General features: G+C 40.0%; 1 protein-coding gene across 1 annotated transcript; it reads left to right on the top strand.

Moving 5' to 3' along the window:
* The first annotated feature begins 36,342 nt into the window (after positions 1 to 36,342).
* On the top strand, positions 36,343 to 136,536 carry LOC137502360 (zinc finger protein 90-like). The gene is made up of 7 exons (XM_068229371.1): positions 36,343 to 36,449; positions 39,801 to 39,896; positions 70,720 to 70,802; positions 84,157 to 84,566; positions 97,073 to 97,184; positions 111,549 to 111,687; positions 136,435 to 136,536. Exons 1-7 carry the CDS (start codon positions 36,387 to 36,389, stop codon positions 136,534 to 136,536), a joined length of 1,005 nt encoding a protein of 334 aa, XP_068085472.1. The 5' UTR covers positions 36,343 to 36,386.
* Positions 136,537 to 144,179: the final 7,643 nt, after the last annotated feature.

The raw sequence follows: 144,179 nt of genomic DNA, 5'->3' as shown, positions 1-144,179 counted from the left end.
CACATCCCTATACTTTGTACTAGTATTCGGCGGACATAGGCTTGGTTAATTGGGCACTGGTTACTGGGTACTTTTTACGACTTATTTAGGTTACATAAGAGATATATTTTCTTCAGGTTAACAAGGTATAAACGATAAACAAAAATGTTGAGTTCTTTAATATTAGTTTTGTTGTTAATATTGTATATTTCAGTTCATTATAACAATGAGTATTACAGTATATGCCCTATTCTGCCTCAGATACCGTTATTATTGATTATATTTTCCCTATAAATGCTGCTGCAAACCTCACCTAATGCTGTATACGGGACTGATAACAATACAAGGTAGTGGAAAAGGGGATATACTTGTATTTTAGTATTAGTGATCTTGAAGTGTATATCCATTAGTGGTGGGCGAATTTGCTTTTAGGCCTACTTGTCAACGAACTCAAATTTTCCTGCATCCTGAATTTCCACCAATATGACTCGTGATGCGGTTCCCAAATATTGTCATATGCCTGTAAGGTTTTTTAATAAATGTAAAAATTACTGGTATTTTTAAATTAGGAATGCCTATTATCAAATAATTAGATATTGATTCCAGGAAATTGGATGCATTTACAGTTGATTTTCATGAGAAGAATTTGGGTAGAATAAAGTGGTTCAGCAGTGAATCAGATACACCTCATTATAGATAATCTCTCATACTAAACAACCATTGGTACAGTATACCGCTGTTCCAGTAGTAAACATGTCAAATCAGATGAAATTTTGAAAGCAATGTGTTCTAAGTTTTTACATACTTATTAATCTGCTAATCTAATATATCCTGAACATTATAAAATACAAAGTCATGGATTAAGGAAAAAACTTCATCCAGCTCTTTACCAGGTGGTAATGTCTCAAGAATGGATGTGACATTATCACGCATTAGAGCTATGATTTTGCGTTGAATAAAATCAGCAGTTGATCGCATATCGCCGGAAATATGAGCATTACATTGACAATCTCTTTGATAAAATTGAAACCCTCGTACCCCAGGTAGCATTCGTGTTAATCGCTACTGGCACGAAGAAGAATTTGTCCAACAAATCGCTGTATTTTCTCCTTTTAGCATATTTCCTATTCGCGGGTGCACCTCCAGCTCTCAGTGATGAAAGGGGAAGATTGGCCTGGGCGAATTTGTCGGCACAGGTAAAATACCACATGGCACAAGTGTGATTCCGTCTGGACTTTTGCCGTCTGAACGGCAGCAGCTAGTAGGGTTACGTATAGGAGGAACGTCTGTTGAAATCAGAACCTGCAAGGTGACATCGTTTATAGTGAAGTGGCGTATGTGTCTGCCTTTACTTTTCGAACAGGAAGGGCCATGGAGGCCACGTCGATCAACATAGGCACAAAAGCTGAGCACCGGTGAGGTTTGCAGACGGCTGCACCCAAACGTAAAGCCACAGCGATACGGAAATTCTCATTGGAAAAATGAACACCAAGAGAAGGCGATGGTAATGACTGGAGCAATGCAGCAGATTCAGGAGAAGAAGCAGCGAGGAGACAGGCTTTGTCTTGAAGACTACTAGTTGGCTGATTCAGAAGCGAGTGGGGATGACTGATAAGAGCAGCATCCCAAACACCTTGAATACTTATTTTGCCAATATCAGTGGGAATTACGCCGACCAAGCTTGACCACCAAGATGCGCTCTCTTGTAGGGCAGCACCACGGTCCAAGCATCCACCAAGTAGAAGATGAGTCTCGACAAGAAGAACAGAAACGTGGAAAGACGCTAAAATGGCGGAATCGCCATATCCGCAGCATGACGAATGCGGAGGCCTTCAGAACGGATAGGAAGAAAAGACGGCAACATGGTATTTCCACTCAGGGAGCACTTGAGGAAGGTTTCGCGGCCGGTTTTTAACACAAAATCTAATTCCTCCATTATTGGGGTCTCACGCCAAGAAGGAGAACAACGCAGGAAGTACATCAAACACGGGATGTAGAACGAAGCGCGGAGCAAGAAGAAGGCTTAATGTGACGAAGCCATGGAAAGACGTGATATAAACGACTTAAGTTTCGTCGTCCTTTCAGCCAATAATCTGCACAGAGCTTCAGAGTATAGCGTTGCAGTAACAGGAAAAGTGTTGCATGTTGTTAAAAGACGAATTCCAGGGCAGAAGCATTAAAATTCTCGTTCAGTATGTCTGCATTTTCCCAATGAAAGCCAAGAAAACCAACTTCGCTCATAGAAAAATTAAGAGTAGACCAATGTTTGAAGCATGTGTGCGAATGTTATCTAGAAATAAAAGGACGAAGGCAGGTTCATCAGCAATGGTACCTTCATCCAAATATTAAATGTTTAACTCGGTATTAATGGAGTTGACAATCGACTGAAGAGTAACTGCGAAAGAGCAGGATCGATGGGTCACCTTGTTGAACTGCACATTGAGAAAGTATCATTTCTTCATCAAGGAAAAGTCACTTGTCTGTTTGCTGCACTGATATACATACGGATAAATGGAAGGAAGCAACTCAGCATCACGATGGTACTCGTTGAATGCATTACGAAAGTCTAAGTTAACGAAAGCTTTCGGACACTGATGAGGAGACGAGTAATAGATATATGCGTCACGGACTGCAGATTCAGTTCCATTGGCAACTCACGCTCCAAATTGGTGGGAGATAAGAAGTCCATAGCAGGTATACGGATTGTCGACCACAAACGGTACCGACAGCAGCAGTGAGTGAGGAACCAAAAGTAGTGAAAGAACCTCGATAGGGACTTTGCCAGAAATCAGGTCAAGTAGACCTCGAGAAGATCTTATGAGTTGCTTCTTACAATTATGCTATTAACATTGGATAAGGTATTTCAGGGCCAACGGACGAAGGCAATCCATTCCACCAGCCGATACAGAAGTAAAATTGGAGATGGAATAAAAATATTCTGTGGTCGTCACTACAGGAACAAAAGTTGATGTATTCGGAGGATCCGGAAGAACGACTGGACTTAAGTTGTTTGGTAGATTCTCACGAAGGTCTTCCAATACAAACGCAGTGACAGTAGAGTCAGAAAGAAGCAACAGAACTGCTCCCCGAGCGTCACCGTCGGAAAGTTCGTTCACCAAGCTCTTGACATTGACTGAACTGAGAGAGGAGTGAGACTTCCGATCATGTAAAGAAGAACAGGGTATGGCATCACGGTGGACCTCATTCCAACATCGAATTCTCAGTTCAACTCACCTCATCTGATTTCTGAGGAAAACGGAGAGAAGCAAAAGGAAAAATGAGATCATTCCAGGTACTAGTATCGTTGGTATCCACCACACGGCGAACAACTTCGGCTACGGTTGAGCGAGCACGTCTAGATACAGAGCGCAAAACAGGGACACCAGATTTTTAACTGAATAAGAAGCAGACCAATTTTTGATAGTGGCAATTTTTTCAGTTCCGGACTGTTAATCTGTATACATCTCGAGAAGCCGTGTCGATGATACTTCATGATGTGGCGTGGCTCATAATTTCCTCTAAGTACTCCAATATCTAACTTACTAATATAGTTCGTAAGATACCTGGGACCTACGAAGAATTTACGGCAATGCGGACAAGGCACTTCCTTTATACAACTTGACACATTACTAACGCTACTTGTGTTCCTTGACAAGCCCTAATTCATTGTCCTACTTGTTGAAAGCGTAATAAAATGTTCCTTCTGATATTCTCATGGTCTAGAAATGCGGCACGTTATGTGAATGAATCCTGACACAGCGCTATTCGTGTGCTAAAGCAGAAATAAAATGCCGCGTCATGGATTGTGCAAGAGATGATTGCGACTATAACGGTCAATGGTTAGGGTTCTTGCCAACTAGCTGATGCCGTTTGGTTTTGTATTACTCTTCTCTTAGGAGCGCGGCTTTGTAGATGATTATCTTCCAAGTGCATGGTCAATGTAAAGGAAAAGTTAAACAATACCGTATGTCTGCACTTCAGGACTTGAAACAATTGAAAGAAATTAACAGAAATCTCGTCACTAATGTCACAGGTAAGTTAAATATCACCAATACACGTGAAAAACTAACTTATACACCAGGAATTGTCAAATGCCACTAAGTGAGCAACCATTAGTTAAGTATTTCGTGTATCAGTGTGATGATATCGTTTATGACATGCCATGTACACCGCTGTGTTTATTATATCCCATTCAATGAGCTGAGTGACTGATATATGATAATTATCTCCTTGGAAGCTACTGGTAACAGCTAAATGTTTTCTCAGCGTTGTCGGTTTTCAGCTTCCCTCGTGACAGTTGAAAGTAACTGCCATTTTAGTGTGCGATCGCTCAAATGAAGTGTTATGTAACGGTTAGACCATGATCAGAAATATTAAAGAAATGTGAGGTGTACACTGACTGAGCAAATGTCATGGGATAGCGGAGCACTGATGCGCACCACACGCCCCCTGTGTCAGCAGCAGTTGTATAGGAGACCTTGTGAGCAGTGGCTGTGCATATGACAGGTGTTACATGGAACGTCGTCGTGAGCTGACTCCGTTCGAACGGGGTATGTTGGTCGGTGCCCGACGGATGGGAAGTGCGATTTCGGAAGTGGTGCGGGAATTCAACCGTGTCCAGGGTGTATCGCGAATAGTTTAATGCGGGTGTCACTCTTCACAGCAGAAGAACAACCGGCCGTCCAGCCACCCTCGAAGACCGTGACCGGCGACATCTGAGACGGATTGTCAATAGTGACAGACGGGCAACCGTGCAACAAATCACGGCTCAATTCAACATAGGACGTGCTAGACACGTCTCCCAGTGGACAATCCGTAAGAACACGGGTTCTATGGGGTATGGGAGCCGGCGCCGCACACGGGTGCCACTGTTAACCCAACGTCATCGGGCACAACGACGCGAATTTGTCGCCAGTCAGTAGGGATGGACACTGAAAAAATGGCGTAACGTGATATGGTCGGACGAATCACGATTTCAACTGCAACATGCCGATTGGAGGCACCGTGTATGGCTTCAGATCACATGAAGCGATAGATCCCGCCTACCTCGAAGGTGTGGTCCAGGGCGCTGGTGTATCTGTTCTGGTCTGGGGAGAATTTTCCTGGTATGGAATGGGCCCCCTAGTTGTTCTGAAAGAGACTGAATGGTCTGCTCGGAGACCATCTCCACCCATTCTTGGCCTTCCAGCCCCCAGACGGTTCTGCGGTGTTTCAAGATGATAACGCGCCGCCACATCGATCCCACTTCACCCGGGAATGGTTCCATGAACATGCAGCGAAGATCCAACGACTGCCATGGCCACCCAGGAGCCCCGATATGAACCCTATCCAGCATGTCTGGGATGTCCTGGAACGCAGGCTCCGTGCCATGGATCCTGCACCCACGAACAGACCAGCACTGGCGGCCGCTTTGCAAACGATTTGGTGTCAGCTGCATCCAGAGGACTACCAGGGACTTGTCGACTCACCTTCACGGCGTTTTACTGCAGTTCGCGTTGCCAGAGGAGGTTCCACATGACATTTGCTACGTCAGTGTATACCATTTGTTTAACTGAAATCTGCTTCCTGGGTATTCCTATGCAAAGTAAATTTTACACATTTTTACAACCATACACACATCTTAATTATATATTAGGCGTGAAGCCTCCACGGTGTGAAGAATTATTTAGTTTATTTTCCGGGTTGAACCGTGTTGTTGTTGTCTGTGGACCAGTTACAGTTTGCCGACGTTTCGAATACATTGCAGTCATCTTTGTCCAGGCGATTGAAATACCCCTACTCAATCCGAAGTTATCAGTCTCTCAGTCGCCTTGACAAAGAATACTGCAATGAGTTCGAAACGTCGGCAAACTGTAAGTGATGTACAGACAACAACAAGCCGGTTCAACCCCGAAAATAAACTAAATTAATTATATATTGTTAAGCCTTTTAGTATTCCGTCGGCAGGCCTTGTCACCGTGGTGACGTGTTTTAGGCCCCTCCCACTATATTTTGGGACCGGCAATATCGCTGTAGAAATTGGTGTCTATGAAAATTTATTTCCGTCTTTTATTCAACTACTACTTTCTTTGCGACTTCGTGTTGCTAAATTTTATTTTTATCCTCTCCGCCCTAGGAGGTGTGTTTTATCTTTAATGTCTTATGTATTCAATTAACTCGCCACGAGTAATATTGTTGGGTCCAGAGTTGGGCCACCTTTGGAGCGAGTCTAACTTGGTTCTCGCTTTCTTTCAAATCAATTAGTTAGCTTGGGCAGGCTTGGAAAGGCTTCTGCTTGGTGTGGGCTAGCCTGCCGAGTTGAGCGGACGATCAGCCATGATGCGAGTGAGATGTGTATGGTGGGCACGTGTCTGGCTTCAGTCTACATTATGAACCCGGGATAAAATCCGTTTGTGCGAGGGTTTTATTTCCTCAGAACCATTTACTTACTGGTTAGTTGGAAGGTGTCCTCCTTTAATTTTATTCTTACTGAATTCATTTCACCTGGGTGGGTATTACGTTAGAGACGCCAAGGCGTTGCTACTAATCTGAAGACATCATGTAAGTTCACCATTATTCCAATTTTATTCTTCCTTCTGGGACTGGTCAAATACGACTTCTGGATATTTGTTTTCTCCTCTGAACTGTTTGCATCTTTAGGATTTCAAGGAAGAAATTGTAGCCTTCGTTCTCTCTGTAACTAAAATGTAAAACGGTTTATTATGATTAATGTAGTTAATACCTTCTAAGGAGTTTTGATTGTAAATCGTATGCTGGAAATGTTACTACCTACACCTTGGTAATAATATATTATTATTATTATTATTATTATTATTATTATTATTATTATTATTATTATTATTATTATTATTATTATTATTAATAATAATAATAATAATAATATTTATTAATTGCGTAATTGGGAATACGGTACTTGAAAATTATTTAAACATTAATGGTATTGAGCAACATAATGGGTTTAATTTATTGAAGGTATAGAGATCACGTGAGATTTCGCCTGGAATTTGGAATCTCAGTTTGGGTTTTGGATTCGGAGCTATTCTTTTCCTACTTGTTTAATTTCATTTGTTTGTTTTATGCATTTAACTTCTTGTTGTACTCCTTTCCTTCTCAGGGTCTACCCCATTCTTATTTCTGCTTTCGTGATTGGTCATTTCTGGCCTTTATGTGCATGTTATCGTTTCTGTGGTAACTGCAGTATTGGTGACTTTTTTCTTTGTTGATTCGAGTGGGTGGTGACCTAGATGATTTGACCTGTATTGATCTTGCTTCATCGTGGAGATTTGATAGTGATCCCTTCTTTAATGTTACTTGTTTGATTTTCCTTCCATTCCTTGGTCACATTTTTCTGTCTTGGGACAGGTTATACGTATTAAGTTATTCTTACTTTTCTGAGACGTGAGTTTGGGATCTGACCTCTGTGATCGCTGTTTACATAGTTCTGGTGTAAGCAAAAAGGGAAAAAGAAAACTGCTGAAATCTTCGAATTAAATAACGCCGAGGTGATCTGTAAAGTAGAAAATACGTTTATTTTATTTTACCGAAGATTTACTAGTTTTAAGAATCGAAAATGGTCCTGTTAAATCTTATTTTTCTAAAGGCGGTCCTCATTAAGTCTTTTATTAATTACTTGATTCTAATTAGTTAATTGCATTTTAACTTTGAGGGCAACCTTCCAATTAATGTACTTCAGTTCACTTCTTTCACTTATGTAGTCGTTACTAAGTTTTTTTTTATTTATAAATTGATTTTAATTAGTTATTTGATTTTTAATCTAGAGAACATATTTTCCATAAGTGTACTTTAATTCACTTGTTTCACTAATTAAATAATTACTTTATTACCAAGAAAAAATGTATATCTTTCCTTTCGAGATATTTCATCTATTTTCTACCGTGCCAAATATTTTTAATTTATCTTCGGATCTTTGTGCTCCCATCTCATCCACTTGCGGTGAGAATCGTGTTATTTTATTAATTTTTTATTTGACTTTGTTTATTTTTGGTATTTCTTCTCTACGTTTAACTTGTGCCAGCGAGCGACGGTACGGCTGGTGCAGCGTCTGTGTATACACTAAGCACTCCCAGAATCCTCTATTTGTAAACAGCCAACGAGCTGGAGCAACACAGAGGCGCTGTATGCCTGACGTCATCGCTAACGGAGGTATTTTCATCAAGGGCAGCCATGTTTTGAGTTGTACGTATGACGATAGATAGTGTTCCCTCTCTCCGACTTATCATAAATGATTAATTCTTGTTAGCCTACCTGTTTACCTTTTGTGCCTGAGAGTTTACTTTTGTTTCCATATGCTGTTGGTAAGTGATTCACTGAAGTTTGATATTCAAGTTCTTTCTTTGTTTTCCTCCATAATGGTCCTGAAGGCTGTGTGTCACTCTCTATGTCTTGTGCTTGTACATTGGTTTGATGTAGGCCTAGTTCTGTCAAACGTGCACCAAGCATAGTAAAAGCAGTATTTTACAGCTGTTTGTGAAGTTTATGAAGTGTTTATTGTGGGTGTCAGTCGCATTAATAATTAAAATTACGCTACAGTTCATAATGGACGATTTTTAAGTTACCTTTCACCTAGTAAACCCAGTACCGAGCGAGTTGACCTTGCTGTCAAGGTCGCGCATCTGTGAGCTTGGAGGTGGTGGTGGTGGTGGTGGTGGTGGTGGTGGTGGTGGTTGTTTACGAGGAAGTAAACCTCTCAACACTAATCAAAGGGAAATAACGGAAGGTGTCCGACGCCTCGAAAACTGAAGTTATCTGCCTTAAATGGGAGATAAAGGCAAAATTACACTGCTGCAGTTTTTAATTTTGTGGCTATTATTAAACCTAGGAAACTGAAACGTAGCAGCTGAGAGCAGTATACGATAAGGAATCCTACCAAATGTATTCAGTGCCATCACTTATTATTTAAAATAATTATAATAAATTAAATTGAAAGCTTTGAAAGAATGTTTTGTACCGGTACCTTTTTCTCTTACACCGCTGGCGATAGACATCTGAAATTCAGTGCAGTCTTAGTCAATGTATGTACAAAGAAACCGGTGGAAGGGGTATGAAGTAAAGTAGTTTAAAAATCAACTTATTTAAAATTTCCGTAAAGTTTGGGCCATTTTAACGATATTTTCATGGCTGAACCATAGGTACCCCTTAATTTATCAAAATACCCTTCAACCAAAACCTTTACTGAACTTACATGTGCATCTGCACAAAATTTATTTTATAATCTCTGATAGTTTCTGAGAAAAATGTGTAGGAATGTGAAAAAATCACGTTCCAAGAAAATGCATTTAAAGATGGACACATACCTCACTTCGATTTTTTCACTAAAATTCACTTCTTGCGTATTCTGGGTCTCTTTTTTTTCAAGTAGGTGTTTCTTTTTCTTTGATGCAATCATGTTTCCATTGATGCATCTGCAGCAGCAACACGTTTGTCACCAATGTCTTTTAAAATCCTCAAAGTGAATTCAAATGGAGAGAAACCGAGATTACGAATTGTGTCAACTCTTCCAGAATTACCATTATTAAAAACTACTACTGCATCAAAATCTGCAATCTTTACAACATTTGCTGATACAAATGTGGATTTGGGGCACCTTTTCTAAACGAAACTGTTCAGACTCCCATTTGTATTTTGCGTCTTTCCATGTAAACATTTCTTCAGCAAGTCTGGGTGTCTAAAGACTCTAAAAGTAGACTTTATTTCATTCATCATGTCTGAATGAAGTTTATTTTTATGCTCAAATGGTTCTTCATTGATATGTGCTTTTTTATTCTTGCACCAGGATTCCAGACACAAAACATGTATTGGGTGCTCATCTCTTGACAGCAAGTGGACGTAAACAGCCCACACAGCTTTTTCCATTGCTTTCACATCCTGTATGTTGTTCCTGATTACCATACCTTAATAGCACTGAATATCATTTATTATCTTGGCAGTGAGTCCATTTTTACCACCAAGTGGCTTCCCATCTTCCAGAGATTTCCTTTTTGAAACAGCTACTACCTTCCCCAGCCTACTTTCCAACTGTTTCTGGATGAGCCCAATGCATTCAATTTTTCAACTATACAGTCAGCTCCATACGATTGGTTTTCACACACTGCCTTGTAAGCAATGGAGTCTCCATCTCCGAGATACTTTACGTACCCGAACACCGTACTTTTGTACAGAACGACTAAATATTGCTTTCATTCCAGCAGCCTCCATACCGCCACTTGAACCACTATAGATTTTACCACAGTCTCTTCACGTTTCTTACTCCACTCGATTTCCTCTTGCTTGTCATTTATGTTTTTTCCTAACAGCACACAAAAGACAGTGCGTACTAACTACTTCTATGTCCAACACTTTTGTTTACATAAACTACCGTCGGTACACCATGAAAGGACTGGTACCCTCACTTCATCAATGTGCCATCACAAGATGCACACAGATCAGTACGTACACTATTCTCACTGTCACTCACAGCCTGTTTAGCTACAGCAGTCATACTCTTATCACAAACAACACCGAGACTCTTCCAAATGACAGTATTTAGAGCAGTGATTCTTGCAGGAGGTGGTGGCATATTCATAATGGCACAAAATAAGTTTACACCCTCTCCCCCTACTCCAATACGTCTCATTCCGTACACAAATGGAACGTTTACTTGATATTGCCAGTTATCAGACCTTGAAGTTTTCACAGACTTACTACTTTTGCAGTTATCGCATACTATTTGGAGATTACAAGCAAGACCTATTCGCTTTATATCATCAATAAGATGTATACTCTGACTTCCACGCTGTGTACAACATGCAGTATTTATAGCAGCAGAGAGAATTTCAATGTCAACTAACCTAAAATCACCATTTAGGTCTATGTCACAGTACACACGCTCTTCAAATAGTCCAAGTTTCAGTTTCTGACGGGAGGCATTTGGTGGTGTGGTTTTCACTGGGGGAATGATGTTTCCAGCGTTTTCTCCTGCAAAGTCACCCTTTATTGGTGAAGTAGGATTGCTAACCGCATTTGGAAAACGCGTCTAGGGTACGATGCGCATTGGTATCACCCAGATATCACAATAAAATTTGTCACAAATGGAACATAATAATTGCTCTTACACATATCAAGAGAAAAATCTCTGGCAAATTAAGAAATATTTCATTTTTGGAGTATATTATGTATACGTACTTTACCACTTTACAAGTACATTTGGTGTTACGCTCACAGTAACATACGTATGTCTTTTGTTTGTCTTACACTTTCAACAATTTCGTGTGTGATGTCTGTGTTCACTGAAGTTCTTTTGCTTTCGTTTCATTGCTTCAGTTGTCAATGACATCATTTCCTGAACTGTATCGCGATATGCAATATTTAATAGGCGACAAAATGATATGGCCAATGTACATAAGAAGAATTCTGTGGACTAGTGATTTATTGGTCCAGGGATCGAGTTACTTTCGTTCGAACAAAAATAAAAATATTTATTGGTCCAGGGATCATGCTATTTTTCTGTTGACCTCCATTTTGCTGTTTGAATTGGCCGCTCTAGTCATATGGACAAGGATAATGAGAATCCACAGACATAGCACTCCCATTCCACGGACCCGAAGAAAGTAACAAAAGACGGCACCAGCAGCGGAGTACGACATAAACCAGTCCTGTCTACAAGCCTTAAGTATGTTTTCATATTTCTCAAATAACGACGGTATTTCTTCATTTGCCAGAGATTTTTCACTTGATATGTGTAAAAGCAATTGTTATGTTCCATTTGTGACAAATTTTATAGCGATATTTGGGTGATACCTATGCGCATCATACCCCTGATTAACAAATACACAGATAGCAAAATACTTTATGTATTTTACTTGATGTTTACATGGAAACAGTTTCAACAATAACAAATCACGTAAGGACAAATACAGCCTTCTAGATCATTGCCCTAGTCTTGCCTACAAGAACAGTACAAAAAGTAACAATTCTTGAAAGTACATGCAAGAAATAGGAATAAAATTTACAAGCAGGCAGCTACTCTTTGTCAGGTGGGCGTAGCAGAAACGCACGTACGTGAATTTTCATTGTTTTATAGCAGCTAGGTACATTCTTTCGCCACGGAACATTGGGAATATGTTTATGAGACTCTGTGCTATGATAAAGTACTTTCTTTGAAAAGTGTATTTCCGTATCATATTTTGCCTACATCTCCCCTAAGAGGCAAATGCGACGAAAGGCACGAAAATTAAAGACTCCCTTAGTATTCGCAAACCTAATACTGTCGTGGACGGAGAGGAACAAGAGTTGACCACCGAAGGTCGGATAGCATAGATGAAAGTGAGGAGCCGCGCACAAGTAAGTGAAAGTAATACCTGGACTCAGCTAAGGGCGCTGTGGTGGCCAAACCACGCTACCAAGTGAAGATCACGTGGGGCACCTTTTAGTCTGCTCTTACGACCGGTAGGGGATACCGTGGTTCTTCTACCACTCCAACACACAAGGGGTGCTATGAGCTTGCATTCGGGAGATAGTGTTTTCGAATCGAACCGCCGGCAGTCCTAAAGTTGGTTTCCATGTTTTCCCATTTTCTAACCAGGCTATACCCTAATTAAAGCCACGACCACCCGTTTCCAATCCTAGCCCTTTTCCGTCTCTCCGCCGCCGAAAATCTTCCATGTGTTAGTGCGGCGTTAACCAAGTAGCAAGTAGTCCGATACCGTGCGGAGTGACCAACCATTATAGTGCTACTCATGTGTTAGTGCGATGTTAAACAAGTAGCAATAGTCCGATACCGTGAGGAGTGTCAGTAGTATAATTGGATGGTTCTGCGGCCTCCTCTCCCTCGGGAAATTTGAATTTTGGCGGGAAATTTGAATTTTGGCGCGAGATTTGAATTTGTAAACAAAGCCACGTGCTTTTTGACAGCTGTCATCGACAACAACGCATCGCTAACCTCACTGCTGCCATCTTGACGGGCCTAAACCACAGTGGTACTGACTTAACCTAACTAGCGCGAGGTAAACAAAGCCACGTGTTTTTTGACAGCCACGTGCTTTTTGACAGACAACAACGCATCGCTAACCTCAGTGCTGCCATCTTGACGGACCTAAACCTCAGTAGTACCAACTTAACCTCACAAGCGCGAGATAAACAAAGCCACGTGCTTTTTGACAGCCACGTGCTTTTTTGACAGCTGTCATCCGCCATCTTTAAACTATAGTGCACCGTGCTGCCCTCTTTATCGCAGTAGCCGCAAATTCGTCACCTGTCATCGGCAGTGCTGCTATCTTAGCGGGCCTAAACCTTAGTGCTACCAACTTAACCTCACTAGCGCGAGATAAACAAAGCCACGTGCTTTTTTGACAGCTGTCATCCGCCATCTTTAAACTACAGAGCACTGTGCTGCCCTCTTTATCCCAGTAGCTGCAAATTCGTCACCTGTCATCCGCAGTGCTGCCATCTTAACGGGCCTAAACCTTAGTGCTACCAACTTAACCTCACTAGCGTCAGATAAACAAAGCTACGTGAATTTTTTGACAGCTGTCATCCGCCATCCTTAATCAAGAGAGCGCCGTGCTGCACTCTATGTGGTGGCGGCAAAGTCGAAGTGCTTTACAAACTCACATGCTTTTGTCATCCGCCATCTTTAATCCAGAAAGGACCGTGCTGCCCTCTTTGTGGCGGTGGCAAATTCCACGTGCTCTTGTTTGGGAAACAAACTCACGTGCTTTTTTCTGACAGCTGTCATCCGCCATCTTTAATCAAGAGAGCACAGTGCTGCCCTCTTTAGCTACTTACCTTTGAAATGTGGTGGCGGATAATTTGAAAAATGCTTTTTGACAGCAACCATCTTTGAGCACCGTGCTGCCCTCTTTAGCTAGATACCTGTGGTGGCAGGCAATTCTACATGACAACAGCCATCTTTGAGCACCGTGCTGCTGTTACGACCGCTCTACTACGTCTTACCTTCTGCCTTCTGTCGCATTCATCTGCTTGCTCGCCCAGCTGTTCACTAACAGGCCTGCTCTCTGACACTGCTGCTGCTTCCTCGTTGTGACGTCACACCTACGTATTTTTCATCGAGTAACTTCTCGAATATGTTCACCACCTATATAAGCAAGCTATTCCTTACTCTCGGCGGTCAGACATTCAGTTGGAAAACAACTCGAGTGGAGAGAGCGGAACTGTTCGTCAACGGCTGGTCCGTTGCGACGTTTTACCTACTTTTTGTGAATTGCTGCATTGATTTACCAACAGACTGGGTGAGCAAAAAGTTACAACCTTTTATATCTTTCGCGGTCAATATCAAGATTTGAATTTTGAATGTTAAATTATTTAGTGGTTTCATGGTTTCTATTCTAACTAAATCCTTCAGACTGGAACCTTTATCAATCTCATACGCCAGAATAAACTGTGCTTGGACAAGTGAGAGTAGTGTTGCCACACCTTGAACTTTTTACTGACCCGAGTGGTCGTTTGCATTGCCAACGTGATAGCGTCTATGCAGCCTGGAAGGATTCCCCCGCCCCCTCTTCATTCCCTTTTTTTTTCTCTCTTCTTCCCTCCTTACTCCGCTTCCTTTTTCTTTCCTTTTCTTCCTTTCGGATATTGAGTTCTAAAAATTATTGTCCTTCGATGCGCTATAACTCTCCTGCCCTCCTTTGGGTGCAAAATGAAGATTGTAAGGGTGGCCTTAAATCATTGTTTATATAAAGATTTAGTGGCTTTGTTTCTTAATTAAAGTGTTTGTGTACTTATATAGGTGTTGATTCTAGTTTTTCCTGTCGAACCTTGGTCTTGGGCTTTTCTTGAAAGTCATAATAATAGTTCCCAAGAAATCTTAATAATTATTATTCTTGATTGTGTCTTGGTTGTCAAACGGGCTGAGCACTTGTCAAAAGTTTGTAATTCCCCTTCTTTGCTTGTTGTACCCTGCTTATTCTAGTCATTTGAAGTTTAAAATATAACTTGTTTTAAAACCATTCTCCTTTTCTTACATTTGGTCAGTTGTACGTTCTCTGTCATTCTTTACCTTTTTCTTTTTCCCTTCTTTTTAAAACAAAAAAAATTGTACTTACCACGGACACCCCTCTCGGGTAGCCCGCCGTGGCGTCCACTGGCTCTGCTGATCGGTGAATGATAAAATCTGATATACTAGGTTTCACCCAACGAGGAATTGGGCGCAAGTCTTTCCGTGGTCCGACAAGTCACCACCAGTGAAATAACTTTGGTTTACCTTGAGCGTTGTGGTGTCCCAATGATTATCTTTTGACGATCTTTGTTGTTGTTGTGGGTCGACCATCTCATTTTCTATGCTAAGGTTTTCGTTCCTTTTGCCACTGGTATGAATAAAATATTTATTGGCACCCCACATTGACTTAACACGCCACACTGCCCTCTTTGTGGTGGCGGCAAATTCCACGTGCTCTTGTTTGGAAACAAACCCATGTGCTTTTCTGACAGCTGTCATCCGCCATCTTTAGTCCAGAGAGGACCGTGCTGCTCTCTTTATCGTAGTAGCTGCAAATTTGTCAGCTGTCATCCGTCATCTTTAATCTACAGAGCACAATGCTGCCCTCTTTATCGTAGTAGTAGGCAATTTCTACGTCACAGCTGTCATCCGCCATCTTTAATGAACAGAGCACCGTGCTGCCCTCATGCGGGGCAATTTCGTTAGCTGTCATCCGCCATCTTTTAATGAACAGAGCACCGTGCTGCCCTCATGCGGGGCAATTTCGTCAGCTGTCATCCGCCATCTTTAATCAAGAGAGCGCAGTGCCGCACTCTTTAGTTGAAATGTGGTGGCAGACAATTTGAAAAGCTGCCAAGAGAGCATCGTGTTAGCATCTTTATTCTTCGACATGTGGTGGTGGCAAATTCCACATCCGCCATCTGAGAGCACCGTGCTGCGCTCTTGATCGTAGTAGCGGACAATTTAAAAAGAACATGTCAAGGAATACCTTTGTTCTAAAAGAAAGGAAGACTACAGTTCTGAACGGCTTGCGTAAGATAGCGATTGTGTTAACCCCCTTTTCCCTGCTCTGTTAAGGCATAGCTTTATCGATCCACGATCGAATTATGTTTACGAATAGTTTCGCTGTAGTGATCACTCAAACAAGACACGACATTGACTTTACCAAGCATTTCAAAGTCCATGGTACTATTGATATCATCCCTGTGGTGATCCATTTATCTCCTTTCCTAGAACGGGAGAATATCAGGCAAGGAATGCAGAAAAAGGTTTCTGAGATATCACTTCCACATACCCGCGCGTTCTTGTTATATACGTCAGGAGAATTAATTTGTCTTTGGAAAGCCCGCATGAGGGCAGCACGGTGCTCTGTTCATTAAAGATGGCGGATGACCTTGGTCTCCGGTCTTTTCAATGAGAAGTCTGTTGTCGGCCTACCACACTCCTTCAGTTCGACTTTCTTCTCGATAGAAAGAGAGGAAAACGTTAGTTCTTTAATATGTTCGATGGTAATCATACTGTACGAAATGCAAACATAACACTACGCCTACATATAAATCACAACCTTTCTCCTAATTTCACCTTGTCACAGTCACCTCACGAGATCATTCATCAACACACAGCTAAACATCGCGCTCTCCAGTGAGTATGGCCAACATGAGTCAAGTGCGAGGAGACAGTAGTTACAGTCTTTACTCGTTTCGTTAGTTAATAATCCTAAAAACTACAAGACTATATTAAATATATACCGGCACATTTAACTCAGGTAAGTGCCTCAGTAAAATAGTTCCTAATTTTAGGAGAGAAATCGCACAAACTGACCCCTGTTAAATAGAAATCAAATCAGCAATGTTTCGGTTAGGTTGGCTGCAACCATGGGCCGCGGCAGAAATGCGCCGGAATCTCCGTTAGAACAGCACATATCTACTGTGCCTCTGATTGGCTCCCTCAAGGCCAGTCGAGCGAGACTCGGAGTATTTGGTCCGTTCTGAGAGAGCACCCTCCTGCGCCGGGCCAGCAGCGCATCGGGGCGCAGTACAGTACAACTCGCGCCCTTGATAATAATCGTAAAATATTTCCCTTGTTAACATTTCAGATTAAAATTCCCTAATTTAATGGAACCCAGTGGGGGGCGCGCGCCTTAGCGCCTCCCAAACGAGCCGCCCCTGCCTACCTACCAAGGGAGATGTTCAATAAATTTCCAATTTCTTTGCAATCATTTAGGAAAAGGCTAGGAAAACAACAGATTGATTGATTGATTGATTGATTTTATCTCCGTTAGTATACGAAGAATTGGATCGTGAAGTTCAGTGAGTTGATCCCTCCTTCCATGGCTGCCACATACGTTAAGACTTATGGACCTGCTTTCGTATCCTTTTTTTTTTTTTTTCCTCGCCCGGAGATGATCCTTCTCTCTTATAGACCTCGTGCGCATGGATGTTGCTGCGCTCTGGCGGCAAGTTGCTCGAATAGTTCATGTGACTAGCTCTCGTCAGGGAAGTGAAACAGGCTGGGTTTGTTGAGATACGAAATCAAGTTCGAGATGGAAGAAAGTTCTACAAAGAGTAGAACAAATTGTTCTGTGGTTGGATGTAGCCATTCCTATAGACTTGAAAGTTCTTCGTATTCCCAAAGAATAAGCAACACATTTGGTAACTCGTTTAGACAAAATTGTTCATCTCATAGGTGTCTTAGTGAACTTATGTCCTCCGATCATTAAAGCAGATGACTAGTATCTTTTAGGTATGGCGTAAACTTAAACATACCGAGCTCGATAGCTGCAGTCGCTTAATTGCGGCCAGTATACAATAATCGGGAGATCGTGGGTTCGAGCCCCACTGTCGGCAGCCCTGAAGATGGTTTTCCGTGGTTTCCCATTTTCACACCAGGCAAATGCCGGGGCTGCACCTTAATTAAGGCCACGGTCGCTTCCTTCCACTTCCTAGGCCTTTCCTATCCCATCGTCGCCGTAAGACATATCTGTGTCGGTGCGACGTAAAGCAAATAGCAAAAAACAACTTTAACATGATTATATAATTACTAAATTGTACATGATTAGGCTACATCAATTTAGTTCACTGTTTTTAATTTTTTTTACTTCTAACTCGAGTAGAAATTATATCATGTTTAATATATCTGAATAGTGGTAAATTCTATGTATGGGTATGGTAACGATGTAACATTTTGTATACCGGTAACGCTTGAAAATTAGCGGAAGGTAATGTTTGAAATAAAACCTCCCTGCCGTGAGAATAATATTTGAAAGGAATTCTTCATTTCTGGAGACACCCACTTTCACACTTTTCTTTGGAGAATATACAAAAAAGTCACAGGAGTTGTGGTTCAAAATATATAATGGTGCGTGTACCTGGGTGTAATATACGTGAGTTTCCTTTAACTTGATATCAGCATCAATGTCAATACACAAATATGGAACATTACACATGTTCTCATCAATCACGGGCTTTACCCATTGAACTATAGGTAATACTGGAATGCTGACTGTAGTAGTAGCTCTCGCAGAAAAGTGCTTCCTGTTCCTTGGCTAGTCACGTCCCCTCGTGTACGGCAAAGTTGACTAGATATAGAGCCTGGAAGTTAGCTGATGTGTGGTGTGTGATGGACTCTTTTGGTAATATGTGACCGTACGTCAAATTTATGATACAATCAAGATGCCTATTTCTTGTGTAGCATACGGTTGCGCTAACAGGTAGCAGAAGAAACCAGTTGTGAACTCAGAAAAGCCTCATTTCCACAGGTAAGCAGTCTAAGCACTATCTCACTGCAAAGCTATAAATATGGTATTTTGAAACGATAATTACAATTTTTCCCGGTTTGACTCTTGTCATTAAGTATTCTATGTTTATGGAGATATCTTACATGATATTATGGCATATTAAATGTCGTACGTTACGTTTTATAGGTTATAGTCAGAATGATATTGTTACAGAATTTATAACTTCAATTGCAGATTTCCGTGGAAACGTCCGGATATATTAAAAACGTGGGTTATAGCTGTGAGAAGGAAATACTGGACCCGAACAAAATGGAAGATGTTCGATACATTTTCAACTTCTTTGAAACCATTTCAAAAAAGACTAAGGAAACAACTGATAGGGAATCTGCCACCTGGGTTGGTGCCCTAAATGCAGATCAATGGTGATTGATTATTTTGTAACGTGTATATATTTTGTTTATTAAGTGTATATTCCAATGTGAAGTTGTGTATGTATATATACACGCATACGTATGCTGCCTTTGTCCTGATAATAAATATTTTTCAAAACCTGATTACAATGTATTTTCAGTTGACCATCATTCGCAGATATTTCCCGTCTAAACTCACTAAGCTATAATTTTTATGCATATGTTTCGTTTGCAGGCGTCTATTCCATTGCCTTTGTAGTGTAGGTATCGGTCTCGAAAGCCAAGAATAAGGCCCGAGAGGATTCGTCGTGCTGACCCCACGACACCTCCTAATCTGCAGGCCTTAGGGCTGAGCAGCGGTCGCTTCGTAGGCCCTGGCCCTTCGAGGCTCTTGCGCCAGGGTTTTGGTCCTTTTTAGTGTAGGTATACGCATTTACTGTCTTGTGATCTCTAAAAGAAAAAATGTTTGAGAATAATCAGGCCTAGAGTATATTTTCATTTTATCCAATATTCCTAGGCATTTTCAGTTTCAAATTGTTAGTAATCCTCTGAAATATATATTTTACCGTAAATCAGGTGAAATCTGCAAGAGATATTCCGCCTAAATGTTTAAAATTCGCTAAGATACCTGTGTCTCGTCACATGTTCGTATACGTCAGTCACGCCTCCATGCCGTACAGCTAGTCGCCCCGGAAGCCGCACTTCGCTCCCATACAGTCAGCGTTCCAGTATTACCTACAGTTCAATGGCTTTACCCAGCACTATCCCATACGGGCTACTAGGGTTGCTCTTCTTTTATTAACAAACCCAGCTGTGACACGCAACATTGGGACGATAAACAGAACCCCTGAAGTGCCCTCTGCTCATTATCTCTACCATATTGCACTGCAAGACTGTTTATGTCCTTAGAAATAAGGACCTGAGTTGCCAGTTTTTTTAAACCTCCACTCTGCAGAGTCATGATCTTGTGTACACTCTGGCTGGCAGATATGTGTAATTTTCTTTGATCGAACCACGCAGGATTTTTAGACTGAGCCCTAGTCTCAATCGCAATAGCATACGTCTACGATTTTGTGACTTTTACGTTGTCATAATAAAAATTCAGGACGTCACTTGGCAACGTGCACTCATAATAATTGTTTGGCACTATTGATATCTTGCCACTTGGCAAGTAACTTATTATTTTTTTTGCTAGGGGCTTTACGTCGCACCGACACAGATAGGTCTTATAGCGACGATGGGATAGGAAAGGCTTAGGAGTTGGAAGGAAGCGGCTGTGGCCTTAATTAAGGTACAGCCCCAGCATTTGCCTGGTGTGAAAATGGGAAATCACGGAAAACCATTTTCAGAGCTGCCGATAGTGGGATTCGAACCTACTATCTCCCGGATGCAAACTCACAGCCGCGCGCCTCTACGCGCACGGCCAACTCGCCCGGTAAAGTAATTTATTCCATAGCATCTAAACAGGTTATTGACGTTTTGAAGGTCTAATTCCTGAAGACACTGAAGTAAAAGTCTTGTTTCGCTCTGTTCTACAGCATCATCAACAATGAAATTGGAGATAATTAAGGATTCACGTTCACACGCGGCCTTCAAAATTCTTGTAAAAGCACAGTCTATAATTTTAATTTTCTCATATAGTTCAGTTTCGCTGAATGTTTCAAATCCCTCCCTTTCCAATACGCTACAAACTGGCCGCTTACTTAATCTGTCCTGGAACATTTCTCCTAATTGTTCACGTTTAGAATATTCCACGGCAACATTCTTAGGTTTTTTCCATTATTGCAGAAAGAAAATCTTCGAAGAATCTCTTTCTGTATTAATATAAATCCAAAGCGCAGCAATGTGCTTACAGAATTTGGAAAGGCCTGCTTTTTATTCACACTCGGCTGTTCCTGTTCAGTCCTGTTGCAGTCGATCTGTTAAATATTAAAACAAGACTAACATTAATTAATGAAAAAATAATTTATAACGGCGATGGACACGGAAAATATGTACTGTATCATAAAGTTAAGTTTGAAATTAATAGTCTATTTATACATGTGATTTATGGTGCACAAATAATAAGGCGGTTGATTAATGCTTGTTTCTCTCAAACAGAAGCTGGATATATCTTCTCCCAATTGTTCTTTCACCTGGAATATGTGATTACTGAAATATGACTTATCCCAATGAATATTCTGAAAGCCCACACAAATCTCAGCTTTAAATAGCTTCCTTCACTGTCACACTTGATTCTCCCGCACAAGCCACTACACATACTAGTCACATGAATGCTCTGTGCGAGTTGCCGCTAGGAGCGCCAGCAGGTAAAATATCGCCATGCGTACGATGTCTATACATCCTTTGAGCCAGACATAGCGGGACATTGCACCCAGTGCCGCCAGTGCTCTTTTCAGCAAGTGTCGTATACTCTGTAGTTGTCGCTAGTAATACACCCTTTCCTAAATTCAGCCTGTTCTACTGACTGTTACAAATCAAATTTGTTCTTCAAGTGTTCGTTTAAGTGTTTAAACAACTTTCAAACAATACGGTTTTGTGTCGAAGTGGCTGTATGTTGTTATACAAGTAGCGTGTTAGCCAGTTGTACAGCGTATTCCGTTAAGTGAGTTACGGATTTTCTTCTATGAGGAATTGTTATTTCTATCATTTTACAATGTGTCCACAATATGTACCATATTGCCGGTAATTTTCCAGTTCAATTAACTACTTTTGCGAAATGTATAGATCTCAGTTGAGAACGGTAAGAAATTCATACTAATCCTTCTCAGTTTCAGGCTTCTACAGATTGTTAATATTTAATGTTTTTAATTTTCTTAAATTTTATTTTTTAATGAAGCATAAAAAATATATACGCATATAACTAGCTTGCTTTTTGAAAACTCCCAACCTTTGCGTTGCAAGTGCCGGCAAGTCGTGTGTATATAATAACAATATATCGTATACCAGTACCGTTTCTAAATTTAGTGGAATGAGGATTTTTTTCGGAAGAGCTACGCAGATGAAAAAATGCGGATGATAATTTCAGAAAGAAATTACAATATGTAGCATACAATTTTAATTATTGTTTTGCTGTGTTATTTGCCTCAGTGTGCAATTGATAGTGACGCTGTGAATGTTGAGTTGTTCTTTACACTGTATGCTGCAAAAATTAAGAGGGGAATTCCTCAAGGCAGTATTATTGGACCTTTATATTTTCTTATATATATCAATGATATGCGTAAAGAAGTGGAATCAGAGATAAGGCTTTTCGCAGATGATGTTATTCTGTACAGAGTAATAAATAAGTTACAAGATAGTGAGCAACTGCAAACCTCTATAATGCTGTGAGATGGACAATAGGCAATGGTATGATGATAAACGGGGATAAAAGTCGGGTTGTGAGTTTCACAGATAGGAAAATTCCTCTCAGTTTTAATTACTGCGTTGATGGGGTAAAAGTTTCCTTTCGGGATCATTGTAAATACGTAGGTATTAATATAAGGAAAGATCTTCATTGGGGTAATCACATAAATTTACGGGTTGCATTAAGGATGTAAAGGAGAGAGCATATTTGTCTCTGGAGAGACCCCAACTAGAGTATGGTTCCAATGTATGGGACCCTTACCAGGATTACTTGATTCAGGAACTGGAAAAAATCCAAAGGAAAGCAGCTGGACTTGTTCTGGGTGATTTCCGACAACAGAGTAGCGTTACAAAAATGTTGCAAAGTTTGGGCTGGGAAGAATTGGGAGAAAGGAGATGAGCTGCTCGAATAAGTGGTATGTTCCGAGCTGTCAGTGGAGAGATGGCGTGGGAGGACATCAGTAGACGAATAAGTTTGGATGGTGTCTTTAAATGTAGGAAAGATCACAATAAATATGAAGATTAAGTTGGAGTTCAAGAGGATAAATAGGGGCAAATATTTGTTTATAGGAAGGGGAGTTAGGGATTGGAATAACTTACCAAGGGAGATGTCCAACAAATTTCCAATTTCTTTGTAATCATTTAAGAAAACGCTAGGAAAACAACGGATAGGGAATCTGCCACCTGGGCAACTGCCCTAAATGCAGATCAGCAGTGATTGATTGATTGACATATGATAGTAGGTTTTGAAGTCTTGAGAGTTTTCCATTTGGGATATCTGCATCTTGTTATATCAGTGTTGTTGTGGAGATTCTTCTGTATCACATCATTACCCCACAGCAGCTATATCCGGTATTTATTCTTGATGATTTAGGTAACTCTCTGATTTATTGGTGTGTAAAAGATCTTCAGGGGTGAGTGGCGGTGAGTTATCATGGTTTACAGAAAAACAATATATATACAAATCTCCACCTGTTTTTCTGTAAAGTAATATCCATCAATACGGAAATGAAACTTATAAATAACAGAGTTATCATGGTGTCGAATCCCAGGATCGGCAGCCCTGAAAAACATTTCTGTGGTTTCCGTATTTTATGATTAATTAACCTTAATTAATGCCGCTGCACACCTAATCTTCCATTTCCCTTGTACTTGTTAGGCCTAGTGCAAAATTAAACTGTTAGCAGGAATGGAAGAACAATCTTCAGGAATAAATTCTGGCTGTGGAAACTGTAAAAGGTAGTTACTTGAAAGTAAAACCAATAATATATTAATAGAATAACCTATGATGGCCGGGACAAGTAAACATGGCACACTTAAGTATTGTCCCGTACATTGAAATATACAGAATATAATTGAGCATAGTTTCCTGAATAGATATGTGTTTATACAGAAATCTGTTCCCTGGCAATGCATAAGAGTCGACTCAATTAGCCACAGGAACGAAGCTTGTATTACCTGTAGGAGAAATTGTAGTATTCATTGTTAGTGCACTATGTTTACTTTTACAGTAAAGTATCACAAGGTGACTAACGAACACTGCTATTGGCTGAAATGAATTCACTGAGACACTACTCGAGGTATTCAATATAGACAATATTCTTACCACCTGGGGAACAATAAAAACTGCTAAACATTTAAACCAATTGTTTGACACAGAACTCCTTTCAAGGGGCGCTCTGTTGAACACCACTCGGTTGTGTCATTAGACATGACATGCACAGAAAAATAAAGAAAAGGCACTGAAGTAAAGGTTGGCGGCATTGTTCGATGAAATAAGCTGATAGCAGTATTGTGTAAATTTTTGTCTTCAGTTCAACAGATTCTTCTTCGTTTTCCATTTCCAGTCTTCTGGGTTGAGAAGTGAATCAAGAACCCCCTCCATACCTGCCATGTATTCCGGTTTTTTCGTCAAATGTACAGATTTTGAGTGTGTATTACGGTTTTACGGATGAACAACGTTATTGTACGGATTTTGAATATCCGCGCTTGGTTTCGTTTTCTGCGGTCAAATCGGATTTGTTTGATTTTCGACAGTAGCTGGTAATACAAGATGCAGTGTTTGAAATGCGACCGGTATATGTATCGAAAATCACATTATCGATTATCACCGTGCTTTTTTCAAACACAGCAGAGACAATACGCGACACTCCGCGAGATATCGAGGGACAGCCATTAAGGCTCTATCTAGCGGAGTGACCTGAGGTTTACTGATTCTGTCATAAGAGCACGTGTATTTGTTTGTGAAGTTTTTGACGTTATTTATGCGTTTGCATTAAGTTGGCATAAGTAAATTATAGCGTGTGTCATTCCTTTATTTCTCCTCTCAATATGAGTGGGAAGATACATGCTGTGTTTGGCTGCAATAACTATGTAGTGCAGAATGATTCGCGGTCTTTCTTCCGTTTCCCTCATGACAAGAAAATGTAAGTAAAAAATGTGATTGTATGAATATATATTCTTCCAGTTACAAATATATTTTTATAGTACTTCCTAAAATTTTTGACCTGCGCGACCCACATTTTAACAGGCTTATAATATAATAAGCGTATTTTTTTGTATAGTGCGGCAGTTAACCTTCAATACCCATGTGTTGTTGTAAGTGTGATCTGTGGGTTTGATTTGATTCAAGAAAATACATACGCATATGTGTGTGGCTGGTTGTATTCCAAGTTACACCATTTGGAATACAGTAATGCGTTGTCAAGCACTGAAGAAAATATGGGTGATTTAAGAAATGTACATATTTTGTTCACACAAAATGATGATGCAAATGTGCCTTACCCTAATGTAATGGCATTATGGCAAGTATTGCTTATAGGGAAAGTTTGAATGTTTTTGAAGCTAAATTTATAGAGTTTCTTTCTGTTAATACGCTTCAGGTTAAAAGGAAAATTGTGCAGCTCTTAAATGTAAATTCATTGAATCATATGTGTGAGGAATCTGCCGATGTTTTTCTTGACAAGTGTTTTAATGTGATGATACAATGTTTTTAAATGAGAAAAAAGACATATCTAGCTGTAAACGTTCAGGCAGGAATGCTAAAGCTAAAAGAAGTAATGCATAAGTGAAGGATGAAGCCCTTTTGACAGCAGTCCATTTCACATCTTGATTATATGTCTAATTTCAGTTTTTAAATAATAGCCTGTTAAATAATTCTTCATTCATTTATCCAGAATTGCTTTAGCAACTTTGAAGTTAATATCTTAATAACACTTTCTTTCTAGACGTAATTTATTTGTCCATTTCTGTATATACATTTCAATTGATATTTGAATTTAGCGCGAAATTTCGGGTCATGCCACTAGGAGCGCCACTTGCAACTTGTCTCCCATTTTAACAAGGCTAAATCCGGAAGTGTCGCGTATTGCCTCTACTGTATTTGCTTTTGTCACCTGTTCGACCTCAACTGCTGCTTCGTTCAATGAGATGTTCTCAAACAAGTAGCAGGCTAATATTTTGAAGAAAAGAAATCCGTGAAAAGTAGCAGGCTGCGAATTTATATATAAAAAAAAAATTAGTAACTGCGTCGTGCTTCGTAGCAGCTGAAGGGCTTTGTTCGTGTGCGTGTGTAACATCGACAATAGTTCTGAAACTCGTGGAATTGTGTGACGAATTTCTAAGCGAGATATTAATGTTCGAAATGAGTTCAACTAAGAAACGATATTAATACACTTTTCGGGAGGCATATTCTGCTTAATTTCCTTCTTTTATACGATCAAGGAAATTGTTCCCAGTGTAAAGAGATAAGCACTCACCAAGATGTAATTATGTGCTAGTATTTAATTTCAGGGGTGATTATAACATACAATAAAACCTCGATGCATCTTTTTTCAGGGCGCAGGGGGAAAATGACGACGGATGCGGGAAAACTATAAATACGGACAACATAAAAATAGGGGGAAAGCAAACTAATAAAATATGGGTACTGTATTGGGATATTTTTCGTTATGTAAATATATTATTATTATTATTATTATTATTATTATTATTATTATTATTAAAACAACAACAATAAAGGCACGTGGCCTCCGGAGCCGGGTACAGGTCTTTCGAGTTGTCGCGTGATGGGCGATCTACGCGCATATGAAAATGTGGCCCTACATAAGATGAATTCTAATGTTTCATTCGGCAAAGAGACAACCCCCGAACCGTTGGAATTAACCGAGGAAAATTAAAATCCTCGACCCAATCCAGACCCCTTCAACCAAAGGCCAACACGTGCTAACCATTTAGCTCATACCGGTATGAAAATATTGCAGCCATTATATAAGCCTACGAGATGAAAATAAAAAGGGTGACTTTTGCGCCGTTTCGTTTCCCATTTCCTTAAACATTTCGTAATAATGGAAAACCTTTAAGTTCAGTTCTCTTATTGCAAATTAAAGATATGCGTGGATAACCTACATTTAGGAAAAGATTCCGTAGACCCTTTCCGAACCATAGGTTGGATACCCAACACGGCGCGGCTCCCGCAGCTCAGTTCAGACGATTGCACAGAGGTTAGAAATTCAACGCGACGCATCACGAATGATGTCAGAGCGGCTTGTGCGAAGCTGCCTACTTAGGAACTACTTACAAGATAAAAGATTATTGGTTTGGCTTGGTTAGGTTCGGTTTTCAAGACTGTTGGGCAGAGGGCAACAAAGCGCTCATCAGGCCTCTAGAATTCCACATACTCCACAAGATACGATGCGATTAATCACCCTGTGACTAATTAAAACGTATCTGGCGCACTGCGCGGGTTTCTCTTTTTTTAGACGACGTTTGCAGCCCTAGCCAGCCTATACCAACAGAGAAAATCGTGACAAATTTGAGTTTTACGTTGTCTACGTTTTAATTCTTGTAAACAAGAATACTTCTAGGGGGCGATTCGTGGGCAGAGGAGAAGCGTTGGCACCAGGAGTCTCGTAGTGAGGTTGCTAGTGAATGACCTGCGCACCGCACTCCGGCCTACAATACCCTTGATCAAGACTACCAATTCCGAATCGCACGTACATTATCGCGTAACAGGTTGCTGCTACTATATGCTAAGAGTGTTGAACTGTCTGTCAGGTCATCAGCCCAGAGGCTGCTTGGATACTCAAATAGCACCACCAAATGTTATGCAGTTATAAGGAAACCGCAAAAACCAATGGCAGCACCAAAATGAGGCGTACTAGGCAAGACGAGGAGTGAGGTAGTTTGCCATTGCTTCCCTCGCTGGGTCAGAAACTAGTCGTGCTCTGAATATCATTTCTCGACACCACCCATACCCCAGCAGCTTCCATATTGTCACAGCCATGGATGCGACTGGGACATCGGTGAAAGCTACAATTTACTCTGGCCTGGGCCAGTAGATGGCAGTCCCCCTAAATTCAAAAAAGCGTTTGCGTATATTTTTCTTACGTACGATCGTTCAATGCAGAAAAATTTTGACCGAGGACAAATATTTTTTTCGACGATCAATGAGATAAAACGATAGTTCGAGAAACGATAGATGCGGGGAAATTTAACATTGGTTTATATGGAACATTTTGGGACCGAATAAATTCAACGATGAATACAGAAAAACGAGAGTTCCGAGAACGATGAATCGAGGTTCGATTGTGTTGTGTATTGTTTATAATCTCTCCCCCTCCTTGCCGTCCTTTATCAATATGTCACAGCATTGTTACTTATGCGCGTGTTAAGGAATTGTCGCTCAAGTATTTTCCGGATTTCTCTTTTTGAAAGTTGGCAAGTATGCTGTGCCCGTTTACATCTCGTAGACAGCTTTCAAAATGGCGCCGAAGGAAGGTATGGCCCATCCGATCTATGAGATACAAGGAATACATATGTAGTGCGATATTATAGAAGGCCTTGCATGTCTGGAACGGACAAATATTGAAGGCACTACGGGACAGTAGAGAGTCAAGTGAATTGTTTTACAAAAAAATAGAAGCGAAGGGATTGTTAAAAAAAACTTCACTTAAAAATCTGCATCGCAAGAGTGAAGACGTAACCGGTAAACGAGCTATATACTGAAAGAAGATAGAAGAATTTAGAGGAGATTCGTGAAGAAAAGGGATCGTAGTTGTAAAACAAATAGTATAATTCACCGGCCGACGAACCAGAGTTAATTGAAATATAAATTAAAAAATAACCAAAATACGGTGATATGCGCCTAGAAGGATCCCAAGAGCAATCGCGTCGCATTCTGTAAGGTGGGACCAATTGAAACCCAAGAGAAATACTTTCATACGGCAAGAAGACCACCTTGGTCTAATTCAAGAAAGATGAAGAATAAATTTTCGAGATTTTCCCAGAAAGAGCCGATATATATATATGTACATACGGAGAACTTAATCCCGACGAGATCAAAGTTATATCTCAGAGAGCAAGAAAAAGGAATAACAACTGGGGAATTATTATTGTCAGATGGATTATATTATGACAATTTTCTGCTCCGAAATGTATATTTTTGTTGCCAGCAGAAGTAATATGATGTGTGCCTGCTAAACATGCATGATGGCCCAAACCGGGGAGCGGTACATCCCAACCAGATGACAACCCATAATGAGGAAGGCAACGGCCAACCAGATGACCAACCCATGATGAGGAAGGCAACGGCTAACCAGATGACCAACCCAAGATGAGGAAGGCAACGGCTAACCAGATGACAAGCCCATGATGAGGAAGGCAACGGCCAACCAGATGACCAACCCATGATGAGGAAGGCAACGGCCAACCAGATGACCAACCCATGATGAGGAAGGCAACGGCCAACCAGATGACCAACCCACATCCTGACCGCAGAGCTAACGACATCCGAGTGGAGGAGGAACAACTGGACCAGATGTAACGACAAGCGAGCTAAGTCTTTACATTTTTAATTACGTAGTTTTTGATTTGCGTATACATTTACTTGTGGCATGTGCTGATAAGTTGGTGATAAAAACCATTTAATTAAGAGTGCAAGTGAATAATGGAAGTGAAGTGTGAGATATTTAAGTCTATAGTAATACGATCAAGCAGTGTAGAATAAGATTCTAGTACATTACATATATGCCACCGCATTTTTGGTCAGAATAACTAGTGAGTTACGAGAATTTGAAGGAAGTGTCTTTTACAACAGCTGATAGCAGTGATTTAACACATTGTGGAATTTCGATAAATCTCGTATTGGTTATACCAAATGTTTACGTCATGTTTGGTCCGCGCGTCTGAGATGAATGTGTAGAATTCTGTACTCTTTGCTCCGCGACATAAGAGTATTGAACTCAGTTTGGGGTTATGATATATTACGTTATTGAGATGTGTTTACAAGAAAGGCAATTGTGACATATTTGGCATGGTAATATAAGAGTGATCGCGACTTGTTGTAGTGGAGGTTATGATAATTAAGTTGTTAGTTGAATGTTGAAATCATGTTACAGTATTGGTAACTCGGCGAGATAAGTCAATGTATAATGAAATACGGATGTTTAATTATGTGTTACGGAGAAGGCAAGGATTGCCTGTATCTAAGGAAATGCCATGTCACATTTATAAGAGGTAAGGATTTGAGTGAAATGATACATATACGTGAAACTGAGCACACCGCGGGAATGACCTAAACTAAGGTATGAGTATTATACATTGAAGTAGAATTGAGATTTTGATGGGATTATATGACAATAGTAGATGCTGTATTTCAAGTACAAGAATATTATGATATATTTATAACGGTGTTCATGGCCAAATGCAAATATGATATTCATAATTGCGGTAATATATTTCCGAGCATAAACGCGTAGTATTTATATTCTAACTGCACAAATGAATTGAGTAACTTGCGAAGATGAGAAATATTATGGAATATGTAGAAGGGAGAGCACATAGCGCCTGAAATAGATGTGTATGTGAATCAAAAATTATGTGGAAAGCTAGATAGATAACTTATTTATTCTGACACAGAGTTTATTTGAATTTACATTCTTTATGAGAATAATGGATAGGGAAATGGTAGGCTAGGAGCTAGATTTAACAGGCATTAGGGAAATATGCCTTAGCCCGTAAGTCGTTACCTAAGCACATCTAAGAAGAAAGCAAATTAAATGAGTTCAGATTTATGTTCAAATTTATGATCAGATTTATATTTATATTCATATTCAAACTCCGATCTATTTGTTTATTTTACGTTTCATTCTGCTAAACCATACATTTTATTCAAATCTAATTAGCCTGATTTTGATGATAATGAGCAATCGAAACATCATAACGATATTTGCGTCAACTTAATGACTTGTTTTCAATGAAGACTGTGGATGTCCAGTGATCAATTGTAAATGGTAATATCCATTTTTTACTTCATTTCGGAATTGTTGTAAATAGCTTAACATTGCATTTTTTCTTTTCTACGAGCCACCGGTGACTCTGAATCATTATTTGTACATAGTAGCAAAGCAAATACTACCCTAAATCGTATTACTTTTTCTTAGGGCAATCTTTTATTCAAATAAATATTATGTTTTCTAGAATTTTTGTGTGATGAATTCTTTCCCTTTTACGTAGTTGATAAGCTAGTTGGTAAGCTAAGAACGTAATTGACTGCGTTGATGCCTGATTGGAATTTATCATGGACTTACATCGTTGGTACTTTAGTCAGGTGAATTAATTATTTGGTATTACATCCTCGGTGGACCGGCATTCTCTTCGAACTCACGTTAAGCGTGACCTAGTGTAAAATCTTCGGATTTTGCTTGAGAAATGGATACCTGAGAAGAAATTGAGCCGCTGGGAAATCATCTGCTTTCCCTTTTCGAACATGGGGCCACAATGCTCTTCAGCATTTCTCTATCCACCACTCCCTTCCTCGAATATTTTTTCTACTTTTACTCCACTCTTCTCTGTACTTTCTTTCCTTATATCCATTCACCCCTTTCTGGGCATTCCCTGATATTTTTCTCTTATGACTTTCTCTGTAAATACATTGGAAGTCTGTCCTCTTCCATTCTCATCATGTGTCCATACCATTTCCCCTTACTGGTCTCTATCTTGCCTTCCAGCTCAGGGGATCCAATTCACTCCCGGATTTCTATGTTTCTGATTTTAGCCCTTCATGCCCTCCCTATTACTTCTCTGTGAAATTTCATCTTGGCCTCTTGCACTCTGCTTTCATCATGTTTTGTTGTTGTCCATGTCCCTGAAGGATATGTCAAAATTGGTGTGTAATACATTGGATGCACAATTTTCTTGCATTCTTTTGGGGCGTCCCAGTTACAGACTATACTTCTCACGCATTGGCAAAACCCACTGGCTTGTTCAATTCTCTTTCTAATTTCTAAATTTATTTTCCCATCTTCTGCAGTTATTCTCGCTAAATACTGAAGCTTTCCACAACTCCTAATGGTCTTCAATTTCCTTCAATATTCCCCCTTCCTTCTCTATTACCTCTTGTCACCACTACTACTGTACACTTTTCCACGCTTGTTTTCATTCCATATTCCTCTATCTCGTGATTCCATACAGTATCTTGTTCTTGTACTTCCATTTCATCTTCTCCCCATATTACTGTGTCATCTGCAAAAAGCAAGGCCTATGCCTCCTTGCTTCCCCTTTCTTGTTGTATACTTTTGTAGATTTCATCCATGGTTGTAATGAAGAGGAGAGGGGATACTAATACACATACTTGTGTAAGTCCTGTTTCTACTTTGAACCAGTTTGTTTGTCCTATCATAGTCTTCATACTACTTACTTTCCATTTATGGCTTTTATAACTGGTTCTTCCTCCCCTGTGAACCATGTGACCCTGCCGCGGTGGGGAGGCTTGCGTGTCCCAATGATGCAGGTAGACGAGCCGCAGGTGCCACCATATCGGATGGGCATCTGTTGAGAGACCAGACTAAGGAATGGTTCATCGAAAGGGGGCTAGCAGCCTTTCGGAAGTTGAAAGGGCGGCAGTTTAGATGATTGACTGATATGGCCGTATAATAATACTCAACATGGCTTAGCTGTGTTGATACTGCTACACGGCTGAAAGCAACGGGAAACTACAGCCGTAACTAACTCCTGAGGATATGCAGCTCTCTCTGTATGAATGATGTACTGATGATGGCTTCCTCTCGGGTAAAATATTCCGGAGGTAAACTAGTCCCCCATTCGGATCTCCGGGTGGGGACTACACGAGAGGGGGCGATCATCAGGAAGGTGGATACTGACATTCTGCGAGTCGGAGCGTGGAATGTTAGAAGTTTGAATCGTTGTGGTAGATTAGAGAATCTGAACAGGGTGATGGATATACTAAAGTTAGATGTAGTTGGTATAAGTGAAGTACGTTGGCAGGAAGAGCACGACTTTTAGTCAGGCGACTACCGAATTATCAACACAAAATCAAACAGGGGAAATGCAGGAGCTGGTTTAAAAATGAATAAGAAAATATGGCAGCGGGTAAGCTACTACGACCAGCATAGTGAAAGAATTATTGTCGTCAAGATAGACACCAAACCAATGCCCACCACAATAGTGCAGGTTTATATGCCTACTAGCTCAGCGGATGATGGGGAAGTCGAAAGAATATATGAAGAGATAGAAGATTTAATACAATATGTAAAAGGTAACGATAATCTAATTGTGATGGGAGACTGGAATGCAGTGGTAGGCCAAGGAAGAGAAGGTAATACAGTAGAAAAATTCGGATTGGGACAAAGGAACGGAAGAGGAAGTCGGCTGGTTGAATTCTGCACTTATCATAATTTAGTCCTTGCCAATACTTGGTTCAAACACCACAAACGACCGCTGTATACGTGGACGAGACCTGGAGACACTGGAAGGTATCAAATAGACTTCATTATGATTAGGCAGAGATTCAGAAACCAGGTGTTGGATTGCAAAACATTCCCAGGAGCAGACGTGAACTCTGACCACAACTTGTTGGTCATGAAATGCCATCTGAAGTTGAAGAAATTGAAGAAAGGAAAGCATGCAAAAAGATGGGATTTAGACAAGTTGAAAGAAAAGAGTGTGAGGGATTGTTTCAAGGAACATGTTGCACAAGGACTAAATGAAGTGTCTGAAGGAAACACAATAAAGGAAGCTTGGATAGTCATGAAAAATGAAGTCAGTAGGGCTGCTGAAGAAATGTTAGGAAGGAAGAAAAGATCAACTAAGAATCAGTAGATAACTCAGGAGATACTAGACCTGATTGATGAACGAATAAAATACAAGAATGCTGGAAATGAAGAGGGCAGGAAAGAATACAGGCGATTAAAGAATGGAGTGGATAGAAAGTGCAAGGTAGCTAAGGAAAAATGGCTGAAGGAAAAGTGCAAGGATGTCGAAGGTTGTATGGTTCTAGGGACGGTAGATGCTGCATACAGGAAAATCAAGGAAACCTTTGGAGAAAGGAAATCTAGGTGTGTGAATATTAAGAGCTCAGGTGGAAAGCCACTTCTAGGGAAAGAAGACAAAGCAGAAAGATGGCAGGAACATATCCAAGAGTTATATCAAGGTAAACAAGTAGATGATTTGTTTCTGGAACAAGAAGAGGTTGTTGATGCTGATGAAATGGGAGATCCAATTTTGAGGTTAGAGTTTGACAGAGCTGTTAGCGATCTAAGTATGAACAAGGCACCTGGAATTGATGGCATTCCCTCTGAATTACTGACTGCCTTAGGAGAAACCAGCATGACAAGTTTATTCCATTTAGTGTGTAAGATGGATGAGACAGGAGAAGTCCCATCCGATTTTCGTCAGAATGTTGTTATACCTATTCCCAAGAAAGCCGGTGCTGACAGGTGTGAAAACTACCGCAGCATCAGTTTAGTATCTCATGCCTGCAAAATTTTAACTCGTATTATTTACTGAAGAATAGAAAAACAAGTTGAAGCTGAGTTGGGAGGAGATCAATTTGGCTTCAGAAGAAATGTAGGAACACGTGAAGCAATCCTGACTTTACGTCTGATCTCAGGGGATCAAATCAAGGAGGACAAGCCTACGTACATGTCATTTGTATATCTAGAAAAGGCCTTCGATAATGTTGATTGGACCAAGCTATTTAAGATTCTGAAGGTGATTGGGATCAGATACCGGGAACGAAGAATTATCTGCAATCTGTATAAAAATCAGTCAGTAATAAGAATCGAGGGCTTTGAAAAAGAAGCAGCAATCCAGAAAGGAGTGAAGCAAGGCTGCTGTTTGTCCCCCTCTTTTTCATTGTTTACATAGAACAGGCAGTAAAGGAAATCAAAGAGGAATTTTAAAAAGGAATCTCAATCCAAGGAGAGGAAATCAAAACCTTGAGATTTGCCGATGATATTGTTATTTTATCTGAGACTGCAGAAGATCTTGAGAAGCTGCTGAATGGTATGGACAAAGTCTGGGGTAAGGAGTACAAGATGAAAATAAATAAGTCCAAAAGAAAAGTAACGGAGTGCAGTCGAACGAAGGCAGGTGATGCAGGTAATAATAAATTAGGAAGGGAAGTCCCTAAAAGGAAGTAAATGACTATTCTTACTTGGGTAGTAAAATAACTAACGATGGCAGAAGTAATGAGGAAATAAAATGCAGATTAGCACAAGCAAGAAAGAGCCTTCTTAAGAAAAGTAAATTGCTCACTTCAAACATTGATATAGGAATTAGAAAGATGTTATTGAAGACTTTCGTGTGGAGCGTGGCATTGTATGGAAGTGAAACATGGACGATAACTAGCTCAGAAAGAAAGAGAATAAAAGCTTTTGAAATGTGGTGTTACATAAGAATGCTGAAGATGAAATGGATAGATCGGATCACGAATGAAGAGATACCGAATCGAATTGGCGAGAGGAGATCGATTTGGCTAAATTTGACGAGAAGAAGAGATAGAATGATAGGACATATCTTAAGACACTCAGGACTTGTTCAGTTGGTTTTTGAAGGAAGTGTAGGTGGTATGAACGGTAGAAGTAGACCAAGGTATGAATATGACAGGCAGATTAGAGCAGATGTAGGACGCAATAGTTACGTAGAAATGAAAAGGTTAGCACATGATAGGGTGGCATGGAGCACTGCATCAAACCAGTCTATGGACTGATGACTCAAACACACAACTGGTTCTTCTCCTCTCCCTGACTTGTTTTTTATCAATGCATCCAAGACTACTTGCTGTGGTAAACTGACATATGCCTTCTGAAAATTGATGTATCTCATCACTGAATCCTGCCTAAACTCCCATCTGTTCTCCATCATATCCTTTAGGTTCAACAGATTAAAAAAATGAAAAATTATATTTACACTAACTATGGAGTACGACATAATATGGAAGTAAAACATAGATAATAACTAGTGCCGAGAAAAACAGAGTTGAAGCCTTTGAAATGCTGTTTTATCAGAAGTTGTTGAAGATCAGATGGATAGAACATATCTCAAATAAAGAGATAGTGAATCAGCTTGATGAGAGGAGGTGTTTTGAGCGAATTTGATCCTGAGAAGGAAGATTTCGATAGAACAGATCTCAAAGCACTGTGAACTTGTGCAGTTAGTTTTGAAGCTAATTGGGAAGGATAAAAATGGTAGGAAGATTCCAAGATATGGACCAGGGTGTTCAGAGTGATATGCAAACAAAATAGTCGTTGAATTTTCAAGAAGTTTTGTGCTTTTGGTTCACAAGCGATGCACATTTTAACAAGAATGGTCTTCTTGTTGCGGTTTCAGTTTTGTATAAAACTGTATGTTATATAATAGTACGATATATGGTGTCATGTAAAACTGGAGGTCTTTAGCTATGATCGTAGTATCAGGCATAGAAAACTTGAGGTCCTATAGATATGATCACAATATCAACCGTCATGTAAAATTTCAAGTGTTTTCAGTATGATCATAATATTGATGGTCATATAAAATTAGAAGCTTGTTGTTTTGTATGTTGACAAATAGCAATGACAGCAAGAAGATAATATACTTTTCTGGCTTATGTTTCAGTGTAAGGTCATTGGAAGTAATCAACAATCCCAGTACCTTCTGACTACTTCAGTTGCAGTGTGAAATGAACATGGAGGTAAAGATCAAAGAGGAACCAGCCTGGCTTGAAGGAACAACTGCATCACTTGTAAGTCTCATTCCAGATACCTTTACAGAGGTCATTAATTAGCCCTTAGTAGCTGAATAAGTTTGGCAGGGGCAAAATTTACTATGTGCTTCCTCAATAATAACACCAGCAGTCACCATTTGCTGCATGAGCATCTATGCGTAGTATGACTGTTTTTTTTTTTTTTTTTTGCTTGCCTGGGAATACACCACAGCATGCTACAATAAGCTGCCAACCCTTAGGAACTACAAACCAAACTATTGATGCACATATATGGGTCAAACGTGACAGAAACCACATACATAGGGCATGGAAAGGTGTTCTGGTGGTATAAGCCAACAGATAAGGGCCGCTGAGTGGACAGTTGGCCTCTAGCATTTACTAGGGAGATGGCAGTGCATTCTATGTTTGATAGAGGAATGAAGTTGAATGAATGTTTCAGGCTTGAAGTTGAAGGAGCCTTGGTTAGGTCCACCTAGTGACAAATTTGTGATTAGCAGTGTCTCAAGTTTGAGGCTTCAGGGCATTTCAAGTGTTAAATACTATATGACTGACTGTTCTTAATTGATTACCTCTGTTGGTGTTTGAAATGGATTTCTGGAGGGTGTGATGTCATTTCCTTATTCTGCATTGTTTGTAATGGAATCTCTGTGGAATTGACATCATTTCCTATCATATCAGCCTACTGCAGTGCTAGTAGTTGCTGACGTAATTGAAAATTGTAGGTGCTAGATTGAATTAGGTTATGGTCAGTAGGCCACTTGCTCTCATGGAGAACATATTTTTTCCTCCAAAAGAAATTCCAGGTCAGACCTTTATCATTTAAACTTCTTTACAGTGACATGAATGTTGGGTGGGCACGTAGTAAAATTCTGCCTTGGAAGTTTACTTCGAGTAGAGTCAAAAGCAAACACCCTAATGAATGTGGAGATGCAGTGGAAAATTTTGGAGAAGATGCAAGATATTTTCATCATTTTTCCTTGCTCTGTCTGTTGCTGCTCTAATCACAGTCCATTGACATCTTCTGTGTGTGTGGCTTTCAGTTCAATGGCTCTTCACCTGATAGCTCAGGGGGTAAACTGATGACATGCTAATTTTATGTCTGCGAGTGTGATTTGGGTTCGGTCTAGCGGTATTTGTAGAAGCTGAATTACTCCAGCATATGTCTGTAGTTTTACTGGCATGAAAATGTATTCGTGCACATCACTCTGGCACTTCAGGGTCTTTGAAAACCTTGACAGTTTAAAGTGGGATGTTCAATGAATAACTGTGACCTGACAGTGATAAAATATATTGCAAGCACTGTGAAGTGCTAATTTATAGATGAGATATAGCCCAGTAGTTACTTAAAGCTAAAATTCTGCAATTAATGAATGCTATTCTCAGAATAAATATGTGATTTTTGAGTTCTGAGTTACAGGCACTACAGAAGAGAATGTTGTCTGAACATATCCAAGATGTGAGTGTACTGTTGTTCAAGATCTCTACCTTTGGTATTTCTTGTTATGTCAGATTTGAACCTGGCATATGAGTGCACTCCTGATCAAGAACTCTAGGTTTAATATTTCTTATAATGCTACTGCTTCAAACTTGTACAGATATGAGAATTATGTTAAAGAAATATTTGCCAATAACAGAAACTGTTAGTGAGTATGTTAATGTTGGGGTTGAATTAGTCTGTACGTTTTAATGTCAGTATCTAAATTAATTTGGTTTAGGGGTTGCACCTCTTCAATTTTTTTTCTTTTGATTATACTAGAGGATGGTTGGCCCATTGAACTTTTTTGAAACTAATATCTTCCAACACTACTCCACCAACATTGGAACCACAAGTTAAAAATTATTAATGCTATCGTAATTACTGTAGAAGAAGTTAAATAACAAATCTTTCATCAGTGTTTTTGAGACTGGATACTCCAGTCTGTTAAACAAAATGTCAATACTGGTGTGATTACTCTGGGTTACCCTCACATCCCCAGTGTGTTGGAACAATGTGTGTTAAGGAAAGAGCAGATTTGCCTATGGCGTCCAAGATATAATATAGCTCAAAATCTGAATGTACGTTCTCTCAAAATAATTATTTTGTTCAGACATTGAATCCATTAAGAAAAAGAGAATACTGTTTAGCTCATTTTGTTTCACGAATACAGGTCAGGCTCTATGTTACAGTATATAGAGAACCTTGTCTAAGGGCTTTACAATACATGATTCTGAGAATATTTTCTTTAATATGCCCTTTCTTAGTCGGCTCTGACAGTTTGACAACTTAAGGCACATTAAACAAGCTTTTCTCTCCTCTTTGTCATTATTTCCCTCTCCTTTTTTTATGTATCCTTTTCATCCATTCCTTAGTTCAGTTACTGTTCTCTTCTATATTGAATGGGTTAATTTGGTTCTATATTGAATGGGTCAAGTCAGTATATTCTAGAACTTTATACCTTAATTTACTTTTATTAATAGGTTAACTTATATTAGAACATAAGCTTTTGATCACAGTCCCTCCCCTTTAGTGCTGACAAGGTTTTATGAATCCAAGTGAGAAATTTAAAGGTCTCGTAGTACCAAGATCTTCTGAAACTGAAGATATACACTCCAACACTGCTGACTCTCCACTGACAGTGTCCTAATCCCCACAGTTCTTCACAGAACGCTACATAACATGATTGTAGTAGTAAAATATTTCATTTGTGGTTGCTTTGAGTTTGGGCTACATCACATCTTTTGCTGCTATATGACTGTGATAAGCCTTCTTCTTTCATGTCTATTTTTTTATTTTACACTTGGAAGCATTTAAATATGCTGTTTGAAACAGAGCTGTCCTAATGCTTTATGTAGCCCCTGTGAGCTCGGCAAAACCAGAGTAGAGAATGTGATTCCAATATTTTAAGGTATTTTAATTTGTCTGTTAACAAACTCTAATTGAGAACAAAAAAATGATTTAGAACAGTTGTGACACTTGTAATTGATTCAAACAACTGTTAAGATTTGATTGGTATGATTGTACATATGAAAACTGTTCATATAATTTAGTGTTTATGCCTGTGGCTGCTTCCTTCCAAATTCTGTGTCAGAAGGCAACAATTCCATCCCTGGTAGTATATCTTCTGGTATGGCTAAAAAATATTTCTCATTTTATATTTTGTTCTCAGTCTCATTCATTATCTCACATAAGGAGTGAGGAAGAATAGTAACATTCTCAGTGCAGCCTTTGGTTATAATAATCCTCTGCTTGCAGTAATCTTCCTTAAATATTAGTGAAATTTGGAAAGTAACTGTAATACTGGCATTTAATGTATTAACATGCTCATTTGTTTGTGACTATTTTTGTAGCTATGTGTTATGATCGTACCTAATATATCTTATTTTCCTCAGGAAAATACTGAATATGTATCAGAAGTGATAACTCTGAAAGCCGAAATAAAATCAGAGTTAACAGAGCCAAGGTCAACACAGGAAAAGTCTCTTGAGGTAATGTACATAATTTGATAAGCCCTCGTCAGGTAATAAAAATGGTTAGAAAATGGCTCAACAGATGTCAGTGTTTGACCCTTTATGTCAGTGCACACTATTGATGGTACTACATAAAACATATTTTTTTAAATGAGATTCTTACTTACCTAATGTTCATTTTTCCGTCAAGTTGTTTCTCGATCTTGCGATATGAATTGTGCAGCAGTTAGGATTGCTCCAAACACCTCATTTGGGAGCTCTTATCATTCCTACTAATACTTTTGACTGTAAATATTTTCTAATGCAATGTAGCTCTAAGATACATATTACAGGGTATTTTACTAGTTGCTTCCTAATGAAACACCTTTGTAATCTTATTGATTATAAAGTCAAAGATAAATTTAAAACTTTGTAATATTGATTATATTTCTTTTCAGAAAATTAAATGTTAACAAACAAAATTCTTCACTTGTGAAATAACGAAATTTTAGGTAATATAGCAATTTTTAAACCAAAAATAGAAAACCTAAGGATAGGTAATTTACAAGTTTTTTGAGCTTCAAGTTTCAAATTTACAAGATTACAATATCGCAAATGTTGCGTTTAGTTAGGTAAGGAGAGATATCTCCCAAGACACAATTTTCAAGAGCACATGCTCCAAAAGTTACAATTGGTGGCCTTCCAAATGTACCACTCAATATTATCCCATATTTGTTTTACTTGCAAGTAAATTATCAGAAATATTATTATTATTATTATTATTATTATTATTATTATTATTATTATTATTCTTGCGTTTCGGCCTTCTAAGGACCATGTTACAATTTCAATTCTTCCTCCTTAGTTGTTCTTTCCTTTTCTTCCAGTATTCTTTCATTGTTTCACTGTGCTTCTTTTTCCTGTCTTCAGTCCACTTTGTGCCTGTTTTCTTTTCCTTCCACGCTTGGAATCCTTCCATTTGTAAGACTTTCTTCCTAAAAATCTTTCTTTCCAATAATTCTTCTTCTCGTATGTTGTTCCTTTCCAGGTCTTTCTTGACTTCTTGAATCCAGACGGTAGTTGATTTCTTTTCCCAAAGGTACTTGAAGATTTGTTTAGTTTGTCTCTTGTCATCCATCCTGTAAATGTGTCCAAGAAATAGCAATCCCCTTTTTCTTATTGTTTCTGATATGTTTTCTATGTCCTGGTAAATTTCTTTGTTGCTTCGTAATTTCCAAAGCTCTGCAATTCCTAGAGGACCTAATATTTTCCTTCTTCTAATATTTCTAATTTATCAAACTTGTAGTTCATTGAAAGAAGGTGTGGGCTGAAATGGTTTCTGGTTTCACTATTGTGTTGTAGTGCTTTATTTTAAGTTTTCTTGATAAGCACTTTTTGTTGTAAGTATTCTTGGTTATACCATACTCTCTTTCCATCTTTTGTATCCTCTGCTCTATAGCAGATTTTTCTAAACCATTTTCTTGAATTGTCTCACCCAAATATTTGAATTTCTTTACCCTTTCTATTTGACCAATATCCGTTACTAAAAACTTAGGGGCAATTTTTATATTCGTCAAAAATTTTGTTTTCTCGGCAGAGATTCTCAAGCCTGTCATGTTGGCTGTCTTTTCAAGGAGATTGACTTGCATTGCTGCATCTGTAAGGCTTTCTGAAAGTATGGCAAAGTCATCTGCAAATGCTAGGCAATTTACTGCAACACCTTTGTTCTTCCTCCCCAGCATGAGTAGCAATATTTTGGATTCTTTCAGTTTTTCATTCCAAATTCTTACAATTTTCTCCATGGCACAGTTGAAAAGGAGTGGAGATAGACCATCGCTCTGCCTGACACCTGTATTTATTTTGAAAGGTTGAGATATTTCACCCATAAATTTTACTTTCAAGATAGTGTCTGTAAGTGTTTCACGAATTAGGTTTGCCAATTTAGTTTTAACTCCAAATTCATGGATTACTTTATCTAGGGTTTATTATTATTATTATTATTATTATTATTGGAATACACATATGCCTTTCCAGCACGCAATTCAATAATATCACTAGTCATTTGTTAAGTTGGAATACCCGGTGAGAGTCTTCATGTTTGTCGTAAATTCACGAGGCAAGTTTCTATTTCTTTCTTTTTCCTTTCTTTCCTTCTTTCTTTCTTTCTTTCCTTCTTTATTTCTTTCTCCAATAGGTTCATTACTAAACTGCTGACACCAGTGTGAAGTCTTATGGCTAAATTATGACCTAACAAATAATTAGAAGAGTACTAAGTCAGTCAGTGATATCCATATGAATGCAAAGAGCACTAACTCCAAGATATACCACTCAGCCTCTTATTTTCGAGCCATCTGGTCTGTCGAATCTGTCACAATATTACCCAGAAAGCTGTTACAGAACTTCAGAAAACCTCCTAAAATTACTCCTAAGGAGACTGTGCCCCCAAACTCTTACAGCCTACACAAAGCAACTTTACATAATACCTTAAGATTTCTGGCCTCTCTAGGCCCAACCTACAATTTACAATGTAGTTAACACAGGGGTATATAGTACCCATACTAATGGGCCTTCGTGAAAAGAACAGGTTAAATTACTGGCCCAAACTCAAAAATGTCTGCAGGCGTACACTTGCACTCCTTGAAAACCAAGTTTTCGAACCCTACATGGGCTTGCGGCCCGATGAAGGAGAGGCTAATCCCACACTACTGAGGTGACTAGAAGGACAAGTTACTTAATGATTTACAAGAAGAAAACAGTTACAAAATCGTAGTCACCTCGAGATAAATTGAAGGGGAATTCGGGAGGGTAACGCACTCTCTATCCCCGAATTACCGTTTAAGCCTTTATGAAATTTGACATTAGCAAGAATAAAGTTTACGTTTTAAAAAACAGATGGTTACATAGTTAAGAATTAGAATCTTCCCCTTGGGTCAGTTTGCGGAGATAGCTACAGAGATAGAAAACTTGTGGCCATTACCTTAGCTGATGTTCTGCCTGCCAAAGAATGAAGCCCCTGCCTCCTGCCTTAACACACACACTCAGTAATACAACAATCTATAAAACAAGGTAACTTGAAAAAGCTGCATCTTTTATACCTGAGAGGAGGGTTCTATATCCGGACACACCCTCTCATTTTTATTGGCAGATAAAATAGGTACAAGGAACGTTTGACTGGCTGAAAAAGAAATACAAAAAATTTATGCTTGATTAAAGACCAATGCAGGCAGGATGAGAAGGAATTGTTGCAAACCTTGAAGTATTAGAATAAATAAAAGTCAATTCAGTTGAGAAAACCTATAAAAACAAAACATCTCCCAGTCACTAATTATTCCACCTTGCACCAGAGTGCATGACCTCAGTCTTTTAGTAGAGACATCTATGGAGAAAAAAGAGAACTTCTTGATATACACCAAAACAAAACAAAGAAATCCAGTCGGTTTAGGAAAGTTTAAAATAACATATTACTCTGTTATATAGTAGTGACATCTTCTGATCAATGTCCGAACTTCATGCACTAGCTGTTTCAAGAATTTTGGACAGTCACAGAGAAATTAAATAAAACTTCTGATTCCAACCACACAAATCTAATTCAAGGATTAAAATTAAAAATTAATGACAATAACATCATAGTAACTAAAGTGGACAAAGGAGGGACCACCATTATATTAGACCGCAATGAATATATTACAAAAACCAAATTTTTTTTGCAGATGCGACATTTTCAGTAGTCAACAAGGAACCCACAACCAGAATTCAACAAAATTTAAAAACACTAATAAAGAATTCAACTTTCTTATTCAGTGAGCAAGAGCAGCAAAAACTCATCCACATGAACCCTATTACCGCCACAGCCAGAGGCTTACCTAAACTACACACGAAAGACAGACCCATGCGTCCCATCATCAATTGCAGAAATAGCCCGAAATATAAGGTTTCAAAATACATTCGCTATTTTCTCAAACTACATTATAGATTTAATAACAAATCCCCATTAAAAAAATTGGTTGACTGTAGTGATATCTTAAAGAAATTTACCTTACTACACAACCACATTATGTGCTCCTTTGACATAACAAACATGTATTCTAGTGTGCCGACAGAAGCAACAGTAAACATCAAGGACAACCTTTCCAGCAGGTAATCATAGTACGTTTGATATAGATGAGTTCACTAAAATTCTGAACTTCGTATCAAAGAACAACTATTTTACTTTCAACAGCAAATTTTATCACCATTATGGCCTAGCAATGCGTGATCCATTGTGAGGCATCTTGGCTGACATATACATGGATTTAACACCATAAAATAACATCAAAAATAAAGGGACTCAGCATGTGGCTTAGGTACGTAGACAATACTTTTGCAATAATCGATAATTGCTTAACAATAGTAATGAAATTTTAGATTTTTTGAACAACCTCGACCAAAATATAGAGTTCGCAAAGGAGGACGAAGTCAATGGATACATTAACATTTTAGTGATCACAGTAACAATCTATAATCTTCACATCCGTATTGACAAACTACACAATTATAAATAGGAAAGGAATTCCACCTTATCAATACTTGTTTATTATACTCATTATACAACAGTTCAATTCCCGATAGAGTCAGGAATTTAAACCATAATTGGTTAAATTTACTGGCACTGGTGCTGGGTGTATGTGTCATCTTCATCATTTCATCCTCATCACAACGCGCAGGTCGCCTGCGGGAGTCAATTCAAAGAGACCTGCACCTAACGAGCTGAAGTTGTCCTCGGACGCTCCCGGCACTAAAAGCATACACCATTGCATTTCGTTATACTACAGTACCAGTCTCGACCCCCAATTTTGGGTCATCCTCTGCTGAACAATACAATCGCGTACAGTACATCGAGCAATGATTGATATTACTTTGTCTGGGGAATGCCATGTGATAACAAATGTTTGCATACGTCCAAGTGGGGCATGTCAAATCGGGAGCTGACATGTGCGTCACTATGTGTGACACTGCAAGTATATGTCTATAATAACATATTTTTAACTTAAAATTGGTTTGTACACCACTTCCTGAACTTAAAGCTAATTTATAAGTATGTATGGCTAGAAACAATATATATATATATATATATAAACACTTCATGCACATAAACGTTTGTATCTTGCATATACCCAGTTCATCAGTTAGAGTCTTTTGTCATGGTTGTGCATTTGATTGAAGCTTTGAACTCAAATAATATGATTTGCTTGTAAACTCGTCCTATTATTTATATAAAAGATTTTTATCTTCAAATATGTGCATAGAATAACACATTTCTAAAATTTAATATTGAGTTCCAGGCATGTAGTTACAACTAGGATAAAATGTATGTATACAGCTCTCTTGAGTGTTGAATCTTGTTGTTTTATGTTAAAAGGGAATCATATAGTACTGTGACGTTGATAAAATTTGAGTGGCATTAGTCGCAAGGTTATAGCTCCTTTTCCATCTGTAGCTGTGCGTTGGTGTTAGGATATCTGTGGAAGAAATGACTGAGTTGTGAGTGATGTTTTATATTGAAGGAATGTCTAAGGATTGTGTGTGCTAATTCAAATATGTATTTACTATTGTTGGCGTGGTTGAGTTTGCATTTTGTTTAAGAGCTTGTTGTGTACTGCTTTGTGGTCGTCTTGGGCTCACACCACCTACTATGAGGGGAGAGGGTATAGCGGTAGGGAGAGTTGCTAAATTTAAATCAAAATTAAAGTTCTTAAAAATCTAAAACTAACATCCACAATAGCTCCCACCATTCCATTAAAGGTAACTCCCTCTGTGTCCGCCCCTACCAACCTCCTACAGCCAACAGCGCATAAACTCAAGGCTCCGCCCATCTCCTCTCCTCTGCCACACCCCTTCCCTCAATTCCACACAGATACAATACTGCTTCAGCATTTATATTGAATGGGATGGATCATATTAGGCATCGATTCCTCGCTACGCAGGAGCGAATGGACATTAAGCAAGGCTGGAGTCTTCTCACAACTCCGACTGGTGTACTAAACATCGGGATACATGTTTCTGCAATTAGTGCAATGGCAGCAGTTATTGACTCCTTCGAAATAAAAGCTCAAGAAAATGATTGCTTAATGTTAATACTATGTACAGAAATAAAATAGGAATGTGATACTTCTCCTTCTCATCATACAGCAGTGTGCATAACAAATTACAGAGTTTGGGTTGTGTACTTTCGCATCTTGTTAAATTTCAGGAAAGCTCTTCCCATGTAAATTTATAATAAAATTATCATTATTCTATAGGGAGCTTGAAATATGTTTTAATACTATGTGCACGGTAAGCATAGGTTAGGAGACGCTGTTTGAAATAAGAAAATGGAAATATTTGCCACAATCCTCTGCGTTGATGCTATTACAGTTCTTCAAAATGAAACGGAATATGCGTGTTCAGATTATTGGAATTAGAAAATATGTGTTATTGAGTAAGCTGACTTTTGGAAAAGATACGCAAAAATGTTTAAACAAACCAATTGCCGTTTCATGTCACTTTTAATGTGTTTTTATGCAAGTTTGTTATCTTTCCCGAAGTTTATGGAAAATCATGTATAACATTATAAAAAACCCTTAAAGTGAAACGATTTGCATTCACTGACAAAAATTTGTCAAAATGAATAACAAACTGTAACTACAGTACAGTGTGTAGGGTAGTTATCTCCTTGTTTTTTGCTGTCATTGGTGTAAGTAAGTACGATGCTACAATTTATGTTAATACAGGCAAAGATCTCTGGAAATTTGTGCTTCCTACTGAGACATCGATTCCAGACAAACCCTCATTTAAGGTGAAAATATAAGATGCCCGAAAAAACGTTTAATAGTGGTTGTACTGTATATGTTGAATGTACCTTACATGTGATTGTCAGGATTGTTTTCTCCATTCCGTCCCATTTCGAGATATGTACACTTCCTGTTGTACAGAGTCAACCTCATCTTGTAGTTCATTATCAGATACTTGGAGCTTCTCATTTTCTTCTCCCTCGAGACAAACTTGATCCTCATCACAAGTTTATTCAGGACACACGAAATCAGGATCAGCCAGTGTGTCATCAGCTTTCTCTATATCTTCACTCTCACTAATTTCATACAATATATTTTGTATAGATTTCTCACATAACCACTGATGACCAGCCATATTTGAACACGAAAACAATGAACAGATTATTACGTTCCCTTGTCGTGGAGGTAGTCGAACATCGTTTCTTAGTGACCGGTAGGTAGGGCGGCATTGAAATTAATGGATGGGTCCATTCGACACATTTATCATGTATGTAATTTATTGAACAGGTAGAGTAGTCAGCAAGCAACAAAATACTTTAAAATGTTGTCAGTGACTACTAAATGAGATGAATTAATACACAAAGTTTTTGGGCATATACAGTCCATATTTTATAAGTTACTTGCAAATGGAAATTAAATCTAAGTCGAGTGGGAGGGTAAACGGGGTAGAGAAGAGCCTTAATGAACATGTCCTGATGAAGATAATATTTTGTGAATTTATTATAATGCTACAGGTAGAGCACAGCTCATTCGTGGATTCGAGTATGTGCTTTACACACTCTGATGCAATCGGCTTAGAGCAGTGGTAGTGGTTATGAATTCAGTTGTATAGTATGGTGACACTGGATTCGATCATGGCAATGTGTTTTTATGGTTTTATTTCTCTAAACTTTCAGGGACAAGGTGATATATTGAAACTTTTCGATTACAATTAAGCCTTAAGTTTTAGTGATCATATTTTCAAAAGTGAGAATGGATGAATCAGTAAAAGAGTCCTCATGTATTATATCTCCATCAAAACTTGCTAATTTTATTTTTGGAAGCCAGAATTTAGCCATATTGATCATTTCTGTTGATTTAAATAATACTTTGCTTCAGTTCCATTGATATTAATTATTGGATTTTTGGAGGTTACCATTTTTGCCTACAGTAAGTCTTAAAGATCCCCAAAGCATTTTTAATATAGTAAAAGTCATTGAGACACCCCTTCTTTTAGAGGATGGTTATTAGTTGTACTTCCCTTAAAAATCATTCATCTCTACTATCACACTCCTTATTTTTAAGCATTAAAACTGAAATTCCTTAGAAACGTAGTTTTTATATGAATATTCTCATTTTCTTCATGTATTCCTATGTCATCCACAGAGTACTGTAGTGCACTGCTAGGTGTTGTGTGACATCTGGCTTTGTTCCAAAGCCATTCAGCAGCTGATACAGTTCCAAGATTCTTTGCAATATACATAACTTATGGCAGTTGGTATCATTGCTACTTGAGGTATATTGCAGGAATTGCCCATTTCAAGCAGTGGCTGCTTGCTAGGACAGTAGTGTGAATCTTGTGCAAGTTGTTCTTTCAGGCTTATCTGTTATGTTATCAGTACATAGGAGGACGTCCCTATCCATGTGGTCATCTGACAAGGAACTGCTTGGGTTGGACCAGACCAAATGCAATAGAAACTGTTAGGATTATCACTGAAGAGAGTAATCCTGCAAGTACTTAAAAGTAGTGACTTTTAACTGTAACCTGCAGTATCAAAGATCTACCATTACAAATGGTCCACCTCTGGATTCCCTGTGTTCATCAATTGGGTGCAGGGTAGTTTCGAGGAAATATATAAACTTGCAAGCTATTAAGAATATTTCAGGCATTTTTAGATTTGGCAGTACTTGGAACATGTCTGGCAAATCAAGTAAAGTGCAACAGGAAACCATATTTATTTTAGAACATAACTGCTCAGAAATCATAAGAATGAACAAAATTAAGTCTTCTTGATATTGTTCAATATTAAAGTCTTTCTGAATCGAAAATACACAAATGTTTACAATATAAGTATACAGTACTTTGAAGATATTCTTCACTGTCCTTGGAAGGTATGGAACATGGTTTATGTAACACTGAAGGATGAAGATATTAGTAGATACTATTCACAGGTTTGTTGGCCACTGCCACCACACGTCCCTGGGAGAGGCCTCCCCACACAGAAGAGTGCATGCTTAACATAACAGGGACAGATTCGAATTTATACCTAACTCATATGCCGTGAATTCAACCGTAGGCTTAACCTTACAATGGCGTTAGCTTTATAGACTCAAGTTTGATGCCCAAGAGTGCTAGCTAAACCCAACTGCCAATGTGATTAGGGACATTACAAGGGCATTACAGACTCGAGTTTTAGTTTTGATCCCAGACTTAACCTATCCAGACAAGATGAGACAAGGTGCAGTGGCTTTTGGATCTGTTGTTGGAATAAAATAGCGGCTACACACATTGTTTGTTAGGACTACGGAAATGGCACAAGGCTTTATGTATATGCTTTATTCATAGGGCCATAATATTGAAAGGTAGTCGTAGGTCATGAAACTGAGAAACTGCAAAAGGGACAAAGGGTTAAATACCTATAAGACAGAAGGGCTAAATAGCTGAAGGGCAGAAGGGCTAAATGGAATGAACTTGGAGTCTTGAAGCCGAGAAGTTGCAGAGTCAAAGATGCAGGCATGTGAGCTGAAGCATAACACGCTCTTGGTTTTTAGTGTTTGGAACTCTGAATTTTTTGTAACATTTCGAGCTTATAGTTTTGAACTCTGCGTGACTTATAGTAGCTTGCAATATTGTTGACATCAATCAGGGAATAAAACTTTGTGTTGAGACTCGAAAAAACTTCGCGCTGCACATGACTTGGAATGGAACCCAGGGCTCTTCTTTTTCTCACTGCTGAGTATCATGGTAAGGAAATGACTGCGCATGAAAAGTATCCATTCAATTCGAAACACATGATGTTTGAGCTGCGAGAAATTAAATAATACCACCCCGACTGGGAATCGAATTCGGCACTCTTTCTCTTGGACTGCTGACTATTATGGTTAAAAATGTTTGTGCATTAAATTCAAAGACACCCAACCGCCGAGGTACAAGAAATTAAATACATCGCCGGCCCAACTAGGAATCGAACCGTGAGTCTGTTACGCGGGAAGCAAACATGTATGCTAAGTAAATGACTGTACATTAAAGACCTTGTGCTCAATCGAATCATTTCTAGTTCATCTTCATTTGGAGGTGGGGACAATAATAGTATTCACATGACGCCCTATTAACTACACTCCAACGTTTGAAATGTTCCTGAATAATAATAATTGTAATTTTGAAGATCCAGGCTGCTTTAATCCGAATACTCAACATACAGTACATGCACACTAACAAAGAAAAGAGCAGCACTTTGACCGTCTGAGCTACTCAGCCCGACAGTTCGACTATTAAGTGCTGAAAACACACAATAATAATAAGTAAACTCGTGTCCTTATCCTGAGGTGGTGCAGCTCCTTTCAGGCACACCCCCAATGGAGGTGAGCTGCATGCACCATTTTAACCACATACCAGCCCGCCTGCCATTCTGTAATTTGTGGCAGTACCAGGAATCGAACCCGGGTGTACGAGAACGGCAGCTATTAACAGTAACCATTACGCTGCGGAGGCCGACAAATTAATAATGATAATAATAGTGATAATAATTTGGAGGATCCAACCCACCTTCGTACTGAATACTGTACATGCTTACCCAATAAGGAAAAGTACTCTGGTGCCAGAATTTAGTCCCTCTTGAGTTAGCGTCTTATCAGAATTACTCAGTAAAGAGTAAAATCACCGACTCTGCCGGGAATTACAAAACCTAGAATAGTTAAATCAGTCTGGAATACACCTACATGCACATTATTTCCGTAATTGTTAAAAAAGAAAGTATTAGTCCTGAAGCATGGACGTGTTCCACACTCAGTTGCCAGAGAGCAAAGGGCTTTCTCTTTGTAGTTTCTAACTGCTAGGGTCGCAATAATAATGCTGACAAGCTGTAAAAGTTCAGATGATTTTGCGCACATCTAGCTTGCGGGGTCCAAAGAATGCAATAACACGAAATTTACTGTTTACTTGCCAGCACTATTATTGTGAGCCTAGTTGTTAGAAACTACAATAGAGTAACCCCTTTGGTCTCTGACAACTGAGTGTGGAACACGTCTATGGTTCAGGACCAGCACTTTGCTTGGTAACGATTGAATATTACAGCAATAATGTGCATCTAGATGTAATCCAGGCTGATTTAAATATTCTAGATTTTGTAGTTCCCAGTTAGGTTGATGTTTTATTGTTTAACTCTGATAAGACGTGAACTCCTTGGGGACTTAATGCCGGCACCAGATTTCTTTTTCTTATTAGGTATGCATGTTGACTATTCAGTACGAAAGTGGGTTGGATCCTCTGTGTTATTATAGTTATCATCATTATTAGTGTGTGGGTTAAGGCACTTAATAGTTGAATTGTCGGGCTGAGTAGCTCAGACGGGTAAGGCTCAGCCCGATGGTATTTGAAGGTTTTCTAATACGTCAGCCTTGTGTCGTTAGATTTACTGGCACATAAAAGAAAACTTGCAGGACTAAATTCTGACTCGTCGGCATCTTCAAAACCTGTTTGAAGCATGGGTTGATATTTCTGCACTTAGGAACTTAGCAAATTAATTGCCGAGCTGAGTAGCTCTGGCGGTTAAAATGCTGGCCTTATCTTTCTTATTATGCATGAATGTTGAGTATTCAGCACGAACGCAGCTTGGATCTTCAAAATTATTACTGCGAACTTTTAAAACGTTCGAGTGTAGTCAGTAAGACGTAAAGCGAACATTATTATTGTCCCCACCTCGAAAGGATGCCAAACTTGATGTGTTTCAGTTAAGCACACAAGATTTCAATGTGCAGTCATTTAGTTAGCATGCTTGTTTCTTGCCCATGTAAAGAAGCCACCATTTCGATTCCTAGTCTGGTCGGTGATTTTAAAATTTCTTTTAGCTTGATGGTTGTGTGTTTTGAATTTAACGCACAATCCTTTAGTTATTATGATAGTCAGCAGTCCAAGGGAAAGTTTGCCGAGTTTGATTCCCAGGCGACCTGTGGATTGTTAATTACTCGCAGCTTTAATGTTAGGTGCCAAGTGATGTAAACATTACAGCAGGCAATTACTCGTCTCCAGGGTTCAAATCTGTAGCTTAGAGCTCAATGCGTTAACAATAAACTTTGTATTCCCTCTCTTAGCAAATAAGTTACTTCCAGCCTAGTCAACTTGTTTGTACCGCCAATATTCTTTTGCTGAGATGTGCATACTAGGCTAATTGCAAAAATTATGAACTTTGCATTTCATGTCATAGCAAATACTTCCAAGTCTAATCAGCATGTTCCTGTAGTCATTTTTTTTTCTGAGATGCACATATGTCACGACCTTAGTTTATACTAAATTTGTTGCATTCTCTCTCCACATTCAGTTAACATAGTTTGTGCTAATCGTTTACACTTAGTCTTCAGTGAAAGGAAAGCTTGTCATTGATCCCGGGTCGGGTTGAGGATTTTGATTTTTTTTATCTTATGAACTTAATACCTTTAGTTCTGAGTCCAAGTGAGCTCCAGTTTTGAGACCCCAAATCAGAGATTGTTTTCTTTGCTCAGCATTAGAAGTTTGAATTTTCGCTGTTAGATATTTGAATAGCATTTTAGATTTGGGTCCAAACGAGCTCCAGGTTCAAATCCCAGTTCTGTCGGTGATTGAATCTTGTAACACACAAACTTCTAATGTACAGTCATTTAGTTAGCATGCCTGTTTGCTTCCCGGGTCGGGGAAGCGAAATTTTCATTTCTTGAACCTCAATGTTTGGGTGTTTTCGAGTTTATCGCGCAATCATTTAGGTACTATGGCAGTCAGCAGTCCAATGGAAAGGGTGCCGAGTTCTATTCCCAGTAAGTGTGGGGATCTTTTAATTTCTCGCAGCTCAAACGTTAGGTCTTTGAATTAAATGCATACTAAGCAGTCCAAAGGAATGTGCCCTGGTTTCCATTCCCAGTCACGTGTTGTGCGAATATTTTTTCATTTCTGAACATATAAATTTTAATCTGTTGAGTGATATCAACAGTATTATAAGCTGCTTTAATTCTCTAGAATTCAAATATCTGAGCTCGAATCGTTACAATAAAAATTAGGGTTCCAAGCACTAAATACCAACAGCACATTACGCATCAGCTCACACGCTAGCATCTTTGACTCTGCAGCCGCTCAGCTTAAGGACCTTGAAGTAGCTTTATAAAGGTATGTCCCTGTCAATAATGCACGTGCATTAAACCTTTCACCATCTCCGTAGTCCCATACCAGCATCTTGTTTCACGTTCAGCTCTGAGCCCTAGACCATAGCTCATTCCCTTTTGCCCTTTAGTTTTAGCCCTTTAGCCATTTAACACTTTTGCAAATTTTTCATTTTGCCATGTTGATCTGTTATCTTTTTTGCGCTTTTGGCCTTGTGCAGTCACTCAGTTCCATGACCTAATGTCACCTTACAGCGTTATGCCCCTATGAATAAAGCACATCTATTAAGCTTTACACCATCTTCCTTGTCCTATTAAAATAATGTGTATGGCCGCCATCCAGTTCCAAGCTCAGCTCCTGAAGCCCATGGACCATATCTCATCTCGTCTAGCTAGGTTAAGCCTGGGATCGAATCTCAAACTCGAGTCTATATCGCCCTTGTAAGGTTAAACCGGGCAACAAATCCGTGCCTGATAGATTCAGCCAGTACTATTGGACATCAAACTCGTCTGTAAAGCTAATGGCCTTGTAAGGTTAAGCCTAGGATTGAATCCAGGGCCTGCGATGTTAGGCCCCGTGTCGAATCCGTGCCCGTTAGGTTAAGCTTGCACTCTTTGCGAAGTCCTACTTTCAAATTGCCCCCCTCCAATGTAAGATCATGTGAGGTTAATCATTTATTTAGGTATAATTATTGCATTATATATCTTCATCATTTATTTAAAACTTTAACTTCATGAACATTCGAGATCTTACGTCACTCTCACTATAAGAATCATGATCGAATAACTAGAAGAACGATCACTTTAGGACATTAAGAATTTTTTAAATCTATCTTCACACATTATAGAAGACAGACTAATAATGGTTTAAAATTTGCTGTAATTAGATACGTTCTTTAATTAGAAAAGATCGGGGTGGTTGTGTGAACACTGAGAGTGATTATTATGTTAAACTGCTGTTGTGCCACATATGCTCAGTGTTAGGAAAAATATTAGAAAAACTATTAATTGATCGAGTTATGTTCCACCTCCACAGTAACAATCTTTTAAAGGACAACCAGTTTGGGTTCACAGCACAGAAGTCAACAGAGGATGCAATACGACTGGTAGTCGAATGGATAGAAGAGGTATTTGCAGAAAAGAAGACCGCTCTGCTGATCTCGCTAGATATTTCAGGAGCGTTTGACAATGCCTGGTGGCCAAAAATATTATATCAATTGAAGAAAAATCCTGTCCTAGAAACTTGTATATAATAATCAGAAACTACTTTAATAATCGAATGGCAAAGCTCACAGTGGGCAGTACTACATTTACCAAAACTGTCACAAAAGGCTGTCCTCAAGGTTCTGCATGTAGTCCAGGATTTTGATTTACTGACTTTGGAATTACCTACTGACTGTCACATAATTCTCTTACTGAACAGTGATGATGTTCCTAATTTGACTTTTCGAGCTAATACAGCGCTGAATATAATTTACAACTGGGGATTTGAAAATAAATTGAGTTCAACCCTCGAAAAACGAGCGGCATGTTCATTACGAGGAAGAGGAAAGCTGAAACACCTGTAGTACACATGAATGGACAAGTTATAAAATTGGTGGACCAAATGTCATACGTAGGTAACTAACACTTAGAGCTCATTTCAATGCTCTGTCTACCAAAGCTAGCAAGTTGCTCTCTGGCTTCACTATTGCTACCGGACTGACATGGGGTCTTAATCCAGAACTATTAATGACTATGTATCATGGAGCAGTGGAACCATTATTATTGTATGGCTCATCTGCTTATCGTAATGTATTGAAAAGGAAGTGGGTTCAAGCCAAACTAGCCCAAATTCAAAGAGGTTTTGTACTCAGAATTATTCGTGCGTAGCGCACACTATCCACGGAAGCAGCCCTTGTTGTGGCGGGAATCCCACCTCTGTATTTAACAGCCATTGCCAAAGCTGAGCTTACATTAACAAAAAAAGATGTTTTGTATCCTGTTAGGATATTAACGGTCACTCCTGAACTGCAAGCTAATGCATTGACAGCAGGTCACCCAAGTCAATTTGCCAATAAACTTGTGCAAGAAGTGTGCAACACACAACATCATTACAATATTTATACGAATGGAACCCGGATTAGCAAAGAAAAAGTTGGCTGGCGTGTAGGATGTGCTTTTGTAGTGTTACAGAATAACAGTGAGGTGCATGCTGAAAAATTTAGACTATCTCCTTCATGTTCAGTCTTTCAAGCCGAATTGTGCGCTATACAACAGGCAGTTATGTATGTGGATTAAAAACACAGTTGTGATGCGCAAATATTGAGTGACTCTCAGGCAGCTTTGAGAGCAATCCAAGAAAAATATAACTTTCATCCGGTAGCTGTTAATATAAGATCACACATATTAGGCTACAGTAACCATATATGCATGAAATGGGCCCGAGGTCATGACGGAGTAGAAGGAAATGAGAGAGCTGATGAACTTGCCAAAGCAGCTACTTCTTCTTCTGTCGCCTTGTTGATATATGAAAAGTCCCCTATGTCTCATGTACAAAAGGAACTGAGGGGGTATACACAAGATATGTGGAACAACCAATGGATCACCAGCACTAATGGCCGGCTAACAAGGGAGTTGTTCTTTCCAAATATTCAAGACAGACTACAAAGTAGATTTTTGCAACATGAACATATTATAACTCAGTTTTTGACAGGACATGGAAAGTTTGGATCATACTTCAAGAGGTTTGGAATCAGTATTCTGAAGCCCTACAGCTGTACCTGTGAAATGCAACAAACCGTTCCTCATCTTTTATTTGAGTGTCCGATTTTTAACAGGAGTAGATATAGATTATTAATGCATTTAAACATGTGTAATATAGAATACCAAGCACCTCTCACTATGGTATTTCAGAGAAGATGCTGTTGTTAAATTTCTCCATCTCATTTATAAGTCATCTATTTTAATTCAATTGTCATGTATTAACTTAGTCTCACTATCTATAGCCCTAATATGCTACTTGTAAAATAGGGTTTGCAATGGGAAATTCAATTATAATAATATACTCTCCATAATGCAGTATTCGTTGCTACTTCCTCAGTGAACATAAATATGAGCTATGGCACCATTCTGTCACTTGACGAGGCTAGGCTATTTACATTGAGCACTATCTGCCTTCATAAATAGAGCATCCTAGGTCATTAAGGCCTATTATTAACACTCGATCATTTACATCCACGGTTGCTACTTTCAACATAACTTATTTTTATATCATAAGTTTAGTCCTTAATGTACATGAATAAAATTTAGGTGACAATTTATACTTAATTGATGAAATTATGCAAAATGAGGTGTCATATTCTATAAACATTCACAAATAAACACATCGTATCCATCCCAATTAGTCTTTTAGGTTCTAAGTTAAACAAATTGGTTTATGATTTTTAACACTTGATTGCTAGTGCACTACACTGTTAATGAAATTCAAATAATTGATGTCTTACAATTTCAACTCATTTTATCTTATAGAACTACACTCATGTTCGTACAAAGCAGAACACCTTGAAAGACTAGAACAGGAAGTTCTTATTCACAAGACATGTCCATTAGTATGTTCTGCTGAAATGATTAGCGTTTCAGTCACCCAGAGTCGGCATATGTCCCGTTGCCTAGTAGGCACTGGGTCCTCCAAGGGCACTGATAACTTATTCCATGTGTGATGGCATCGACAGGTATAAGGCGCGAATGGCGTCCTGGGGTATAGCCATCCATGCTGCATTCACCTCGTTCCATAGCTCATCTGTGGTGGCTGGCATCAAGTCACAGCGAGGCACCCGTCCTTTCACCATACCCCACACGTTTTCAGTTGGCGACAAGTCCAATGATAAGGTGGGCCAGGGCAACAGTCTGACATTCTGTCAAAACAAGAAAGCACCTGTTCGTGCAGCGATATGTGTCCTCCAGAAAAAAGGTGTCTGGGATGTCGTGCAGAAAGGGTATGTCATACACGTAGGTCAAACTGGTAACAGTGACCTGGACACGCACCAACTGTGATTTGTTGTTGTTCCCAATAACACCCCACACCATAATGCTTTGAGTTGGCGCTGTATGTCTTGTGTGAATGCAGTCAGTGTGATGTCTCACCCCAGTCTGCGGCGAACGAAATTGCAGCCATCATTTTCAAACAGACAGAACCTGGATTCGTCCGAAAACACTCTCTGCTGCCATTGCTGTCCCCAGAGACGTCGCTCCATACACCATTGCAGTTTAGCATGTTTATGCACATTAGTCAAAGGTAGGGGGAGGCGTGGACGATGCGCCGGTAACCCAATTCGTAATAAACTGGGACGGACTGTCACTCCTGAAAGTACGATATGTTACACTGTTCCACTGTTGTGCCAGAGCTGAGGAGGACGCGTATCTGTGCTGCAATGCCATTCGGATTAGGTTTCGATCTTCTTGGGGTTTGGGGAGGGTTCTGGGTGGTGCGACCAGACCCATCTGGTCGTGTTCTATAGCCTTCTGTGAACGTTCTGTACACACTTGTTGCACTGCCGACACACTTCTTCGTATACGAACTACAATTTCCCAGATAAATGCATCACGTTCTCTCATACCTCTTTTAAAATCACTCATCTGACAGTACTTTTCTTGCATACGTCTGCGAGGCATCCTGCACATTTGCTCAAGTCACACTGATCCAGTACCTTCGGTTTACTGCGACAATGAGAGCCGCAGGCAAAATTTACCAGTCATTGGTGGTGCACACATATATCGATGTGGACCGTGTACCTGAGGTTCGACGTGGTTCAAATGCTAATCATTTCTTCAGAACATACTACTCCACATGTCTTGTGAATATAAACTTCCTGTCCTTAGTCTTTCAAGCTTTTCTGGATATTAAGGACATGAGTGTATTTCAGTCACTCACAAAATTTACTAACACCAATAAGTAGATGAGAAGCGATAAGAATCTGTAACAACACAAAATAATAGAAAACATTACTTCAAGAATGAAGTCCTTCTGAAAAGGAATTTAATATTTAAAAATGGTATTTACATTTTTATGATGGAAGTTGATTCAGACCTGGCTGGCAACGTCTCATGATTGGTCCCTTTACCACCCTTCAGGTTGTGGTGGAATCTCCCCTTTTAGTAGCACATTCCGGAAGGAATATCCCTTGCAAAGTGCACCATGATGAATGTAGAGATTTCTGTTGCCAACAGTATGATGATTCCCCTTGTACCTTGTCTGGCAGGCTTCCTTTAACAGTAGGCTTCCTCACACACATGCACATACACCCTCACACACACTGAAACTAAAACAGCACATTAATAGGTGCTCCAACCACGCCTATTTAAATGTCAGTCGACACTTAACTTGCGGGTTCAGATGATTTAAGCATACCACACGTGTTCCGGAATTAATATTGTAGTGGTTATGTCTTGCAGAAGACGAAATAAAGTGTTCCCTTTGTAAGACATAATGGCTAATAAATGTCTGTTGGCGTAGAATATAGGATTGTAGTGGGAAAGCGAAGCGAAGTTGTTGTCTAAAGTAGAGCAGTATGAAAGCAGTACAGTAAGAGCCGAGTAAGTTGATCATCGATTACACACTGCCGTTGACTGTTCCCAGCCTAGAACGTGTGATTAGTTGGAAACCAATCATTAAATTTCTTCACGTCTTCTTTAAAAATCATGGTTTGAAACTGGTCTTGTGAAGAGTTCTGAAAACTTGCTGTGCAGTGCTAGCCTTGAAAATGTTAGTTATTCATATCTGTCGCATGCTAAGCTCCTGACCAGTACGAGAAAAGGAACGGATCGCCACGCGGTCATGCAGCTAATGAGCTTAAAGGAGACTTGCTCTAAGGTTATCAGATCCTGGCCTTCACCACAGCTGGTATAAATGGCGCAATGACGAAATGAAATTAGGCTTTTGTGGCAGTCTCAATGTTAATGTAATTATGCCATATTCGGATACAATATGTTGTAGATGAAGGATTTCTTTCCACAGTATATACTACTGTATAAATTATATAGAAGTATTAAAAGTGTATTATTTTGATATTGTGTAGAAATCCTATGTGTGATGTGATAATTGCAGTTTTGGATTAAATTGTTCTGTAGAACTTTAAAGTGAAACTATCTGTAGATTTGTACAGTGCTTACGCACTGTCATTCTACATTATTAACAGTTTTCTGAGATGCCCAGCTATCTTTTACCTGTTAAATTTAATACTGTAACTGGTTTTACAGTGAAATAGTGATAATCACTTCATTTACTATTTGTTGATTGATAATTCACCCAAGTGTCATTGAAATGTTTTTGATCCAACCCAATCTCTTCCCTTTGGAGATAAAATGACCCATGAGCGTTCCTCTGTGCCTAGATACATTTGAATCATGATTCCCGTTTACAGCATATACCCTGCAATTTACTAGTGTTTTCTTACACTTCGCTGAGTGTTAGCTTCCAAATAGTCCATGGAATAATTCTGGACGACGGTTTATCTTCAAACAAGTGTGTACATTGTTTCTTAATAAGGCTAGATCTGTGGTGATATAGGACAGTCAGAGTTCATAGAACTATTGTAATAAATCTATCTCTTGATTGTTGTCTCTTTTTCTCTGTACCTCAGAGGGAGAATTTGTTTGTTGTATCGTGTAGTACTGAATGTTCACATTGTCAAGAAATATTAGTTGAAGTGAATTGTTTTTGAGTGTTTCACTCTAACTGAAGTCTGTTAGGTTCAACTTACGTTAGTTTGATCACCTCAAGAATAATGTCTTTGGCAGTTTTTCTTAGTAGAGTTCTTTCATGCGGTTTTCTTCGGACTGTGCTGCAAGAATATAAGCATAAATTTGGAAGCTTGGTCTATCGTAATTACGATGCCGATATGCTTGATAAGTCTCGTAAAGGGATTCTTGGTGAATGGCATACAGCGAAGCTGCTACGAAGTGAGTGCTAGCTCTATCCTAGAAACGAAGAATATAGGTAGCCAGCCCATCTTGACTTCAAGGGAGGAAAGCATGCTCAGTATAGAATTTGGGGTTCTACTTTGCTCTTTAGTTTTCCAAGGTAACCTCATGTATCGTAAAATTTTGGACATGTATATGGAAACTTACGTCGAAATGTGCATCTAATATGGTAAACTGTAAACACCGATTTTTTAAAATAGAAACTTAGTTTTAACATATTGTTTGATATTACATATTAAGATACTCTCACAATAAGTATTGGAAGAGAAGGAATTCAAGCAATTGCTTCTTTGTGGTACTATTTAGCTATCGGCCTGCATTTCGAACCCACTGTCGACAGCCCTGAAGTGCATGTTTTCCATGGTTTCACATTTTACAGCAAACAAATGTTGCGGCTGTACCTTAACTAAGGCCACAGTTGCTTCCTTCCCACTCCTAGCCCTTTTTTACCTCATAATCGCCATACGGCCTATCTCTGTCGGTGTCAAAGGGAAATGGTAGAAACTATCAAATAAACAAAATCCCGTAGGTTATGTTCAATTAACTTTCATTAATAAGGCTTAAATTTATGATTATAACTGGCCACTGTTCTTTGACTGATAATTACATTCAAACTTTTCACGTTTTGTCTCTTTCATAAACCAAGGAAACTAAATGTTATGTACGTTGTCAATGAAAAGTTACATTCTCATAAGTTCCATAGATTCATAGTTTAAGAATATTTGTTGCTTCAGTTAAACTATTGTAATTAGGATACATCTAAGTGTGGCTTAGAATTATTATACAATATTTATTTTATTATTAAATATCATTCTTGCTTTATTATTACTAAATTTTTCATTGTAGGGGAGATTTCTCCTAAGAAATTCAGTTCTCACTGAAAATCTTTCCTGTTAACCTGTTGTAATTAGGATAATGTAAGTCCGGTTTAGAATTGAAGAGTAGCTATGTTAAGTAGATAGTAAGTTGCTTGCTTCGGAAAGGCCAGAAATCTCATGACATCAAAGATGTCTGTGATCATATCTACCAGGTTACATCCGGCAAAAATGATATTGTCATCATTGTGTGCTCAAGCCTACAAGATTGAGTTGCTGAGGTTCAGCGCTATTCAGACAGCCTTTTGTTAATTACACTCGACAGTGCATCCTCTCGAACTTGTGTTTTCTCTGTCACAATCTGGCTGAGATGACCTCGATAAGGAACAACGTTGGCAGGAGCTACGAGATCATGTTGCAGCGTGTCCTGAAGATGAGTTTCCATTTATCTCTGGTGATCATAATGCGCATGTTGGTCCCATTAAGAATTTTTATAGCTGCCATGGTGGTAATACCTTCGGTGTGTGATATGATGATGGAACTCATATTTTAGGTTTCACTTGTGGTGACTGCAGCAAACAAATTGACCTTATCGTTGTTCAGCACCGTGATCTCGGACTAACAAAGGATGTGAATGTCATATGATCTGACTGTGTAGAACCTCTGCATAAGGTAGGCATAGCGGATTTAAGGATTTCTATGCATAGTAGAGGCGGAGGGATAAATGCTCTCAAGAAGATCAAGTGGTGGAAGCTTAAAGACTAGAAGGAGACCCTAGCAGACAGCATAAATTTTTCTCTCGTTGATCTGAATGCAATTGACTACTTGTTGACACATTCTGCAGATATTTCACTGCAACCATAGCAGTAAACTTGGGTGCGACATAACCTAGTTCCTACTGTATTGAAAATCAAACGTTCTCATGGATGATTCCAGTCCAAGAAGCGGTGTCTAAAAAGACAAAGACATACTCTATATAAATTGGCTTTCAAAAAAGACTCCAGAACACAGGGAAGGAATTGTCTTTGGCGAATGTGTGGCTAAGAAATCTGTCACTGATTCGAGGCGCACTCACTCTAATGACCTGTGTACAAGGTGTATCAGAACTGAACTGACAAAGAAATCAGGGATGCTCTTCGTGTAATATTGAGGATGATGGTGCAGTTGGATTGCCGGGGAAATGTTTCTTTTTTAGGAAATGAAATATTTGCTGCATTTTCTATACCAGAGAGTCAGCCTGTGGCACACCATCAATCGCAGACGAGGGCAACAAATCAACAGGCGGCGCAACACCGCAGCCCAAGTCCGCGATTGGTAGCGCAACCACCAAAGAGATAATAGGCTCTTCCCAGCGCTATCACGCCAGCAACGTAGAGAAGGGCCTCAATAGAACACAAACACAGGGAATGGGAAGCGATGGAAATCTGGGCGAGGCCAATAACAGAGGGTGGAAGGAGAGCAATTCACAATAATGACACACTCCGTAAAGACCACAATATAATATACTCAAAAGAATAATAAAGATGGGTGGTGCATTTAAAAAAGGAAAATAAAAGAACAAAACATCATCTTTTAAGAAAAGGGAAAACTGATGACAAGGCTCATTTATACCAAAATCACCACTCGCGGTCACCATAACCAATAGTTACAATTAATTTTTTTCTTTTAGAAGAAATTCCAGATTATTTCCCAAACACCATTAACTTCAGTAGATTTTTTGAAAATTCATTACAGTTTACTGTTTATTACATTTTGTCTTTTCGAGCTCGAAACCAGTTTTCTTTAAGGAAAACCATTAATAATTATTTTCAGTTATTCATATTTTAGGTGCACCTTACAATTTACCCTAAATTAAAAAAAAGGTTTGATATTTCCCAGTGAACACCGAAAGCGTTTCGAATTACAACATCCAATGGACGGGCGATGTCCTCAAGGAACATTAAGGTAAAAACAAAATGATAGGAGGAGATTAATAATAATGTAGTACAATAATGCAGAAACAATTAACGCTCATCTTGTGACCCAGCCCATCACATTAACAACATAGGCACGCCATGCAACAACGAACGTCTGCACACCACTTCGCGACAATGCAACTGAAGCACGCCGTTATCAGAAAACAAAAGACGGAACATACCGTGACAACAATGGAATAGAAATGGGGCGAAGGTTCAAACCGAAACATAGAATCAAATTTTAAGCAAGAAAAATTTAATAAAATAATATTAATAATAGTAATAATAATAATAATAATAATAATAATAGAAGAAAATTAATTTAAACCGGAAAATGGAATTAGATACAGTTCGATCCGAAACACGCTTCAGTATTCACTAGGTTTTAAAATAATTTTACAATTTTAGTCGCCTCTACGAGGCTAAAGACACAATATACTATACACGCCTTCACCTGTCACAGCTCCAGTTAAAAGAGCAGATCATTTTAAACCACACTGTTCCCGTGACGCATAAGTATGTGCATCAGTAGAAAATAATTCAGTTGTTTAAGTATAACATAAATGGTAGGCCATATTTAGATTGGCGGAATTCAATAATGAAAGATGCGACCGAGAACACAGATAAGATCAGGATTAATACAACCTAACGTTCACAAGATTAATATAACAATGTATACCAGACCAATAATAGTTAGAACATTAGCAACTTCCGTATACTTCAGAAGAAAGAAAATATAATGAATCTACCTACAATATCACCTTAACAAATATAAATATAGGAGTGTCCAACAGCTATTATATTCATGAAGTATCTTTAAAAATATTATATTTTATTAATGCCTTGAAACCCATCTTTATCACATCACCAAGATGTAGCACGATATAAATATTAACCGTAGCAGTTTTGGAAGTAGAAACCCATAAGAATATTTACCGAACCAGTACAATATTCTCAACTAAATTTTATGAGTACTTGACAGAAAGGCTTTTATTATTATCATTATTAACGTATTTCAAAATACTAGTTTTGCGAAGGGATACACACGGAAATCCTTTCAGGACATAATTTGGCACATAAACGTTGCTTTCCGGCAAGTAGTATGTTGAAGTTGTGGATCACAAGACGTCTCCCCAGAAATAATATTAATTCAAATCATGGGACAAGGGAGCCATGTTGTCGTCTTTCTTACTGCAGGATAATCCCCAGTAGTTCACATGGAAGGTCCTTCGTAGTTAATATTAAACCAGACGATCACTTACCAGACTGTTGATAAAAATCCTGAAGTACTCACTTATTTCTTTGAAAATATTCCCAGGGATGATATAATAGTCACCTGCAGGCACTCGGAAACATGCATAGAGGTTACGTTCCACATTAACTAACAAGTTTAAATTGCACCACCAAAAAAAACTGAACCAAACGTTAAAGAATATACACAGGCCTAAGCCTTCCTTTCACAATCATACTATGGTGGTTTCCAGTCGTTTTTGCCCGCCATAGAGAATACCAGCATGCCAAGCGACATGACGTCCACACAAGCCTAGCGCTGTAGCAGAACAGCTCGTTTGGAATAACGGCCGCTAGATGGCGCCGTGCAGAACAGTTGACAATCAAGCAGCAGAGCTACCAACTAACGAGCTCATAGACAATAACGTTCAATGAAAGTCCAGTGGCGAAGCAATTGCCCACAGTAATATTGCATTATTCCGGCGTAGCGGTGACTTCATAAATTATACCGCTACAAGGCGCTGCCCGTTGCTGTGCGTCAGAATCGGGAAGGGATTGGAAGTGAAAAGTGGGAGGCATAAGTAATGCTCGGTGCGAATGCACAAGTTTGTCGTTCATTTCGCATAGTCGCTTCCGACTCCAGTAGGCAGTGTACAGTTTATTCTACACAAATTGATTACTATGTGATCTCCATAGAAAGCGAAGGCAAACTTGTACCAAGAATACAGGCAGCTTTATAAACCGTTCGCCACGCACTTCACATCCTGGGCAGAGTCCAAAGGGCACTCACTACTGCACTATTGTGAACTATGCACCAAAATAGGAGGGGGCCATATAGAACGTCTACTGTAATCAAACCGTTGGGCGTGTTGATTCCTGCGTTTAGTATTTCATTGAATTTACATTGTTGTGAGTGAACGAACACACAGCCGCGACGCATCTTCGAGCATGTTAATCAGTATAGAATATTACTGCGACAAACAGACGAGAAGAGAAACACTCTGGTGCTTTCCTTGACTAACATGTGTGTCTTAAATACAGTGTGTTCTGTAACTGTGTGCGCGGTTACGGCTATTTAATAAATGAACTGTGGATATTGCCTGTTAGAGACAATCCTGTTGAAGTCGTATGATGATTTTTTGTATACGCACGAAGTATTATCTTTGTCTGCATCATGCAATCCACAACTCCTCCCTACCCTTGTCTTCCCTGAAACATGGCAGCAGCTCGTCAGTTTGAATCACGCACCCGGAAGTAACAATTTAAAACTATTTCCCCCGCCAGTCTGACTGAACCATTGTTCTAAACATAACACGAAGAGCATCCTTGAATATTTATCGGTATAGTTCTGATAAACACTGCACACCACTGAACTCGAAGGAATTAAAAAGAACAGTTTTCCAGCTGACCAAAATTGACACAAGTATTGAGCACTCTGTTTGCATTAGAGGCAAAGATGACCAGGGATTACTGGACAAAGACGAAATCCTCAAACATTGGCAACAAAATTTGTAGATATTTCCTGCATTGAATTACCACATCACCCTATACATCATGGTAAGTCCCATCTTATGCATCGTATCAAAGGAAGTGGAGAGTACCTTTAGGAATGTGAAGAACCAAAGAGCGCCAGGACCAGATGACTTTCCAACAAACTTCTGGAAATTATAGCAATTTAAAGCACTCATTATCAACTGGCTGATAAGCTTGTTCATTGAAAGAGTTGACTCTGGCTCTGTTCCCAGTCATTGGGCTGTTAACATCTTTGTGCCTACTTTGAAGCAAAATGACGATTCAGCAGAATGTGCACATTACCGTCTAAATTACCCCCAATTGTACATGAGAACATCTTTGAGATTAGCCTTCATTATTGACTGGGTGAAATCGTCGGCATTATTGCTAACCAGTGCATCTTCATTAAGGGTGCTGGAACAACTCATGCAATTTTCACTGCCAGAATGCTCATTGAAGAGCACTGAGAGCATCAGCAGGCAGTGTACATTGCCTTCCTTGATACTGAAATAACTTTCGACCGTGTTCCTCACCGTGTGATCTGGTCTGCACTCGTGACCATGATGTACCAGAAATGCTTATAATTTGGATCAAGATGCTACACACGAATACCAGAGGTTATGTATGTTGCGCTGTCAACGTCTCGGAGAGCTTCTCAGTGAAAATTGGTGTGTACAACAACATATCACTCTGTCCCCATTGCCCTTTGTCCTCAGCATGGACACCACCACATGGGACCTGCAAAGGTGCGTTTGTAGGACTATCTTATATGCAGATGATGTTGCACTTGCTGATAGACCCAGAATGGGACTGCAGCATCAAGTTGAAGATTGAATACCTGTTTTTCACAATACAACCTCAGAAGAAACAAAAGGAAGAGTGAATATTTGGAGGCATCCGAACCATCCAATGTCTCTGTCCAAATTGTTTCAGGTACCTAGGATCTTACCTACAGACTGGTAGTGGGGTAGTTGTTGAAGTGCGAATTATGATAAAGGCAGCATGGATGAGATGAAGGGAAGTCAAGGCACACTCTGTAACTGATGGATGACACTACGTCTGAAGTTCACAATATAATGCATGTTACTACGTCGTGTTGCTGTGTACTGTGTTGAATCTCGACAGACTGAGAAAGGTATGGAGTAGCAATTACACAACATGGAAATGTGTATACGCCTTTAGTCGATGGGCATTGCAGTTCTGCACCACGTAAGAAAAAGACACCGTTCACCAGCAGATGAGCATCGCAGCCATCGCATAGGATGTGTCACCAATGTATGTTCGTGTCCTTTTGCAGCACCTGACGCAGTTGGCAATTTCATCCAAACTTTTGAAATTACTTTGCAATGTCCACGTTTACCTACTCTAAAAAGGCATTAAAATAATATACAAAATTTTTACAACTAGAAACGCTGCTGGGATTGGTAAAATTTCTGGGCACATACGAAAGTCAATTCTTTGAGTTACTGATTAGTGTGTGTGTGAAGCAGCTATACCAGATGAATGAATAATTAGTATATTAGCAGCCTTTGTGAAAAGAAAATGTACTAAACTTGAAGTCGTCTTGACTGGTGTTGCATGCAAGCTCTTGGAATGCATTCTTTCTGATTATATTATATACATTTGCGAAATTACCAACTGGTTCGATAGAAGGTAGTTCAGGTTTCAGAAACATTATTCCACTGAAGCTCATCTTATAGATTCCAGCAGGATATAGGAGATATAATAGATTCACGTGGTCAGATGTGTCACGATTGACATATCTAAGGATTTTCATAGGGTAGATCTCGGTAAACTACTGACAAAAATTAGTGTGGTCAGGATAGATAAAATAGTGGCTAAATGGGTGACTATAAAGACGTGGTCAAATTATTAAACATTAAAAAATTGAGAATTGAAAACATAAGATGTTACCCATTTTTAAGTTGATGACTTTAGTACTTGGTATGCGCCCCCTTAGCTTTCATGTGTGACTTGCTTAGACTGGGCATACCCTCAATCAGTAGTTTACACTGACTCTCTAAATCGTCATCATGACGCCAGATCTGAACGAGCTTCTCAATAAGGCCAATTTTTGTCGTTATATTCAATTTTCGGACTTTTCTTTTATATCGCCCAAGGATGTTGTATGGGGTTCATGTCTGGACATTTTCTAGGATTTGTCGCAAGGAGGCCCATCTTGCATAAAAATAAATTCACTTTGGCCAAACCACTCTTGCACCTGAGCTATAAAACGGGTTCTTAATGCTATATTGTTCACGTCTCATAGTTCCTTCTACAATGTATAATCGTCCACATCCGTACCAAGAAAACACACTCCAGACCATCACTGAAGTTGGATGCTTCACTCAGTCTGGATGGAATGCTTCTCCTCCTTTTCTTCTGACACATTGACTTGTCTCTTCTTCGACAGGAAATACCGATTCGTCACTAAAACAAACCTGAAATAAATAAATAAAAACAAATAAGCCTAGCATTAAATGCAATATGCTGTACAGTTTAAATAAAATCATACTTGTATTGTACTGTATGGTTATTAGATTGATTAAAAGCGGAATAAAAGAAAAATTTCATACATTTACTCTACTGTACGGTTACATCACTTAGATTGGGTTATAATGGAATAATGAATGATAATTTAGGAATTACAGCAATTGTCATGGACTTGCCTGTTTCCATTCATCAGATGACCAATTCTGGAGAGTCTTGACCCACTGGAACCTCTTTGCGGCCATAGTAGAAGTGATCGTAGTTTTTTTAAGGTCGTCTTGCTCTCATTCTAGCATTAAACAGCTCTCGCCTCACAGTCCTGTCTGGTACCAATGGCCCATACTCTTCCGATTTCTTACGTAAATCCAAACTAGTAAACTTGCGGTTGTTTACTGACAAATTAATCAGTTTTGTTTCCTCTTTGGGGTTAGTTCCTTCTTTCGCCCACAGTTTCCGACACGTTGTTGACATTTTATCTTCCCCTTACCTTCACATTATAAAATTCTACTTACAGATTGCTGTGATATTTGCAATTTAGAATCTGTCTCTTGCTGTGAATAACGTTTCTCAACACGTATCTCTCTGACAATGCCTTTCTTGGCAAAAGGTCCTTTCGTCTCTCCATAACCTCAAAATTTGACAGATCCGTAGAACCACTCTTAAGAAATATCAGCGGAACTCGTGAATAGTATCAATAATGTATGTAACTTACAGAATGCCACGTCTGGTGTATTTCTAGAAAATAGAACTCAGAGCATTAGACTAGGTGAAGCTTTAATCTATATGAATAATGAACTGAAAAAAGTTATGAGGCTCTGTCTAATAAATAAGTTTCAGGAATGTGAGTAACTGCAAGAAGACCTTGACAATATTTTAAGATGGACATTGGTAAACGTGGTGAAAGTCAGGTTCTGTGTTTCACAAAATGAAAGAGTCCTCTCTGGTTTAATTATTGTGTTGATGGGATGAAAGTTCTTCATGGCGATCTCTGTAAGTACTTAGTTATCCATAATAAGTGTATATCTTCATTGTCGTAATCATATAAACATATTGAAAATAAAATTTACAGTTCTCATAATATGATTATGAGGTTATTTAGGGGTTGTAAAGGAGAGGGCATGTACATCTCCAGCAAAACAGCAATGAGAGTATGAGTATTACTTGAGCAGAAAACAGGAAATAATCCACAGAAATAGCTCCATTTCTTGTGGGTGATTTCTAACAAAAGAGTTGTGTTACAGAGATGTTGCAAAGTTTCAGCTGGGAAGACTTGGAGAAAGGAGACAATCTGTTTGATTAAGCAGTATATTCTGAGATGTCATTGGAGAGATGGGCTTGGAATGACGTTAGTTGATGAATACATTTAAGTCATGTTCTTTAACTGTGGGTAAAGTCACAACATGAAGATAAGTTGGAATTCATGGGGAGAAATTTTTTGCCAAATGTTCACTTATAGGAAGATGATTTAGTGATTGAAATAATTTACCATGGGAGTTGTTTCATATATTTCCACACTCTTTTTCTACATAAACAGCCAACAGACCTAAATGCTGTTGTTTGATTGATTCATTCATTGATTGGGACATTGACTGATTTATGTATTTTGGTCTTAATGTGATATACAGAGATTGATGATGGATATTTCTATGCTTATGATTTAAGCATTGTCCACTTGTTGGGAAAGTGGTGGAATACTGTGGGATTATTTTATATTACAGTGAAGTGTTTTTGGAAAGAAAGTGTATAGGAACATGGAAATGAACAAAGAAGTGACAGGTCAAGTCATGTGTAGAAAGATGGGAACAGGCGAATGTGAATATAAGAGGATGAAGAAATTAGCAAGTCATTGTGGAGTTAGGGGTCAACAGAAAGAGAAACAGAAGCAAGGAATGGTATTGGGTTATGATTTGGAGATAGAGTTTATTATTATTATTATTATTATTATTATTATTATTATTATTATTATTATTATTATTATTATTATTATTATTATTTATTTTCCATAAATTGTACATGTACACATACACGGAAGTGCCTTCAACCACACATGTATGTGTACATATACTCTGCTGAATATTCACAAATATGTAGGTGATTTTAAATTTACACATTTACAAATGTTCCTCATTTTTTATGCTACCATGTCTACTGCTATCCAACAGTGTGTTGCTTTTCATGTTCTTATCTCTCTTATCAGTTGTCTGAAAAGCAGTGGCAATAGGGACTCGGGTTAAAATTCAGCAGGTTATTATGCAAGTTAGGTTCCAAAAAGGGATAAAAAATAAAATAAATAAATGCAATGGAAATTTTAATCTAATAGAAGTTGTATAGTATTATTTGAAGTAGTTGCACAAGTTGTATATGAGTTGATTATGTTTGTAATACAGAAGATATTGTGAGTGAAATTTTGTAAATTATATACATTTATTAAGGTTGAGCTGTGTGCTTAATAGAAAAAAATTGCATAAATTGTGTAATACTGTATTTTTGAAATTGTTTTCTTCGTTCTTCTTTTAAAATTTAGTGCTTGATAATAATGTATTTTTGTGTACCATTTGCCACCAAGGTAGACACCTCTCTTGCATTTGAAGTGATTTTGATTTGATTGTTCCTTTCCATTACCGTATATATTTTTTAAATGGGAGATAAATTAATTATGCTCTTATTTTTCCACTATGGAATTTATTTTTTCAGCTGTTGCTTGTTTAGGCCTATATATTTGTATTCCCTTACTTCTTTATTTTGCTTTCTTATTTCTTACTGACAGCCTTCCGAAGATACTAAGGGGGAAATATTCATAGAGGAACAAACTGATGATCAGCTCTTGCCGTACATCAAAGAAGAAACAAAGTACGTACACCACAAATCCTATACAATATGGAATATCTTGTACTTATTCACAGCTGTGTTCAGTAGTGGTTGGTTTATCACCAAAAACTGGCCTTTTTCATCAGTTTAATCCTTTCTTTACAAGGTTACATTTAAACGCAAATACACTGACTGACAGAGCAAATACAACACGAAGAAGGAGTGGTTCGAAAGGGATGAAAGTTGGGGAAAAAACCGAGACGGCACGGACGAATAATTGATGTTTATTTCAAACCGATATGCAGGTTACACAATGCGCACGGCATCGACTCAGTAGGATGTAGGACCACCGCGAGCGGCGATGCACGCAGAAACACTTCGAGGTACAGAGTCAATAAGAGTGCGGATGGTGTCCTGAGGGATGGTTCTCCATTCTCTGTCAACCATTTGCCACAGTTGGTCGTCCGTACGAGGCTGGGGCAGAGTTTGCAAACGGCGTCCAATGAGATCCCACACGTGTTCGATTGGTGAGAGATCCGGAGAGTACGCTGGCCACGGAAGCATCTGTACACCTCGTAGAGCCTGTTGGGAGATGCGAGCAGTGTGTGGGCGGGCATTATCCTGCTGAAACAGAGCATTGGGCAGCCCCTGAAGGTACGGGAGTGCCACCGGCCGCAGCACATGCTGCACGTAGCGGTGGGCATTTAACGTGCCTTGAATACGCACTAGAGGTGACGTGGAATCATACGCAATAGCGCCCCAAACCATGATGCCGCGTTGTCTAGCGGTAGGGCGCTCCACAGTTACTGCCGGATTTGACCTTTCTCCACGCCGACGCCACAGTCGTCTGCGGTGACTATCACTGACAGAACAGAAGCGTGACTCATCGGAGAACACGACGTTCCGCCATTCCCTCATCCAAGTCGCTCTAGCCCGGAACCATGCCACGCGTGCACGTCTATGCTATGGAGGCAATGGTAGTCTTCTGAGCGGACGCCGGGAGTGCAGGCCTCCTTCAACCAATCGACGGGAAATTGTTCTGGTCGATATTGGAACAGCCAGGATGTCTTGCACATGCTGAAGAATGGCGGTTGACGTGGCGTGTGGGGCTGCCACCGCTTGGCGGCGGATGCGCCGATCCTCGCGTGCTGACGTCACTCGGGCTGCGCATGGACCCCTCGCACGTGCCACATGTCCCTGCGCCAACCATCTTCGCCACAGGCGCTGCACCGTGGACACATTCCTATGGGTATCGGCTGCGATTTGACGAAGCGACCAACCTGCCCTTCTCAGCCCGATCACCATACCCCTCGTGAAGTCGTCTGTCTGCTGGAAATGCCTCCGTTGACGGCGACCTGGCATTCTTAGCTATACACGTGTCCTGTGGCACACGACAACACGTTCTACAATGACTGTCGGCTGAGAAATCACGGTACGAAGTGGGCCATTCGCCAACGCCGTGTCCCATTTATCGTTCGCTACGTGCGCAGCACAGCGGCGCATTTCACATCATGAGCATACCTCAGTGACGTCAGTCTACCCTGCAATTGGCATAAAGTTCTGACCACTCCTTCTTTGTGTTGTGTTTGCTCTGTCAGTCAGTGTATCTTAAAATTCTATTGGTTAAAATTATCTAAACTTTTCAGGAACTTTAAGATCATATTTAATGTTCCATCATGTACTCGTAGTTTTATTCAATATATATCCACAAAAAGAATCTCTGTTAAAGCTAGATATCTTGAAGTAAATTTGTTTACAATACCTTTAAGCAAGTATGGAAAAAATTGTTCTTTCTTTCGCTGTCTCTGCATCATTTGTTCATCACATTATCATCTGAAATGCCATCTGGAACTATTGCCTCCAGATATTCTGAGTAAGTTATCTTATATGTTCATGCCAACAGTGACACACAGAAAAAGCGATGTTTGTAGATTATAAATTAAATCTACAAATTCAAAATTCTTAATCTTTATGTACATTGTAAACAATAAAATTATGTCTAACATAATCAGTTTCATTAATCAATATAATGATGGCTGAGTTCAATAATGTGATGACTTAGAGAATGTCATTTTTAAATTATTTGGTTAGATTCATTTTTATTATTATTATTTCTGTTATCTTGTGTGTTAAGTCAGATTCCTCCATTTGTGGACGCCAAAGCAGATAATGTGTTGTAGAAATGAAACGTTCACATCAGTAATGCTACATCTTCGATATCATTGTTTTCAAATAAAACATCTTTATTGTTGAAAGCGTATAAAATTTTGTGGTATTGAATTTATGTTCGTTGCAGTGTTGTGGTCACACTTGCTGATTCATTTTAGTGTTCATTGTCACTCAGGTGCATGTAGTGTGTTGATTGCAAACATACTTACACAGTTAGTATAAACTAGTAAAATGGACAGCTGCAAGTGGAGTTTTAAATTTGTGCAAGTTGCCTAAAAAAGTCAGAATTCTTTAAGTAAGTGAATTTATTATATCGTAAAAGTAGATAAATAGGGGGTACATTATTGCTTCACGTCCGTAGGTTTAACTTCAAAGTGCCCTACACGTGACCCCCGAGTGGTACTAAGAAAGCAATAATTGTGGCTGCTGGACATATCTTTTTAAAAATCTCCCAGCAATGACAAAAGTATTTCATGGAAATAGCTCTTCTCAGAGCTACCAGACAAGAAACATTGGACCTTTCATCCCTGTCTTCCAGCTTTATGTAGGGAGCATCGGCAGAACAAAATGTGACTACCTATCCAAAGTTATCCTGGATAATAAGATAGATGTTGTAGCTATACAGGAAACCCATACAGCCAATGAAGAAGAGTTTCTGAAAAGGGGCTGCATTAGTGGTTACACAGTCTTGGTGCAACATATCACAGTGCACATGGTATAGCTACTTATGTTCTTAATAATATCCAAGATGCCTCACTGCTCTTTAAAAATAAACACGAAGACATCCATTGTGTTGCTGTGCGAGTGGCAGATGTTACTATTTTTAACATTTATAAACCCCAAACGCACAGTTTCCAAGTACCGTTCTACTTACAGCTCAACACCCTGCAGTTTATATAGGCAACTTCAACAGCCATTACGAAGTATGGAAATACTCGAGTAACAGTGAATATGGAACGAAACTAATAGAATGGACAGAAATGAACAATCTCCATCTGATTTTTGACCCAAAAGATCTTGGTACTCTCCAATCAGCTGCATGGAACAGGGATTCCAATCTTGACCTGTGTTTTGTTAGCTGCAATGAGGGAGGACAGCCCTTACATACCAGTCGTAAAGTGTCAACACAGTCAACATGGCCCCATTGTAGTGGATATTGGCATCAACATTCCTGTTGTACGGTCAATACCACATGCTCAGTGGAACTTCAGAAAAGCAAATTGGTCATCATTCACCACTGAACGGGATAAATGCGTTCGGTGGTTTGCTCCCAAGCACAACAATTACAAGCGTTTCGTAGGTGCAGTTAGGATGGCGGCTAAGAAGAGTATGCCTGGAGGCCATAAAAAAAGAATACATCCCTGGTTGGAATGTTGAGACTGATGCGCTCTATAACGAATATCTGCAGACTGGTGATGAAGACATAGCTGAAGCACTTCTTTCCAGCATGGGTACTACCCGGAGAGAACGGTGAATTGAAACAGTGGAGAATGTCGACTTAACTCATTACAGTAGAAGAGCTTAGGGTCTCCTCAGGAAACTTGGAGGAAGGACACCTTTGGTGAAGCAACAGTCTGGAGTTATTCCGGATGAAGTAGCATCTCACATCGTCACAACTTCCCAAGCTCCACCAGAAAAGAAACATACCAAATACAAATGGCGCCAGCTCCAAACTCTGAAATCAAGAACACCACGCTCATCAAGGTATTCACAACAGCTTACGGTGCAAGACATCAATGTTGCACTCAAAGACGTTAAACCAAATAAAGCTCCAGGATTTGATGACATTCATCCAGAATTTCGCATTCATTTAGGGAAGAATGCAAGAAGTTGGCTGGCAAGTTTTTTACCGACGTTCTACAGAACAGACAACTCCCGGCAGAATTCAAACGAACGAAAGTGATTTGCATCTTGAAACCAGGTAAGCCTGCCAATGACCCAAGCAGTTATAGACCAATTGCCCTTCTTTTTGAGAGGCTAATCTACAACGGAATCAGCGCAACTATTTTCCAGCATATTCCAGTTGATCAAGCCGGATTCAGGCCCAATCGCGGCTGCCGCGATCAAGTGCTTTCACTGACATTCCACATGGAAGAAGGTTTCCAGAAACAACTCAAGACCTCAGCTGCATTCATTGATCTTACAGCAGCATTTGACGAAGTCGGGAGGGAAGGATTAATTTACAAGCTTCTCCGAATTGTCCCCTGTAAGACCATCGTGCAGGTCATAAGCAATATGCTCAATGACAGAAGATTTCGAGTGCGAATGGGAAATAAAATGAGTAGAGAATAGAAGCTCAAAAATGGATTAACTCAAGGATCGGTACTGCCTCCACTACTGTTCAATTTGTTTATCTCCGATCTCCCAGAAACGTCATCACGAAAATTTTTGTTATGCTAATATCATAACACTAGCCACTCAACATTGAGACCTTAGTGTGACAGAAGAACTGCTACAAAGAGACTTGATTTCACTTGAAACGTACTTCAAGAAATTGCAACTGAATCTTAACTCTAGAAAAACAGAAGTGTCATGTCTTCACCTGAATAATCGCCAAGCTGGCATTAAACTTCACATGCGTTTTTGTCATCATGAACTTCGGCACAGCAGCTATCCCAAATATTTGGGGATTACACTTGATCGCACACTATCTTACAAACAACATCTTATGAATCTGTGCAAAAAGCTCAAAACACGCAATATTATCCTTCAGAAATTGTACGGCTCAAGTTGGTGTTCATCAGCAAAGACTTCATGATCTTCTGCTTTGGGACCGGTTGAGAACAAATCACGGACGATGCAGTGATGCCCTTCATAAGTGGAAATATATCTCATCACCAGTGTGCGACTGTGGTGCATGTCGGCAGATGATCCCCCATACTGTAAGTGAATGTACACGACGTTCGTACACAGGTAGCCCGAGTGGCTTTTTGGAACCAATAGAGGAAGCCATACAGTGGATCACCCAACTTAATTATTGTGATATTGTAATGATAGATGCCACCATGGAACAGACACTAAAATTACAGAGGGCAATGAACGCATGCATTAGGTTTATAATTTCAATTAAATTTTCAACTCATATCTCCCCCTATTATGAACATCTCTTCTGGTTAAAAATCGATAAACTACGACATCTTCACGTTGCTACTATCGTATTTTGTCTCTTGAATGTATCTATACCCCAGTATTTATCCTCAAAGTTTAATTTACTCTCCTCCTCTCATGAACATAACAGAATGGAAGAATGAGTGAGGTTAGGATTTATATTTTGTTAAATTATTTCATTATTCTGTTTTATAAAGTTTATTAGATATGTGGTTAAGTGTAAGAGAGGGCTGTGAGCCTTAACTTCGCCACAAATGAAGGCATGAAATAAATAAATAAATAACTGGACAAAAACTGCTATAAAACATGTTTATTGTCTGTGTTTATTTGTAAATGTTATATACTTGTACATATGTATATAACTTGTTGCCCTATGCTAATAATAATAATAATAATAATAATAATAATAATAATAATGGATAAATAACGTAGTGATATAATATTCTTTCACAATTGTAATTATTGTCACTGACCTCACAAAGTAGCACAAGTGTTTATCCTGTTTTAAAACATTTAATGGAGTAGTGTTTCTTGAACTCTAGTTGTGCCATTGGTAATTAATTTTTTGCTGTCACACCTTTATTAGTTACTGTGTGAAGTGATCTTTGATAATCCCTGGGAAATGATTGTATAGTCTAATTTTAGTGCCTTTAACCAAGCCCTTGTATCGGCAGGTCATGCAATGGCTAGTCATAGCCTAAGGTTTGACTTCAAACCAGATTTGTGACGGAAACTACGAATTCTGAATGGTTTATTTGATTTTGTGTGTGGTTAGATCCTTCTCGACTCTTATGTGATGCATTCACTTGTTCCTACTCTACATTCATAACTAGTGGCAAGAAATATTCATATCGGTCCTCAGAAATTCCCAGTACCAGCTCATACTCTCTTATTAGTCAGAGTAGAACCATGCACACAACAGAAGATCGCCCAAATACGTCAATTCTTCGAGGTTTAAATCCTGCTGTTTCTTTGTAATTCATGTGTAACAGGACACAGTAGGCTATGTTAGAGAACAATCTTGTATTATGACCACCAGTAAAAATGTTGCTTACGAATGCTTTTCACACACAGAATGCATATTTCTATTTTTTGATGGAGTCTAAATTAGCTTTCTACTTTCTGAACATATTTTGTGCAGAGGCACTCTCGGACCGGCAAAGCAACATGCATTTTATGTGTCTTCTTTTTCCTTGGCATATATGGCAGAGGACAGTCCATTGTCTACGTAGCTTAGTCCATTTTACATCATAGATTTCAGTCGTCCGGATCTTATCTGCTACTTCCCACTTTGTTTTATATCTCACCTCAGGCGCTACTTTTTCCGCACTCTCATTTCAGCAGTCTACAAATGTCATGCCACAACTTAAATGACTTCCTCTAAAATATCTAAAATATGTGCAATGCCAGTTTGGTATTGAATTAGATAAGAAAAGGTTTTAAGATTCATAAAATTTCCTAATTACTGACTTGTGGAGATACACGTATTTCTGAGTTTACCAATTAGTGATGAGATTACCTTCCATTTGTAGAGAGACACATGGTCCTGAACTAGCCACTTAGTTATGTGGTTTTCTTCCAGCTTTAGAGCGTTGAGTGTCACATGGCCCTGATCTGACCACTGTGTGACACTCCTCCATGATCTTCATATTTATAGACGTGATCGGAGTGAAAATAACAAACTGATTAATATGATAGTCTGCTGTCTATGACGTATGTAAACAGAAATATGAATTGCAAAATTCTATTCAGGCTAGAATACACTGACGGACTCCCCTCTTGTTGGTACTCATAAAAATTCACCGGATATTCAAACTGTCCCTCCCATTTAACGCAGATATACCCAATTTTTTATTTTGCTGAATTATGTGTTTTTCTTTACAGTGCATTTATAGGAGTCACTTAAACACGAAATCCAGAAGCGTTCAGCCATTCAAACACTATTTTGTGAAAATAAGTTTTTATAGATATCGAACATAGGCTTTAAGGGAGAAAATTTGAGCATACAATAAAGTAATTTGAATGATAGGATGTGTAAAATAGCCATTGCATCCCATTTTTATAACAGAATATCCATCAATCTGCTTCTTGTTATTCTGCTTCCTTAGTGTTAGTCCTGCCTGGTGGCAGGGTCCGGTGTTGTGATTAATTGACTCGAGTTAGTTCAGTCTCGGGCCATGTCTTCCAACTTTCAGGCCGTTGTGCACTTTATCAGTCTATGCTGTCTGGTTCGTCCCTAGCGCCTTTTTTCACCGACTTTCTCTGTATACTCCGACTTTATCGTCCTCTGCACGCAACACTTGCCACACGCCGTTCCCAAATTTTCTTATGGATCTGTGCAATGCCAAAACGTTTTCTAATAACATCATTTGAAATGTGATCTAGTCTAGTTATGCCAGCCTTCTGTCTAAGCAACGTCGTATCCATGATGCTTAATTGGCGTTTTACCCTAGAGCTGGCGAGCATTCGACAGGATGGATATCAGTTGTGTAGAACTTATTTTAGAGATGGCCCTTCGTCCAAAGTTCGGGATGGCGCCTGTTGTCATTCAGTCCGGCATTATATATCCTTAAGTTGAGTTCATCAGTAAGTCAGCCATCATCATAGATTGTGAAGCCAATATATTTAAATATCTCTACTCGTGCTATATCTTGTTTTGTCCCGTGCTTGTCGTCGTAAGTACGTACGATGCTGTAATAGTTGAATATATAGCTAGAGCATACAAGTGGTAGAAGAAGCAGCACGATAAATAATAATAATAATAATAATAATAATAATAATAATAATAATAATAATAATAATAATAATAATAATAATAATAATAATAATAATAACAATTACGGCAGAAACGCGCAGTGAGTAGGAATTAGACCAAGAGAAAATAACAGTAACAAGAAAAATCACAAACTTAACAAAGTATATAAGATATATATTTAACAAATAATAAAATAGTAAACATTTCTCAAGATAGTAAATCGCAGACAAGAGTTTGCTAGACAGTGAAATATATAGAGGAAACTTCAGAAGACAAGGAAAATGTGCCACATTTACAATATAGATATTTAGAAATACATCAAAAAACGTATGAATAAGTATTAAGCGGACAATGAAGAGTAATAATGTCGAAATAAAGGAAGCAACCTGAAAGAATATGCAAAAAGAAGGGAAAGGCGAATGGAAGTAGGGATCGAACTGGGGAAGGGATTCTCTTCGCCGGTTGTAGTTACGCTGCAGAATGTGTTATTATTATTATTATTATTGCACAAAGTAGCATTGTTCCAAGGAAGCAGATAATGTGATTTCAAAATTTCATTGTCCGTAGTACAGTTCGTGGTTGAAAAGTTTTAGTAGAAATAATGCCTTGCATATATAATTTTGATGCCGTAATAAGCTGGCGAAAGTAAAGTTCAACTGGGGCAGATGGCCCAATGAAGAATTTAATGTCAAAATAACATTATGATATAATTTTGCTCACCAAATAACCTGAAGAAATAACAGTCCAGATGGTAATGACAATACAGAACGTAGCACAGTTGCTTGGGTGCTCCACCACTCTGAGACGAAGGCAGACTCAGTGTTTAGAGCGCTGGAACAAGAATATATAGCAGTACAGAAACATCGAGAAGAATAGAGAAGTTGAAAGCCAGCATATCCCGGAAACGTCATAATCACGTGTCCAATAGAGGTAAGCACAAGCACACACACAGGCGGAGAAGAAGATGACGTCAGAGTCACGTGATGAACAGAGTAGGCAGACGACAGTTGAACATAGCAGAAGAGTGAGTGAAGCAGCGGCGGCGTAATCGCAAGAAAACAGCATGCGAAGGTAGGAAATAGCGGAGATCGTAACGTCAACATGCATGGTTCCAACTTCTCGACGATGTAATGCAATGTTGAGGCGCGGGGCTTATTGCGCTAGTCGATTGTTCCAGTCTTCTGTTTGACGCTGCAGATCAAGCTTATTCTCTTCAGCCAAAATGATATCATTTGCTTAGAGAAGTGTCCATGGTATTGGACTGTGCACGTTTGAGGTAATTGTGTCCATCACAAGAATGAACAGCGGGGCCTTGATGGACTCCTACAGTTATGCGAAAGTCATCAGACGCTCCTGCGGCAGCTTGAACACAGCTCATTTGTTCTTTATAGAGCAATTATACCCTCTCAGCAAGGTGCTCTGGAATGCTATGTACTTGCATGGCTGACTGATTAGGTCATGAAGTACCCGATGGAAGGCCTTCTCAGGGTTCAGAAATTTGTGATGGGTTTCTCCTATTGCGCCACAATTTTACACAAATTCAGCTTGGTTTGTTATATGTTTGGCTAAATCACTAATCCCTTTGTCGAAGATTTGTTCTAAGTCTCATTGCGTGGCTCAGAATTAAGATCGGGCCGTGATTAGAAAAATCGGCAGGGCTTCCCTTATTTCTGAATGGATACTCCGTTGCCAGTCAGTTTGTTTTTGACCTTCTTTGATGATCAGGTTGAAAAGCTTGCTTTAGCCACACTGCTGCATCCCCACATTGAGAGAAACAAAACTCTGCCGGAAGATAATCGGGACAGATGGCTTTCCCTGGTTTCATTTCCTTCAGCATAGCCTGGACTTTACTGACGTCATTTTCCTACATTGGACTTTCAACAGCGGAGGTGATTAGGATTGGTAGATACGGAAATTCCATGATTGAAATTTAGTCAAAAGAGTTCCGCCAGTGTACTCGCGCTTCCCGCCAGTCCAGTAGCAAATCGTCTGTTTTCTCATAGATGCTGTAAAAACGTTGGACTTCTGCCTTTTTGCGATGGCTCGATTGGACTAGCCGTTTAAAATTCCGCTCGTATTCGCGCATGTCAAGTTTCACATATAAATCTGCCTACCGGTTTGCTTTTGTTACGGCAAGGACCTCCTTCACTTTACTAGTGGCTGCTTTGTAGGCGTTCCAACGAGCAAGAAACTCGTGGTACAGCTGTTTCTTCAACCGTACTGCATATATAACTTCTTTTTTCCTTAGTCATATGTCATGGTTAATCCTTCGTTGTCGTCGCCCTGACTTAATTGTTCCAGAATAGTGCAAAGGGCAACTTTCAGTTTAGTCCGCCTCACTTCAACTATGGTGATTTGTGGCTCTGTAACTTTTGCAACAACGTTAGTCTCATTCTTCAGGGGCCACCATTTGATCCCAATTTGTCTATTTCCTGTAAAGTATTGGGCTCTTGGTGACTTTATCTGCAGCTTAGATGACTGGTCTTTGTTCCATCGCAAGGACTGAATAAAGAACAACTGTTATATCTAGAACATCTTCGAGATTTCGTCCTCTCACAAGGATGTAGTCAATGCGAATTGGATGGGAGCCACTGTAGTACTGAGTAGATGAATATCACTCTTTTAGAACCGTGTGTTTGCGATGATCAATTTCTGCATAATCTCGAATATGTTGGCCATCGTCTTTCTCTTCTCTATGTCCATGAACGCCATGGACTGATTGTTCTTCTTTCCTTCGTCCGACACGTCCATTCAGATCATCGGCAGCGATGAGATTGTCAGCATCTTTGGTTTCCGTGCGCACGTCAGTTTTTGGAGCGTTGCGCTAAAAAATTAGAATTTCCTTCTCTCTCCCAACGCGGACGAGTTACATCAAGCGATTGTCAAACTTCTGTACCTCGGAGACTGAACCGTCAAATTTTGCTGATATGACAATGTTAACACCATGAGCTTCTGTTGTACATCAATTAGTAACCACACCCCTTTTCCGATTACTTTTTTCCACTCCATCTTTTTTCCCGCACCTCACAGATGCCTAAAAGCCTTCTCTCAAGTGCAGTGGCTTATTTGCTACTTCATCCAGGCATAATTCAATGATGGGATACAGAATGGGGGTACTCGCTTGGTTAGCCGTCACAGCGCATGCGACGGTATCCCTTGCATACTTTTCATGCTGACTGGGCCCTGCCAATGCGCGTCCCTTCCAGATGCTCCACTAACCTTGGCTCCGATACCATGAGACATATTTCTGTAATGTTGTGACGCTATTATTTTACGGCCGGCTCTTCTTGAAGCATTTTAGAGCTCATGACAGAAGGTAGTAATGCAGCTCCGGTAATAGGGAACAGATGCCTTTTGCAGCCAGTCCTCTAGAGAAGAAACGCTATCCTCTTTTCTGCATTAATTCCCAGAAATTTACTGTACTTCTTCTGCCATCTGCTCCGTACTGAACGTCTCCATCTCCGCCAAAGTTGCCATTAAAGACTTTGTACGTGTTTGGTACGCGTTAGCTATTATACTTTGCTCAAGTACATCGGCAGGCCAGTGGGGAACCCGAATCCGTCACCTGGGACGCGCCACGTGTTACAGCAATGTGGCTGGTTCGTAGAGAATATTTATCAATGCAAAATGAAACATTATTTTACTGAAAAACTAATTGTGAACCTGATAAATCACTTGTCACAAGAATCACGTATTCACGTAAAGAAGAACGGTTACAGACTTTTGCACTTTTGCTTGACGTACAACCCAGTGTCGTATTTTGTGCCTCCTGTTGTCTGGTGGTGTCAGCATCAATATCTCGTGAGATCTTCAAGAGGTTTAGTCTTTCATATCTGGAATCAATATCCCCCTTTTATTTGTCCACTTATTTTCTCCTAAGTGTGCAGGAAAAACACGGTGTCGAGCCTCCCATTAGTTTGCTTGTGAGCCAGACATGCATTCGACAGGGCCATGTGAATTCAGTGCATACAGCATGAATTGGAAAGTACCAGTTCATGTAACGATATATTTTAGCCTGCGTGATCCATTTTCCCATGTGCCAGTTGTAAGCGGATCTCACCTTTAACCAAGAAATTTGTATTTCCCGCCCTTCTTTTCGTAGAATATATAGAGCTACTCTGCGGAGGGAAGACAGGCAGAGAACTGGATGCTACCCAACTATGTTATCAATCCACTAAAAGTAATCACGTTGCCCGTCATCTTTTGAAATAAATAGAATATCATTCCTTCCTTTACATAGCAGCAATATCCACTACGGTGCAATTCAACGTCTTGTCACTTCGAATTTTGGCTCAAGCCTTGATTTTCATGCTCCTTCTATCCGTATTGTTAAAGTAATACTTGTAAGAATATTCAAGGGCATGATAGATTGCGTTTGGTTTAAAATTCAGGATATTAGAACATTGTAATAAAACGCTACCACCAAAACCATATTCTGTGTGTCCTTCATAATGTCTGTAACAGCAGTATCTGGAGGAGAAAAGACAGTATCAATGCTAGGGAGAGAGCCGTCGTATACTTGTTATACGTCAACTTTTCCAGGATTTTATCAGGATTAGTGGTTTCCGTGTTGCATACGGCTTGTGTTAAATACAGCAATTAAGACGTAGACTGATGTAGTACATGGTAGTAAATATGAACGTCCATGTATAAACCTACCGTCCTATATATATATGTTGGCTCTGTTTGATTGCACATCAAAGATACATATTTCGGAAAAGCGACACAGTGACATAATAAAATGCTATAGTGATATGAAAACATTCATAAAAGATTAGCCATGGTTCAGCAGATCTTGCTGACTTTCGTCAAACAATGTTCTCAACTTTATTAATATCTACAACACTGACATTCTCTTAAACAACCTCAAGAACAAGATCCTTTACAAAAATTATTGCTTGCCTGCCACAAAGCGCAGAGTTGTTAAACAAGATCAAAGCTCTAAAGCATATGCCGTCCTTTATGTAGGAGAACAGACTGCGGATTTCAATAGAATAATGTGTGCTGGATTAAAGAGCTTGTGTTTCTCATTTCAGGCTGGATCACTTCTCATGCATTCTTTAAATGAGGTTGTCTATTAACTCGTACATTTCTAAATCGTGACAAGTTTCTGTGCGTGATATCATGATTATGAAAACACGCAACATATTATCGTAACAAGTGAGAGCTTTTGAAATTTAACAGTACACTCTGAATTTGACCTCAGATGAGGTTTACTCTCAGGAATGTAATGTTTATGAGTAACGAGCTCTCTGCAATGGATATCAGTGATTGTAATGTCCACTAGCAAAACCCTTGTGTGAGAGTTGTAGTGGAGTTGACTGTTGAACTATTGGTCACATGGCTTTTAATTTGTCACTGCAGATCAAGACCCGAGGTGGGCTGTAGAGATCAACCTCCGGATGGCGGATCACCTAGTTTTAGGTGTAGTGTGTGCAGTAAAGTCCTGTGTGGGAAGTTGGGCCTCTTGCGACATCTGATGAGACACAAGGATGATCGTCCATTCAAGTGCGATCACTGCGGAAAGGTGTTTGTTAGCCGAAGCAGCTTGTCGGAACACCTAAGGATCCACCCGGTTCTACTGTGCGGATTTTCAGGCGAATGCTCAGCATGTCACGAAAAGTTCAGGAAAACTTCAGACGGTATTCCTTCTGACACGGGCGAGAAGCCATACTGCCGCAACATTTGTGGAAAATCCTTTAGGCGGAAAGTTCCTCTAGCAGGTCACATGCGTATTCACACAGGCCAGAAACCATACAGTTGCAATGTCTGTGGTGAATCCTTCAGCCAGAAATATCATTTAGCAGGTCACACTCATTTGCACATTAGCGATAAGCCACGTTGCTGCAATGTCTGTGGCAAATCATTCAACTCGAATTCCGGTCTATTTTATCACATGCTGTCTCACACAGGGGAGAAGCCACATTGCTGCAATATCTGTGGGAAATCATTCATCCAGAAAGGCACTTTAACTGCACATATGCGGACACATACAGGCGAGAGACCATACTGCTGCAATGTCTGTGGGAAATCATTCAAATTGAAAGGCACTCTAACTGCACATATGCGGACACATACAGGCGAGAAACCATTCAAATGCAATGTCTGTGGTGATTCCTTCAGCAGTAAAGGCTACCATGCCATTCACATGCGTTCTCACACGGGCGAAAAACCGTACTTATGCAATGTCTGTGGAAAATTATTCACCGAGAAATCCGGTCTATCTTCTCACATGAAGTCTCACACAGGGGAGAAACCATATTGTTGCGACGTATGTCGGAAATCATTCATCCAGAAAGGCAATTTGATTTCTCATATGCCCATCCATACAGGCGAGAGACCATACTTCTGCAATGTCTGTCGTGCTTCCTTCACCAGGAAAGACTACTATGCTATTCACATGCGTTCTCACACGGGCTAGAGGCCATACTGGTGCAATGTCTGTGACAAGTTATTCAGGAGTAAATCCGTCCTAGCTGTTCACGTGCGAGAAGCCATACTGCTGTAACGTCAGTCAGGGAGTTACTTTAAGAGACCATGTCAGTAATCACACAGACGTTAAGCCACACCACTGCAATGTGTGTGGCAAATCATTTATCCAGAAACGCACGTTATCTGTTCACATGCGGAAACACACACACGAAATGCCATCAAGTTGCAACGTCTGTGGGGAAATCTTTCAGCAGAAAAGTCCATCTAACAAAATGGCAGTCTTATTCACACAGGCGCTAGGCCATACTCTGTGGAAAACAGTTCATCGAGAAAGGCACATGAACTTATATGCGGTTCCACACAGGCGAGAACCCATAGAGGTGCAATATCTATAGCAAATCCTTCTGCAGGTAAGCCTTCCAAGCATGTCACACAGATGAGAAGCCATACTGCTGCAACGTCTGTGGGAATTCCTTCAGCCAGAAAGTCCATCTAACAGGTCACATTCGTACTCACACAGGCGATAAGCCAATCTTATGCAATGTCTGATGCAGGGTTTGCCGCAATAGATCCCACCTAGCACGTCGTATGCGGACTCACAGGCGAGAAGCTATACTGATGTAATGTCTGTGGCAAATATTCAGCCAAGAAAGTCACTCTAACCATTCAGATCAGAACACACACGATTGCCCAGTAGTGCGATAAAATGTTCAGAGAATCATGTAAGTTAACCATGCACATGTGAACCACACTGTGGAGATGCTGCATTGCTCCTTGTTTCTTAGCAAATCGTTCGCATGCAGCACCACGCTGTCAGCTCACACGGCGAGATGACTTACGAGCGTTACGTCACGTCGTGATTAAGCCGCACGTGATTTAATAATAATGTTATTTTGCTTAACGTCTCACTAACTACTACACAAGTGTCCGGAGTTCCACAAGACCTTCTCCAAATCCGGAGACGTAGCGAGGCACATGCGACCGCACACAGCAGAAAAGTAATAAGTTATTCAGCTAGAACGGCACCTTTTCTGCACACCTCATAATGTACACCGTGGAGCGGTCCGTCACTTTGTGCCATTTTCTCTGAGAGCAAATCTTCAGGTAACAGAATGCCAGGTCCGTGTGCGAAAAGATCAAAGAATATTTCATGAATTACCGCTTTTTCTCTACCATGGACGACTCGTTTTCTGTTTTCGGAATAAAGTAGAAGTTTGCTCATTAACAGTCGTTGGGGAGCCGTCCAGATGCGAGGATAAGAAGTAATCCGGATGAACATCATATGGCTAAGAAAAGTGGTAAAAGACTAGAAGCGCAGGAAAGAAGTAATCAAGCTTTTGAATAAACAATTCATGGCAATAAGTGCCGAATCAAGTCATAATAGGACGCAATTGAAGAAATTGTTGCTGAAATCTGAGCACACCTGTGCTGCCCCTTCCTGCATGTAGTGTTCCTTTAATTATGAATAGACCAGTAGCACAAAACTGTGCATGCTTCCTCGGCACTTGTACGGTAACATTGTGTCTGTTAGCCAGTTCTGAATGCAAATTGAAAGTTCTACCTCAGTGCCCGTAGATATTAATGAAGATCACGTAATTCTCAAGGGGCCTCTTTAAGTAGGGACTCGTATGTCGACAGCTGCAGTATACTTTTCTCCATTTTTGTTTACCTGGTGGCAGAGAATTGGCCTCTCTCTTTTCTTTAACGGAGCCACAAGGAAGTTACTAAAAATCTCTTATATCTCAGCGTTGCATGTGTTGAAGAGACATACTGAGTACTGAACCCTTTTCCTCCTGTCAAACTGATGTTTGCTTGTTCCAGGTCTTAAGCATGAATTGTTGACTCTTGTGTCTCAGGGGGTTCTTAATGGCTCTTCTTCACTTCCAAACATGACTATTTGGTATCGAGGAAGGCCTACATAAATTCAAAGCTTACATAATCTGACGATGTTTATTCAATAAAAGACAATGAAATATGATGACTTGTGTGTTTACAATTATGGCAATAAACAGTGGTCTCCGGTCAGTCACATTAATATAGCGCTGCGGCTGGACGATTTCGGGTTGAAATAAATATCCACCACAAAAGAAAGCCTGAAGGTCTATTTACAGAAAACCAGTTTATGGTTCACTAGAAAACAACATGAAATTCAACCTGCTCAGCTCCATAAACAACTGTACGTTATGCTTCCGATTTCTCGATCGTCTAAATATCAGGAAGTGTTTTCCATACCTTTTTAATTCAGGCCATCCACTAACTGTCCATCAGTATAGGATGAGATACCTGGACCCTCAATGGAATCTGAGTAACCTCGAATGCACATCACTGAGCTATCATGGTCACCCACTATATTAATGTTCAAGGTTGAGGAAACGTGCGTGATGACCAACGTGACCCTCCAAAACAAGTGGACTTCAGGTGCCAGTGAATAATAGCAGAATTACACAACATAAAGTAGTGTTATTTATATTAAATGAATGATGTTTCATGAACCAAAACAGCAGGTTGAAGTCAGTGATTGGAATAAATTTATGTAAGCCTCTGAAAAGGAATCCTGTTAACATTTAGTTATAACCTTCAGTCAAACCCCAAAATAAATTCGACTCATGTGTAACCCTGACATGTTATAGGTCACGGAATTCAACTACATCCACTCATATAGTCGTACTAAAATATAAACACAAAATATTACAACTCCTTTATGAACAACATGGCCATAAATCATGGGTAGCACATGGATTAATGGCAGGATTCTACTACATCTTATGGAATACCATGTGGTACCGACTCTTTGTGTCAAACTGCAATACTCACCTCTCATCTAGGAGAAGTTGGCTAGCTACATAATTTCACGATCCTAGCATGGCTGAACAATCCCAAGAATCCCTTCCATACACTTCAACCACCATCCTGCCTTCCACTGAAGGACACGCCATCGAATATATGGAAATCTTAATAACTAAGGACAACCTTCTGACACCAAAGTAATTATTTAAACGCTCAGTGGCAATACGAACTATGACTGTGTTATGGAAACTTCGAAAGTAGAGTACATAGTCAACTGTTCGGGAATGTTACTGAGAATCCACTCTGTCATTTGCCTATGCAGTAGAATTGAAATTCAAATTACTCCCCATTTATACTTCCATTGTGGAGATTTATCTCCCATATGCAGTTATCAGGCTGTGCCTCTTATAAGGGCTTCTGATAAGTTCACCTGCATACACCCCAGCGTCAGTGGGTAGGGTCTGACACAGCCCATTCTGATGAGTCTAGTGTCAGACCTAAGACGAAACGCTGGTTAATAGAGCAAACGCTGGAAAAGCCATATATCTGATATGTTTTTGACATTTATTTTAACATCAATAATGTTGTAACACGGCCCTCTATTTCCAAAGAGGTTCCGCCTCATAAATGTGAACACCTGTTATCTCGTCAAACCGGTTTATACCTGTCGCTCTCCACTGGCTTACAAGTGAGCAAACAAATCTCGCCACGGATGGCCTTTTACTACAGCACAAATCTTCGTCCAAATCCTTGTATCATCAGAATTTATCGGTCAACATTATTGCCATCACGAATTATTTGAAGTCTAATGGGATCTGTGGAATTTGATATGCATTTCACTGGTACTAATGGAGTTATTGGATGAACCAAGAATCCCTCTGGATACAGGATCCTGTTCAGTGTTCAGACAATGGACCTTACCATATTTCAAAACACGCTGTCCTGATGATTTTCCCTCGAGCATTTTTACAAAGAAACCTGGGCATTATCTACACTATTACCTCTGAAGTATCTACTAGGAGCATGTCTCACAAACTGAATCGCATGGTTTCATAACTACATGGACAAATAGAACTTATCTACCACCCACAGTTATGGACAGTTACGAAGTTTCTCACTTCATTAGGAAATACAATACCCCAGACGCATGACACTGCCTTCAACATAGACCCCAAACCTCAATAGACCCAACCCCGAGCTATCATCTCCTGATAAATGTATCACAGACTGTCCCTTCAAAAAAAGCATACCACGTGGATTGTAACTATTACTCATTCCATTAATTATTATTTCAAAATGTTTTGCCCAACCAAGGAGCGTGATTATACTTATTTTGCAGATGGTTGTGCTTTCTTCTCCTGCCAGAGTTTCTTCCCCTTTTGTGTTTATCAACTGTTCTTCCTTCTGTGTAACTGTGCTCTAATCTTGTGTTTTCAGCAAAGTGATATTTGTTCACCAACGTTCTAAAGCTAGGCGTGTCCCATATAATTTCATCTGGTATGTTGATTCCTTGAAGGTCCTTTTCAATTTCGATTATCCCGTTATTCTGACTTTTAGTGAGGAGGGATTATTAAATACCTTTTTAGTGAGTCTTTCATCATCTATTCTTTGAATATGGCAATCAATCTACAATCACCTTTTTCAAATATTGTATCTGATATTTTCTCAGTATGGTGACATAATTCCGGAGACCTATTCATCCACACTCCTATGCATACTTGGTCATGTTTTCCCTGAGGACTTCTCTTTCTTTTTTAGATCATTTTAGATAATGATCTTTCTCCACTGATCAAGGTTTCTGACGTGTGTAACATTTGAGGCTTAATTACGGTGTTATAATGTTTTAATATAACGTTCCGGGATACTGATTTTTGTCCTACTTTTTCCATGAGATTCTATGGCCTACTTGTAATATAGAAATATCTCTCTCTCTGTTTGCTTCATGATTTAATGCAGATGGTTGGATGACTTCACCAAGTATTTGAAATTATTTACCTGAGTTATTTTGCCAACAAAGTTACAAGATTTTGTTTGTGTAATTATCGAATAGATTCTTCCATGTATTGGGTTTTCTAATATGAGTCTTTGATTCGTTTTAGATGCAATTGCATGAAGTTTTCCAAGGACTGAATTCATTCCTGCCTATTGATGGATAAAATAATGAGACCTTTTGTGAAGGCGGAGCATTTGATATGAACTTTATGATTAACTAGCTTCACAGAAAATGTCTTGAGGCAACCTCAGATGCTAAGTATCTTAGTTAAACTGCTGAGATAGATTAAAATCGAATTCTCCCCTGTCTTCATCTTATTAGCGTGATAAAATCAGTTATCGTTATTAGTATGAGATAATATTTGTAAATATTATTTCTTTTAGTGATGTAGCCACACGCCAAATAAATAATTATTGTAATTACTGATATTTACGAATTAGAAGTAGACCAGAAATTTCCAATCTGCATACACAACTGATTCTACGTCTGTGGACATGATATCTCACAAATTAACATACAATTACTCTAAATTTCACTGCTATACTGCAAACATATTCCGCATTACGTGTGAACAAATTTTATGAGGAATGCACTCAATCTAACGTCCCATCCTGAAGAAAAATATGACTAAATATCGGTTATAACACAGCGACACTTCTAACACACGCAAGCATCGTAAATTTCTACTTGTGTCTTCTCAGCACAAAAATTAATAGCTGAAACTGTGATAAACTTCCACTAAAATATTGCGAGGTCAAATCAGACCTATACATAGCAAAATACACCGGACTACGTTGTAGAAGTTACTGGAATACACAGACTATATTTAAGTCAGCTCCCATTTTCTGCTCATCGTCGTCCTCTGTATGTATGGGTTTACTGGTTTATTTTACGCAAGTTTTCATAATTATATTTTGCACTTTGATTATTATTTTATTTCTGTTATTCACCTAATTCTAAGAATCTGACAGACAACACAAAATATGTAGCCTTGCAATTTGCTCGACACTAATATGCATTCAGGAAACTCGCCGAGACTAGTATCTTCGCCGTCCCAAAATCAAAGTCATGCTTTTAGTGGTTGAACACCCTCAGTGCTATCCAACATCCAGATCATCTCCCGTGATGACATTGAGACACTCACAGTGGATCTCAATTAATAAGCCACCAGGTACTGCATTTAGACTTGTGGAGCCTTCCAGTATCAATATGTGAAGTTTGTGGTTGGTGACATCAACAGTCATGATACAACATGGGGCTTCCCTGGTACCGACGAAAGAGGAGAGGCTAGCGTAGAATGGACAGATTCGTGCAATCTAATTCTACAGCATGATAACAAACTTCCAGTATCATTCAACCGTGCGAGATGCAGGATGGATATTATCCAGATAATAAATTACAGTATCTGCGTAAGCAAACACATATCTCGGTTTTGAAAGAAATCAGTGGGGCAAACAATCCCTCATCATCCTGTTATATGCAAGATATATGCTGCAATCTGACCGCAGACAGTTCCTTTCCATACATACATCTTCATTACAGACTTTTCAGCGTTCAGTCCGCGACCCTATGTGAATTTGCAAAACGCCACCACAATCCTCTATTTGCAACTAGTTCTGTGGCCTCGTCTTAGTTCCATACATCTTACCTTTAAATCGTTAGATCCTGAGTAACTTTTCGAAGGCGATGTCGTTTTAAGAAGGCTGATCGGGGCAAATGTACTGTTTCACTGCAGGAGAACGTTCAGAATATAGAGCCTTTTCCTTAATCATGTGATGATTATGTACATATCGTGAAGTTTTTCTCGTATCCCAATTCGCTGACGGTGAACACTATATAAAAAAACTATTGGAATATTGAGAAACTATCGTGATCTCTTTGAGAGATCCGATACCGTCCAAGCTGGGGAAGATTTCTTAAAAGCGATATCTAATAACAGGAGCTATGGGGGAGACTGATCCAAGGAAAGGTAGCCAGAAAGGCTAGAGAGGGTTGTGCGAATGTACCAGCTAAACAGATTGCCCACCAGCTCGTGGAAAATGGTAAACCTCAACAACAGATTTCAAATGTTTACGTTCAGAAGAATTAGAGTCTAGTCATGTTATGTGGCTTTTCTGTATGGCAGCCATTGGCAGTTGTAAGCGCGGTAAGGCAGAGTGAGGTAGACGACATCAGATAACAGCAGATTATCCACGAACCTACTACGCTGTCGTAGCATGGGGAGAGGTGTTACTCCCACGTGCTGCGTCCCAGGTGGCGTGTATGGGGTCTTACCTGGCTTTCCGGTCGACATGAGCGAAATAATATAGCTCTGGCGGACCAAACACACAGATCTCTGTGGGTGGGGGACGAGACCAAGGGATGCTGAATTTGTATCAAATGACTTGTGCTGAGTTCCCCTATCCTTGTGATTAACCACCACGAACTGAGGAATACCATGTGTCTGTTGGAGGATCACTGTGTGTTTACAGTACCCACCACTATGACGGAGGCTAACCCTTTGCCTAGACTCGGTTAGAGGATCCCAGGGAGATAAAAGAAGCTAACGTCGCTCGGTTGTTTCAGCATCAGGTTGTGGAAACCATGGGTGTGCGTTCCGAGGAACACCACGGGAAAGTACAAGTCCCATAGATTTGTACAACTATGTGAGGAACACCACGGTATAGTACGGGTCCCTGTGATTAGTTACGCTATGTGAGGAACATCATGGGAAAGTACAAGTCCCATAGATTTGTACAACTATGTGAGGAACACCACGGGAAAGTACAAGTCCCATAGATTTGTACAACTATGTGAGGAACACCACGGGAAAGTACAAGTCCCATAGATTTGTACAACTATGTGAGGAACACCACGGTATAGTACGGGTCCCTGTGATTAGTTACACTATGTGAGGAACATCATAGGTCCGCGTTGCATGGAACACCACTGGTCTAGGATATACCTGTGATTAGCACCCACTATGTGAGGATCATCCCGGTATAGTTCGTGTCAATGAGATTTGTACAACTATGTGCTTCGTTCCCAGGAACACCACGGGATAGTACCAGTCCCTGTGATGAGTACCACTATGTGAAGAAGACAATAGGTTTGCGTTCCGATGAAAACCACGGATCTGGTTTTACTTGTCATTAGTACCCTTATGTGAGGAACACCACGGGTTAGTACGGGTCCCTGTGAATAGTACCACTATGTGATGAATTCTGGGATTTACCTGTCATTAATACCCACTATGAGGGAAACACCACTGGATAGTACGGGTCCCTGAGACTTGTACAACTATGTGACGAACACCATGTGATTGTGTTCCGAGGAACTCCACAAGTCCAAGTTTTACCTGTCATTAGTACCCACTATGTGAGGAACGCCAAGGGATAGTGCGAGTCCCTGTAATTAATTCTCACTCTGTGAGGAAAACCACGAGATAGTACGGTTCCATGAGGCTTACACAACTATTTGACGAACACCATGCGATTCCATTCCGAGGAACACAACGGGTCTAAGTTTTACCGGCCATTAGTACCCACTATGTGAGGTACACCACGGGGTAGTACGGGTCCCTGACACTTGTACAACTATATGATGAACACTATGGCTTCACGTTCTCAGGAACACCACGCGATAGTACGGGTCCCTGACACTTGAAAATCTATATGACATACAACATGGGTTTGCGTCCCGAGGGACAGCATGGGTCTGGGTTGTACCTGTCATAAGTACGCACTGTCAGGTTCACCACAGTATAGTACGGGTACCTGTGATTAGTTCCCACTCTGTGAGGAACACTACGAGATAGCACGGGTCCCCGAGATATGCACACATTTGTAAGAAACACCATGGTTTTGCATTCCTAGGAACGGCACGCCTCTGAGGTTAACCTGTCATCAGAACCCACTGTGTGAGGAACACCATGGGATTGCGTTCCGAGGGACGCCACCAGTCTGTGTTTTTACTTGTGATTTGTACCCACTATGTGAGGAACACCACGGGATAGTACGGATCCCTGTAATTAGTTCCCATATGTGATGAACACCACGGGATAGTACGGGTCCCTGAGATTAGTACTATTATGCGAGGAACACCACGGTATAGTACAGGTCCCTGTGATTAGTACCACTATGTGAGGAACATCACAGGAAAGTACGGGTCGCTGTTATTAGTTTCCACTCTGTGAGGAACACCACGGGATAGTACGGGTTCCAGAGTTATGCACAACTTTGTATGGAAAACCATGAGTTTGCATTCCTAGGAACACCACGGGTCTGGGGTTTACCTGCCATTAGTACCAACTATGTGAGGAACATTACTGGATAGTGCGGGTCCCCGACACTTGTACAACTATGTGATGAACACCATGGCCTCACGTTCTCAGGAACACCACTGGTCTGGGGTTTACCTTCCATTACTACCTACTATGTGAGGAACACCACGGGATAGCACAGGTCCCTGTGGTTAGTACCACTATGTGAGGAACACGACGGGATATTATGGGTCTCTGAGACTTGTACAACTATGTGACGAACACCATAGGTTTGCGTTCCGAGGGACACCACCAGTCTGTCTTTTTTACTTGTGATTTGTACCCACTATGTGAGGAACACCACGGGATAGTACGGATCCCTGTAATTAGTTCCCACTATGTGATGAACACCACGGGATAGTACGGGTCTCTGAGATTAGTACTATTATGTGAGGAACACCACGGGATAGTATAGGTCCCTGTGATTAGTACCACAATGTGAGGAACACCACGGGATAGTACGGGTTCCAGAGTTATGCACAACTTTGTATGGAAAACCATGGGTTTGCTTTCCTAGGAACACCACGGGTCTGGGGTTTACCTGTCATTAGTACACACTATGTGAGGAATACCACGGTATAATACAGGTCCCTATTTTTTTTTTTTGCTATTTTGCTTTTACGTCGCACTGACACAGATAGGTCTCATGGCGACGATGGGACAGGAGAGGCCTAGGAAGTGGAAGGAAGCGGCCGTGGCCTTAATTGAAGTACAGCCCTGGCATTTTTCTGGTGTGAAGATGGAAAACCACGGAAAACCATCTTCAGGGCTGCCGACAGTGGGGCTCGAACCCACTATCTCCCGATTACTGGATACTGGCCGCACTTAAGCGACTGCAGCTATCGAGCTCGGTCAAGTCCCTATTATTAGTACCGCTATGTGAGGAACACCACGGTATAGTACGGGTTCCTATGATTAGTGCCACTATGAGAGGAACACCACGGTATAGTACGAGTCCCTGAGATTTGTACAACTATGTGAGGAACACCACGGGATAGTACGGGTCCCTGAGATTTGTATAACTATGTGAGGAACACCACGGAATAGTACGGGTCCCTGAGATTTGTACAACTATGTGAGGAACACCATGTGCTTCGTTCCGAGGAGCACCACGGTATAGTACGGTCCCTGTGATTAGTTGCGCTATGTGAGGAATATCATAGGTCCGCGTTGCATGGAACACCACTGGTCTAGGATATACCTGTGATTAGTGCCCACTATTTGAGGATCATCCCGGTATAGTTCGTGTCCATTGAGATTTGTACAACTATGTGCTTTGTTCCGAGGAACACCACGGTATAGTACGGGTCCCTGTGATTAGTTGCGCTATGTGAGGAACATCATAGGTCCGCGTTGCATGGAACACCACTGGTCTAGGATATACCTGTGATTAGTGCCCACTATTTGAGGATCATCCCGGTATAGTTCGTGTCCATTGAGATTTGTACAACTATGTGCTTTGTTCGGAGGAGCACCACGGTATAGTACGGGTTCCTGTGATTAGTATCACTATGTGATGATCACAATGGGTTTGCGTTCCGAGGAACACCACGAGTCTGGGCTTTACCTGTCATGCGTACAACTATGTGAACAACACCACGGATAGTACTGTTCCCTGAGATTTTTACAACTATGTGAGGAATAACTTGAGTTTTCCTCCGAGGAACACTACGGGTCTGAGTTTTACTTCTCATTAGTGCCCATTATGTGGGGAACACCACGTGTGTCGCTTTTACCTCTCATTAGTACCACAGTGGGAGGAACACCGCGGGATAATACGGATCCCGGTGATTAGTACCCACTATGTGGGTAACACCACGGTATAGTAGGGTCACTATGATTACTATCCACTATGTCAGGAATACCGCGGGGTAGAACGGGTCCCAGTGAATAGTACTCACTGAGCGGGGAACACCATGGGTTTGCGTTGCCTATGGGTTGCGCCCTTATATGTGGAGCACCGAAAGTTTTCGTTACTTTTGAGAAATACCATGGTTCTTCTTTACCAGCGATAGGTACCGTTATGTGGGGCCGTTCACCTAGATTTTCGACATCATTAGACAAAAAGCTTCATCGATTCAGGGATGTGCTTTGGAAGCAGCTCCTTGGTCAGTATATGCCATTGTTAGCTTCTGGGAAGGTGGGGCATTGCGAACCGGATGCACTGATTGCTTTGTTCATCGTCATGTTTATAATTGTATTCGCAGGATTGATCGTTGGAATTCTTTTTAATGTTTAATATTGTGAGTTGGATGCGCTGATTAACTCGCTTTCGTATTCGTCCATTCATTGTTCACAATCGAGATATGAATTCTGGTCAGAGGTTGAATAGTTGGACTTTTAAATTGTTTTTACATTTCGTATTATTAGGGGCCGAGGAGCTAGATGCTAGGCCTCTTTGAACTACAACAATCATCTTCATCATCAATATCATCATCACATCACGAAGGTGTGGAGTAGACTTGGCTAATTTGTACACACGTGGCAGTTCCGTCATGAGGAAGGTAATCACTATACAGCCCAGGAGATTTCTGGGTGTGGCTGTTGTATGTTGAGTACAGATTGAAGTATGTACACATGGCCGAGTGGAAAACAGTCCTTCCTCTATTATACATAACGGAAAGGCGAGGTAAGCTGAGCCACACCTTGTAGGAACACGTCATTCCACTCGACAGCCACAAGCGTTGCCTGATTCCCACTTTCATGGCAGTTTCATTTTGCTACATCTTCAGAGCCACACCAACAAAGTGTTTTATGTTTCTTTTCAGAGAAATTTCTTGCCGCTTCGGGTTGCTCTCCCGTTGACTGGATGCCACATCTTCAGTACACTACTGACCTTCATACGGAGCAGATTCCTGGGAATGCCTCGCTCAGTTTCCGGTGGGAAATTGGCAACTACTAACGCAATTCGACCACGTCATACAGCCAAGACACCGGCCGTGAAAGACTAAACCGACAATCTCAAAGAGTTCAGGAAGCTCTCGAGCGGGCGGTGGTGAAGTGACTACCCGCATCACCAAGGACATCTTAAAATATCTTCCTTCCAACACATTTACACAAAAGTCTAAATTCGCTTGGACTCTTCCTGTAGCTGCACATCTCCCTTGCTAGTGTTCTCTCAGTGGACCATCCAAATGGTGCCTTAAATAAAGACATCCAATTTTGACACAAAGTAGAGGCCCATTTCGACCAGGACCGATGTTCCTGTCATAAGGGTATTGCTGACTTAATCTGATGGTATAGATCAGGGGGCATGATAGCCTAGTATCATTGTCGCTGAGCTGGCTGCGGTTGGAGTTCTGGCCACGGATTTTGGGAGTTATGAAATGAAGGCATCCTCTGGTTCGGATTCCACATTACACTAGAAACCCTTGGTCATGATCAAGTTATATATATTCATGAAAGACAGGGAGTTTCCCTGCAGAAGAGACTAATTCATCTTGGTGTTTCTTTATTCCCAGTTTTCCAGAGACTTCTTTTTTTACATGGTAAATTGACTATACTATATGATATTGGTCTGGATAGAAAAGACATACGAAGTGTTGACAACCTGTATTAAAATCAGTCCGCATCTGTTAAGGTTGATAACACCAAAACCTGTGCTATTGAAATAAAGCAAGGGATGAGTCAAGGCTCTGTTATAACTCCACTCCCCTTCAATAACTGCTGTGAAAGGGTGTTTTTCTTGAGCACTCCAAGGAAAACAGGATATCAGCATGGTTAAAGGAATCGTTATAAATAAGCTAGCTTATGCAGATGATTCGTTTCTGTTTGCAATAAGTGTTGATGATCCACGAATTTTAGCGAACTCTGTGGTCAAGCACACTTGTGCGTTTAAACACGTAAAATACTAACGTAATGGTCGTAAGAAAACCCGACGTACGTGCTTTAGCCCTCTCACCTGCGTACTTGATCACAGCTTCAGGCACAACCTACATTTAACAAAATTAAACAGTAGTCACTGTCCTAACAGCTCAACAGTCTAATTGCCTAAAAATGAAATGAATGATGTTAACTGTAACAAGTACCCATCGTACCTGACCTTTGTAAAGTTACTGGCCTAAAGAGGGCGAACACTTGCACTCCTTGAAACACTATTTGGGATTACGGCCCGACGTTACAGCGGCTACGGAGGTGACTACATGGAGAAAAAATTTAAGTTACAAAACTGCCAGGTGGATGTTAACGGTTGTAAAATCATTGTCATCTCAATATCAAGTTGAGAGGGAATACAAGAGAGTTTTAATCACCCTCTGTTCCCTGATTTCGGTTAAGTTCTTTTGACTTGTTTGAAATTTACATTTAAAGTTTTAAATTAACATTTGAGAAAATAAAAGTTACAGTACTAAATATTTGAAACGTTCCCCTCGAGCTAGCTCTCAAGACTGCCATTACCTTGAGCTGGTGAACATCCAGAAGATGGACGAGGGAGCCTTCCCCCTGCCTCCGTTACGTACACACTCTATACTGGAGCGGTCACCAGGCCTCGGCTTTTATAGCGGAGAGGAAAGTTCCAGCAAACTATGGACCAAGGCTCTGACACCCCCCATTCGTATTGGTTAATTTATTAAATATGAGAAATTTTTGATTGGTCGATAAATAAATGTACAAAAATTTTCACTGGCCAACGTCTTCAGTTGGTGGGAAGAGAGAGAACTGTTGATAACTTTTGAACATCAAACACAAACAATAAATACTCCAGTTTAGGAAAACTTAACACACAAAATTTATTCGAAATATAGTAGTTTATCTCCACCCCAGAAGCGCAACATGATAATAGTGACATCTGTCGAGAAATGTTCCATAATATTTCCAAAATGAGTTTCAGATTTCATGATCTACATGGCCTTCTACAATGCGCACGGGGTGGGTGTACCTCCGGTACAGTAACCATGGCATGGATCTGTTGTGTTCTACCTCGCCAGTGGGTACGACATGTGTCGCACATGTGAATTTGACTCTGTTATACGACCTGATGCTCTTCCCGGCGTCAAGCCTACGTGATGGGATGTAATCCCTATTACATGTTGGTAGTCTTGCGTAAATATGAAGAGGAAAATCATTTCTCAGTTTATCTTGGTAGATAAATGAACAGCAACTTAATGAAAAATTATTGACTACATTCGTTGGTAAAATTTCTCTGAACGTAGCTAACTTTTCGGAACAAAATTTCGAAACTGCTTAATATATGAGACTGTGGTAATCGGTCTTTCATTTGGTTGATCGCTATACCCCACACTTCGTTGGCATCAACAATCAGATTTAAAGCAGAACTGTATTTAGAGCTTTTTGTTGTTGGAGTAGAACATTCATTTCCATCTACCTGATACCTTTCATTATTTTATCTTATTTCTGAAACAACTGATTCAAAATGTTGTAATGCGTTGGGTAGGTAGCTGCTCTGGCACTCTGCATCGCAATCGTGTTATAGTCTCAAAGAAGAATTCCAGAAAAAATTCTGAATTGTTAAAGTAATATCTTAACCAATATACTCCTTTATTGTTACATCACCCCTACCATATTCGTTCTCAATCTTCTCAAAACATTACAATAAATGTGATTTCTTTTAAGCCCATACGGCATGTAGTTGAGTGGAAATAGTCCAAAAGGGGTGGTTACGGCTGAGATTTCTTTATCTTCATCTGCTAAGCATGTCAGGGAGAAGGCTTGTCACATGTCTAATTAAAAAAAAACACTGTTTTTCCTTGAAGAAAATAACTGAAGTCATCAGTTTGAGGTATAGTACACTCGTTGAGTCTGCGATAGTTACCACACACACACACCCCAGGTCAACCCGTCAAAGCGCAAATACAGTGTACGAAATGGATCTATGTATTTCATTTTAGATTAGGTTAGCTACATTACGAAAAACAAAGCAAAACTAAAAATCTAGAGGAAAAGCATTCCACAAAAAAAAAAAAAAAAAAAACATGAAATACAGGGGTGCCACCTGTAGGTTACATTGGTCAGTATAGTTACAGTTTGCAGCCTGCTAGTAGCCTACTTTCAATTGCGAAGACAACTGCTGCTCCTAACGCATATTGGACTGTCGCGGATGCTGGGCCGGTTTAGATCCTTGGTAAGGCTCAAAGGATACGAGGTAACCAAATCGCGTAGCAACTGATCACAGTTAGAGGTTTCCGCTTGCTTGGCGCTGTGACGGCTGTAATAGGAAACCATTGCTTCATCCACTGCAAGATCACCTGAACCGATTCCCTCAAATTACTGCCAAAGTTTTGATTAAGAAATGTCAAGTATTTTTGTACCTTGCTAAGTTCGTTATTGAGGGGAAGATTCATATTTTCTGAAGGGTACAAATACTGATTAATTTTTGGAAGTGTATTTCTTCTCATGCTTTAGAAACTAAGTTATTGTAAACATCTGATTTTTTTCAAAAAACATTCTTATGTCTTTCAGATGCGTTTTGCCAGTCAAAAATAGTACAGTGATAAAAACTTTTCAGTCATCTGAATTCATGTCCAACATATGGTTCCAGTGCACAACGTATAATTTTGACATTTTCACAATGAGATTCTTCTTCTGCAATGAACAGTAACTCAAAACACTGAACTGGAGACAGTTGCGGTCCGTCATATTCTGAAGGTTCCTCATGCCCGTCCCTCACCCAATTCTCCTCCGTAGCTGTCCACAACTTATTGTACTTTCCCTTAGAAGGTGCTCGTTTATTTGCCCAAGAAAAACCAGGCGCCTGCTTCATTTCATTAGAAGGTACCGGCGTACCATCATCTGCTGATATATTTATTTCCACTGTCAACCTCAACATTCTACCGGGAAGGGGATTGAGATCGATAGAATTAGTTGCCTCATCGCCACTTCTCTCTTCTGTAAAATACCTGTCATAGTAATATCATCTATAGGTACCTAGTACCTCATCCAGTTTCAGACTGAAAAGGGAGAGAAAACATGAAATGAATATCAGATACTATTCATAACTGAAACTGGACAAAAAGGCCTACTTGATGTGACCAATGACACATACAGGTAACAAATAAATGTCAATAACAAATGTTTAAATCATAATATTATGCTTAAGAATGTATCACATTCATTTCTGATCATTTAAGCGATATACGAGCATAAACGTCAAAATATAATTACCTTTTATCACACGCTTTCCATGACATAATAACGCGCAGTTGCTTCTCCATTTCAATCCTGTCAGTTTCCTCTTGTACTTGAGCGTGAGCTGACTGACCAGTACAGGCTGCGAATTAAAAATGGTCCATTTCAAATTCCAAGACCTTTCCTTGAATACTTCCAACAGGCAGAGAAGTTCTAGCAGGAAATTTGATTAATATTAGGTGCCACCTATAGGTGACATTGGGCTTTGACAGGTTAAGAAAGAATTTCAGCTTTGTCATTCCACAAAGAGAAATGCAGTTTCCTGAATGATTCCTGTTTGGTAACTCGTTGAGGACTTGCTTCACATTTTGTTACTCCAAATGCAATGTAGGGTAATAGACAGCCTCAATCTTGGTTCGCAGTGTAGCTTTATTCTTCACTTTGGAAGGGAATTTGACGATGCATACTTTGTAGGTCAGCGGGATGGCTTTTAAAGGTCGATACAGTCACTGGGTTCTTAACCAAAATTGCCGAGCTATGAATCTCTGTGGTGCAGGGTAAGAATTATTAAATGAAAAACCGTGTACGTGTTGTTTGAAACCGACATAAATCTGTAGCTCTCACTCCCTTCAGATACGTAAGAGACTAGCATCGTCACCCTAAATCGAATTGGTGAGAGGAGATCAATTTGGTAAATTTGATGAGAGGGAGAGAGAAACTGATAGACACCCAGCACTTGTTAAGCGTGCGTAGCCGGTAAGAACAGTAGGGGTAGGCCAAGGTGTGAATATGGGAGGGAGATTAGAGCAGAAGTAGGGTGAAGCAGTTATGTACAGTTAAAAGTTTGGTACAGAATAGGATGGCATGGAGATCTGCATCAAACCAGTCTATGGGCTGATGACTCAAACAAAAACAACAACAAATGTAGAACGACATCGCAGAATTGTCGGCACATGTGTTGAAAAGTACAGGTGACAATTTTCAGAAATTATGGAGGACTCCATCCCAATGGTTTGATGACTGCCCGGACCCTACCTATCCAGAGCAGTGGTCTTGTCATTAGCCAGACTAGTGGTGATGTAACGTAGGGTACTAGAATCCTGGGGGCAGCTTCGCGGCTTGAAACTTGTGGTTCCCCGCCCGCTCCCCAAGCCGCCTTGTGAGCAGTCATTCCTAAGCTTTTCTCACCAGCTGGGCCTAACCCATCCAGCCAAATGGTCTTGTAAGGATTCCTAAGTTGGCAGCCTTGTGTTGCCACTGTCCGATCCACGCCATATTGGACCTGTTCGTGATGAATCTTAAGATATTCATTGGGCTGTATAAAATAGACCCATTCATCTTGTTGCCTGTAAATTATCCTGGGCCTTTCGTCGGAAGGAAGATGATCGGGATCTTCTTAAGGGTTCTTCAATCAATATGCCATACTTCCTACCAGTAAATATTGACTGTATTGAATTGTGTTTCTCCAGATGGCATATCATCTCAGTTCTTGTATGAATGATGTGTAGTCGGCGCAGAATGAGTGTTGTCCTTTAATAAGTTTGCAACACAGGAAGAATCTGAACCACAGCTTATAATTTACTCTTGTTATAATGAGTAGCGCTGCTCATTTGTTCATAGGCTGTCTGAGCTTGGCTCCTTACTCATTGTATTTCCTCTTGGAATCCTGAAAGGTAACTGTGAATTATCCTGTTTTAGACAAGAAGACGGCAGGAAGTGGGTACTTTAGGTGTGATTAACGTTTGTTGTAATTTTCATAATGAATTGATTATATTGTTTACGTTAACTTAGTTTAATTAATGAATTAACCTTTCCCGCAGTATCAAAAATGTGTTTGGGATAAAGAAGTGGGTATAAACAAATTAACTTAACTTAATATGACAAGCATTGTGAGTTTTTACAAGTCTACTCAATAATCTCGTATGGTAAAATACAATCAATCATGAAGTTTATTGTCTTAACTTACATTTCTATATCCTCGTCTACGGATTCAGTGCCACAAACAAGACAAATCATGAAGCTATGTAATATATATGTAACATGTATCACACAAATGTCCTCCTTTTCATATTATGTGTTATTTACATGTAACAATACTTAACACTTTTATAAGTAAAAACTCTCCCGTCGGCAAACTCGTGCCAGTGTATATGCTTCATTGAGATTTTGAAAAGAGGTGAAGCTCGTTATTTAATGAAACCGATCTCCGCTGGAAATAGTTCCCCTATACATGACAGCTTACACTGATAAACAGAAGGACCATGGTGGATCAGAGCTATCCACGGGCTTTTGTCTCTCTGTGTCTCAGCTCGTCTGATAGCGATCACATGATTTCATTGGTACAAATTGAAGCAAAAAAAGCTCGTAGTTTCCATGGCATGGTGTAGCTGGTCTGAGCGCAGTTGCTGTTGCTGTATCAAAACGGACAGCAATGCTGGGAGACATGTTAATTAGCAAAGTAGAGATGAGACCCTGGCTATGGGAGCTTTCCAATAAAGGCATACAGGGAAGTGTAAAAACACCCTTAACTGTTCGTTGGACAACTCGCTGATGTATCCGAAAAAGTCTCCTTCCCTTATTCCACCTCCTCATATGTTTGGATAGGCACTGAACAGTTGTTACTTCATTTTGAAGCACTGGCACGGACTGATACACACTTCGCTGTGCAACTCCGTCAAAATGTGCAGCGCAATGCAACACGCCTTGTTCCTAAGATTCCTGTAGATTGTGGAACATGTGTATGAACACAGATTACTGCAGACAGTCTTCTCTCGTAATTCAAGTGCATTCCTAGACAGAGTCGTCTGACTGGAAACAAATTATCTCAGCTCGTCCCATATGTAGGTGTCTACAGGCGTGAGATCCGGAGTACCATTGTGAGGTAACACGTGCTGTGACCCCGTGGACACCTTTCATGTTACAACGACAAATCTTGATGTTCATAGCTTGTGTGTAATTTCAGCATTGTTTGTTTGTTTGTTTTACCCCAGACTGTACTTGTTATTTCTTTTTTGCTGAAGCAGTTGAGACTGATCCACACGTTCATCTTTATACACAGCTCTACGTACTTCTGAATGCAACAGTTATTAGCTCTGTGACACGTGACCTAGCTGTGTACCAGCCACCACTTCCTGCAGCCTGTCACACCATTTCTTCTCCGTGAAAATTGAAAGAGGGGTAAGGTAAGTCTGTAAGGCTTCGTGTCCTCATTAAATTTCATACCTTTAATGTTTGTCTCAGTAGAAACTGAGTCTAACAATCGTCGTCTTGGTCTGCTACTTCTCTTACCCTCTATGGCTGAGTCCATTACTCTCCTCAATAACACAGGATCCAAGAAAATGCAGGTTTACACATTTATCGAATGACTTCATTCATAACTTGGCCTTGATCTCCCGTCTTTCTGAATAATCGCCTGCCATTGTTCCCACCTGTTTGTACCAGCAATCATTCTCACTCTTTTCATGTCTGTTACTTAAAACTCATGAATAAGATATCCCACTTCCACCAATTTCACTCCCATGCAGCAATATTCCTCTGAAAACAGACCCATGTAGCACAACTGCGAGCTACTTGCAGTAACTTTTCACAAGCAGGGCCGTGGCTCACAGTTTTCTCGAAATTTCCACTCCTATTCTGTAGCAACTGGTATCAGAGTCTCAGCTTCATTTACCAGGTCATTCAGCTGTTGTCCCTGATTCACAAACTGACTTCAGTAACCTACACCACGAATCATTATTATCAATATAAATTTTATACCATGGTAACAGGTTTAAGACTTAGCAGGATAACTGCAGGACTCTGTAGAATGCAGGCCTAATTTTCACAAGCCCACAATTTAGTAAAAGTGGTTGTTAACATACTGAGTATCCGTTCCCATTAAAAATATTAAAATCATATGATCATCATGCCAAAATTTATATTAAATTATTGTGTATTCTGAAAATAGATTCAGTTTATTCAGAACGGTAGGTTGATAAAATGGTTTTGTCTTGCCTGTATACTTGATTTTATTGATAAACAATTTTTTGAGTGCGTGTAGACAATTATTCTTGATGCTCATTCTGAAGGTTAAAAGCGTCAGTGTAGTGGAGGAGGATTCATCCAAGTTAATAGAGCACTGTCAATAATGATTCCGCCTGTAGACAAAGTATTAGTGTATGGCTAAGGTTTGTTTAATCTGTTCATGGCTATCAGACTCAATTTAGAATTATTGTTATCCAAATGCAATTTTTATTTTATCAAAAACTTTTAGTTCCGTTCCACTATTTGTGAATGTTAATATGTAGTGGCTAGTGTATCATAATTGTGAATTTTTATACTACCGCACCGTGTATCTAGATTGTTTCAAACTCAGTACAACACAAGCTGTACCTCAAATGTCCATAAGGAAGGACCGAAACATGCCTGTTCTTTTAAGTGAACATGACATGAATTTGTAATGCATCAGGAGAATAGGAGGAAAAACCAAGGCTTATAATTTGCATAATTGAGCACTGACAATGCAGATCATACAGTTTAGTCCAGATTATTTTCTAATGTTTACTGTAGAGACTCAAAATAATGTAGATTACATTAACTCTGTATTTACCTTGATAGTTTAGTAATCGAGAAGGGATCTTCCGCATTTGTACAGAATGAAAGTGACGTTCTTGTATTTGCCTGGGTTGTTTCACAATGCAGTGAAAACTACGGTAATCGTCTCGGAAACATGAGTGGGAGAACCGAGAACAATAGTTCCAAGATTGATTTGGCACAAATCCGCGGTTAATGGGTCGATTAGTTCATGAGAAAGGGAGCGTAAATTTTGGCGTGTTTCGTCGTCCATTACTTGGCCGCGAGCACCATGCCCTCCCGTTTCTTATGTTAATACGCCCATTCCTGCTTCGTTCAGTTTAGTTTGGTGTAGTGCTGTCATCGTCTGATTTATTAAAACTTAATTACTTCCTTTTCATTCAAACTGCACCGTGCCATCCTTCTGCGCCACGCAATGTCATTTCAAATTGACAGCGAATCAATTCATTATGATAACAAGTAATCAGCTCATATTGGCCGTGTTGACTTCGGTATTGATTGGTTGGTTAATCTATATTTTTCTCAAGTAGGAGATTTCAAGGCGTTTAAAAAATTATACGAATTCACCAGATGATGTCAACATTAATATCAGTGAAGAGATGGCGATTTCTACTATCAATCTGCATGAGGAAACATCCCATAATGAAACGTACATCTGCTAGAATCCAGCAGAAATTTAAGCCTTCGTGCTCCCAAGAGGATAGGGGTCAGACTATTTCAAACACTTCGGAGAGAAAGACAGAAACACTGATTTGAGATGATTCATACATAGAAGGAAGGAAAGAAGGAAGGAAGGAAGGAAGGAAGGAAGGAAGGAAGGAAGGAAAAGATCTTTAAGTCAAAGATGTACCTTTTCCATCTCTACAACATTTATTACTTTAGGAGCTTCAACAAAATGAAGTTAGGCCTGCAGGTGTCTATACCACGTATGGAGGTCGGCAGCGTGTGAAGAAAAGGAGTCCTATATGATGTATGGATGTCGGCATCAAGGGATTAATGTGGGTCTGTTGTCAGTTTCCTCAATAGGGGAGATTAAGATACAGTAATTAAGGTACAAGACTGCGGGATGTATGACTTATGTTTTGTTCTAATTCACGTAATGAATTGATTATAATGTTCACTTAATTTACTGCAACAATTAACTATCACGTTTTCTGAAGTATCACAAATGCAATTGAAATAAGGAAATGGGTATAACAAAATTGAAAGAAATATTTTTTGACGTACATGGTCAGTTTTCAGAACTCAACTCAATAAACTCGTATAACAAAGTAAAATAATTCATTAATTGTATAAGCTAACTCTTGTCACCTCCTCGTCTGTAAATTCACTGCCACAACCAACACAAATCACGAAGGTATGTAATATTTATGTTACATACATCACTGAAATATTCTCCTTGTCCATATCGAACTATTGTTATGTATTATTTAATTGTAATCATAGTTAGTATTTTTATGTTGAGGTTTATATGTAAACACTCCCCTTTAAGCATGACTGGTATCAGTGTGCATCCTTCTTAATGATCATTTTAGAGATTTTGAGAAGAGCCTAGGCTTGTTATGAAGTGGAGTGAGTCTCCCCAATACCTGGAAATAGTTGCCATATACAATACAGCTCACACGAGAAAACAGAGGGAGCACTGTTGGTCACAGATATTCATAAACAATTGTCTCTAAGTGCCTCAACTTCTCCCATAGGAATCACATGATCTCACAGGTACAAACTGAAGCTTACAATGATCAGCCTTTCCCTGGCATGAAGTAGCCGGTCTGAGTGCAATCGCTGTTGCTGTATGAAGATTGACAGCAACACTGAGAAGCATGATAATTAGCAAAATGGGGTTGAGATCCTGGCTATGGGAGCTTTCCACTAAAGACTTGTAGAGAATTGTAAAAACGCCCGCAAATGTCTCCTTCGCTTATTCCGTTCTCTCATATGTTTGCGTAGGCAGTGCGCAATGTGTTAATTTTGCAGCACTGGCACGAACTGGTATGTACTTTGCTGTGCAAGTCTCTCAAAATGAGTGGCCTAATGCGTCATGCATTGATCATAAGATTCCTGTAGATTGTCAGACACATCTGTGAATACTGGTTGCAGCAGACAGTTTTCTCTTGTAATTCATGTACATTTCTAGATTGAGTCGTCTTGACTGGAAAACAAATTCCTTCAGTATGCCCCATATGTGCCCATCTACAGGTTTGACATCCGGGGAACTGAACAGTCTCCAAAGGATTGCATAGATATGTGACTCCGTGGTCACCTTTCATGTCACAATGATCTTGATGTTCATAGCTTGCCTGTAATTTCAGTATGGTTTATTTTACCCCAGATTTTATTTGTTATTTCTTTCCTGAACGGTGCAGACCTTCAATTCTGGGTAGATGGTGGCTATACGGTAAGGCGTATTACAAAACAGATAGCACAATCGCCGTTCAATTCGGAGAGATCTACAACATTGGTCCTTTGATTTATTGTCGTATCTCCAGTTTTGATACTTCAGCGCTGCACTTCTCGATTATAATGAAATTTCTCCAACTCGACTGTGACTGGCATTACGAAAAGGGGCTTGTTTTTATAACGAAAACTCTCCATTTCTACTGCGAATGGCAGTTGCCAAGTGAGACTCTCATTATAATAGAAACTACCGAACTGGATTGTGATTGGCAGTAAGACATGTGGCCTGCCATTATCAACAAAACTTCCCCAATGCCTACCTTACACCGGAAGCAACGTATGGTGTCCTCTCAGTTTTGTTTCTCAGATATCGCTAAGAGACATGAAATTTAATATAATCTTCCTAACTGCCTTCGCAGTAATTTACGGAGAAATCCATTCACAATGTAGAATATCGTAGGGAAGCACGGATACATCTGCTTGTCATTATATAAACTTAGTATTTGAGGTAATTCCCAGTCTTTACCTACGTCATTGCGTCTAGGATACCTCCGCATGCTTAACCTTACTACTAGCTGCATATATCTTCTCTGTTTTAAACTTCTTTTAATTTATTTTCTCATATTCTTATCATAATAGTAAATAGTTTTGCTGGTGGCATCATTCTCTGTTTAATACCTTAACGAGAGTGTTAAGTTTAGCTTCGTTTTCGATTTTACCTATCTCCCTCTCATCCACTATGATCTTTCTTTTTCTCCTTACTCTTCTAGTAAATGAGCCACTTACGTACCTTTATAGCATTAAATGCATCAAATCTCCGGATGTTCTTGTCTTACAGCCTTATCCCTCTCATCTCCTTTTTCGTTAACATTTTAGTCCTTGCTGCCATATTTTTACTCATTCTCTTGAGATTATTCAGTACATTTTGTCCTTTCGTTTTTCCTTCGTTTAATTGGACCACCTTTTTACACAGTCCCATATCTTCCCTTCCCAATTGTATCCCATTCCTATGTCACCCATTCTTCATGTATACTATTAGACTGAGCGGAGAACACATGCTTTCAGACAGCAAGAGGTGTGAGATCCGGGGAAAGGAACAATCTCCAAACGACCGTTGTGAAGCGAACACTTGCTGTACCAGGGCACATACATATGTGTTCCGGCTGTTATGCGTTAGGTTAGGTATCAAATGTGGCATGTTGACTTTAGCTCAAGCAAGTTGGCTATAATGATAATAATACTCACGAACATTAATACAAAAACTAATGACCAACCGACAAAAAGCAATAATAACTGGAAATAACTAGGTTCGTGGAAGCATTTCGGCAACCAGAGGTTTTCTTAGGAAAGCACATTATTGACAAAAGATAGTGGACAAATATTTCAAACAACTCAACGTATAACATGTACCTATGCCAAGAATTAAATACACAATTCAGAGGACCAAGTTAAGAGAGCAACACGGAATAACATTAATAAAACGAATCACTGGCCAAGGTGCAGTGTACCAGCCACATATTACTTGGAAAAGAATCTTACATCGAATCTCAGATACAAAGTTCGAATAACAATAACAAGAAGTGGCGAGCATTAAAAAGAAAGAGCCCCATAATGGGGAAAAAGGAAATGGGGAACTCGGGCGAGGTACATGAATTGAAACAACCATCCCGCGGAGATGAAAATCGCATAAGTAAAGGAAAATAGTTCACATGGCCACACACAGTTACGTAACCAAAATATTGCAAAAGATCGTTAACCACCTGTAATCACTATGTTTCTCTAGATACTTCATAAATTTCGAGATAGTTCTTATCTCCTAAAGTTGTTTTTTCCACATGTCTGTATTCATCAGGTATTCTGAGAGAAGCTATAAGCTGTGACACGTGACCAAGTTTTGTATCGGCCATCTTTTCCTGCAACTAGTGGCATCTGGCGTCATTTCATCCCTGCGCATCTTGGAAGGAGGAATATTTGGAATAAGGACAGGGTTGATACAAACACATATTACTGCCAAAGACTCGGGAAGTGTGTCTTTAGAAGTAGTTTTTAATTTCCAAATATCACGCCTTCTGCGTTCAGTCTGCAACCCTCTGTGTTTTATTTAGTTTCATACCACTCATCCTTAACTCGTTAAGAACTGAGACTAACCATCATCGTATTGGTCCTCCCTCTAGTTCTCTTACGCTCTATGGCAGTGTACATTATTCTCCGCCACTTGCCTCACATGACCCCATTACCAAAACCAGATTAAATTAGCGGATTCATTGTACGAGTTCATTCCTCTCTTGGCTTTGAACTCCCTTATACCAAGTACCCTCCTGCCATTGTTTCCATTTGTTTGTACCAGCAGGCATTCTCACTACTTTCAGGTTTGTTACTTGTAACTCATAAATAATATACTCCCAGTTCCACCCAGCATTTACTCCCATGCAGCAAAGTTGATGTAAAAACCGAACGATGTAGAGATAGTGTGGTCCAGGAATTCTTCCTCACAGAATGCCGTTGATCAAACTCTGAGCTCACTGCAGTGGCTTTTCACAGGGAGCTCTACAACCTATGCTGTAGCAACTTGTATCCCGAACTCAGGACAACTCAGCTGTTGAAGTACATGACTAAAGTAACCTCTGCTATGATCTATTAATATTGAAGTTATAATGTGATAATACGTTTAAGACTTAGCATGGTAACTGCAAGAACTCTATAGAAAGTAGGTCTAATTGTCACAAATCTACAATTCAGTACATTAGTTTGTTACTACATTGAAGCATATTGCATGTGATATATTTCCAGCTGAATGTAGGAGCTTCTACACTCGGAAGCAAAATATTATAACGTTGGTTTCTTTAAGTAATGTGTATCTTATGTAATGGCTGTGATAAAAGTGGCATACATCGGTGTAAAGGAGTTTAATTTGTTTCTCAGGCATGTCCCCCAATTTGAACCCAAGGGATAATTATCTGCTTTCTTCCTTGTCCGTGTGGGAAGTTCTGAATATTAATTTTTCTTTTCCACAATGAAACTAGCATGCTTATTCGGTGGATATTACTATCAATGGTATTATTATTCTTAATATATTCAATTTTCGTGTTATGGATAATTGTTGCACAAATAACGCATGCTAGAATTTTATTACAGTATTTCTGGAGTCAGTTTAAGATTTTTATCCTGTACTTAACTCTGTTTGTGTTACAGGATGAGTCGGTCTGTTGTGAAGTTACTACCTGCCAAGGAGTCACCTAACAAACAAATTATTTTTTCATATATTGCCCCCGCCCTCTACCCTATGGGCTCCGGCGATAAATCTACAGGGCCGCTAACGGATTATAATCAAGTGGGCGTAAAACATAATATGACACAGTGGCATACAGGTTAGGGAAAGACGGGTGGCATAACTAAACTAGAATGAGAACACATACTTATTAATTTTAAATTAAATCGAATGAGTTTATTAAATACTGATGATTATGGGGAATGAAACATGTATACAAATGATATACAAGGATTGACTCTCTGTCGTGGTAGATTGTAATAATAATAATAATAATAATAATAATAATAATAATAATAATAATAATAATAATAAATTGATTTTGAGGAAAGAGACCGAATACTAACCCATCGCAATGCAAATATGTATGACTTACCGTGTACGGAAACATCTACCATAAATCACTGAAGCTATTCCCATATCACTGGGAAAAATAAGTTAAACACACATTGTAAGCAAGTCTGAGTGACTTCTACTACAAATTTGTTTCCCGAAGGAATAAATCAAGATAATGTTAATCAATCTGTACGAGGATCTAACGTCTTGGGTTTGGATCGAAACTTCACTTAAACACACAATTTCGCAGCACCAATGTGTCAGAACCATTGTCGACGCGAAACACAGATACAATGAATGCATGGAACACAACGAACATTATTATATACACACATCAACACTGTGGAATGGCTGCAGGACCGACCTAGTAACCACAATGTCGCCGGGGAATCTGAAAACTCTAGTCTTCATTTAAATGCAAGAAACAATAATAAAATAAATATTAAATATAGGTCACCGGGTCGCTTATTACCGGAATAGACTTAAAACAGCTGTACCAATAAATCAATCAACGTGATCAACAAAACTTCAGTCAGGCAAAAGACTCCCGTTGGATCGAAGTACTCACAAACAAAAAGAATACAGCACACAAGACTCGGCTCTAGGCCAGCGGGCGGGACTATGAACCTCAAACCACTCATTAAAGAAAGAACAAACATCGTCCCTTTAAATAGACATCACATTACCGCAGCATATCGCTATAACCATCAGGCCAATTCTTCATTCATAAATCTCTACATGTGAGACCTGTCTTCAAATTATCCTGACTTTGTAAACCTCATCTCCGCACATAATTTCATAAACAGCTGATGTGACAAGATCCTCTGACCATCAAGACACCGGTTTCTAGTATGCATATTCTTCTTTTTACTATTATTATCGTCATTGTTAATATTATGAATGTTATTAATGATGCTTTCAAATGGGTCTACACTCCCTCCGACCTGCCTACGTGATTTATCTTTCACACACGCATTAATTAAGCAACACACACGTTAATTAAAACAACACACGTGTCTAAAAGGCAACACACACGGTAATTAAAACAACACACGTGTTAATAAAGCAACACACGCACCAATTAAAATGCCACAAATAAAATGAAACAGTCCTTAGCTAAGTATATTTTTAGAGGGCTTGGCTTCAGTCCTCTGGGCATCTCTTGTAGTTGCTTCTCTTCTCAAAATAACTTATCCTCCGATAATATCACTACGCATGTATAACTAACTATGCCGGTCCAATACCAGCTTATCCTACATTATTAAACCTAGAATCTATCAAATCTACTGATCTTATAAAACAATAATATACCGTAAACTCCCCACACAGTATGGAAAATAAAATTCCTTTTCCCATATATCATTTTCCCCATATTTACAATTAAAGCCACTCAGTTTTACTCCAAAGGAAAGATTCTGTCTTCTACTTCGGCACATTTATGTTTAAATATAATTGAATCCCTAATATCAATAGCTGTAGTTTTACGTAAAATAATTCCCGTTTCCAAAAATCATGCATAAGAAAATATGGGGTACTCGGCCTCAAATTTCTCGAGACACCTTCATCAGCTTAGGTGGTCCATCTTGAGGTTTAGTGCCAATCCATCAGCACTGAGACGGTCGCTGATTGCACTTGTTGACTGCTAGGTTGACTCTCCATTGTCCTCGGTTGGTGACGACTCTCCAGGTATCTAGGCACAGAATATGCACATGTTTAATCCACGTTACGCACGTCAGCTTCACCGCGCACGACCCGACGCGTTCTCTGATTAGAACCCTTTCAGTCCAAAATTATTATCTTCGGAAGAATTTTTTCTCCTTTAGAGCAGTTGTTTTAGAACACAGAGATCATGTTTGTTAACAACGATCAAAATTTCCCACATAAATTTAGAAAATCCAGCATGTTGCTCTGTTAACAGTGGGAGCATGTGGTAACTTTGAAATGCGACATACATATTTCGCAGAGCAATTTACATGGTGTTCTTCTGTACGCCAAATTACATCTAGCGAACAAAATAAGCTATATCTAACATTGTCTCATTATATAATTCCAGAAATGCGAATAAAGCAGTACATCGTGCATCAAAATATATAGTTTATTCAATTATGAACCTGTTCCTGGCTCCTGTCAAGCAAAAATTAACTGTACATTTAGATCAGGTCATCTGGATAATTCCACTAGGACAAAACATACATCGGCCTTTCTTCGTTTCATACGGAGGCCAGTGTCCATATGCATCATATCTAACATCATCGACTGGGCTTGGAGCAACATTTTTTCGACTGGGTTCCGAAATTGGACCGCCATTTGGTCACCCACGCTTCCGATTCAGAACCTTCTCTGTCTTGGTCAGTGCAGGAGACATTTCTAACTGAATTTGTCCAAGGGGATACATGCATTTTTCTCCTCGCTGCATTTTATGTTTACGATACAGTAGATAACCATTCATTACTGCAACACTAATTCACATATATCACTTGACCAATCTAATGTCTATTCTGTATAGCTCAAGCAATATATCTGCTAGAGTAGTATAATAAGCGGGTTCTGGCGCCACCGCCACCGCGGGCTCCCAGAGGCCACCTCCAGCGCCACCACAGCCAGAGGCCTCGCAGATGCCTCCTCCACCGCCACCACAGCCAGAGGCCTCCCAGATGCCTCCTCCACCACCACCACAGCCAGAGGCCTCCCAGAGGTCTCCTCCACCACCTGCGGGAAATTTGAATTTGTAAACAAAGCCACGTGCTTCTTGACAGCTATCATCGACAACAACGCATCGCTAACCTCAGTACTGCCATCTTGACGGACCTAAACCTCAGTAGTATCAACTTAACCTAACTAGCGCGAGATATGAATCGGTAAACAAAGCCACGTGTTTTTTGACAGCCACGTGCTTTTTGACAGACAACAACGCATCGCTAACCTCAGTACTACCATCTTGACGGGCCTAAACCTCAGTAGTACCAACTTAACCTAACTAGCGCGAGATTTGAATAGGTAAATAAATCCACGTGCTTTTTTGACAGCTGTCATCCGCCATCTTTAAACTACAGAGCACCGTGCTGCCCTCTTTATCGCAGTAGCTGCAAATTCGTCACCTGTCATCCGCAGTGCTGCCATCTTGGCGGGCCTAAACCTTAGTGCTACCAACTTAACCTCACTAGAGCGAGATAAACAAATCCACGTGCTTTTTTTGACAGCTGTCATCCGCCATCTTTAATCTATAGAGCACAGTGCTGCCCTCTTAGGCCACTTACCTTTGAAATGTGGTGGAGGATAATTTGAAAAATGCTTTTTGACAGCAGCCATCTTTGAGCAACGTGCTGCCCTCTTTAGCTAGATACCTTTGAAATGTGGTGGCAGGCAATTCCACATGACAGCAGCCATCTTTAATCAAGAGAGCACCGTGCTGCCCTCTATGTGGTGGCGGCAAATTCTACATGCTCTTGCTTGGAAACAAACTCACGCGCTTTTTTGACAGCCGTCATCCGCCATCTTTAATCAACAGAGCACAGTGCTGCCCTCTTTAGCTAGATACCTTTGAAATGTGGTGGCGGCAAATTCCACGTGCTCTTGTTTGGAAACAAAGCCATGTGCTTTTTTGACAGTTGACATCCGCCATCTTTAATCTATAGAGCACAGTGCTGCCCTCTTTAGCTACTTACCTTTGAAATATGGTACGTCACAGCTGTCATCCGCAGTGCTGCCATCTTAACGGGCCTAAATTTTAGTGCTACCAACTTAACCTTACTAGCGCGAGATTTGAATCGGTAAACAAATCTACGTGCTTTTTTGACAGCTGTCATCCACCATCTTTAATCCGTAGAGCACAGTGGTGCCCTCTTTAGCTACTTACCTTTGAAATGTAGTGGCGGATAATTTGAAAAATTGATAGCAGCAATCTTTAATCCAAAGAGCACCGTGCTGCCCTCTTTAGCTAGATACCTGTGGTGGCAGGCAATTCCACGTGACAGCAGCCATCTTTAATCAAGAGGGCACCGTGCTGCCCACTTTGTGGCGGTAGCAAATTCCACGTGCTTTACAAACTCACGTGCTTTTTTCTGACAGCTGTCATCCGCCATCTTGCATCACAAACCTCAGTGCTGCGCTCTTTAGCTAGTTACCTTTGAAATGTGGTGGCGGCAATTTGAAAAATTCTATGTGCTCTTGTTTGGAAACAAAGCCACGTGCTTTTTGACAGCTGTCATCCACCATCTTTAATCAATAGAGCACTGTGCTGCTATCATGCGGGCAAATTCGTCAGCTGTCATCCGCCATCTTTAATCTACAGAGCACCGTGCTGCCCTCTATGTAGTAGCGGGCAAGTTGAAAAGTTCTTTTAGCTGTTATCAGCCATCTTTAATCAAGAGAGCACCGTGCTGCTATCTTTAGCTAGATACCTTTGAAATGTGATGGCGGCAATTTGAAAAATTCTATGAGCTCTTGTTTAGTAAACAAAGCCACGTGCTTTTTTTGACAGCTGTCATCCACCATCTTTAATCAATAGAGCAATGTGCTGCTATGATGCGGGCAATTTCGTCAGCTGTCATCCGCCATCTTTAATCCACAGAGCACCGTGCTGCTCTCTGTAGTAGCAGGCAATTTGAAAATTTCTGTTAGCTGTAATCCGCCATCTTTAATCAAGAGAGCACCGTGCTTCCATCTTTAGCTAGATACCGTTCAAATGTGGTGGTGGCAAATTGAAAAATACCACATGCTCTTGTTTAGTAAACAAACTCACGCGCTTTTTGTCAGCTGTCATCCGCCATCTTACATCGCAAACCTCAGTGCTACACTCTTTAGGTACACACCTTTGAAATATGGTGGCGGATAATTTAAAAAGAAAAATTCTACATTAGCCATCTCTCGACGCTAATTGCACAAGATGGTGGCTATACATGACTCCGTAAAGGTGCTTGTGCAAGATGGCCGCTATACATAGGTTCTTATGAGATGCCCTTGGGATGCTTGCGCAAGATGGTAGTTATACAAGGCTCCTCATGAGACGCCCTAGATGTGCTTGCGCAAGATGGCGGTTGCTCTTATGAGGCGGCTTAAGTGTCCTTGCACAAGATGGCTAGAGATGCCCTAAGGATGCTTGCGCAAGATGGCGGACGCAAGATGGCGGCTATACACGACTTCTTATGAGACGCCTTAAGGGTGCTTGCGCAAGATGGCTGCTGCTCTTATGATGAAAGCTAGCTTAGAGGCTAACGTGTCGTGCTAGTTCGATTCATTAAATTTGGGGCTTAAATGCATAATGTTAAATATCTCGAAAACGGTGCATCGTAGAGCTAAACGGACAAAATTTTTCTACCCAATACCTCGGTTCGCAGTATGGGGAACATGATATCATAAGAAAAACATAGTCTAATGATGAGATCAACGGTTCGGTTCTAACTTAGGCCCTTTGACATTAGCTCTGTTTCAGCATGTAATGAAGCAAGTCTTCGTAACATGATCAGGTCTAGCTATGGTAGAGAGTATAACGTACCGTGCAGGTTCGATTCATTACATTTGGGGCTAAAATGCAAAATGTTAAATATCTCGAAAACGGACAATAATTTTCTACCTGATACCTAGGTTTGCAGTATCAGGAAGATGATAGCATAAGAAAAACATAGTCTAATGATGAGATCGACGGTTCGATTCCTACTTAGGCCCTTTGGCATCGGCTGCTATCTATTTCTACAAGATGGCGGCTATACATAGCTTCTTATGAGACAGCTTAAGAGCGCTTGCACAAGATGACTACTGCTATTATGAAACGCCCTAGGGGTGCTTACGGGAGGTAGCAGCGACAAGACCATGACTATACACAGCTGCTTATGATACGGCCTAGAGGTGCTTACACAAGATGGTGGCTGCTCTGATGAAGAAAGCTAGCTTTGCATCGTGCAGGTATTTTTACAGCACTAAACCTCATACCTCTGAAATGTGGTGGTGGGTAATTTGAAAAATTCGACGTGCTTTTTCATAAGCTGTTAAGGCCTCCTCTTATGTCAAGACACAGCTCTATCGAACAAGTTTATACCTGCATCGGAATAGCTAGAGTAAGCACGCGCTGCAGTGATGACGTCATTAAGCATGTTTAGACTTGCAAATCACAGAAGAAACGTAACAAGGCTGGAATCGAAAACTGCACTCTATGCCGTTAAGTTTATCATGTGATCGGAACATTGATTGAAGTGTTTAGAACACTAAATAAGTAGAACCGAACACTGTACTCGATACAACATGTGTTTAGAACATGTCAGGGGATACCTTTGTTCTAAGAAGGTTAGTTTACCGCACATTCCTTGTAGGGCTAATAGGCTAAGGGGCTAATGGACAAAAGGGCTAATGGGCTAAAGGGTTAAAGGGCTAAAGGGCTAAAGGAGCAACAACCTCATCTATCGCTATCAGCAAGAACGCTTGTACTTTGTTAAGTGTAGAAAATTAATCTTTATTTATAAATGGTTTCATGTTCAGAACAAGGAATGGAACCTAGGGGTTACGTCTTACCCAATAAAATCCCCGAGGTGCGATGAGTTACGTTTTTCGAACTAGTGTTTGGAACACTGAACTTTTCAAGATGATAGCAGAGAGTTTAGCAATGTTCTGTTGTTGGATTATAAATTCCGCGCTACAACATGCATAAGGTGGCAGCCTTGAGGTTTACTGCTGTAAAGATGACAAGTGTGAGGTTAACAATGTTCCGTTGTTGGATTTTAAATTCCGCGCTATAACATGCATAAGGGGGCAGCCTTGAGGTTTACCGCCGTAAAGATGGCAGCAGTGAGGTTAGCGACGCTCTATTGTCCTTCAAAGTGAGGTTAGGGTTCGTCAAGAAGACAGTGTCAAAAAAGCACGTGGCTATGTTTACCAAACAAGAGCACGTGGCTGTGACGTCACGGTCACGTAATCAATCCTTAGCTCGACGTCGTTAAGAGCAGCATTAGGATTAGCTATGCTAAAAAGTCTTGGGAACAGAGCAGCAGTATGAATTGCCATGTTTCAAAGCGTGTACACATCACCTATCGATTTTACATGCATCGACAATCGAACTAAACTTCATCCGCTAGATCGAGCTGCTATCTTAGCATAACTTATACCCGTAAAATTAAAGTACAATGAATAGCCATGTTTCAAAGCGTGTACACAATACCTATCGATTTTACATGCATCGACCATCGAACTAAACTTCATCCGCTAGATCGTGCTGCTATTTTAGCATAAAATATGCCCATAAAATTAAAGTACAATGAATAGCCATGTTCCAAAGCGTGTACACATTACCTATCGATTTTGCATGCATCGACTCTCGTACTAAACTTCTTCCGCTAGATTGTGCTGCTGTCTTAGCATAACCTATACGCGTGACCTTAAAGTACAATGAATAGCCATGTTTCAAAGCGTGTACATATTACCTATCGACTTTGCATGCAACAAATATCGTACTAAACTTCTTCCACTAGGTTGTGCTGCTATCATAGCATAACTTATACACATGAACTTAAAGTACAAAGAATAGCCATGTTTCAAAGCGTGTACACATTACTTATTGATTTTGCATTCATCGAATCTCGTACTAAACTTCTTCCGCTAGATTGTGCTGCTGTCTTAGCATAACCTATACGCGTGACCTTAAAGTACAATGAATAGCCATGTTTCAAAGCGTGTACATATTACCTATCGACTTTGCATGCAACAAATATAGTACTAAACTTCTTCCACTAGGTTGTGCTGCTATCTTAGCATAACTTATACACATGAACTTAAAGTACAAAGAATAGCCATGTTTCAAGGCGTGTACACAATACCTATCGATTTTACATGCATCGACTATCGAACTAGACTTCTTCCGCTAGAGCATGTAGCAATCGCTTTTGTGTATCCCTAACCCATGTGCACGAATTTAAAGCACAAAGAAGAGCTATGTTCTAAAGCATGTACACATCACCTATCGATAATGTATGTATCGAATATCGTACTAAACTTCTCCTGCCAGAGCGCACGACTATCGCTTGTATGTGCACGAACTTAGAGCATAAAGAATAGCAATGTATAAAAATCTTGTAAACAAAGCAGCAGCATTAAGTATAGCCATGTTTAAATGCGTGTACACATCATGTATCCATGATGCACGCAGTACTAAGCTTATTCCATTATAATGTACAAAGTTCGCATGTGTTTGTGCTGCTATCTTAGCATAGCCTATGTGCATGAACTTAAAGCATAAAGAATAGTTATGTGTAAAAAATCTTGTGAACATTGCAGAATGTTTACTACGTAGGTGTAGACATTGAACTTTGCATGCTGAGGCAGCATACTACGTGACCGTGACGTCACGACAACGTGCTCTTGTTTGGTAAACATAGCCACGTGCTTTTTTGACAGCTGTCTTCTTGACGAACCCTAACCTCACTTTGAAGGACAATAGAGCGTCGCTAACCTCACTGCTGCCATCTTTACGGCGGTAAACCTCAAGGCTGCCACCTTATGCATGTTATAGCGCGGAGTTTAAAATCCAACAACGGAACATTGTTAACCTCACTCTTGTCATCTTTACAGCAGTAAACCTCAAGGCTGCCTCCTTATGCATGTTGTAGCGCGGAATTTATAATCCAACAACAGAACATTGCTAAACTCTCTGCTATCATCTTGAAAAGTTCAGTGATCCAAACACTAGTTCGAAAAACGTAACTCATCGCACCTCGGGGATTTTATTAGGTAAGACGTAACCCCTAGGTTCCATTCCTTGTTCTGAACATGAAACCATTTACAAATAAAGATTAATTTACTACACTTAACAAAGTACAAGCGTTCTTGCTGATAGCGATCGATGAGGTTGTTGCTCCTTTAGCCCTTTAGCCCTTCGGCCCTTTAGCCCATTAGCCCTTTAGCCCTTTTGCCCATTAGCCCTTTTGCCCATTAGCCCCTTAGCCTATTAGCCCTACAAGGAATGTGCGGTAAACTAACCTTCTTAGAACAAAGGTATCATCTGACATGTTCTAAACACATGTTGTATCGAGTACAGTGTTCGGTTCTACTTATTTAGTGTTCTAAACACTTCAATCAATGTTCCGGTCACATGATAAAGTTAACGGCATAGAGTGCAGTTTTCGATTCCAGCCTTGTTACGTTTCTTCTGTGATTTGCAAGCCTAAACATGCTTAATGACGTTATCACTGCAGCACGTGCATTCTCTAGCTATTCCGATGCAGGTTTAAACTTGTTCGATAGAGCTATGCCTTGACATAAGAGGAGGACTTAACAGCTTATGAAAAAGCACGTCGAATTTTTCAAATTACCCGCCGCCGCATTTCAATGGTATGAGGTTTAGTGCTGTAAAAATACCTGCACGATGCAAAGGTAGCTTTCTTCATCAGAGCAGCCACCATCTTGTGTAAGCACCTCTAGGCCGTATCATAAGCAGCTGTGTATAGTCATCGTCTTGTCGCTGCTACATCCCGCAAGCACCCCTAGGGCGTCTCATGAGAACAGTAGTCATCTTGTGCAAGCGCTCTAAAGCTGTCTCATAAGAAGCTATGTATAGCCGCCATCTTGTAGAAATAGATAGCTGCCGATGCCAAAGGGCCTAAGTAGGAATCGAACCGTCGATCTCATCATTAGACTATGTTTTTCTTATGCTATCATGTTCCTGATACTGCAAACCTAGGTATCAGGTAGAAAATTTTTGTCCGTTTTCGAGATATTTAACATTTTGTATTTAAGCCCCAAATGTAATGAATCGAACCTGCACGGTACGTTATACTCTCTACCATAGCTAGACCTGATCATGTTATGAAGACTTGCTTCATTACAAGCTGAAACAGAGCTAATGTCAAAGGGCCTAAGTTAGAACCGAACCGTTGATCTCATCATTAGACTATGTTTTTCTTATGATATCATGTTCCCCATACTGAGAACCGAGGTATTGGGTAGAAAAATTTTGTCCGTTTTGCTCTACGATGCACCGTTTTCGAGATATTTAACATTATGCATTTAAGCCACAAATTTAATGAATCGAACTAGCACGACACGTTAGCCTCTAAGCTAGCTTTCTTCATAAGAGCAGCAGCCATCTAGCGCAAGCACCCTTAAGGCGTCTCATAAGGAGTCGTGTATAGCAGCCATCTTGCGTCCGCCATCTTGCGCTAGCATCCTTAGGGCATCTCTAGCCATCTTGTGCAAGGACCCTTAAGCCGCCTCATAAGAGCAACCGCCATCTTGCGCAAGCAGCTCTAGGGCTTCTCATAAGGAGCCTTGTATAACTGCAATTTTGCGCAAGCATCCCAAGGGCATCTCATAGGAACCTATGTATAGCGGCCATCTTGCATAAGCACCTTTAAGGAGTCATGTATAGCCACCATCTTGTGCAATTAGCGTCGAGAGATGGCTGATGTAGAATTTTTCTTTTTAAATTATCCGCCACCATATTTCAAAGGTATGTACCTAAAGAGTGTAGCACTGAGCTCTATAGATTAAAGATGGCGGATGACAGCTGACAAAAAGCGCGTGAGTTTGTTTACTAAACAACAGCATGTGGAATTTTTCAATTTGCCGCCACCAAATTTCAAGAGGTATCTAGCTAAAGATGGCAGCACGGTGCTCTCTTGATTAAAGATGGCGGATGACAGCTAACAGAACATTTCAAATTGCCCGCTACTACAGAGAGCAGCACGGTGCTCTGTGGATTAAAGATAGCGGATGACAGCTGAAGAAATTGCCCGCATGATAGCAGCACAGTGCTCTATTGATTAAAGATGGTGGATGACAGCTGTCAAAAAAAGCACGTGGCTTTGTTTACTAAACAAGAGCACATAGAATTTTTCAAATTGCCGCCACCACATTTCAAAGGTATCTAGCTAAAGATGGCAGCACGGTGCTCTCTTGATTAAGGATGGCGGATGACAGCTAACAGAACTTTTCAAATTGCCCGCTATTACATAGAGGGCAGCACGGTGCTCTGTAGATTAAAGATGGCGGATGACAGCTGACGAAATTGCCCGCATGATAGCAGCACAGTGCTCTATTGATTAAAGATGGTGGATGACAGCTGTCAAAAAGCACGTGGCTTTGTTTCCAAACAAGAGCACATAGAATTTTTCAAATTGCCGCCACCACATTTCAAAGGTATCTAGCTAAAGATGGCAGCACGGTGCTCTCTTGATTAAGGATGGCGGATGACAGCTAACAGAACTTTTCAAATTGCCCGCTATTACATAGAGGGCAGCACGGTGCTCTGTAGATTAAAGATGGCGGATGACAGCTGACGAAATTGCCCGCATGATAGCAGCACAGTGCTCTATTGATTAAAGATGGTGGATGACAGCTGTCAAAAAGCACGTGGCTTTGTTTCCAAACAAGAGCACATAGAATTTTTCAAATTGCCGCCACCACATTTCAAAGGTAACTAGCTAAAGAGCGCAGCACTAAGGTTTGTGATGCAAGATGGCGGATGACAGCTGTCAGAAAAAAGCACATGAGTTTGTAAAGCATGTGGAACTTGCTACCGCCACAAAGAGGGCAGCACGGTGCTCTCTGGATTAAAGATTGCTGCTATCAAAAAGCATTTTTCAAATTATCCGCCACCACATTTCAAAGGTAAGTAGCTAAAAGGGCACCACTGTGCTCTATGGATTAAAGATGGTGGATGACAGCTGTCAGAAAAGCACGTAGATTTGTTTACCGATTCAAATCTCGCGCTAGTAAGGTTAAGTTGGTAGCACTAAAGTTTAGGCCCGTTAAGATGGCAACACTGCGGATGACAGCTGTTACGTACCACATTTCAAAGGTAAGTAGCTAAAGAGGGCAGCACTGTGCTCTACAGATTAAAGATGGCGGATGTCAGCTATCAAAAAAGCACATGGCTTTGTTTCCAAACAAGAGCACGTGGAATTTGCCGCCACCACATTTTAAAGGTATCTGGCTAAAGAGGGCAGCACTGGGCTCTGTTGATTAAAGATGGCGGATTACGGCTGTCAAAAAAGCGCGTGAGTTTGTTTCCAAACAAGAGCATGTAGAATTTGCCGCCACCACATAGAGGGCAGCACGGTGCTCTCTTGATTAAAGATGGCTGCTGTCATGTCGAATTGGCTGCCACCACATTTCAAAGGTATCAAGCTAAAGAGGGCAGCACGGTGCTCAAAGATGGCTGCTGCCAAAAAGCATTTTTCAAATTATCCGCCACCACATTTCAAAGGTAAGTAGCTAAAGAGGGCAGCACTCTGCTCTATAGATTAAAGATGGCGGATGACAGCTGTCAAAAAAAGCACGTGGATTTGTTTATCTCGCTCTAGTGTGGTTAAGTTGGTAGCACTAAGGTTTAGGCCCGCCAAGATGGCAGCACTGCGGATGACAGGTGACGAATTTGCAGCTACTGCGATAAAGAGGGCAGCACGGTGCTCTGTAGTTTAAAGATGGTGGATGACAGCTGTCAAAAAAGCACGTGGATTTGTTTACCTATTCAAATCTCGCGCTAGTTAGGTTAAGTTGGTACTACTGAGGTTTAGGCCCGTCAAGATGGTAGTACTGAGGTTAGCGATGCGTTGTTGTCTGTCAAAAAGCACGTGGCTGTCAAAAAACACGCGGCTTTGTTTACCGATTCAAATCTCGCGCTAGTTAGGTTATGTTGGTACTACTGAGGTTTAGGCCCGTCAAGATGGCAGCAGTGAGGTTAGCGATGCGTTGTTGTCGATGATAGCTGTCGAAAAGCACGTGGCTTTGTTTACAAATTCAAATTTCCCGCGGGTGGTGGAGGAGACCTCTGGGAGGCCTCTGGCTGTGGTGGTGGTGGAGGAGGCATCTGGGAGGCCTCTGGCTGTGGTGGCGGTGGAGGAGGCATCTGGGAGGCCTCTGGCTGTGGTGGCGGTGGAGGTGGCCTCTGGGAGCCCGCGGTGGCGGTGGCGCCAGAACCCGCTTATTATACTACTTGCTAGATCTACTCTCCCATGAAGAGATTATACTATTTCACCGCTTGGGTACAGTCAGTTTCCACAGTTTTCTTTTCCGACTGGCTCCATCGTTGTATTTTATATTCTGGACCTATATGTATGTAGAAACAAAGTTAACGGCCTTCCTACCGAACAGCCGAATCACTATCTTCGAAGTCGGACACTGTCCCGTCAACAAGCTTCTCAAGAATATACTCAATTTCTGTCTCTTTCCGTTTCCTTCCAAAATGCTTAATTTTGCTCAGTATTGTTTTGACGTTAGGATATGGTAACACAGTTTACCCCTTTAGTACGAATGTTGCTTTAGATTAACAACAACATCAAACCTATTTATAACAAAATAATATTTCTAAATTTAAGTTTATCTGGTGCACATGGTATTTTTAAAGCTTTTTACACCAAACAAAATAAATACATTCCTAATGCAACACACTCTCACTTATAAAACGTAGAAATTAAACAACAAGATATAATCCTCCATGACCATGCAGTACACCACTGGCAACTTTTTTGTCTAGGAGAAATTATATACGATTTTTCTGCCATCTGTTGACTGATTATGGTAGCTTACATCTATAGTTAATTCACAGCAACGTTCGAACACAAGGGGAAAATAATAAGCTAGGTGCATGTATGTACTGAACATCATATTAAACTAAAGTAACATTGGGATGAAAGGGTTAGCAAGTCCCGAGTCAAACAATATTGATACAAGGTATGGCGATACAGCCCGCACAAGAGAATCCACGACTCAACACTGAGTTACCCTGTGTCTTTACTGGAATAGTTCATTTACAACCACGGATACCCGCAGTTACCTTGGGTAAACGTTGGGCGGTAATAATAATTTTAAAAAAGTTTACGAGCTACGTAAAGTGTTCTAAAACTCAACACGGTTGTATCACTCATTCATTGAAGTCGCTTGCATCCGTACAGCGCACAGTTCACTCGAATTAATCAGTTTATTCGCTATTTTGAAACAACAGTTCACAGAACAAAGGGATACTGGGAGCTCGCCTGGCATACGTCCGCCCCTGGTGAAACAAAAGGTACAAGTGTCTGGGCTGACGCTTCTGCAACCTTCTAACAACTAAGAGGCTATCCCCACTCAAAACTCGAATATGGCCTGTCCACGGCCTAACAGAAACAAAATAGTGCGATAATTAGGTGACCAGTATTCACCTGATGTACATGAGACATATCCGTGCGAAATCCGATCGTGGGATCTGTCGTAATTAATAAATATCTCTCCTTGGTTTCTCCCCTCCTCGGGTGAATCTCCGTGTAAATGACGTGTGAAGAAATATGCCAGATGGCTGCCAGTATTTTTACATGGTTATATAACCAACTATTCTTTCTCTATCAGTAAATTATTAACATAAAAAGCCCCACATACCCTAAATAAATGCTCCAATTATAACCAGATCTTCTGGATCGAAAAGCAATGCTGGAATATGAATTTCATTCATTCCTTCGGCGTAGGTAATTAAGTTCACAATGCGGCTTTAAATAACGCTCCCATATTCCGATTCGAAACAGTTTTCATTTCCCACTCGACTAGTACATGCTGCTAGGCAAGGAAAAGGTTGTGCAACAGATCGTAACTACAGAAATATTTAAGTATAAAATTTAAAGGGTTGTTTTATCTCTTAAAAAATATCTTCTCAAAATAGCGTTACGTCTGCGACTTATAGGACTAGTCTTGACCAAAGGTCTTTGAATCATGCCCCTGTCAGGTGCAATATTATTAACCCATTCGGTGAGATCCGTTTCTACAAGTCGCCTGCACGGCTGGGTACGTAGATATATCCGCCAATTCTAATTAGTATTTTTTCTGCATTGCCTTGCCGCAGATGTTTCAGCAGTGTATTCTGGATGAGTCTTCCCTCTGAGGTGAATGATTTCAACTATGTCCTCCCAATATCAATGTGTCACACACGTATTGCTTGCATCATAAAAGAACGCAACTAACGTCCAGACAAGAACGACCTAAAGCCTCGCGCTGAAGCTTTAGGTCATCGCCTAATCGTCCCTTGGAAGCAATACTACAGCTGTAGAAGGGATTTCTGGAGATTATGATGTTACACAGACCATTCTCATGACACATTAGAACTTTGGTCTGATATAATATCCCTGGTATTGAGTTCGTCCTTCACGACTCTAGTGTGTTTACAGCGAGTTACAGGGCATTTAATATCCCACGCATTTGTTCCGTAATACAGGCACAATTCATGACTTTCTACCAAACTGCAGAGATCGGGTTCTATTCTATTCTTCTTCTTACATTTCTTCCGCTAAAATGTCTAAAATTAATTACAGGTCCCCATCATTAGACGAAGAATATTTACGGGTCATGATAAACGAAATGTTGGAATTTAGTGGGGAGGATAGTGATCTTAGTGAAAGAAGTTCTACAGACGGGGAATTCGTAAGTTACAGGAAGTTACCTGGAACTAGTACTGCAGGCTCGAGTGTAGAGGATTCGGGCCCAGCTGATGCGAATATTCCGCCGTCGCAAAACAGACAAAACGTGTTAGGTACCAGATCTTGTAGCGACCATGACAATGACAGTGTTAATGATAATACCGATCACATTAAAAACAGTGCAACTTCTTCGTCAACCTGGAATGAAAATAGACAAAGAAGGTCCCGCTTTTATCCAAAATTCCATCATGATGTAAAGGGAGAGTTTCTATGGAAAAGCAAACTGAGCGAAATATTTTAATTATTTTTATGACGAGATATACCAGAACATAGCTGAACATACAGAAGATGTCTGGAAAAAAATCACACAGAAAACCCAGGCTAGTAAGATATAATGAAGGAGTCAACATTAATACCGGGTCCGGATAAATAAGTACGTAATAAAGCTTCTTGTGGGCATACTGTTGCCGCAGGTTTTTTTACAGAAACCTAAATTGGGACATTATATTTCTCGCAATCGGTTTTTGACTACGCTTATTTTCTATGAGCTGATGACACCAATAGATTTTTCTCACTGGACTTAGTGGCTCAGGCGGCTGAGGCGCTGGCCGGCCTTCTTACCGCAGCTTCGCAGGTTCGATCCTGGCTCAGTCCGGTGGTATTTGAAGTTGCTCAATTATGTCAGACTCGTGTTGGTAAATTTACTGGCATGCGAAACAACACTTTTAAGGCCGAATTCTGCACCTTGACGTCTCAGGAAACCGTAGATCTAGTGTTAGTGGAACGTATAGCCAATAACATTATTCAATTCATTCATATCATTTTTGCTCTTATGGAGAGAGTTTGAACGCGAATATCTCATGATGACACAATTTTCACTTCCTTCCCTTCTTCATCTTCTCTTCCCCAAATCTCTTCATCCTTTGGCTATGCTCCTAATTCCTTTGTTCTGACCTCAATATTCCTGTCTTCTTCTTCTCATTCACTATAAATTTTGTATCCCTAAAAATTTTTTCTAAATTATTTTCTGTCTCCTATTATGTTATTGTTGATCTCCACCTGCCTTAAGACATCCGCTATTTCATGATACGAATTTGTTTTCTTGCTTGAACCACATCAAATGTTTTCTTTGTAAGTCTGTTATTATCCATTGTGTGTATGTGCCCATAGAAAGTTAGTCTGCCTTTCCTGTTCATGTCTGTGAGTCTGTCAGTGTGCTGGTAGGTAGGTCATTTCATCCAATAACATTATTATTATATTTTCCTTCACAACATTTTTACATTTCTCTGACAATGAAGCGTATAATGGATAAATTCCTCCCCAAATATACAAGATAAGGCCAGTATTTTACCACCTGGTAGAAAAATGTTTGTAAGCTTATACTCCTGATGGCAAAGAGTCAGTTGATGAGAATCTCTTGTTATGGAAATGGTGGTCAGGGTGGAAAGTTCACGTACCAATGAAACGACCGTGTTTCGGAATGGAATCATACAAATATAGTGAAATCGGGATGAACATGATCTGCTTGTGTGTGTGTATCATAATGAACAGCTGTAAAAGACATAACACTGTGAAGACTGAAAATACTGTAAGTATTTCATGTAGTATAATATCGTCCGTGTATGTCACTTATGAATTGTAGGTAGGCCTATATGAATTGAAGCCCTCAAAAGCGCTAGCCAACATAGAAAGTGCCGTTACTATTATAATTAATTCCATTTAAGAACATGTAAACGTTGTAAATCTACAATTTACAAGTACATAAAATTTATTTCCATGCAAGGATTGTTAGTAAACTGCCTAAAATATTTAGGTATGAGTTACTATTTTAAAGAAACCAGATCTCAACTATTAGGGAGACACAAGCTCTGTATCATAGTGTGAAAGCTCTTGGAACTTCTTGCGTAAAGGATTGAAAAATTAAAATAGGATTTTCAACTATTAAATACACTATATTCAAAGAGATATTTATCTTAGCGCCCTTCTATAGTTCGTTTTGGTGTAAGATGGTTTCTACGCAAGTAATTAAACATTTTCTTCAATCATGGAAATCGCTCCCCACCTGGGAGTGAGCCGGATTTAAGTCATTCTATAGGGAGAACCTGGTGAAGCATATTAAATCCTTATCCTTTTAAGTTTCAATCTTGGGTGCGCTTCACTTTATTCAAAAGTCTTGGAAAGTTGTGAAGCAGACTACAATTTCAACTCTTGCCTGCCAGTGAAAGAAGGAGGCCTGCTTCCTGATGTATGGAGAATGTTGTAGTCAAACTGCACTGTTGAGGACTTCGTTTCTGGGGAGGATTCTTTGATAACTGCAGAGGAAGGAAATGTGGAGGAGTTGGTAGCATAACAAGAAGAAGAAGAGCACAGTGAAATGATGCTTACCAGTACTGAGGTAATTGCTGCAGTGGACACTTAACGTAGATGTATGAATGATATACTGATGATGGCTTCCTCCCGGGTAAAATATTCCGGAGGTAAACTAGTCCCCCATTCGGATCTCCGGGTGAGGACTACACGAGAGGGGGCGATCATCAGGAAGATGGATACTGACACACTGCGAGTCGGAGCGTGGAATGTTAGAAGTTTGAATTGTTGTGGTAGGTTAGAGAATCTGAAAAGGGAGATGGATAGGCTAAAGTTAGATGTAGTTGGTATAAGTGAAGTAGGTTGGCAGGAAGAACAAGATTTTTGGTCAGGCGACTACCGAATTATCAACAGAAGGTGAAATGCAGGAGTTGGTTTAATAATGAATAAGAAAATAGGGCAACGGTTAAGCTACTACGACCACCATAGTGAAAGAATTATTTTCGTCAAGATAGACACCAACCAATGCCCACCACAATAATGCAGGACTATATGCATACTAGTTCAGCGGATGATGAAGAAATCGAAAGAATATATGACGAGATAGAAGATTTAATACAATATGTAAAAGGTGACGAGAATCTAATTGTGATGGGAGACTGGAATGCAGAGGTAGGCCAAAGAAGACAAGGTAGTACAGTTGGAGAATTTGGATTGGGACAAAGGAACGAAAGAGGAAGTCGGCTGGTTGAATTCTGCACTGATTATAATTTAGTCCTTGCCAATACTTGGTTCAAACTCCACGAACGATGGCTGTATACGTGGACGAGACCTGGAGACACTGGAAGTATCAAATAGACTTCATTATGATTAGGCAGAAATTCAGAAACCAGCTGTTGGATTGCAAAACTTTCCCAGGAGCAGACGCGGACTCTGACCACAACTTGTTGGTCATGAAATGCCATCTGAAGTTGAAGAAATTGAAGAAAGGAAAGAATGCAAAAAGATGGGATCTAGACAAGTTGAAAGAAAAGAGTGTGAGGGATTGTTTCAAGGAACATGTTGCACAAGGACTAAATATAAAGGCTGAAGGAAACACTATAGAGGAAGAGTGGATAGTCATGAAAAATGAAGTCAGTAGTGCTGCTGAAAAAATTTTAGGAAGGAAGAAAAGATCAACTAAGAATCAGTGGATAACTCAGGAGATACTAGACCTGATTGATGAACGACGAAAATACAAGAATGCTATAAATGAAGAGGGCAGAACAGAATACAGGCGATTAAAGAATCAAGTGGATAGAAAGTGCAAAGTAGCTAAGGAAGAATGGCTGAAGGAGAAGTGCAAGAATGTCGAAGGCTGTATGATCCTGCGAAAGGTAGATGCTGCATACAGGAAAATCAAGGAAACCTTTGTAGAAAGGAAATCTAGGTGTATGAATATTAAGAGCTCAGATGGAAAGCCACTTCTAGGGAAAGAAGACAAAGCAGAAAGATGGCAGGAGCATATCCAACAGTTGTATCAAGGTAAAGATGTAGATAATTTGGTTCTGGAACATGAAGAGGCTGTTGATGCTGATGAAATGGGAGACCCAATTTTGAGGTCAGAGTTTGACAGAGCTGTGAATGACCTAAATACGAACAAGGCACTTGGAATTGATGACATTTCCTCTGAATTACTGACTGCCTTAGGTGAAACCAGCATGGCAAGGTTCTTTCATTTAGTGTGGAAGAGGTATGAGACAGGAGAATCCCCATCCGATTTTCGGCAGAATGTTGTTATACCTATTCCTAAGAAAGCCGGTGCTGACAGGTGTGAAAACTATCGCACCATTCGTTTAGTAACTCATGCCTGCAAAATTTTAACACGTATTATTTACAGAAGAATGGAAAAACAAGTTGAAGCTGAGTTGGGAGAAGATCAATTTGGCTTCAGAAGAAATGTAGGAACACGTGAAGCAATCCTGACTTTACGACTGCTCTTGGAGGATCGAATCAAGGACAAGCCCACGTACATGGCATTCGTAGATCTAGAAAAGGCATTCGATAATGTTGATTGGACCAAGCTATTTCAGATTCTGAAGGTGATAGGGATCAGATAACGAGAACGAAGAATTATCTACAATCTGTAACAAAATCAGTCTGCAGTGATAAGAGTCGAGGGCTTTGAAAAAGAAGCAGCAATCCAGAAAGGAGTGAGGCAAGGCTGCAGTTTGTCCCTTCTCCTTTTCAATGTTTACATAGAACAGGCAGTAAAGGAAATCAAAGAGAAGTTTGGAAAGGGATTCACAGTCCAAGGAGAGGAAATCAAAACCTTGAGATTTGCCGATGATATTGTCATTTTATCTGAGACTGCAGAAGATCTCGAGAAGTTGCTGAATGGTATGGATGAAGTCTTGGGTAAGGAGTACAAGATGAAAATAAATAAGTCCAAAACAAAAGTAATGGAGTGCAGTCGAACGAAGGCAGGTGATGTAGGAAATATTAGATTAGGAAATGAAGTCTTAAAGGAAGTAGATGAATATTGTTACTTGGGTAGTAAAATAACTAACGATGGCAGAAGTAAGGAGGACATAAAATGCAGACTAGCACAAGCAAGGAAGAGCTTTCTTAAGAAAAGAAATTTGCTCACTTCAAACATTGATATCGGAAGTAGAAAGATGTTTTTGAAGACTTTCGTGTGGAGCGTGGCATTGTATGGAAGTGAAACATGGACAATAACTAGCTCAGAAAGAAAGAGAATAGAAGCTTTTGAAATGTGGTGTTAAAGAAGAATGCTGAAGGTGAGATGGATAGATCGAATGACGAATGAAGAGATACTGAATCGAATTGGTGAGAGGAGATCGATTTGGCTAAATTTGACGAGAAGAAGAGATAGAATGATAGGACACATCTTAAGACACCTAGGACTTGTTCAGTTGGTTTTTGACAGAAGTGTAGGTGGTAGGAACGGTAGGGGTAGGCCATGGTATGAATATGACAAGCAGATTAGAGCAGATGTAGGATGCAATAGTTACGTAGAAATGAAAAGTTTAGCGCAGGATAGGGTGGCATGGAGAGCTGCATAAAACCAATCTATGGACTGATGACTCAAACACAACACATATGTCATCTGTAGAGGGGCCTGAAAATTATTGTCATAACCTTTATGAAGTTGAGAAACAAATAGAGGATGTTAGAGATAAACAGTATAAACGTTAATCTATTCCGGTCTCTTTCGGTAGGAAGCAGTGTTTGTGTATATATGTATTAATGTTATAATTAGAAGTTTCCAGACACAAACGAATATTCATGGCAATCAGCAACCACTGCACGTGAATTTAACACAGATTCTGGCACATCACTTCGTGACAGAAGAAAATCCTGAAGACTACGTTCCATGTTTGTTGCCTGCACAAGAGTCAAAATCTGTTGAACACTTTGAGGCACACCTTCCTCTTGCTACTCATCATCACACGGATTCCCATCACTTATTATATATATTGTTTGAGAAATTGATATGTTAGCATATACGGGTATGTCTCTTATGTTACTTGTGTGTTACTTTGTGTTACTTTGTGTTACTTTCCTCTAATTCAGAATCCTTGGTTCTGTTGCAAAATTCAATTTTGTTGTTGAGTACAGCTGTCAAAGTGAACCTAACATATTCCTTTAAAGAACTGGATAAAATTTGGCATCAAATAGGTTGGACTATTTCTAAAATTTACTAATTGAACTTACAGGTGTGTTCATTTTATGAATTGTGAATAGTGTAGTTTAAATATTATTTTATGACATTTATGACAGAAAAACCTGTTTAAGACGTCCCTACAGGGAACAACAAAATGAACGTGTTGAGCATGGAAACGTACTACTGAATATACGAATAAAAACTATCCAACAAGGATATAGAAACAATAAATACGACTCTTTCCGACATGAGGGCACTTTACGTTGTGTATCCGCGGGTACAGTGTAAACTATATCTACCCTATCTAAAGATGAGAGGAAAATATTATTAAAAGGTGTGAAAAACGCGACAAAACAAATATGAAAACCTACCAGGGCTACTGCGCAAGATGGCCGCGACGCGCAATTTACCTCCAGCCACGCGTTACGTCCTCTGACACCTTCAGACAATAGGATGCCGTTATCTTATGGAATACTGTCGAAGGGGCGCCTGACTTGAGAGAGCATGGGTTAGCGAACTAGCGGTCATTAGTTGAGTCTAGGCATGATGTATTCTAAGTTGTTGTCTATCTAACCTCCCTTGGCCAACTCTTGTAGGGCACTTTATTCTGATGTGGTGGGGTTCTGGAAGAGTAACGATCCTCTAGGGGCACCCTTGCCTTAGGTAGAAGTCGAGCAACGTGTGTTGTTGTGTCTGCATTGGTGAAATCGTGATGGTCTTTAGCTGAGTCTAGGCATGTTGTGTGCTAAGCTGTCGTCTATCTAACCTCCTTGGCCAACTCTTGTAGGGGGTACTTCAGCCACAGGGGAGCAGAGTAAATGCCACTCCTAAGGATTCGAACGTGGAGTTGACATAAACTCAAAAACTAAAAAGCTCAAGTGCAATTCAAATATCCGCACCCTGATTGAAATATGTGTACGATGAAGATGTACTGACTACAGTAAATGTGGAGACGTGTACATGTCAGCAGAAAAAATAGCGACTTTGCGAGCTAAGCTGTATTTTTCCGATCTGGTGTTGTAAAGGAATGCGACAGTGTTATGCCGCAAGACACCTGACTTGAGAGAACTCGGAGTCTTCAGCTACAGGTCAAAGCTTGTTCGCGGTGACGTCACCACAACTCTTGCTACTATGATGACGTCACTCCACTCAGATCCTCCTTTTTATGAGGTGAAGTGGAGGGGTAGAAATGCATCAATGGCGTACTGCCAGTCGTGAGGGTGACTAAAAGGGAGGGCTAAATCTGGAGAGAGCTGTGCTAGGACACAGGAGTAAATAGGCATACACAGAGCCTTATAGAGGCATTCTGTCATTTCTTCTTCTTCTCCTTCGGCTTCTTCTTCTTCATCATCTGTTTACCTTCCAGGGTCGGTTTTTCCATCGGACTTAGCGAGGGATCCTACCTCTAACGCCTCAAGGGCAGTGTCCTGGAACTACAGACTCTGGGGGTCGGGCGATACAACTGAGGAGGATGACCAGTACATCACCCCGCCTGGCCCACGCGTTAACCTCTCAAGACCTAACTGCTGGCGTGGTTATGGTCAAAAGTGCTAGGTTAACCCATGCATTTGACGCCATGCTTAACTTTACAAGGGCGTTAGAGTCTCAAGTTTGAGATTCGATCCTACGCTCAACCTAACTAGACGAGATGAGACAAGATCCAGGGACTTTGATTCTGAGATTGGTGGAAGCTGATGGCTACACATAGGACTAGGGATATGGTGTAGTACGAATGATTTATTGATAGGGGCGTAATATTGGGAAGCATCTTCGAAGTTCTAGAAACGGACAGTCTAGCATGCACATATGAGCACGTGCAAGTTGACTAGCTTTGGATGTATTTGCTGACACATCGAATAAAAGTTCATTTTTCTACAAGTTCGCAACTTAGGTACAATCACGCAGGAAGACCTAACCTATCTTCATACTGAATACCCAATATAATACGTAAAAAATAATGTGGTGGCGGAATTTAGCTCTGCAGGATTTCGGGTATTATCAGAATTCCTGAATACAGAATAAAAACCCCTACCTATACTTGACGTTCGATGACCCTGCAGGCTTAATGTTGCGCTGACCACGCGTTAACCTCCCAAGACTTGACATGGTACTAGGGAGATGGTGTATGACTTAATACATATTCTTTATTCATTGAGGCGTAACGCTAAAAAGTGACTTCAGGTCTTGGAGAATTGAGCGACTGCGCAAGGTTTCAGCCAAAGAAAGGCAAAGCCGTGAAAATTAAGACTCCTTAGCCCTCGTAAACCTAATAGCGTGGGGTTCAGAAAAGAACAAGAGTTTACCGAGGAAGGTCAGATAGGATAGATAAAAGTGTGTGGCCTAACACAAGTAGAAGCAGGAGTATGCATGGGCTGTTATGGCATTAACCCGGCGGAGGCTGTGCTAGGGCTTTTATCAAGCATTACCCTAATTCGAGGTTCTATCCTCCTAACCGGATGCCCTTCCTAACTTGCAACACTCGGTGGAGTGATGTAACATAGGTAGGAGGATGATGGAATACTGCTGTAAGAAACGGCTCTTAGCTTCCGATCGTGGTATTAGTGGCTAGAGAAACTCAAGCTGAGTCTGGCATTAATTATAGTTCTTTAACTTTCTTTGAATGGGAATCGAGAGTTGCTATTAATTTGAAAAGATAAACTATTCCCTAGACAAACTGAGGTGCCAAAGAAACCTAAGACAGAATAATAGAATTTTTAAATTAAAAATATATTAACTTTAAAACTAAAATTAAAAAGTGAAGAATATAATTTTCTCTCACAGCTAAGAAATCTCCAAAAATTCACATCATAGACAACTGACAGGTCGTGACAAGCCTAGAAGTAAACATTCAACCGTGAACGTTGAGAAATACAGGTAGTTTAATATAAAACGTGTGGCAGGTGAGGGCTCTATATAACAAAATAAATTCAATGTTTAAATCATCCTTTTAGCGTGCATTTTTTTCTTTCTTTCCTTCCTTCATTCTTTGTTAGCAACCTGACTACAGTGCCACTCAGCTGGCAAAGTTTCTAGAACATTTTAATAGGGCACTTCGTAACTGAATTCTCATGGTGGCCCCATGTAAACCAACTCTAAGGAGGACTCTCTGTTAATTTGTGGTGTTATTGTGTGTTACAGCCTCGGTGTGAACTGTGCGCGGCACTGTATGGATCACTGGCGGAACATGTGGAAGCTGAGAGAAGACACGAGACTGGTGGAAGAATTGGAGAGAACTCCTAAGGAGACAGAGGACAGCCCGAGTTTATAGGAAGAAGTGCTGAAAAAGATGGAGATGGTGATAGAACAGAGGGAGAAGGCATTTGAGAAGAAAGCAAAGGATTTGGAGAAAGCACGTAAGGAGAGAGAAGAGGAGTTGGAGAGAGCAAGTAAGAAGAGAGAGGAGGAAAAGGAAAGAGCATGTAAGGATGGAGAGAAGGTTGTTGAGAAGCGAGAACTGGCGTGCGAGGTAAGAGAGAAACTTCCTCTCCAGAGAGAGAAGACGTGGCGGAACAGAGAGGAAGGTCCACAGTGGCGCGAACTGCTCGTCCAGTACGAACTAGCAAAGTATACATTGGGCCGCTGATCAGGGATATATCAATGTGAAACGCACTGATTTGAACCATGCTGCAGAAGGGGACCACTGCATGTTGTGGAGCGTCTGGTAGGAAAGGAAAAAATTGAGGTCGAGAGGACTGTCTCTCCTTTGGAAGAGAGACATTGATGTGAACATTGGTACCCACAGACAAGGAGTGCCTGCACTGACCTCTTGTACAAGATGCTAAGACTAATAGTTGCACAATTCTGACCCTTGCCAAACGGAGGAGGGAAGGCACCATGATGTGGTACGCTTCCTAGAGCAGTGCTCACTGAATAAGTAAGTTACTTGGACACACAACAGTAATCTACTCTGTCTCCCTCTATCGGTAGTATGATCCTTACCTGCGCCTTGGAGGTGAGGAGGAGCACTTCCTTCTCTCAGGAGGTTCAGTGCTACAGTAGTGAGAGATCCCGCCAGTAACAAAGGACTCTGTGTTGTGTCGTTGCATGGAAGCGAATGGTATTCTGTGCTAAGGTTTGTACCAATGCAAATAAATTATTTCAAGGTAATAAAACAGTTAAATGTGTGTTAGTGTTGGCCCCAGCTCCATCTTCCTTGTGATAACATTAGCAGCTCTCTGCCCCCTTTGTTCCCGAGGGGTGCAAACCATATGTCGCTCTCTAAGTGGGAGTTGAGTAGTACACAGTATCGACCAGTTAAGTGGTTGAAGCCGCTCTACAGGCTGATGACAGTGTGGATAGTCAGCATCATAGATCATCCAGGTAAGTGACCTCGAGGAACGTTTCCGTTGAAGACACTGGCAATGAAATATGTAGCTTGATCTCATTTAAGTAGGTGGCCTTCAGATGTGGCACAGATGGGAAACCTGAAGTAATGTACGTAATGTTCCCACCACACAGATTACAAGCACTTCAGTCATCTTATAATTTTCATGTTTTCACTCCTCAACACTACATTCATTCTTTCAGTAGTTCCTGCATTGATCCCCAGCAGATGTATTTGAATTATTTTTTAAACAGGGGTGAAAGTGAAGGTGGATACAAGTGGCTGTGTCAGCGGAGAATAAGGCAGACTAAAGATTCACTTATCCCAGTACTTGAAATGCGATTTTACCAGAGTATAAAATCAGGCTTGAAATTAGAAACCATATTCTGAGATTTTTGCATAGTATTTATCAAAATAATAACCGGAATTAATCGTCTCAATTAACTTATGACGATAAAAACAACTTTTGCAGTGAATATTTGGTTTCAAAAGCCGTTGGTTCAGTAAACTCGCGTCCTGACCCTGAAGTAGTGCAGCAAATTTTAGGGGAACCCCCAATGGAGCCGCATATACATTTTTCACCACATACCTGGAATCGAACCCGAGCTAAACGTATGCTGCCGTAGATTCATTGAACTGGCAGAATGGGTTTGAACATAACACAGGTTGACAGGAGGGAGCTGACAGCTGCCATACTGAGCTATGCACAGGAGCAGAACGCCCAATGACATAAGAGGCTTGTCGCTGAAAAGAAACTATTGTTCCCATAGGAAGCTTGAGTGGGTCACTAGTTGCACTATGCGATATTATGCAATTCAATCCAAACTTCCAACATCCAACTTCCAACAATTCATTTGCGAGTCTTCCCACAAGAAATGGCTAATTTGATTCCTTGATGCATTTAGGAATAACCGTGGTATTGAAAAAGTCGCCACTGATCTGCATTGAGGGCAGGTTCACTACTAGATGTTCACCCAGTATTTTCTCAGACCGACATGGACAGGTCTTACCGTGACAATAAGATATGGAAGGAAGTTACTCTGGCCTTAGTTTGCCTGGTGTGGAATTTGGAAACCACAGAAATCAATATTCAGGTTTGCTGAGGTGGGGTTTGATCCCATTTTCTCCCGACAGTTATGTGGTCACTAGCTCTGTGGAAACATTGTAGTTATGCTGTATCTAAGCTGTGATGGGAAAAGTGCAAAATAAATGTGATTGGGCTCAATTAGTTACCCGAGCAAAAATTACTTTCTGAATGTAATCAGTAAAATTACAATCATCGTAGAACGCGAGTCTTCAGAGAACGACTGACTTTTTCTCACATGGATATGCCCGAGTGAAATGCATTACGGTAGTCTGTTTTGCACCCATTAGTATAAGGACATTAAGTGGCTATCATGGCTGCGTGAAACTAAACAGATATTCAAAATGAGAGCTCCCGAGCAAAATTAGAATATCACTTTCGAGTTTTCAGGGTAACTTAATCAAATAGGAAAGTGGAAATGCCTTAACCCGTTCACTGTAACGAGTTTATTCTGGCTCTATTCTCCACAACGTGGGGGCTGTATTCCCTGCCTGTAGTATGAGGCGACTTTAAGGGAGACCAAGGACTGTCAACTGGGGAGTGTGGTTTGGTGGCCACGTATCCGCTAGCTGAGTCTGGTATGAGGTTCCTCCGCGGTTTGAAGTGCTCGAGTCCTAGGGAGTCCTCCCACTCTTTGGCCGATACCTTCACTTATCTCCATTTTCCATCTGATTAGTGTTAATAGAGGATGGTTGTCCAGTTGTACTTCCTCTTAGAACAATAATCCTCACCACCACCGTCTCATGATTACCTAAATATCAACAAGCTGTTAGTAAATGAACGAGTTCTGGGTCACCAGAGTTACCAAGTTCTCGATGCGATGTATATCGATGACTACAATGTATCGATTACAATTTTATTTTCAGAAGTAAATTACGAGTAAAAGTTCCTAAGAAAGTAGTCGTTACAAGTAATTCAATTACTTGCCTACTCTGTAAGATATTCGTGAGAAATAAGGCACACTGATACGTGCAGCTTAGATAAGGTGATGTTTTATAATAATATCAAATGGTTTCCATTCTTCCTCATTTGTGAAATTTTAGAAAGATTGGGATGTGGCCGAGATCCACTATAAATCGGGGTTGTATTAACGTCTTCCGAGAGATTCATTTTGCGTCATGTATGATTTTGAGTATTACCGTTCATTTTGCCATGAGATGTCATTTGAGCTTTTTGAGCAGCTGACAGCCATGAATAACCTGTATAGAGGTCATGGTCGCCGCTGATTTCAATGAATGTATCATTGGACATTGAAATCAACACGCGGTGTAGAATTTTGTAAATTACTGTCTATTTAAATATTGTCTTGGTTTCGAATATGTGCGTGAATCGGTGTGTATATAAATTAGTGTAGAATATTTGCATATTCTTGTCCTTTAATTCTGATGTATGTTCTTAATTGGATTTTTATTTAGCATAGGTGGTAACTGACTGTAATTTGAGTTGTAGATAGCTTTTCTGTGATTCAGACGGAATAATTTTCTCTGTGTTTGTTTAATTTAGGGTTAGGGCAATGGGAGCTCGCGTACACAAAACTAAGCACTTTATAGTTAGATATTACCAAGCATAATCATTTAGACATCACTGAACAGCGTACCTAATGATAATTGTTTTGATTATGTATTGAAGTAAATAGAGTTCATTCAGAAATAGTGAATATGTGAGAGATATTTTGTCATGTCTAAATACACTAGGTTTGGTGTCCCTGGGAGACCGAATATGATCAAAACTTGTCAGGTAGAAATGTTTTAAATGCAATAGCTTTAACTTGAGGTAACCTTATGATTGTACACAGTGAACTTGACATATCCATTAATTGACAAATTTTGTTGAGAGTAACTTTGAAATATCACACGGAGATGCAGCAATCAGAGATCAGTAAATAAATGTAAGATTGATCTAAAATAAATTTAGATGCGGTTGGTAAAGGGGATTATTTAATCTCAGGAATTATCGAATGTTATGATTTGTAGAATATGTGTAACCCTATTACTACTTAGTAAATGGTAAAGAATAATGTTGTTTTCAAGTGAACGATTACATTAACAGTTTTCATGGAAGATTGAGATGAACGAGTTCATTGAGTTAATGTTACAGGGACGATTGGTATGCATCATACATTTGTAAATGACATGATTACATACAGGATGTTAGCATTTAATTAATTACATTTAAGTGTAATTAATTAACGAGACAAGTCACTTTAGCCATCGTTATCCTACTTTCAGTTCATCTGGTATGGAGTCACTCGCCTTTGTTTATGTTTGTGGTTGGTTTCTCTGGCACCTACACCGGTCACATCACACACACTTGGCTTAATTAGTAATTTTGTATTTATGTCTTAAAAATGTTAATCACCCTTATTTCTCTTTTATAATATATATTGTATAATTTTAACCTCAGTCTGAGCCAGTCGTGTAATTACTTCAATAGTATAGTAACCTTACATCCCTACCGTGAGAGCACCCCGACAGTCCAGTGAACGTTACCACCCCTGAGGAAGAGGTTCATCAACGGTGAGTATTTTTATTTCAGTGCAGGCGAGTCAGAACCCTGGATGAAAAATCATCGACCAGGTCATCATGAAAAGGGTGCAAAGGGACTTTTCTTGGCGCCACAACGTGAGGGAGCGACTGTCGCACAAGGTAAATAATCACTACGACTGATGACGGATTATTTATGCTGGCTAGGTTAATGTTAGGGATGGTCAGACTGAAAACTCAGAACAATCATACTCTAAGTCAGAATTTAGAGTATAAGCACTGTGAAAAATCATATGAGTGTATTTATTGTGCATATCATTGTTTATTCGTATGTTATCACGTTGAATGGATTACTAGTGTATATTATGTTTGCTGCAATTGTCGGTTTAGTTTCATCCATAGTTCTAAGGCATGTTATAATTAGTGATTTGTATAATGATTACAACCGAGCAGTGGGAGCAGTTGGTGCAAAGTATTAGTGCACTTAGCACCAAAGTTGACAATGTACAAGCTAACATGGACAGTAAGTTAATTGTGTCGAATAGTAAAATAAGTATTGAAGCAGTTGCAGGAAGTTGAATTCAATTCAATTATTGTTTGAATAAACAAGTGTAAATCAAATGAAACGAATTTTCCCTTTGCGAAAATCAAATGATCATGTACATGTCTCTCGGTCATGGTCATCCGTCAACGGCTTCTAATTTCCGATGACCACCAGCAGTAAGACATAGCTGGCACGGTTGCTAGGTAACAATACCTTACATCACAGCCTGCAAGTGTTACACTTCCGTCACTTCTTTTGTGACACTCCCGTAACGCAAATTTTCAGATTACCACCATCCATAAGACATATTTATGTCAAAACAGGCAGGCTAGATAACTCGTCTTCCTCGAACGAATGTCCGCGTGATGTGCGGGACGAGTTCCTTCATCATTCACCGAAGTAGATAATGTGCAAAACGAGTTCCTTCGTAATTCACGGAAGCACATAAGTGGCGGGACATGTTCCTTCGTCATTCGCAGAAGCACAAAATAGGCGGGACGAGTTCCTTCGTCATTCGCGGAAGCACATAATAGGCGGGACGAGTTCCTTCGTCTTTCGCGGAAGCATAATGAGCGTGACGAGGTAACTCGTTTCCATTCAAAATATATTTCCCGCTACGCATGTTCGTTTCGCAGTCGAAACTCCCCGGATAAGAGGTTACATTCTTCAGGCAAAAAGAGCGGACGATCTACTTTCAAATAGTACGATGATTGGAATTTACAAAACATGTCATAGAGCAACCCAAATTTATTTTTCTCAAAATTAATGCCTATGTTTTCGTAGGGATACGCAATTTCGCTGAGGTATAGTCAAATATTTCTTAACTTACAGTGATCAAACTGTGAACTATTTTTAATGGTTGAATTAACAATGAGTTTGAAATCCAAAAACAGTATACAATGACTTTTCAGTAAAACGTGATGATTTAACAGCCCGGCTATGCTTGTTTTTAGGTGGTAACACTGGATATTCATGAAGCCCCCAGCTTCGAAAACATATAGGCAATGATAAATCATTTTCTACAGTCTTCAGCAATCGAAGTTTTCTCGACCAGATAATGTTACATGTGGAATCCTCCACAATGTACGTTGAAGTGTAATCTTCGAATCTACGGGTATTTCTGCTGCTTTATGAGAATTGTAATCACATCGATCACGGATCAGAATTAGCTCTTGTTTTGCGTTGATTATAATACGTCTAAAGTCGTCTGCGAAGCCAATAATATTTTTCCATGATAGGAAATCTGCAAAAGATCCGTCTTCATTAATCATCCAGTTGTTAGTAACGTTTGGATACCATCCTGCCATCCATAAAAGATCACTTTCTTCATCACTAAAAGAAGGGTAGATCTTCATTGAACTTTTAATGCAAATATTCCTCGATCAATCTATTTCCATATTTATTTACTTCATATCGCGCTTCAGAAAATAGGAAAGCTAGACCATGGTTGTTTAATTGAGATGTGCTTGGTCCACTTCCATCTGACTTATCTAGTCGTCCTTCAATATAGAGGTAGCTTTCGTGTGGCAGTGTGTATACATCTTGCTGATCAATGATAAAGCGAATTTCATCATTGTTATTCAGTCCAAACGTAAAAGGTTGATAAGAATGAAGCTCACTTCGTACTACACCTTCACGAGTTTCTACTGTGTTCATAATGTCTAGCATTTCTTCCATTTTGTTGTAGTAGCATATAACCTAAATCTTGGTGTATCTGCTTATGGTTATCTGTTAACTCGTTCAGACTTCGTAAGCATATAGTATGTCTTGTTTTATATATTTTTCATACTGGTTCAAGATGAAGTTTGTAAGCTCCGTAGGTGTGACGATCTAAATTAATAAGCTGATTATGTTTATTCACAAGTCTAAGAGTGATGTGTTTTACAGACACTGGATGATAAAGAACTATTGATGGATTTTCACGAACAGTATAACTACTTTCCTCTGTAATAATAAAGTCGTGCAAGACGTGTGAACTTTGTTGATTACTATTCAAGTCTGTGTTAATATTAAAAGTAATGTTGACATGATGATCATCGAATAGTGTTATAATTTCGGTATGAGTTCTCTTGATGAAAATCCAAGCAATAGACTAATCGAATCAGGTTGTGATTTGAAGTTAATCTTAAATGATGACTCAATAACACATTTATGTGTGATGTTGCTTTCAGTAATTGAGAACTTGTAGTTATTATTACTAAAACCCTCTTCAGTAAACAGTTCAATTAATGTACATGTAATGTAGTCGTGAATGTCGTCGAATAAATAACTGCGTTAGCACATACACATCTTAATAGAACTTGTTTACACCATCAGGCACATTATAGATTTTATTGTAGATTTCAAACGACACAAGTCCAACACTATGTAGCTGATAACCGAGTTCGATTGAATTAGACAGTTGTTTCAGATCCTTCTCCGAGTACAGCGATCGTTCATTCACAGTTA

Source organism: Anabrus simplex, chromosome 10, assembly GCF_040414725.1.
Source record: "Anabrus simplex isolate iqAnaSimp1 chromosome 10, ASM4041472v1, whole genome shotgun sequence".
NCBI lineage: Eukaryota > Metazoa > Arthropoda > Insecta > Orthoptera > Tettigoniidae > Anabrus > Anabrus simplex.
This window is presented reverse-complemented; position numbering and strand designations above follow the sequence as displayed.

Excerpts from the sequence above, each read along its gene's own strand:
- LOC137502360 (XM_068229371.1), top strand. The coding sequence starts at position 36,387 with ATGAACATGGAGGTAAAGATCAAAGAGGAACCAGCCTGGCTTGAAGGA. Across the intron at positions 84,567-97,072 it reads ATACAGTTGCAATGTCTGTG|AGAAATTTCTTGCCGCTTCG; the intron begins GTGAATCCTTCA and ends GTTTCTTTTCAG. Across the intron at positions 111,688-136,434 it reads CGCTAACGGATTATAATCAA|CCTCGGTGTGAACTGTGCGC; the intron begins GTGGGCGTAAAA and ends TGTGTGTTACAG.